We start from the raw sequence: 144,179 nt of genomic DNA on the forward strand, positions 1-144,179 counted from the left end.
AGTGTGGAAATGAGATGGGTATATAGAGAGACACAGTAAGACATGGTAAATATTTTTTATGGAAACAAAGTAGATAGTTGGATGTCAAGGGGATACACCAGTTGTATAAGTTAGAATGCTGGATGAAGAGATGTGAGGTGTTGGCCAGTGGATGGGGGATCTGTTTGAATATGTAGATGCAGTAGTTTGTCAAATGACTATTAGTAGGCGTTTAGCAGAGTAGAATGAGTGAATGGTGGGAGGCTAATGAATAAGGCCAGATTCATTGAGCAATGTAAGTGTCAGGGTGAGAAATGTGGTGAGGTGTTAAAAGTGAATGTAAGAGGTGGATATCATGGTGCACCTTACCAAAAATGAGGATCCCAAAGCCAGGAAAAAGGGATAAGATGGGTTGAGAGGTGACCATTACACATGATATGGTTATCATCTGCTGAGGAGGTGATGAGTTCAGTAAACTGTGTGTATAACATGAATGGGAGAGGTGTTGTGTACATAGAGGAGAAGAGTGGTGCAGGGAATGTAGGTTTGGATGTAAGAGGTATAGCACCAGAATGAGAACGTGAGATTCTGGGTGAAATAGTAAGAGTTTAAGGGTAGAGCTTAGAGGCAAGAGATGGTATTTAAGAATGGCAGTACCACAGGGTGATTGTAAGGAGCGTGTGGATGAAGGATAGGTTGAGAGATGAGCATGTACTTTGAGGTGGATGTAAGAGGGGTCAGATCAGCACAAGTAGAGAATAGGCAGGCCAAGAGGTGATGTGGAAAGGTACAGATGGAGAGGACAGGAAGAAGTAAGTATGCAGAAATAGTTACCAGATGAAAGTTAGGGAGGTAGTTTGTGTTAGCTGCTGCTTTGTGTCTGCCCTGATTGTTCATTACAGATTGCCAAAATGGCCGCTAGGAGACCCCTAGTATATGTAAAACATTTGAACGTCACAGGGCATGTTCCGTCCACTCTGCATGCCTTGGCTGAGATGTGTGCGGGCGTGACTGCTGATTGCTCAGTCTTCCCCTTGGATACTGCCCTGGGATAGAGGTACTGAGGGTTCACGTTTTCTTTCATGATGCAGATCCATTGAGTAGTGGGTGATCCATTAGTGCCCATAATCCCCCAAGGAAAAACTAAAAGATGTGTGTTGTTGGCCCACCTGGGGAAAGACAACTCCTGAAATGCCTCCTCACACTTCCTAGTAAAGCACACACACATCTGTGTGCATGGCATTATGACATTGAATGTCAGAGGTATGGGGACCACAAGGAAGAGACACACATTGTGATGATATATCAGGATGCGCTGACAAAAGCATTGCACTGTTACAAGAAACCCATGTGACACAGGAGTAAATATCCAGCTCCGGAAGTTCCTGCAAAGCCATTCTTTTTGCACCCTTGTGTGGCTCCATACGGGGGATTGAGCCCATTCGAAACTGCCATGGAGGCTGAGGAACTTATGTGTTTGTAAAGGGACTCCTTGATGTTTGCCAATATTATTAGGCAGTGTTTTCATGCCGAATGTGGACAAACCAAACTTCAGTCTGCGCCTAACCCTCATCCTCACGAGGTGGACCCATATCCCCTGGCTTGAGGGTGGCAATTACAATTGTGCCCAAGAGTCACAGAGTAATCGTTCTCCACCCTGCCATCCCCTCCAGTGTTGACTGTGTGCCTTACAGAAGGGGCTGCGCACTGGTCCCTCCAATACTGTTAGTGGATCCTACATCCGGAGACCCAGGAGTACTCCTACTACTCTGCAGTACACAATGCAGTACACAATCTGGACATTCTGAATGTAAATGTTTTATCAGCACACACTACAGCCTGAGGTGCTAGATGCAGAATTCCTGTGAAGAACATTCTCACAACATAACCCTTCACACGTACACATTGGATGTAGTGTGCAACGACCCATAGTCCACACATGCTAACTGCAGCCTACATTCTTTTTGCCTCATACATTTTGTAAATTACTGAGGGAATCCACCTCCAATTATTTCACTAGCAACTGGGACACAGTCACTTCTATATTGTTGAAGTGGGAAGTACTGAAAGCAGTAGTGAGTGGCGGGTCCTTGGGCCTTTGGTGGGGGCTAAGGCCAATATCCACAAGGCTTTGATAGAGTCATAGGCACCACTAGGTTAGCAGGAGACTGCGGTCCAGTCACAGCCTGGGATGTTACCCACACTGACGGATGCCTAAACACACCACCCCCATCTCATTGAGCAACTGTGTTGCTTTCGCTTTGAAAACATGACAAGCTGAGATGCACGCAAAGGGAGATCAGTCAGGGCAACTCCTGGCCTGCCTCCTCTGTGGCATAACAACACAGAGCATGATGATGATTAGGGATCACCTGCATCAGATGTGCAGTAGTCAGGCAGCCATCCATGAATCCTTCAAAATATATTGTCATGGCCTACACATTCCCCCATAGTCTGAGCTCAAGGTAGATATGTCTTAATACCTGAATGGATTGAATCTGCCTGTACTTGATCCTGCAGCACGTGAAGTGATCAACAACCCATTGCTGGTTCCGGAAATAAGCAGAGTGACTAAGCACTACAAAGCCTATGAGCTACCTTAGGTGATTGGAGGCAACCGCAATCAATGTGTAAGTCCTTGTTGGGATTATTGGTAAAACCCTACATTGACCCGGCCAAACTGACATCCCACCATCCATTGTCCATGCTAGCAATGGATTTTAAAACCTTAGTACGGTAGTTGCACTTTGCTGCTGTTACACATGCTGCATCTAGTGCTGGGGTCGAAAAGATTTATATGCCTGTGGATCCCTGAAGCTTAATATTCGGAGGCAAAATAGGGTACTGTAGTTGTTCCAAGGGAGCTGGCCCTACATAGCCTGCTTAGTGCTGGACTTAGTGAAGGCATTCCGTACCGATGATTGGGAATACCTGTTTACCACTCTGTCAAAACTGGCTATTACGTGGTGACTGCAAAAAGATATTTGTCTTTTTTGATTTTAGAAAGGCATGTCACCCTCTTTTATATTGGTCAGGATGAATTGTCTGGGCTGTCCCCTTTCCCACTGCTCTTTGCACTGGCAATGTAGCCACTAGCCATGGGTGGTAAGCACAGGGTGTTCCACTGGGTGATGAGGTACATGTAGTATCCATTGATGCAGACGACATGCTTCTCTATATTCAGTATACCTGCAAGGAAATCCCATATATTTCTGTGAGTAAGCAGAGGGTGATGCGGGAGCTTCGGTGTTTCTGTACTTAGGGATTTGTAACTGTCATGATGCAAACAATATCATTGTGGAAATCTGACCAGGGCCATATCCTCTACACGTCCACAGATGGAGTTTTGTAGCACTCTCCCAGTTACAACCTGAGGATGTGTAATACTTTCCAAGATGGTAATGCTCTCTGCATCTTGTATTTTTCCCATCACCTAGCGGTGGCTGCACCTCTTGTGCCACCTCCAGGGAGTTGGACACCATGCTGCGAGGATTGATCTGCAATTGGGGCAGGATAAGTGTGGCTCTACGGAGCCTGCAGTTGCCGATGTGAAAGTGTGTCGAGGGTGTGCTTTTTTTATGAAATGTTACGTGTCAACACCACTGCAAAGTGGGCATGTTCCCAACATGCAGGGCACAAGAGATAGCAGGATCAATGTTGCTCCCTGGAGCGCAGCTCACCTGTGTAGCTGACAGCCTGGTAAAAGTGATTTATTTGGTACATGATCTTGTACCCACCATTTGTTGCTCTGCACTTCCTGCCAATGTCCATATAAGCATTGTTACGGATTGTTAGGGATGGTCTGACGGCATGGAAAGATAATGGATTGGCCTCAGTGGGGAACCTATTTAAGGGCCGGAAGCAAATTATCTTTGGCCAGCTGCACGAAGATCTTGCACTTCCTGGGAGCTATTTTCTAGCAAATGGCACACTGATACTGCGATGGAACACCTGTGGAGAGTCACAGACACTGAACCAGAGCATCCCCCCTAACCCATACCCTGCATGTTATGGGTGGAGGTCGGAGACTGGTGACCTTGTTTGTTAATGGCTCTGCACACATGAAGACTGACCCACTGCCACCCGTTCACTGACTATGAGGCACTGATATAGGATGAGCCCTCACTGCTGAGGAGTGGGAATGCACTAAGCACTACCAATGTGCAGTATCTCGTGATGCCAAGCTCCAGTACATTCAATTTGACTTCCAGCGCATGGCATGTCTCACCCCAGCTGTCCTACCACAAAAGTTTGTGCCATGCCCTCTTTGTCCACAATGTCATGCACCTAATTTGGATTTTATTCATATGTTATGGGCATGGCTGTATGCTGCGAACCTGTGGTTCAGGGTCACGGGTGTACTTGACACAGTGACAGGTTCCGTCAGACTCCTTCCATTGTAGGGGATATTGCTAGGGATATTCATGCAGGTTTTAAATGATTTTCAATGAAAGTATGGATTTGTGAATGCTCATAGGCCCAGCCCATTTGCATGCATTTGTAGGCCACTTCACTCCCAACACTGCACCACTTGGGCGCTGCGACTCTCTAATTAGCATGGAATAAGTTGTGTGCATCCACAAGATTGCAATAGCTAAGCTGTAGGACAACTTGCTACAGGACTTACAGGATACACAGGGAGAGCCACTAGACAGGTAAAGGACTTGTAAGGGCCAGGCTCACGCACACATGGTCAGGGGCCAATCAGAGGTGGTCATGACATGGCTAGATGAGGCAGCTGCTCCGTCGTGTGAGGTAGACTGGGTGCCTGACATCTCCTCCTTTAATCACGTTGAGGGGGTCTCTTAGAATCCACATATGCTAAAATGTCAACTGATACACGATCTCACCCTCTGTCTGGACTGTGAGGTATATGGGATGCTGATCTTCTAAATGCCCAAGATCCCTATCTGCTCATCTATATTGTTATCGTTATCGTGTTTTTTAAGTTGTTCAATATTGTACCATATGCTGCTGTTGTGGTATACTCAACTCAGTGATGAATGTTTGTTATGCAGAGCCGATCGGATCTGCATTGCCTGCTTATTGACAGATGATTTACATCCATACCAATCTGTTCCCAAGACATGATCATGAAATGAAACTAAAATATTTGCTTGGATGTTGAAATATCTTGTGACGCATGTGCAACTACATGCATGGACCCATATGCCACCAATAGCAGTATCTTTCTTTTGTATGTGAGAAACTGTCTTAGTTTTGAGATGTGTGTCTTCCTTTCCCAAGGTTTTGGATCATGAACCATCCTTTATGTGCCTTTTGAATTGAAGACTGCTCAGTGTGCACTATCATCACTCTAGACCTTTTTGAGAACTATAACTCCAAGTGGGACATTTTTAGACCATGTCCTGACTGTAATGGTAGGGATCCTAGCTCATGACCTGCTGGCTGGCCTCAGTAAACAGTGGTGGGGGAATGTCACGGGTCCACTGGGCACATGTAAACTGAACCTGACAAAACCTACTGGGCCCCAAGATAGTTGTGGCCCATTGTATTGGAGTGAGGTGTGTGTGTGCATGCAGACCAGGGTGCATGATAGCGATTGTATGGAAGAAATTCATATGTCTGATTCCTGCTTTGAAAGTGTGCTGGATCCTTCAAATTTTTTTTATTACTGACACATACACCATCTCATGCTGGTTGTGACTCCCTAAATTAACCTGGCTACCTTCCCTGCAGTGAGACTGTGATCATGAAGAGAGGCGTCTCTGGGGATGCCTGTTCTGACACTGCTGCACTCATCAGGACACAGAATGTGGGACTGCGCGATTGGGCTATATTAGTTAGTTTAGTGTTTAGAATCATATATTAATCTGTCAACAATTAGTGCATCAGTTTAAGTAAGATCTGAGATTGGAAATGAGCTAGTTCTAGCTTTTCCATCCAATCTGGTGGATGCATTGTATTGACACTTGACAGACCTACACTATCTTTTTACATCATTTTAAACTACTCTAAATTAAGTGCTTCTTGCAAACCTGTTCCAACAATGGCAGGTTATTTATGGTAACTTGATGTCACTTTCTACAATGTGACTCCCTATGACATGACATCTTATGGTATTTATATGTGTTTCATATATTCAGGTTCTGCCCGGGGAAATAATGAATCTAGGAGTAGTCCTGGTGCCCGTGCATATGTTTCTGTGGACATACTTTTGTGAGTGCATTGATTTTCTGTTGGCATGAAATATTGCTTTTGGTGCTATGGTGTACTCATCCATATATTTAGGTATATATACATATATGTAGCTATAGCCATTTCTGTTCAAACTTTACATGTGTGTTTCTTCCAGTATTTCCCAGTCAGGCTATAGATACCCGATGTTGACATTCCTTCATTTGCCATGCTTAGCATGGACACATTAAACTTTATTGACATTCGCTTGGTAGTTATGTTATTGCATAGGGGTAGCTGTATTACTGACCGGTGGCGACGTCCGCGTTGGTTAGGATTCTCATATTCATCGAAGATGTATAATAGAGGGATGATATGTGCTATAGACTCCATAGCTGCTCTGCAGATTTTGTAGGAAGAGTGTTGTGATGAAATTCAGGCTTGAAATACTCCCCTTCCGCCTGCATTTATGAGGTGGTTGGACCGATGGCGCGTTGGAAATCCTCATCGTAATAGGGCGGGCTGTTCCGGGGTCGGAAGGCTCTCAGAAAAGCTTTCATTTGGTGTTTCTGAGAGCATTGTGGTCAGAATTTCCAGTTGGAGTCAGAAAAATGGAGTCAGTCGGTAAGTAATGGGTTTTGGGCATCATTTTACAGCGGTCAGAGCGACTGCATATGAAGTGAGATCGGTCTGTCCAACCGCCCCGACAGGTCCATGGAGGCACTTTTGACTGACACAGTAATCGTCCCCTTTGTGTCAACAAACTAGAAAAAGCAAAAATCATGTTATGATATACCATTTCATTCAATGGAGATAATACCAATAGTTATTATTATTCATTAAATTAAAAATCATTTCATTGTCAATAATCAACCTTGTCAATAAGGCATTATGTTGAATAATGTTTATCCCAGAAATATATATCTGCTTTTAAATTTCTGCCATCACAGCTTTTTGAGCAACCAACAGTGATCCATACACGCTAAAGCCCATGTTCATAAGTAAAGCTACAGGTATGTTTGAAACACCACTACTAGGATATCTCCCCCCTGGGAGACATAGCACACAATTGTTGTGGGGGTAAAGTGGGGGCTGCTGTAGTCCTGGAAGAACCATCCTTTATAACTCGCTAGCTAAGTCTTGTCAGTTCTTTGTGTCTTTTCTTGCACTGTTGTATATGTCACTACTGTATCAGGGTACTGGGAGAGGTTCATGTGCCACTGTTAGCACAGGTGAAAAAGGCACAACAATCAGAGGAGTGAGTCCACAGACAATAAGGCCGGCAATGCTGTCCAGACGCAGCTAGCAGAATCATGTGGTAAGCTTCCGTTTGTCAACCATAGTGTCAGAGTCAATTCAAAATACTTGTTAAAAAATCATAATATTCACTTTCAGATCATCGTGACTACAAATCACAGACGTATTCTGAGCAATCACATCCATGCATCCTTCTACCGAAGTCTATACAACTAGACAATTCAAACTACAGCATAAGCCATCACAAGAAAGAAACTATACACGTGAATGAGGCCAGACCTATTGACTTTGTCAATGGTTCGAATAGATTTGAGTTATGTGCTGGAAAACCCTCAACACCCTATTGTTACTGCCTTGAGTATAAAAAATATTGCAGTATGACTTGTCACTTTTGGGTGCTTCAGAAACTCGCAAATGAAGTGCACACTATTTTAAATATCAATTAGAACTTTAGTCTACACACCAGCTTATTTTTCTTGAGTGTACTTTTTATGACCATAAATCTGACCCAAAAGAACTACAAAACAGGTTTGCTTCTGCCATTGACATGACAGAAGAACAATGAACCTTTGGGATTCTCTCCGTAATATTGCATTTTTTATTTGAGCTGATCTCTTGCCCTCTCTTTGATTGTCAATTTTGGAAATCCTACTTTCTGTTTGTTCTGAGCAATGAATTCTGTGCAGTGGATGGTTTTTCGTCCAGTCAGTCTTGCGGAATTTCATTGCGTTTTTATTCTGTCTAAATCAGACTTATTTTACTAATTGAAAGTTAATAGAAATACACATTTTCACGGATATTAGTTAATTTCACCCTAGTGTTCTCTACTTCAAACATAATGTATTATATTACCATTTTCAATGCATACATTACCATTGCATACAGTAACCATGCTTTTATTTAGAATACTTGGTTGTTTTCAATGTATGCATTAACAATCCATGCATTTACAACACATTATATAGGTATCTAGTAACAAGGTAAAGTTCAGGGATGGGTAGAGGTATATTGTGGGAAGGATTTCTTCGGGTTTAGGGGTAGGGACATTTAAATTACGGGAGGTATGGGGTTATAAACATTCATGGTTGGGAAAAGAAAAAAGAGGTAAGGATTTTTAGGGTTCAGGGGCAGCTAGAGGTAAGCGTTGGCTAGGAGCTTTTAGTATTTCAAGGGGGTAGAGGTAGAGGGTGATAAGGTTTTTTAGGGTTCAGGGGTGGGCAGAGGTAAAATGGAGTAATTTTTTTTATGGTGCAGAGGGCTTAGGGATATCCTCCAGAAAAATAAATATTGTTGTTGTAATTGCATTTATAAAGCGCTCACAACCACTTACCAGGTGTTAACATGTTTTACACCCGGCAGCACGCCGCTCCGGAACACAAGGTTAGTGGTTAGTCCAGTGTTATTGGTTGCTATTGGTCAAAGGAATTAGTCATGTGTGCTCAAGTAAACCATTCCATGCAGTCATTCCAGTTTCTTTATGTTGTACTAAATTATTAGGTGTTACTTGTGATCATTAGCAGGGATATGTGAGCTCATGCACATGGCTGGTGGGATTAATAGATGAATTAGAGGAGATTATGTATTGTTAGGTTGCATTGGTATGACTTTGATAGGAAGGAGTAGAGATTTTGATCATGTAAATGAGTTGTGGGCAATTTGCAGAAATACAATCATAAACCAAAGGCAAGCTTGCCTGTGTTAGAGTGGGTTGAGCTCAGAGAGAAGAGGCAAGCAGAGAATGGAAGGGAAGGAGAGGGACAATTAAAAGAGAGAGGAAAGAAAGAAAAAAGGAGCAGCAATCATCAGAAGCTGAACCTGCAGTCTGAGGATGCAAAATGAGGGTGCTTCAGTGTTCCTGTCAGTAAGCCAGTGCAGCAGGGACTGAGAACACAGGAACATTCTGGAGAGTCCTGTGAACGGGCATCTGGACTGATAAGTGGACCATTTGTCAAGGATATCCATGGCTGCACTGCAGCTCCACCCTGCAGTGTTGTTTGCTGTGGTGCACACATTCTTGTGTCACATGTACACCTTTTTTATCATTATTGGTATGGGAGCATCTTCCCAAGCCTTTACAGGACACAAGGGCCCCCAGGGGACACGATTCTCAGGTGTAACCTTCTTTTTTATAAGGTGGGTGGTGCACAGGTCCCCTCCCTAAGTCGCTGTGGGTACCAGAGACCCTATCCCCTGGGACATTTTTATTTTATTTAGGGGAGGGGGCACATGGGCCTTTCCCCAAGTCTTTATAGGGCCTGGATACCTCATACCCCTTGGCCTAATTTGGGTGCCCCAGTGCCCACAACAAACAATGTTGGGCACCATGGAGGTAAGCCCAGTGCCCCCGTGGCCCCACCAGTCCCCCCCATGAACCCATCCTGGGTGCCGCAAAAGCCAGCATTGAACCTACCTGCCGGGAGCAGGTTCTTTTCTCTACTCCTACCGAACGGGTGCAATATGAGCATCCCTGCCCGCAAGAACATAGGTAGGGAAACAAATGCCTGCTCCTACCCTGTGGGAGTATTTATTAAGCTTGGTGGAAGCAGATATGTTTTCCAGCCTGCGATCTTACAGGCAGGGGAATGGTATCTTGGGGGTGGGCTCCCTGGTACACCACAGTAGAATCGTTCAGTGGGCATGGGGTCTTCTATGCCTTAAGAGGCTCGGGGGGAGGCCCCACACCCCTCTCCCCTTTACAAATTTTGCCAGACCCGGGGACTGTCATTGGCTCAGGTAGAGGGGTTGAACACCCCCTTCCACTTCCAATATTGCACCAGGACCTGGGGGGTAGGTATCCTGGAGCCCTGATCAGCCCAGGGAGTGGGGCATGCACACCCTCCCCTTTCAATATTGCACTGGGCCCCTGGGATGAGGTTACTGGGATCATAATCAATTTAAGGAGGAGGAACCTGTGCACTCCTTCCTCCTCAAATTATACAAAACAATAATGCCTGGGCCCTGGATGAAGTTGGAGTCCTTTGGCTATATAAATCACAGGGGATTATGTATTTGGTGCCTTGTAATGTTTGACACAACATTTTCTTTCATGTTGTAGTTAGCCAATCAGTGCGATTACACCTGTGGGAGCCTTACTCCCATGTGAGCGAGGTGGCCCACATGAAAAAAACCCTAGGCCAAGCAGAATGCTCTATTTTTTGATCCCTCAAACCGAACCGTCCAGATACAAAAATATTTGTGAACCTTAATTCCGCAAAAAGATCTAAACAGATCTACGCCAAATTACAAAAATCACATTTTCTGCACCAACTGCAGCTTCCTGCCAAATTTTGTGTCATTCCATTTAGCAGTTTGTTTCTTAGTGCAGTTCTCAAAAGTCTATGAAAAATGCATGGGTATTATGTGTCTTGAGGCTTCCCATTTTTTTTCTGACCCCGCTTGACATATCTCCCCAAAACTTTACATAAAGAAACTAGGCAAAGAAGAGCAATTTTTTAGAAGGTTTCGTGAAGAATTGTCAATCGGTGACAAAGTTATTAGCAAACCAAAAAAAGGCATTCCCTATGGCAACTCAGACTTAACCAGTTGCAAAACAACCTGTTTTATTTAAAAGAAAAAAAACAGTGCATTGTAAATAATGATTTGTGGTACCTGGTTACATTGTAAATATGATATGTTGCAATGTGTTATAAACATTTTCATTGTCATGGAAGCATTATTATGTACCATGTTGTAAATGTAAGCATGGTATGATTTCATATTCTCCTTTTTTGGCATTTATATATAAATTGCAATATTATAATTTGCAATAATTAAGCCGGCTGAACATCAATAATTTACGAATAAATGATACTACCTCACCCAACCAAATAAAAATAATACTTTGTGAAAATAGTAGAGATTACTAGAATGTATATTCTGCAAAAGAAAAGGCCATGCTCCACTAATTAAACAAATGCACAAACTGAATAGGTTTTCTTTAATCCCATTACAGGTATGGTTCCGTGGTACCTAGCTCTAAATATGATGTGTGGGCGAGGTCCTGGTTAAGCATTAAAACCCTTTGTTCTTCAAATGATATCCCTGCCAAATTTGCATACTACTTTCCCACATGTTTCGTTTAGGGAGCCAGTGTTTGTTGGTTTCCCTAAAGGAAAGTAAGAAAATAGCCAAAATGTAGCTTTAAAAAAAAAAAAAAAGAAATTGGGAAAAAAGTGCTTTGCAAGAATGTGAGCGTGTGTTTCATAAAACGTTGCATCAACTCAACAAAAGAGGTTGTTGTGCTACGTTTATACTCTCCCAGCATTTAGAAAAAGAGTCAGTTGTAAAAAAAACGAATTCTCCATAGTGTTTGCAAATTCTAATTTGTGGTCAACATTTGCTATTTTTGCAGTTTCTACCTTCTTGAAGTGTGAGAGAGAAAGCTATGAAATCAATGGTTGAACCCAGAAAGATAATGAAAAGTAGGCACACTTCTGAATTCAGCAAAGGGTACGTTTTGAAGATCGCAAATCAATTTTCCTAAATTAACTAATTCTTGAATTCAAGAAATATTGATCTTCAACAGGAAAAAGGTGTGAATCCCATGGTTGAACTCACAAAACTATACATTTATAAAATATAGTCAGGAGACTACATAGACAGCAGATGATGAGTTTGGCGGATGGTTAGTACATCACAAAGGGATGGATATCACAAGATATCACAGCCACCTTACTAAATCTGTAATAGGAAATGATGTACTTGTGTTAAGGAAAACAGAATATTTGTCACATTTCAATCAGGTGTTTGTTAAGCGCGATTACTCAGCCGTAATGGTCTCAAGGTGCTGGGGGGTGGGAGAGTAACAGGTTCCAGTCCATCAAGTAGGGGGTCTGTGAAGAGCCAGGTTTTGAGGTTTCTTGCAAAGCTAGGGAGCAATGTTATCTGTCTGAGGTGGAGCAGAAGGTCATTCCAGGCTCTGGCCGCGCAGAAGGAGAAGGAGCGGCTTCCCGAACTGGTCTTTCTGGTGCGGGGGACTACAGCGTGGGATAGCTGGGCTGATTGTAGGGTCCCTTGGGTTGCGTGGAGTTTGAGTCAGCTGTTCAGGTATGCTGGTCCGGTATCATGGAGGGCCTTGTGAGCATAGGTTAGCATCTTGAAAGTGACTCTAGCTTCGATGGGGAGTGTGCGCAGGTGCTGAGAGATGTGGTAGTGTCTTGAAAGGATGAGGACCAGTCTTGAGGCGGCGTTTTGGATGTTCTGTAGCCTCCCCGTGAGGTTTTTGTTTAGTCCGGCATAGAGTGCGATGCCGTAGTCCAGCCTGCTGGTGACCAGGGCATGAGTGATGGTCTTTCTGTGTTTGAGGGGGATCTATTTGAAGTTCTTACTTAGGAGGCGGAGGGTGTTGAAGCAGGAGGATGAGACGGAGATGATCTGGCGGTCCATTTTGAGCTCTGAGTCCAGGATGATTCCCAGGTTGTGTGCGTAGTCCGTGAGGGAGAGCGGGCATCTGAGGGCGGGGGGTCACTAGGTGTTGTTCCAGGCTTCGGGGTTTTGGCCCATGATGAGTACTTCCATTTTGTTGGTGTTTAGTTGTAGGCAGTATTTTTCATCCATTTGGTGATGGCTTCCGTGCCTTCTCGAAAGTTGTGTCTGGCGGTGTTGGGTTCGTTGGATAGGGAGAGTATGAGCATGATACAATGTTGAGTCTGTAGGTTCTGACGATGGGGGCGAGCAGAGCCATGTAGTCGTTGCAGAGGGAGGACCCATGGTGGACTCCGCAGGTGGTAGCTGTAGGATGTGGTGAGAGGCTGCATTGAACGCCGCTGAGAGTTCTAGGAGGATGAGGGCTGCTGTTTCTCCTTTGTCCAGTAACGTACAGATTTCGTCTGTTGCGGCGAGGAAGGCAGTTTCCGTACTGTGTTTTTTTCTGAAGCCGGATTGGAAGGAGTCGAGGATGTTGTGCTCTCCGATGAATGTGGCGAGTTCGCTGTTGATGGCTTTCTCGATTACTTTTGCTGGGAACGGGAGCAGGGAGATGAAGTACTCATCCTTCAAACTCAAAATTAGGCCACTTGTAACTTTCAGACAACAGCAAATGTTCTACTTTCCTGCATTTGCACACTCCTCTCAATAAAACAGTACTCCTCATTTGTGGCCGGGCCTATTGTACTGGACAGACTCTGTAAAAAAAATCTTGGACACTGTGAAGTCAATGTAGCGCTAATATGCTCTTTACATCTTTACAGTTTTTTTCTGCTCTAATCAAATATATATGACCTTACTATTATTGTAAAAATATTGTGTTATACTAATATTATTGATTATGATATTGGAATGCCAATAACTTTGAAAGGTATAATATCACTTTATGTTCATATCTGTAATCTTCAGTGCATAAATATACTTTTTTTAAACAAGCTTTTTTAAATTGTCATCCTTATTTGTGTATTTTGCCTATTTATTTATATTTTTTATTTGACATCTACTTTGTATTAATTATTGATTTAATGATTTTAAATGTCATTTTTATTGATATATAGTTATTAAACTGTTTAATGCACATGTTTTTTTTTAGCAAATATTTTCTACTGATTTAATTAAATATGTTATTTATATTTGTTTTTTTTTGCTTCAAGCCTATGCAAGATTTTCTTTTTTAATATTTTGGATTGGGAATAGTAAATCTGAGGTTGTTAGAGATCTAAAAGTGTTTTGACTTCCTCGAAGTTCATCACTTTCTCTAATGTTGTTTAGAGTTTTGGAGTCAGAATAGTATCCCTAACCCCTCTAAAGTTTAACACGTTCCCTTGGTTGCTTGAATTGGTTGGAATGTTTATAGTAAATCTATCCCTTCCAAAGTCCAACACTTTTACCTCTGTTGTCCAGTTGGAGTAGAAATAGTAAGCCTAATCCCTTGAATATCCAACTTTGTCCTAAATCATAACATTGACATAAACCGGTGCCGGTCTATGTTTTAAAAGTTTGATGGATTGCTCTGTCAGTATGTCAGTGATGAAGATGAAGTAGGTTTTGTCATTGACATACTTTCGATCTCCTCTTCTCCAAAAGAGGTGGATGGTTTAATAGTTGGAATAGGAAATTGTAAATCGGAATCCTCCAAAGTGCACAATTTCCCTACTGTAGTTAACATTGGAGTTGAAATCCAAACCGGAAGACTTTCCCTACTATTGCTCAGGTTGAAGTTCTAGTAGTATATATCTTTTTTCATTTATGTGTTTCTTATACCTTTTCTTTGCTTGGGGTTTTGATTGTATATATTTTTAACTCAATATTACACTGTAAGTAAGGAGCTTATGGTATTTGATTAGTTAAAACCATTACAAAATTTACACTTAAAATTCATACTTTTTAAGAAAAAGGAGAGAGGAAAGATATTGAGAAGAAAAAGAAGGAGATATTTTTCAAAGTAGGTTTCTAAAAGCCATAAAAGTCTCAAAGGGTAGCAACGCCTTGCTCGGTGTGCTTCATTTCCTGTCTATAGACACAAAGCAAGAGAATTACATTCTCTGAGTCCTTGGGCTCCAGTAGCGAGGAAGATCAAATAAGTGAACAGCCAGGTAGGCCAGCTGCCAACTTTGACGGGAAGCCTTTTTTAGATGGGCGCCAGAACCGAGGGCATAGGAACTATCGAAATTATACCTGGGAAGAGCAAATAAGGAACCATCCACCTCAAAATTATTCAGCCCAGTACTACTTAAAAACCAGGAACCAGAGGTATTGGAGGTAGAAGAGATTCCCACCATTAACCTCTCTAGTAGGATATTGGCAGATGAGGAGCAAGAGGTTTTAAAGAAAGGGCTTAGTTTTGCGCCTACTGCACCTCCAAACAAATTTGAATTAGAGAAAAATATGAGGAGTTTTTTTAGAAAAATTAGATTGAACAGGTTTTTTTCAGATATGACCTATGAACCTGCCTATAATATCACAGGTCTTAAACTGAAATCCACCTTTACTCCGAATCTTAACCAGTTAGAGAAAAATGTTGAGTTATTTGAAAAAATAGTAGCAATAGAGAGTAAAAATAGTTTAATGACCATCCACAATCAAAATAATAATCTCCAACTGAGCCAGAGGAAAGCTCTAAAATCATTACAAGACTGTGACCTAATTAAAATCAAACCCGCCGACAAGGGTGGGGGAGTTGTATTTTAAATACTTCAGATTATGATAATAGAATGAGGTCACCATTGAATGTGATAGACCATTATGTACATGTTTCTTTTACAATGATTGATGCGCTACAAAAAAGGAAGTAGCTCAACTTTTAAATGAAGGTAGAGAGAAAGATTGGATATGCAATAATGAATAAAAGTTTCTTTTTAATAACAATCCCTTTGTTCCCGCAATTTACGGTTTACCGAAAATACACAAAGATCTAGCAAATCCGCCCATGAGACCGATTGTGAGCAGTTTGGGCACACTTTTGGAGCTCCTCAGTAAATATGCTGATTTTTTCCTAAGACCAATTGTCCGAAAACAAAAATCATATTTGAAAGATACAGCTCATACCATCTCGATTTTTGAAGGGCAAAGCTTCGACAGGGTGACCCAGCTTCCGGTCACCTTGGATATCGAAGCATTGTATACAAACATCCCCCAAGACGACACCATACAAGTCATGTCGTCTATTTTACAGGAGGAGGATTTGAGTGGTGGACATCGGGGTTTTATTTTGAGCTGTATCAGGATTGTATTGAAAAATAACATCTTCCTGTTCAAGGATGAACTCTGTAAACAAATCAAGGGGACCTGCATGGGGGCCATCCGTGCCCCCAGTCTGGCCTGCCTCTATGTGAGCCACTTTGAGCAGCAACATATATACAACGAGAGGGCACCATATTACGAGAATGTTTCTCACTGGCACCGTTTTATAGAGGATATCATTTTCATCTAGAACGGTGCCAGTGAGGAGTTAATGTCTTTTCTGGAGTGGCTGAACCTAGGTGATGATAATTTGATGTTTACGGCCAGTTTCAATGATACCAGTGTCGATTTTTTAGACATTAGACTAAAAGATGTGCAAGGCCAGTTAGAGGTGGAGCTCTTTTCTAAGCCAATGGACAAAAATACTCTCCTGCAATATGAAAGTAATCATCCCAAGTTCACCTAAAGATAATATTCCCTTTGGGGAGTTTTTAAGGTTGTGTCACAATTGCACAAGCCTTACAGATTTCTACCATCATGCTGGAATAATGCAAAAGAAATTGAAAGATAGGGGTTACCCAAAAAAGATGAATTAAGCATTCCCTGCAGCGTGCTAGATTTTATGATAGGGACCATCTTCTCAATATTAACAAAGAAAAAAATAATAAAACCCTGGAAAGAATTGTCTTTGTGAGCCAGTACTCAGGCCTGAGTAATAAAATAAAAAACATAATCAATCGAAATTGGAAGATCCTCAACAGTAGAATCCCGACGCCTTTTTCTAAACCCATTTTTTCATTCAAGGGCAATAAAACCATAAAGAATGCCCTGGTAAAAACTTATAAAAACACAGACAGCAATACCCAAACTACTTTGAAAAATCAAATAGCTGTAGGGAATTACAAATGTGGCACATGTTCCATTTATCCAAACTGCATGGAGGGCTAGACCTTTAATCACAATGGGAAAACCCTAGTCACAAGGACACTCAATAACTGTCGAAGTAAACATGTGATATACCTGCTTATTTGCCCATGTGGCCATGGATACATGGGTGAGACTAGCAGGGAACTGTGAATCAGTCACCTGGAACATAGGTCAGCTTTGAAAAACAGTAAGTTAATTGCATCCTTGACAGATCATTATTTGAAAAATAACCACAAGTGCAACCATTTTAAGTAGTTTATACTGGAAAAAGTAATAGTAAGTAGGAAAGGAGGTAATTTTGATGCTGTCAGGAGGATGAGGGAACAATGGCACATGTGCCATTTAGATACTATAGAGAAAGGCATGAATACCAGGGAAGATTGGATGAAAATCATAGCTTCCCATTAAATAGGGAGTTATGGGTATTATGCCCAGTGGTGGGTGTCCTGATAATCTAGATGAATCAGTAATCTTTGTGGAGATGATCCTTGCTGTGTTTTTAAGTATACAAAGAGCTATAGATATATATCGAGTGTCTACAATGGTAATATGAACTTAATTGGAATATTTTGAAACAATTCAAGATAACTAAAATAGTATCTGTTTACTAATAAAGCAACAAAAGAGTTTGTTTTAATAACTATAAAGATTGCAGACTATTGTTTTACCAAGACTGTGGAAAATACTTTTTCCTTTTGTAGCGTTAACTACCGTGGCATCCAAGGCAGAACAGAGTGGGGAGTGTGTTTGGTGCCAGGTTGTTTCCGATTCATTTGAGGCAGCGCAGGATTTAATCGCGTGGCATCCCACGGGTTAACGCTGTCCTAGTGAAAAACAAAATAGAATTAAAGTACCTCCGGTTTACTATAAACAGCACGCAATATTCACGTGCCTGCTTGTTGACGGATTTATGTTCACTTCCAGAGTCGGAGGGGACATGTCGCAGAAATGTTTAACGCACAGCTGGGGGCAATCATCAAGAAGAAATGCTAGCCTATCGGGTTTGAGCACTATGGATATTTAAACCAGTAAGGTAAGAGTATCCTTTTACTGGCTTTTGCGGAGGACCTGAAGATTACTCATTACCACGCAGGAGGTTGAACCGGTATGTAGAATAGGAAAGGGTTCTTTAAACGGGGTTCAATGCTATCCGTGACACTGAGCACTAATAAGGGAAAAGGGGTACATACTGTCTGTTTATGTCATTACAGACGGTGTGTACAGGACAATTGTAAGAGACTGGGTCCGGAAGAGGGAACCAATATTCAAAGACAAAAAACAAGGGAAAATACAATCATAAGGGATCTGCTTTTAATGACATGGTAGGCATTTTGAAACCAAAGAATCAACAACTAAATGCCCTTTCTGTTCATAATAAAATAGGAAGTTTTAGCCATGGTATACTGAATAGGACTAATGAAAGTCTCTTAATTATAGGCTTTAGTTAAAGTCCATAAACACGTGGAGATGTTCTCTGAATAAAAAATTAACACTGCTGCACAATTGAATAGGAGCGGGCAAATAAACTAGGACCTCACGAGGTAATAACCAAAATAAGTTGAAGATTTAAAGTTAAACATTATTCCGTCCACATGGGAAACAATATAGGACCAAGATCTGTCCTTTAGGGGTAGGAATTTAATTATGGGTTGTTTGATATATAATCATATTGCTGGTACTAAATAGTATTTACAATTATATCAGCAATTTTTATCATTTTGGGTAATATGATCAATAAAGGGTTGAAAACCAAAAAATCTAAATATCAAGTAAGGGAAGTCTGATTTTTATAAACTCGCTCTACAGATATTTTGGAAACAAGGACATGCCCACTAGCCCAACAAACATGAGGACCTAATGATATGAAATAAGGTACTTCCCTTCCATCCCAATTTTTTTTCTTTTATGGTATATTGGACATTACCTACAATGCTAGGTGGGCCTTTCTGCGGTTTGTGTCTCTAAAGGGGTGATGGCACACGAGTACTATGAGGTTTTTACTAAAATGGAGCCCATTTGATAGAACTGTATAGGGCAATATGAACATGGCAAGTACAATGACTGCATTGTATCAGGATAAAATAAGCAAAAGAATATAATAATTACAATGAAAATGTTGAAGTATGATGAACTAATGGTTTAACCAATGGGGAAAATACATTAGAAAGATTTGTAATCAATGTATTACAAAGTTAGGTTAAGGTGAAAGTAATTGATTGTCACTATTAAATAATGCTAATACCATGTATTTGCCAACAGGAGTGAAATGCAACGGCAACCATTCGGTGCATTGACGGACACCTTTAACATCTCGCGTGGAACGCGGCAGGGCTGCCCTCTTTCCCCTCTTTTGTTCGACCTATACATTGAGCCCTTTGCACAGCAATTGAGAGACAATACCACCATTAAGTCTTTCAGTTACAGTGGTTGGGATGAGAGGGTGGCCTTATACGTGGACGATATTTTGATTTTCTCTTCTGAGCTTAGTTCTGCCTTGCCGGCTGTTATCAAGTTAGCTCAGAACTTTTTTGCAAAATCTCCGGATATGAGGTTAATGCCTCTAAAACGTAGATTATGACCTGGAACCACGAGCACCTACCAGTTGGGGTTCAACCTAGCTCACGGATGCGATATCTGGGGTTGGAAATTGTCCAGGACATTAATAAAATTGTCGATACCAACTTTTCTCGTATTGCTAGGGAGTGTAGGCAACTTATTAGATCCTGGACCTCGTTGCCATTATCAGTTATAGGAAGGGTTCATTTAGTAAAAATTACGATCTTGCCAAAGACTATTTTTTTGTTTAATACTATCCCTCTTTATTTTGAACCTTCAATGTGTGTCAAGTTCCAGAGTGATATCAATTCCTTTATTTGGGCACAAAAAGCATCGAGAATAAGTTGGAAAAAGTTGAGACGCCGTAGAGAGAAGGGAGATTTGGCAGCTCCCGACCTTCAAATATATGCTTGGGCATTTCAACTAAGTCACTCTCGAATGTTGCTTAAAGTACCCACTCGCGGTGGGATTGGGGATATGTTCAGAGCAATGCTCAGCGGGGATGGCCTTGCACAGGATGGGTTTCTTTTTAAGATCGGGAATCTGAAATTCTTTAAAAAAATTACATTGAAGGGCTCGCTAAAACATGGGCCAAGGTTAACGCCATCACAATGTCAGGTTACTTTTCAAGTAGGGCGCCCCTATGGGATTCACCCGGGAGCCCCAGCTGGCTTATGGACAGTCTTGCGTTGCCCTTGAGGGAGGCCGGCCTGTCAGTTTGGGGTGATCTATTTGTTGATGGAGTATTATTACCATGGGAAGCTTTAAGTACTACAGTTGGCCCCAATTTTTCCAGATTTACATACATTCAAATAGCTAGCTGGACACGCCCCCAGGCCACCCCTAGGTCTAAACATCCACTGGGGGTAGCACCTTGATAGAATCCCAACTTGTCGATAAACCCCCAGCTAAAAAGGAAGTATCATTGTGGTATCATCTAATACTGGAGGAGATGGAGGGTGATTTCCAACTGCCAGAAAAGCTTTGGGCAACGTATTTTCCAGATCTGGAGGTGGGAAGCCTTTGGCCCACTTCGTTTAAATTGTTATGGGACATTGTCAAGCCAGCCTGGCTTCGAAGAAATCATCTCTTTGTTCTGCATAGGGCCTACTATTCGTCCCAAAGGCTTTCTAAATTTTCAACAGATTGTCAAGTTTCCTGTGCAAAGTGTGGGGCAATAGCAGCATCTGATCTACATATGTTTTTTGAATGTCCACTTTTAACTTCTTTTTGGCATTCTATTAGTATTTCTCTTACAGCCAGTTTGGGTTACCCGGTCACGTTTAATCCTACGTTAATTATTTTTGGTGTTACGGAGGGGTAGTGGGTCCTTCAAAAAGTTTGCTCTTTTATTCCATTCTTCTAGCTAGGAGGGAGAGCTGCATTAAGTTCTAAGACCAAATACGGGTTTTTTTTTTTCTCCCCGTTTGGTCCAATGATTACGCTGCTTTTGGTTATTCCCGATTCTCTCTGCAAGCAGAACCCCGACTTGTAAAACTTTATCTAGGTTGTGGGTACTCCGGTGCAGCAAATTATTACCCCGAAGGTGCCTTAGTGCGGGCCGAAGGGAGCTGGACCTCACTAATTGGTAGGCTGGTATATATCATGCCCTCCAAACCAGATTTCTGAGGTAGTGAGCCACTCTTGACTCACTCTTACAACGGACCAGGGTAGATAATGAGGACCAAAAAAAAAAAACATTTGTTGCCATAAATAGGAGAGACTTATTTTGGGTCTTGATAAAGATGGATTATTGAACTGAGCCATCAAAACTCGTTGACGCTGCATTTAAAATAATCAGTGTGAACAGGTTCTCCTATAGATACAGAATTATTAGATTGTATCTATAATGAGCTATTGAAAATATTTAAATGGATGTTTTAGTTAATGACAAAACATACTGTCTGTCTCTGTCTCCCTGTTAACTGTTTGTTGGAATGTAGAGTTTAGTCATAGGTCACAGGTGCTTTTTTCCTTATGAAGAGCAATCCTGTATTTGTATTTTGTAATTGTTTTTGTCTACAGATGAAAAAGGTTTTTATTTATTATATGTCATATGAATATGTTTTATGTCTATAGACAGGTTAATGTCTATTTTTAATTGTGTCACCTTGCGAAAATTGTTTTAATAAAATTATAGTACTCTTTTGCATATCAAATCTAATAATTATTATGGTTTTATTTTAGTGTGTATGTGTTCTAACACATGGGCTTGGTTTTTTGTTGGGAATAGAAAGGCTTAGAGGCCCATTAGGATAGCTGGCGGAAAACCACCCCGACAGCCATAGAGGCGGGAAACAACTGTCCACCAAACCCGCAGGTAAACCGGCGATGAAATTAAGAACAACCGTCAAAAATGACCCAGCGCGGCGTTAGCCGGCAAACCAAAACTTCCCAACGCGGGCGGTGACATCCGAAAACCGACCGCGGCTGTCAGAAACGCAGTGGAAAAGCTACAACCCGCTGCAAGCAAAGCAGAGACACCGCACGGGAAATTAGTATATCCCCGATGGTCTGCCTCGGTCGCACACAGGATTGAATGGGAGAGACAGCGGAAGAGCTGCAGCATAGCCACAGCAGCGGACGATATATGAAAAACATGGCGGACGATGTTAAAACACTGCGACAATGCCAAACTTTGCACAAATCAAAGTAGCCATGCCCTCCAAATACACAAAATACATACCAATGAAAAAACAAATGCCCAAAAAAACAATACAATTCCCAGGACAACACCCACGACATACCTGACAGCAAAATCCCATTTGGACACACCCACACAGCTGAGTATAAAACCAGCCCCTTCACTGACCACAATCCTTTGTAACACTCCAGAAGAGAAGGGCATACACCAGATTTGACAGGGGAGCAAAAGAAAACAGCAGACACACCGCCACTACCACCATCACTACCACCATCACACCAGCACCAAAAAAAACGTAGCACACAACACACCTTACACATCAATACCACACCCACCACACACACTCCTGCACCCACAAACACTTCAAACACCACACACCAAGGCAGCACAGAAAATTCCCAAATTCACAGAGAGTGAGTTGACAGTCATGGTCAATGAGATAGTCAGAGTGGAACCACAACTGTTTGGTAGCCTGGTCCAACTGATACCATTAACCACATGGACTGTGGCAAAGGATAGTACAAAGGGTCAATGATTAGGGACCACCCCGCGATCCAAGAAGGAGATCATGAAGCAGTGGTATGATCTCAAGAGGGTTGTCAAAGAGAGAAGGAGCAAGAACTGGGAGCTGGCTAACCTGACTGGCAGTGGCCCTCCCATCCCACAGAAAACATTCACACAATGGGAGGAGAAGTTGCTTGCCATACTGCATCCTGAGAGTCTCACAGGAGTATCCAGGGAAATGGAGGCTGGTAAGTACAAACAAATGGCAACCAACACACTGATAAGTACTTCCTTGCACAACCCAAACACCATTGCATTGTTCACCCTCACCTAACAGGTAGCTAGCCATTTTGCTTGGGAGGCTTTTTTCGGGGTGGGAGGCCTGTACCACGACTCCCACCATGCCCCCTGTCCCACGCCCCAGCAGCAAGGACCACTCCCCCACCCAGAAACATGTGTCAGCCATTGCACTGTTCACCAAACAAACTTACAAGTAAGTAGCCATCTTCACAGTGGGGGTGTTTTTTCGGGAGGGGGGCCTGTACTCCTACTCCCACCATGTCTCCTGTCCCACACCTGAGCAGGATAGAGCCCTCCCCCACCCAGGAGCATGTTTCAGCCATTGCATTGTTCACCCCCACCTAACAGGTAGGTAGCCATCATGCTTGGGAGGATTGTTTGGGAGTGGGAGGCCTGTACCACGACTCCCACCATGCCCCTGTCCCACACCCCAGCAGGATAGAGCCCCCCCACCCATGAGCATGTGCCAGCCATTGCATTGCTCACGCTCTCCTAACAGGTAGGTAGCCATCTAGCTTGGGAGGCTTGTTTGGGGGTGGGAGGCCTGTACCACAACTCCCACCATGCCCCCTGTCCTACACCCCAGCATCATGGAGCCCTCCCCCACACAGGAGCATGTGTCAACCTCTGCATTGTTCACCCTCACCTATAGGTGGGTAGCCATCTTGCTTGGGAGGTTTGTTTGGGGTGGGAGGCCTGTACCACGACTCCCGCCATGCCCCCGGTCCTACACCCCAGCAGCATGAAGCCCTCCCTCCCACCCAGAAGCATGTGTCAGCCATTGCATTGTTCACCCTCACCTAACAGGTAGGTAACCATCTTACTTGGGAGGGTTGTTTGGGGGTGGGAGGCATGTACCACAACTCCCACCATGCCCCAGTCCCACACCCCAGCAGGATAGAGCCCTCCCCCACCCAGGAGCATGTTTCAGCCATTGCATTCTTCACCCTCACCTAACAGGTAGGTAGCCATCTTGCTTGGGAGACGTGTTTGGGGGTGGGAGGCCTGTACCGCGACTCCCACCATGCCCCCTGTCCCACACCCCAGCAGGAAGGAGCACTCCCCCGCCCAGGAGCATGTGTCAGCCATTGCACTGTTCACCAAACTAACTTACAGGTAGGTAGCCATCTTCACAGTGAGTGTGTTTGGGGGAGGGAGGCCTGCACTCCTACTCCCACCATGTCCCCTATCCCACACCTGTGCAGGATAGAGCCCTCCCTCACCCAGGAGCATTTGTCAGCCATTGCATTGTTCACCCTCACCTAACAGGTAGGTAGCCATCTTGCTTGGGAGGCCTGTTTGGGGGTGGGAGGCCTGTACCACAACTCCCACCATGCCCCCTGTCTCACACCCTAGCAAGGAGCATGTGTCAGCCATTGCATTGTTTACCCTCACCCAAAAAGTAGCTAGCCTTCTTGCTTGGGAGGCTTATTTGGGGGTGGGAGGCCTGTACCACGACTCCCACCATGCCCCATGTCCCACACCCCAGCAGCATGGAGCATTCCCTCCCACCCAGAAGCTTGTGTCAGCCATTGCATTGTTTACCCTCACCTAACAGGTAGGTAACCATCTTGCTTGGGAGGCTTGTTTGGGGGTGGGAGGCCTGTACCACAACTCCCAACATGCCCCTGTCCCACACCCCAGCAGGATAGAGCCCTCCCCAACCCAGGAGCATTTGCCAGCCATTGCATTCTTCACCCTCACCTAACAGGTAGGTAGTCATCTTGCTTGGGAGGCTTGTTTGGGGGTGGGAGGCCTGTACCACAACTCCCACCATGCCCCCTGGCCCACACCCCAGCAGCATGGAGCCTCCCCACCCAGGAGCATGTATCAGCCATTGCATTGTTCACCCTCACCTAACAGGTAGGTAGCCATCTTGCTTCAGAGGCTTGTTTGGGGTGGGAGGCAAGTACCACGACTCCCACCATGCCCCCTGTCCCACACCGCTGCAGCATGGAGCCCTCCCCCACCCAGGAGCATGTATCAGCCATTGCATTGTTCACCCTCACCTAACAGGTAGGTAGCTATCTTGCTTGGGAGGCTTCTTTTGGGGTGGGAGGCCTGTACCATGACTCCCACCATGCCCCCTGTCCCACACCCCAGCAGCATGGAGCACTCCCCCTCCCAGGAGCATGTGTCAGCCATTGCACTGTACACCAAACAAACGTACAGATAGGTAGCCATCTTCACAGTGGGGGTGTTTGGGGGAGGGAGGCCTGTACTCCTACTCCCACCATGCCCCCTGTCCCACACCTGAGCAGGATAGAGCCCTCCCCACCCAGGAGCATGTGTCAGCCATTACATTGTTCACCCTCACCTAACAGGTAGGTAGCCATGTTGCTTAAGAGGCTTGTTTGGGGGTTGGAGGCCTGTACCACAACTCCCACCATACCCCTATCCCACACCCCAGCAGTATAGAGCCCTCCACCACCCAGGAGCATATGCCAGCCATTACATTGTTCACCCTCACCTAACAGGTAGGTAGCTATCTTGCTTGGGAGGCTTGTTTGGGGGTGGGAGGCCTGTACCATGACTCCCACAATGCCCCCTGTCCAACAACCCAGCAGCATGGAGCCCTCCCTCCCACCCAGAACCATGTGTCAGCCATTGAATTGTTCACCCTCACCTAATAGGTAGGTAGCCATCTTGCTTGGGAGGCTTGTTTGGGGTGGGAGGCCTGTACCACAACTCCCACCATGCCCCCTGTCCCACATCCCAGCAGCATGGAGCCCTCCCCCACCCAGGAGCATGTGTCAGCCATTGCATTGTTCACCCTCACCTACAGGAAGGTAGCCATCTTGCCTGGGAGGTTTGTTTGGGGGTGGGAGGCCTGTATCACGACTCCCACCATGCCCCCTGTCCTACACCCCAGCAGAATAGAGCCCTCCCCCACCCAGGAGCATTTGCCAGCCATTGCATTCTTCATCCTCACCTAACATGTAGGTAGCCATCTTGCTTCGGAGGCTTGTTTGGGGGTGGGAGGCCTGTACCACAACTCCCATCTTGCCCCCTGTCCCACACCCCAGCAGCATGAAGCCCTCCCCCACCCAGGAGCATGTGTCAGCCATTGCATTGTTCACCCTCACCTACAGGTAGGTAGCCATCTTGCTTGGAAGGTTTGTTCGGGGGTGGGAGGCCTGTACCACGACTCCCACAATGCCCCCTGCCCAACAACCCAGCAGCATGGAGCCCTCCGTCCCACCCAGAACCATGTGTTAGCCATTGTATTGTTCACCATCACCTAACAGGTAGGTAGCCATTTTGCTTTGGAGGCTTGTTTGGGGGTGGGAGTCCTGTACCACAACTCCCACCATGCCCCCTGTCCCATACTGCAGCAGCATGGAGCCCTCCCCCACCCAGGAGCAGGTGTCAGCCATTGCATTGTTCACCCTCACCTACAGGAAGGTAGCCGTCTTGCTTGGGAGGTTTGTTTGGGGGGTGGGAGGCCTGTATCACGACTCCCACCATGCCCCCTGTCCTACACCCCAGCAGGATAGAGCCCCCCCCACCCAGGAGCATTTGCCAGCCATTGCATTCTTCATCCTCACCTAACATGTAGGTAGCCATCTTCCTTGGGAGGCTTGTTTGGGGGTGATGCCTGTACCACAACTCCCACCATGCCCCCTGTCCCACACCCCAGCAGCATGGAGCCCTCCCCCACCCAGAAGCATGTGTCAGCCATTGCATTGTTCACCCTCACCTACAGGTAGGTAGCCATCTTGCTTGGGAGGCTTGTTTGGGGGTGGGAGGCAAGTACCACGAATCCCACCATGCCCCCTGTCCCACACCCCAGCAGCATGGAGCCCTATCCCACCCAGGAATATGAATCAGCCATTGCATTGTTCACCCTCACCTAACAGGTAGCTAGCTATCTTGCTTGGGAGGCTTGTTTGGGGGTGAGAGGCCTGTACCACAACTCCCATCATGCCCCCTGTCCCACACCCCAGCAGTATGGAGCCCTCCCCCACCCGGGAGCATGTGTCAGCCATTGCATTGTTGACCCTCACCAACAGGTAGGTTGCCATCTTGCTTGGGAGGCTTGTTCGGGGGTGGGAGGCCTGTACCACGACTCCCACCATGCCCTCTGTCCCACACCCCAGCAGGATAGAACCCTCCCTCCCACCTACAAGCATGTGGCAGCCATTGCATCACCCTCATCAGACTTACAGGAAGGTAGCCATATTCCCTGGGAGGCCGTTATGTGGGAGGGAGGGATGCACTCCTACTCCCACCATGCGCCCTGTCCCATACCCCTGTAGCATGGAGCACTCCTTCCCTCCCAGGAGCACCTGGAAGACATTGCAGTACACCAAACAAACTTACAGGTAGGTAGCCATCTTCACTGGGCTGCCTGTTTGTGGGATGGAGACCTACATCACTACACACAGCACCAATTGCATGCAATGGATCGATACCTGACATGTACGAGTCATTGATGTACCTCTGCACCATGTAATGAGGCACAGTATTGCACTTAATAAAAATAGTGAAGATCTCTCAATTGTGTAGTGCATGAGTGGATGACACGCAGCTAACAGAATACTTGCACAGTGCCCATGACTGACCATTCCCCATCTAATCCACAGGTGACGAAGAACTCACTGCTGAGGAGAACAACAACGACCAGCAGAGCCAGTCTCCAACCCCGGTCCATGGACTCTCGGATGTAGACTCCAAGGATTCTTTGGACAATGAGCTCCAGGCTGGCCCATCTGGTGTGCCAGGGGGCAACAGGTCCCAGGCCCCCATCCTCCCCACCACCACATCTGCTGCAACAACAACTGCACAGCAGACCCCTGCAGTTATGACCTGTGCCTCCACTGCCGCCACCATCACCACCACCAGCACCACCACCACCAGTGCCACCTGCAGTACCCTCCCTGTCCCACGGGATGACCAGCCCAAACAACAACTGTGGACGGCAGAGAGAGTGTGCAGGGACCCACAGTGGCGAGGCAACAGGTTTGTGGCATCAGGGCAGGGGGAGGGCCAGGGTCATCCCCAGACCTCAAGAGGTTGGCACACCATCTCTGGACCACTTCGACAGAGTCATCGGGGCCTACGGACAGGTCCAGGGACAAAGTGGCCGGTCTGACAAACTATTATCCTGATGGGGTCCATCGACACAGGCATTGGACAAATGGTGGACCTCATGGCCCAGCAAGTGGCGTTACTGAGGGACAGGCCTGCGTCTTGAACAACACCTCCGCCCCCCTCTGTTGTGCTGCAGGATGACAGTGTACCATCCTCCCCGGCGGCCACAGAGAGGGGTGAGTCCTCAGACGCCGCTGGCCATGCAGCAGGATCCCCCTGCGAAGCGACTAAGGGGGTGTCCAAAGAAGAGCCTGGGAGTCTCTGGAGGCAAAGCACCAGCCAAACGCCAGTCACGGAGCCAGCCCTGATGGCAACTCTCTTCCCCACTGCATTGACTGTTTGACTGTCCTTCCCCATATTGCCTTGAGAATGGCACCTGTCTGTTGGACAGGGTCACCACATCCGTGTGGTGTCTACTCTCACATATCATTTACCATGACTGTCAACTAACTGATCCATCACCACCTTCATGTAAATCTGCCTGCACAGCACAAATGTCAACTTTGTAAATAAAACACCTTACACACTTCAATTGGTGCAGCTTTGTCTTTAGTGCAATGTTTATGGTGTTCAAAGAGTCCATGATGTATTCCAAAATATGTACAGTCCGTAGGCCTGGATAATTTTGAGGCTTCTAGGGAGACACAACAGAACAATTGTCACTGGCGTGAGTGCGGTGTCACAGACATTGCACTACACAAACCATCTACACAAGTGAACAGGCAGACAGCAAAATGTGCAACACGTGTGGACAAACAGAGTTCTGTATACGTTCACAGGTGAAATGTCACTGCCACATTTCCACACACAGGTGCCTGTCTGTACCATCCACACATAGCCCTTCACAACAGCAGCAATTACACCAGACAATGTACAAGTTGTACCTCATCACACACCTTCAAGTGAAGTAGTGGGCGATGAGCTGTTGACACATGTCAACTCCTTCCTCCTCTCCACTGTCTTCATCACTGTACTTAGGTCATTGAGCAGGCAGTGGCATTGGGTGCTCACCATCGTCCAGGAGCAGGGAATCTCCTTGTGACTGGCCATGTTGTGCAGCATACAGCATGCCACAATGATCTTGCAGACCTTCCCAGGCGAGTATGACAGTGCACCTCCTGTCCTGTCCAGGCAGCGGAATCTTGACTTGAGCAGGCCAAAAGTCCGCTAAATGACACGTCGGGTCCTGCCATGGGCCTCATTGTACCTGATGTCAGCCGGGGTCCTGGGATTCCGTAGTGGGCTCAGCATCCATGGATGGCTGGGATATGCAGAGTCACCTGGGAATGACAAACACACATTCCAACGTTGCACAGGCAGTGGGCAGCAGGTGAAACACACAGTACACCATGTCACTAGGCATACTCACCCACAATCCATGCGTGCTCGCGGAGCAGATTTGCCATCATCCGGGGCACCATGCTGTTCCTCAGGATGTACGAGTCATGGGCTGAGCCAGGGAATCTTGCACACACATGTGATATTGTCATGTCCGCAAAGCACACCACCTGCTTATTGATCGAATGATAATGTTTACGATTTCTAAAAATGTGCTCACTCGCCTGTGGTGGCACCAGACCGACATGGGTGCAATCGATGGCACCAACAACATGGGGTATGTGCCCAAGGGGATAGAAGTCACCCTTCACACCGGCCAATTCTGCTCCCCTGGGGAAATGTATGGATCGATCCTTATAAATCATCACGGCTGAGCACCAGGCTGAACATGGATTGCGACATCCCTGCAGCGCTGGCCACGGTCTCCTGGAAGGAACCAATTGCAAAAAAGTAGAGGGCTGCCATCACTTTGTTTGTGGGTGTGAATGCTGTTGGGTAGTGGCGATGAGGCTGCAGGTGGGGCTACAACAGATCACAAAGTGTCTTCAGTGTCGGTCTGTTGAGACAGAATTTGCGAATGATCGCAACATCCTCCATGTCCTCCAGCAGTGTCAATTGACGTATGAGATTATGCCTCCTCCTAGTTGAGATGTGAATGGACACATGTCAATGACAACCATCATGAGATGGCCACAGCACATCCCGCTAAGGATGTCACGGAAAAACAAAGACTGCCATGCCAGATATGCGTGGCACACCACGTTACATGGGTGGAAATTTGAGACACACAGAGGGCACACCTCTCCATTTTCAATACACAAGTGCCATAAACAACACATAGGTCAATGTGAATTCACACATACTGAACCCCACATTTCACATGTGCACGCCTCATACCGTACCATCCACCAATGTGTGTAAAATGACCATGACTGTCTCATACCCATCTGCTGTACCAGTCACACCTCAATGCATCATGTCAACTTAGCACACATCCACAACCCAATGATCACAGTAGCTGGAAACATTTGTGTGCATGAGATGACACGAAAATAATATACAATATAGAAGAACAATGGTCCTCAAACTAAACATTTACAATACAAAACTAAATCTCAAAATCTTAATTCGAGAGCAAAATTAAATTCGTGCTCCTCATGAGTAGTAGTATTTCACTATAGGAATGCATTAAAAGATGTGCAGAGATATGGGTATCTCATGTAGCAAGGTCAAATGTATTTACATCATTCGATTTAAATCAATATACATTTGATGGTTGCTCCAGGGGGAACATGCAAAGAAAGTAGTTCTCGAAAAAAAGTGAGTGGGGGAATTTATTCCCAAGGTGAAGAAAATAGTAAAAAAAGTTGGGGTTTATTGGTGAGATTTATCAAGCGTATCAATCTTAGTGTCCTGTCCCAATGCTATTTTACAGTGTCTATTTACAATGATTGATACAATCACAGATTGTAATCATCTGTGGCACGTAACAACGATAATGAGAAAGGGTTCAGGTACATGAATATATAGTTGTCGAAGTTTCAACTCAACTTGTGGCCTATGGGATGTTTGAACCTTGCCTGCGAGTCTTCTTCAGGACGGGATGGGTGGGGAATGCAGGGGGCAACCAACCCTTGGTTGAATACACCTTATCCGCTCTATACTCAATCAATCAATCAATGAATGAGATTTGTAAAGCGCACTACTCACCCGCTAGGGTCTCAAGGCGCTGGGGGGGGTCTCTACTGCTCGAACAGCCAGGTCTTGAGTTTCCTAAATGAGAGGTGGTCCTGGGTCAGCCGTAGGTTGGTGGGGAGGGAGTTCCATGTCTTGGCCGCCAGGTAGGAGAAGGATCTTCCTCTGGTGGTGGCTTTGCGAATACGTGGGACGGATGCGAGGGCGAGGCTGGCAGATCGGAGCTGGCGGGTGGGTGTGTAGAATGTGAGGCGGCTGTTGAGGTATGTGAGGCGGCTGTACGCGGATGATGCCGTATTCTTTGGCTCAGTTGTAGGGAGACGGAAGCCCAACTGGGCTCAATCTGCTAATCCAACTTAATTGAATACTTTCTGGTGCTCAGCCGTGATCCTCGCGGTGTAGGTCTCACTGTATCACTCTGTCTCATGTTGTGTAAACTACTGCATAAGTTGGTTACTAGCTACGTGAAAGTCTATATTAGTTATTGACTAGTTAACTGAGTATTTGTATGGGAGAGTGAATGTGTATGTGGTTGGGTGGGGGTTGTGTGACCGTCCACAAATGTGTGAATAGTTGTTTTAGTAGGTATATGAGGTTAAGACTGCATGTGGAAACAGCTGTTTGGGTGAGTGAATGTCTTTATGGGTGTGGTGATGAGCAACTATATCTCTCAATGGTACATGTCCAACAAAGTAGAAAAATAAAAGGCAGCGTATGTGACAGTTGTTGTATAAAAATATGTATACATAGGACTCAGTGATTCTATGAGTGACTGTATGGATAACTGTATACTTGTAATGGTGATTTTTTAAGACACAAAGTATGAGTTATTATCTATATGAATAAATAAAGTGGTGTTTGTATAAGCGTGTAGCAAATGTAAGTATGATCAATTGTTTGCATAAGTGATTAGGATTAATGCATAAGTGAATAGGATGTGTCCTGGTGTGTAATGCCGATATAGGTGCATAAGTATATTTGATAGTGTTCTATTGATCATTCACAGCATGTATGAGTGCATCTATAGATAAGTGATTAGATGTGTGTGTAGATCTAGGAATCACTGATTGGGTTTTTAGAAACTTGTATTGGTGTGTCAATGGTTTCAAATATGGTACACTGTATTTTATAGTGAGTAATGAAAGGTTATACTAGTGTATGATGAGGTGTATCAGATTGTCACATGGATGATGTCATCGGGGATGTCATTTGAGATGTCTTCAGTGATGTCATCAGTGATGTCACTGGCCTTGTCATGAATGATGTAATATGTGACATCATCAGCAGTGGATTGTGTGTGCGCGAGTTATAGTTGGCAGAACTAAGTATAACTGAGGAATTTCAATGGTTTTGAGCCAGTGATATGTCCAGATAACTATAACAGCCCTGAAACCTATGGTTTTTCCAGTGAATTTCTAAGGTTTTTTAAATGCTAATTCCTAACTATAAAATGCCTGAAATGTCTGAAACATATGGTTTTTTCAGTGAATTTCAAAGGTATTTTTAATGATAATATTAGTTATATTTATTTTTTTATACTGATTTTCTACATTTTTTAACTGTTTATTTTTACATATTTTATTTTTTAAATTACATCATATGTTTTTATTGTAAATGGAAAAAAATGTTTTTTAAAATATTGAAACTGAAATATTGTTTTTTTTTGTTGTTTTATATTTTTATTTTAATATATTTATATTATTTTCTGTATTGTTTTTATTTTTTTTATTTTTTGGGGAGTTGTTCACCCAAAGCGTACCTTTCTCGATCGCTGCGTGGAACCTTGCTGCCATTTTAGGAATGTTGTGAAGGATCTGCGTAGGGTGTGCGATTGCGTATTTTCGTGCACAATCGCTATACGACCAGTAAGCGGCTCCAGCTCCCATGCATTCGCGACACATGCGCATTAATGTTCGCGACATTCACGTGCATCCGCGTGACGTCATGTACGTGTTGGACGCGGTGGCTGCGCTACTCCTGTGAAATTTTTTTATGTCTAAAATGATATATATATATATGTGTTTAATATGCATATTAGGGCAAGACATTATCTAAGCTATTCATAAAAATAATATATTTTTACTTGTAATAATCGTGTATTACTTTTAAATGCAATTTCGCGAAGTCAAGTTGGGTGCGTGCTGCCTGTGCTCAGGGTGCGCAGACCCCATGTGACCTGAAAAAAAAAGATTTGATTGGTTCATAACAATTCCCATTCTAACTATTGAAGGATCCCACCCATTTCCATCATTCTTATTTGAGCTTCTTTGGAGAGTGATCTCTGTGCTTTGAAGAAGCACTTCCAATACTTTTTTTTGGGGTGTTTTTGAGAATAAAAACAACATCATGGCTTCAGGACCGCAGGCACAGCAGGAGGAGGAACATTCTTCAGAGGAAGAATTTGTACCGGAAGCTCCACGCCCACAAAGGCCAGTATCGGTGGTGTGGAAGAATATAGGAGAGCAGAACAGACCCTCCACCTGCAGTTCTTGGTACCTCTGGCAGTTCTACAGCACCATCACCACCGGACATACATCCTGAATTTGCTCTACTTAAGCAGCACTGCATAAAGTGCAACAAACTAATTTTCTATGGGGAACAGTCTGTTGAAGCAGTGTGCGCTTCACAGCGAAATCATCATTGTTAGACTTTTGTTTGCTTTTTTCTGTTAGGAATGCCAGTTAATTCCTGAAGTTTCCTGTTTTTTTCGTTCTTTTTTCATTTTTTTAAAACACCCAAAAAATAACAAAATCGTTCAGAAAAATACAAAAAAAAGAAGAATGTATGTTAATGTGTGAAAGTTTGTTTGAATGTATGTGTAAAGGTTAATTGACTTAAAGAATGCATTAGTAGTGTATGGGGAATGTATAAGTGCAGAACTATAAGGAAGTGCTGCAGAGTGACAATGTAAGCACTTTAGCTGCACTGTGCTGTGGTACTTCTGAAGCACAGGGATGCAACATATGTACATAAATATGTTGCAACTCTATGCTTCACTCTGCACTGCTGCACAAACAGCAGGCATACAGTGACACAGGCATCCTTGCACCATGGTGCAAGCAGGTCTACGTCCTTGAGAGACTATTTTTCTGCTGGAAGGGAAACTTTCCTACACAAAAGCAATCAGTATAGGCATTTTCCTCTTTCAATGTATGCTGTGCCATGCACCGTACATTGAAAGAGAAAAAATGAGGATAAATGAAAACAATTCTCCTTGTCGTGCCTTGCTACACCAATTGGAGGATGGTGCAGCATTCACACACATCTCCATACTTATGATTTCTGATAAATCTGGAGATGTGTATTGTTCTATGAGTGTTGTGTGCCAACACCTATGGAACGCCCCTTCAACGCAAAGTGGTGTGTATAATGAGGTCGTATTTACATGGAGAAGAATAGCTACACAGGGTGCTTTTTCCTCTCCTTGTAAATATGAAGGAGTATCTGGTGCCATCACTATGTTACAAAAAGTGACATATTATTGGTACAGGATGCTTCTAAATCTTCCCCATAAGTGCTTAGGTATTGGCAAACTATTACAATAAAACCATTTTGCTAGTTGATTGAAAAATTGCATGAGAGTGACAGGAAATAGGCACAGAGAAATCTCTCCAAAGATGCTCAAAGAAGAATGATTGAAATGGTTGCGGTCTTTCAATAGGTACAATGGGAAATGTTATGAACCAACCAAATCTTTTTTTTAGGTCACAAGGCATTCTATGACATACCATATAATACAACTCACATATATATAAAATGCTTCCTTCTAAGAGAATGTTATTACTTGAAAGAACTCAAATATTAATTCATGAACAATTATTTTTAATGTTCATGCACTGTAAATAACGTTCTTTAAAAATATATGCTGTGAGAATGGGTAAGAAAAAGTCCATAATTCAAATGTATACCTCTCGTCTAGGCCAAATGGTATTCCTGAAATCCTTTAAACTGAAATTGTCCAATAGTAAGCGTATTAATACATTTTAATAATTTACCCATAGGCAGAATTATGTTCTTAAAACTTTGGTTTTAAAAATATTAGGTTGGAATTTGGTAATTCATGAGGCAAACGATGTTTAAAAAGCAAATGTACATCATTACAATATGTCCTTCCTTTTTTACATTTTAATTAAACAGTGTAATGTCCAGATGTTGTGTAAGGACCATCATGGAAAATAATTGCTACTGCTACAAAAGTTGTTCCTGATATTGATACTTGACTTGCTACAAAATGTTTATTTGAAGTTAACAGTTTTCTTCCATCAGCTGTACAATGTTGTATCATTAAATGTATTTATTTTCCATATCTTCCCATAAATAATGTTGATAACATTCCTGATTTGCATTGGCTACACTCAGGGGTCGATTCCGATCCGGTAAAAAGCGCTCCGATTAGCTGTACGGAGCTTTATTCCCGTACGAATCGTACACCTACAACGTCCCCGTACGAACGAGCAAGTACGATTCGAACCCAAAGCGCCACTCCGTACGATTCGTACCAAACACCGTACAAATAGAAAGTACATACGGATTCAATCCGGCCGACGCAGTACGCCACGTCCGTACGTAAATAAGCAGCCATTTCCGAACCAGGAAGTACGATCCGTGTTGACGACACTCCGTACGGCCATTTTGCTACGAGCCCTCTAAACTGCCGTAACACCACAGTCCGCCACGAACTGCACCCCGGTACGCGACTTACACGACATGAACCCCATCGACCGTGTCATCCAAGCCCTGTACGCCTACGTACATAGAAACCGACGACGGCGCAGACGGTGAGTACAACCCACTGCAACAACGGAAGTATACCTGTACGGTGTGCCACACGCCAGTGCACATCACTATTGCAATAGTGATACGTGCCGCACACATGTCACAAAGCTGGGGTACGGTGCGTCACACACTAGCGCACATCACCATTGCAATAATGATACGTGCCGCACACACGTCACAAAGCTGGGGTACGGTGCGTCACACGCTAGCGCACATCACCATTGCAATAGTGATATGTGCCGCACACAAGTCACAAAGCTGGGGTACGGTGCGTCACACGCTAGCGCACATCACCATTGCAACAGTGATACGTGCCGCACACACGTCACAAAGCTGGGGTATGGTGCGTCACACGCTAGCGCACATCACCATTGTAATTGTGATACGTGCCGCACACACGTCACAAAGCTGGTGTATGGTGCGTCACAGCTGAGTGGTGTTTGGAAAGGACCCCCAGCAGTGCCCAGCAGTGCCCAACAGTATAGGGGGTGGGTGCAGAGGACCCCCAGCAGTGCCCAGCAGTGGCCAACAGTATAGGGGGTACAGAGGACCCCTAGCAGTGCCCAACAGTGCCCAACAGTGCCCAACAGTAGAGGGTGTGTGTGGCTAAGACCCCCAGCAGTGCCCAGCAGTAGGGGGTGTGTGGGACTAAGACCCCCAGCAGTGCCCAGCATTAGAGGGTGTGTGTGGCTAAGATCCCCAGCAGTGCCCAGCAGTAGAGGGTGTGTGTGGCTAAGACTCCCAGCAGTGCCCAGAAGTAGAGGGTGTGTGTGACTAAGACACCCAGCAGTGCCCAGCATTAGAGGGTGTGTGTGGCTAAGACCCCCAGCAATGCCCAGCATTAGAGGGTGTGTGTGGCTAAGACCCCCAGCAGTGCCCAGCAGTGCCCAGCAGTAGAGGGTATGTGTGGCTAAGACCCCCAGCAGTGCCCAGCAGTGCCCAGCAGTAGAGGGTGTGTGTGGCTAAGACCCCCAGCAGTGCCCAGCAGTGCCCAGCAGTGCCCAGCAGTGCCCAGCAGTGCCCAGCAGGAGAGGGTGTGTGTGACTAAGACCCCCAGTACTGCCCAGCAGTGCCCCGCAGTAGAGGTTGTGTGTGACTAAGCCCCCCAGCAGTGCCCAGCATTAGAGGGTGTGTGTGGCTAAGAACCCCAGCAGTGCCCAGCAGTGCCCAGCAGTAGAGGGTGTGTGTGACTAAGTCCCCCAGCAGTGCCCAGCAGTAGAGGGTGTATGTGACTAACACCCCCAGCAGTGCCCAGCATTAGAGGGTGTGTGTGGCTGAGACCCCCATCAGTGCCCAGCAGTGCCCAGCAGTAGAGGGTGTTTGTGACTAAGACCCCCAGCAGTGCCCAGCATTAGAGGGTGTGTGTGACTAAGCCCCCCAGCAGTGCCCAGCAGTAGAGGGTGTGTGTGACTAAGTCCCCCAGCAGTGCCCAGCAGTAGAGGGTGTATATAACTAACACCCCCAGCAGTGCCCAGCATTAGAGGGTGTGTGTGGCTAAGACTCCCAGCAGTGTCCAGCAGTGCCCAGCAGTAGAGGGTGTTTGTGACTAAGACCCCCAGCAGTGCCCAGCATTAGAGGGTGTGTGTGGCTAAGACCCCCAGCAGTGCCCAGCAGTAGAGGGTGTGTGTGACTAAGACCCCCAGTAGTGCCCAGCAGTAGAGGGTGTGTGTGACTAAGACCCCCAGCAGTGCCCAGCATTAGAGGGTGTGTGTGGCTAAGACCCCCAGCAGTGCCCAGCAGAGCAGTGCCCAGCAGTAGAGAGTATGTGTGGCTAAGACCCCCAGCAGTGGCCAGCAGTAGAGGGTGTGTGTGGCTAAGACCCCCAGCAGTGCCCAGCAGTAGAGGGTGTGTGTGACTAAGACCCCCAGCAGTGCCCAGCATTAGAGGGTGTGTGTGGCTACTACCCGCAGCAGTGCCCAGCAGTGCCCAGCAGTAGAGGGTATGTGTAACTAAGACCCCCAGCAGTGCCCAGCATTAGCGGGTGTGTGTGGCTAAGACCCCCGGCAGTGCCCAGCAGTAGAGGGTGTGTGTGGCTAAGACCCCCAGCAGTGCCCAGCAGTGCCCAGCAGTAGAGGGTGTGTGTGGCTAAGACCCCCAGCAGTGCCCAACAGTAGAGGTGGTGGGTGCAGAGGACCCCCAGCAGTGCCCATCAGTGCCCAGCAGTGACCAACAGTATAGGGGGTGGGTGCAGAGGACCCCCAGCAGTGACCAACAGTGCCCAACAGTATAGGGGGTGGGTGCAGAGGACCCCCAGCAGTGCCCAACAGTGCCCAGCAGTAGAGGGTGTATGTGGCTAAGACCCCCAGCAGTGCCCAGCAGTGCCCCGCATTAGAGGGTGTGTGTGGCTAAGACCCCCAGCAGTGCCCTCTCACAGCCACATGCAGCCTTAAATCTGTGCACACACACACATCTAGATAAGTATCAGAAACATTGTGATAGCACAGAAATACAATGGTCCACCTCATACCCATCAAAAAAATAGACATCTATCACAATACCAAAACATTAACATCACACAGACTTGTAAGCACACAGCACCTAAAGAAATTCCCTGAAATGCAATAGTTCAGACAGAAAAATAAAATGCTTTATTCAGCGCCAATCTGTAGAAAATAAAAATAAATTAGTCCAGGAACACTGAAGGCCAATGGCCAGTCCAAAACCAAGTCCGTTACAGTGGTGACTTTGTGGAGGCTGTCACCCCAAAACTTGCCTGCACATGTTGGACTTAGAGGTTTGTGGACCCATGGGAGGCATCATCTGAGTCTTGGTCTGGCACCACGGGGACAGGAGAGGGAAGGGTATGTGTAGTGGTTGCAGGTGGGGAGGATTCCTCCACAGTGGCAGGGTCAGCGCAAAAGGTTGCAACATATTCAGCGCTGCACACTGCTGCCAGTTCAGACAGGCTACCACCTAAACCCGGGGACACAATGGGAGTGGAGGTAGAGGGCTGTGAGTCAGGTGTATGGTGCCTGTGGGTGGGTGGGTGATGTGTGTCCCCTGTCCCTGTGAGTGTGTGTACATCCCCCTGAGATTGGCTGAATGGAGGTCTGCGCTTAGACTTACATGTGGGTGTGCTGGGTGTCTCTGTAGGGGTGTGTGATCTTGTGCGTCTCCGTGTACCATGGACAGGGATGGGAGAGGGGGATGTGGATGGGTCAGAAGGAGTGGGGGGGATTGATGCTGCAGGATGGCAAGTGCTGCCGTCAGTGTTGAGTCCATGGACACCAAACTCCAACGTTGATCAGACATGTCAGCTGACATGCCCTCCATGAATGACAACAACTGTGTCATTATATTTGTTTGGTTATGGAGGACAGTCAGCATTGACGCCTGACCAACTTGAATCAGCCGGAGCAGGTCAACAGACTCAGCACTGAGGGCAGCAGGGGAGACAGGGGCAGGGGCTGCGGTGCCGGGGACAAAGGAGACACAGGGGGTAGAACGGACTCTAGGGCCCCTAACAACTGGGAGGGTGGAGATGGGTCTTGAGGAGGAGGGGACAGACATAGTTGCAGTGGATGGCATTGCTGCATATTCCCCCTCCTCCTGGGAGTCAGATTCCGAGCTGTCTGCATGGTAGGAGGTGTCGTGCTCATGAGGGACAGCCGCCTGACTCTCCTCACCCTCCGTGCCACTGCCTCCCTCCGACTCCTCGAAGTTGGTGGCACTGTTGCTGGGTCCCTCTGTCCGTTCTGTGTCTGTGTCTCTTCCAAGTTGTGGTGATGATGCTGTTGGCAACGAGAAAATGAACAAGATATCAGTCACCTGTACATATCATACATATCAGCAAAATCACATTTGGGGTCTTTAACTATCATGGCATGCATCCATCATGAGTCACATGCCACATAACTCTGCACATATCTAAGTCTAGTAATGTGCAATTGTAAGAGACACAGGGCTCATTGTATACAAGGATCAAAGTCACAGAACAGGACACAACTTGGATTACGCACCAGTGGGGTTTGCTCCACACGCGTATGGGCACGATGCATTGGTGAGACGACACGTACACCCGCACGCACCTGTGGGGTACTGTGCGTATCACATGCTCCAATCAATGCATGTGTACAGTGCGTTCCACAAGCTCACGCATGGCACCATTACTATAGTGTGTTATCAAAAGAGACTAGCTTAAATATGGCCAATACTGTTAGGACTCTGATTAGATTTGTCATGGGCACCTTGTTGGTGAGTTCATGAAGCCCTCACTCACCAACCTGGTTGGTGGCATGCTTCATGATCGGGCCCACCCAGTGACACCTAATGTGTCCCGGGTGTGCTGCGACGCCTGATTACAGCGGAGTTGGTATTTTACTGAGAGTGCAGTATGAGGTGTAAAGAGAAGTTTGAGTTAAAACGGCTTGGTGAGGGTCCCAGTACCCGAGGGTAAATTAAATTTTAATAACAGGGCCCCCGTCAGCGGTTAAAATAAGGCTTGGGATGTTTAAGGGAGGCGAGTTACTACCTCCTACATCCATCAGTTGGTCGACATGTTTCAGCCAGTGCCTTAAACTAAATCTGGCTTTCCTCAGGACCTTTTAAAAATAGAGTGTAGTGCAGGTTAAAAAGGAGTGTAATCCAGGCTATGTGTTACACTCACTAAGGTGCTTCTCTAAGTGTGAGAGGGGGGATTCCCTTCTCATATATGCCTGTACCGACAACATTGAAGACATAGACAAAACATGTAAGAAGAGGAGAGTCAAATAGGTGTCTTTGCCACATAGTCATATACATAGAATGCCGAATCTACAGTGCTCAGTGGGTAGACTACAGTCGGCAAAAGTGTAATGACACTGGTGGTACCATTATTGTGATTATCGCAAATAATTTGGGGTGGTGTCGCTAAAACACAGGTACAACACATATGCATGAGATACAAAGTGTGATGGGGCGTAAGTAAACACTCTTACGCTTAGATTTTGCAGCCAATGCTTCCAGGAGTGAAGCAGTAAGGGGTTGACCCTGTAGGGAAATAATGTTGGCCACTGGGAGTTAGAGACCTATAAGGAGGGAAAAGCGCTTACCCAGAGATTGTTGCTTGGAGGTTGTCATACTCACAGCTTTTCTGGTCAGAGCCTGCCTTGTACCTGTTGCACCGTCCTCGTACTCCGGTAGAAAGAGCTGGAGTTTCTTGTTCGTTTTTATATGCTTGCTAATTGGATTAACTATCTGCACCTGTAGCTGGGAGTAAGAGTAGAAAGACTACCCCGGGTGTGTTCCTAGCTGTCTGCTCATGGGCGGTGGAAAGACACTAGTCTCTAGCACATGCGTGGTGCTGCTTGTGTCTATTGTGCATGAGCGGGGATGAGACACTAGTTACTCCAGCTCTTTCTCTCGTTCATATGTGTGATACCCGTGTTTTAGCGACACCACCCCCAATTATTTGCGATAATCACAATAATGGTACCACCAGTGCCATTATACTTTTGCCGACTGTAGTCTACCCACTGAGCACTGTAGATTTGGGATTCTATGTATACGACTATGTGGGGAAGACGCCTATTTGACTCTCCTCTTCTTACATGTTTTGTCTATGTCTTCAATGTTGTCGGTACAGGCATATATGAGAAGGGAATCCCCACTCTCACACTTAGAGAAACACCTTAGTGAGTGTAACACATAGCCTGGATTACACTCCTTTTTAACCTGCACTACACTCTATTTTTAAAAGGCCCTGAGGAAAGCCAGATTAAGTTTAAGGCACTGGCTGAAACATGTCGACCAACTGATGGTTGTAGGAGGTAGTAACTCGCCTCGCTTAAACATCCCCAAGCCTTATTTTAACCGCTGATGGGGGCCCAGTTATTAAAATGTAATTTACCCTCGGGTACTTGGAGCCTCGCCAAGCCATTTTAACTCACACTTCACTTTACACCTCACACTGCACTCTCAGTAAAATACCAGCTCCGCTGTAATCAGGCGTCGCAGCACACCCGGGACACATTAGGTGTCACTGGGTGGGCCTGATGATGAAGCATGCCACCAACCCGGTTGGTGGGTGTTGGACTTGGGCCTTGTGGCAGGTTCACCCCTGAACTTTTTGCCTTGAAGTGTAGTGATTTCTGGTCTTTGCGCACTTGGACACTGTGGCGCAGTGTAAAGTGCGTGCGCTCCTTGAGTGCGTGTGTGAGATAGGCCTGCCCTCCCATAGGAATGCATTGGGAATGTGTGTGTCCCTGGTAGTTCCTGATGCGTGGGGAGTGCAGGCTCGAGTTTAGTATGTGTGAACTCGTGAGAGTGAATGCTGCGAGATGGTGTATGCGGCATGTATGTGTCTAGAAGGGAAGTGCTACTTCTGGACATTGAGATATGTGTGCAGTGAGGGTGCTGGAGCGTGATTGGCTGGAGCTGGCTGGCATGCCAGGCTCCAGGAAGTCTGGATGGGTCTCCCCGGTGGTGAGTGTGAGATTAGCATGAGTGATGGGTGGGAGGAGTGTACCTGTGTCCTGGATGGGCTGGGTTTTCCCCACACAATGCTGGCTCCGCCCCCCTGTGGTGCGTCTAATGACCCAAGCCCTGCCAGTGAATAGAGAGGGTGGTTGAGGTAAACAGAGTACTCAAGAACCAGCTGCGACTGGTTCTGCCCCCACCCTGCACCCTTAGACAAAGGATTTGTCTGTATAAAAAGAGGCTGTAACCTCTTGAAAAATGTTCTTGTTTGCCAACTTGAAACTACCAGGGGCGTGTTGCTGCTTGGGCCCAGGGGGAAGGCTTGCCTCCCTGGGCCCTGCCCAGCTCCTGGATGCCTTCTCCCTCTGGGGTCTTTCTGCCTTGCCTTGATGCCCTGGAGGACTTTTCTCTGCTGTGCTTGTCCCTGGACTTGTGGGGCTTCTTTGCCCTGCCCAGCTCCTGGATGCCAGAGGGACTTTTGCTGGACCTTTGTTTGCCATAGCGCTTGGGAGCGCTGTATTTACCCTCCAAGCGCCTGAAAGTCCTTTCTTTCCCCTCCTAGCGCAAGGAGCGCTTTATTTGCCTTATAGCGCATGGGAGCGCTTTATTCTGCCTCTAGCGCTTGAAAGCGCTGTGTTGTTCCCTAGCGCTCGGAGCGCTTTATTTTTACTTTTGCCCGTATTTTCATCATGTTTTGATTTAGGGGTGCCACCCCGTTTGTCTGCCCCATTGGCGAGTGCCTACCTTGCTGCGACGTTGGTTCTGCCTACGGAGGGTGCCACCCCTCATTTGCCGACCTGGAAATCACCGCCGCGGCCCCTCCATGGCCGAAACCGGAAGTCAGGCACCTTTTGGCCGGGACGGGGACGGGGCCTACAACCCGACCGGAAGTCCCGGCGGCCGCCGCCGGCCGGAGAGTGAAGCAGCCCGAGTGATGGCCGCCCGGGGCTCCCATGACTGAGGGAGAGCCCCGGGGCAGCCAGCCAAGTACAGCACCTGTTTGGCGGGGCTCCCGTGGACAAGGGAGAGCCCCACAGACGGCCGCCCGGCCGGAGAAGGAGCCCGGAGCCTTGAGGGCTCCAACCTGCCAAGTCCCGGTCCCGAGATGGGGGACCGGGTGAAGATGCCCCCCCCTGTTGGCGCCGGATGATGCGTGGTGGGGCTCCCAGGAGTGAGGGGAGCCCCGGAGACAGAGTCCCGCGCTGGCCCCGGAGGAAAGACGCCCGGTGAGTGTTCTGGGGGCATTTCCTTGCTTCACGAGCCCACAGAGGCTCGAGTGCTGCAGAGGCCCGTGGGGCCCCCTGTGATATCGAGTCCCCCGAGAGGGACTCCGCCTACCTTTGCCCCGGCGAGCCTGCGAGGTTCGGTCCCCGCATTCTTTGATAGAGCCCAGAGAGGCTCGGGGGCCATGTTTGCTTTAGAGCCCAGAGAGGCTCCAGCGACGGCCGCATTTTTGTTGGGAAGCCCTAAGAGGGCTCCAGGGGCATTTGTTCATTCTGAGTCCCCGGAGGGGGGACTCCAACGTTTTGGGCGCAGTGTTCCTGAGGGGCTAGATAGAGCCCCTGGCGATATTTGTTTCCAGCTGCCCAGCAAGTAGTGGGCAGCTGCAACGTTTAGGTCTTTCTCTTTTAGGGACATGTTCTTTGGACTTTAGGAGTGAGGCGCACTCCTTCATCCCTGTCCTTTTCCCCAGCTGCGCAGCATTTAGTGCCAGCTGCAGCGTTTAGGCCCCCCTGTCCTGTCCCTCAGCTGCCCAGCAAGTAGTGGGCAGCTGCTACGTTTAGGTCTTGGCGCAGTGGCGCAACTTTGACTTTGTGAGTTCTGCGCTAAAGGTGATTTATGCGCTAACTGAGGTTTAGATGCTGTTATGATCTATGTCCTATTGCTTTTGGGTGTTAGGAAATGTACAATGTGTAGTATGTTTTGCGCACCCTGTGTTCTGCACCTCTGAATGTGTTGTTGATACATTATGTGCCCTGTTCCTTACACCGCTGAACGTGTGTTGATGCGTCATGTGTTCCTTACACCGCTGAATGTAGGTTCTGCATCATGTGTTTTGTCCCCAGGTCTATGCCCCTACTTGTATTGTGATACTGAGGTGGTTGTTCTTGCTAGTGCAGGTGGTGCTAGTAAGGTCCTGGTTCCCTGCGTGACCTGTTCCTAGGGTGGTTAGGATTGCGTAGGGGGTACTTACCAGTTACCAGTGGGTACTGGTTGTGGGCTTTATGTCCTATATTGTGCTACAGTGATTTTCTGTTATGGTCTAAGTGATATTCCAAGGGCTTGATACTGAGCTCGCCCCCTGACCAGAGTCCCAGGACCAGTGGACTCTATTGTGCCTTCCCTGACAAATTGCTGGGACTTGTCTGATCTCCCTGGGCCCCTGGGGCCTCGCTGAAGTGTGCCTCGCTCGTTCCCCTCGGCAGCTCGTGCCGGCAGCCCGTCCAAGCCTCGAGCAGCGCCGCTCGCCCCTGAGCCGCGCCGCTTCGCTGGGTTGCCCGCATCCTGCCTTCCCCTCCTCTTCTGAGCCGCACACATTGGTCGCCCCAGAGAAACGCTTGTACCTTGCCGGCCGCCCGCTCAAGCCTCGAGCCGCACCACTCTCCCCTGAGTCGTGCTGCTTCGCTGGGCCGCCCGCTCAAGTTTACTAAGGAGGTCACTCGCATTATCCCACTTAACCAGTCCGGAAGGTACTGTCCGTATCTGATAGGCTATGTTCTGAGTTCTAGGCCTATAAGTATTGTATTGCTAGTTCTAAAAGTGCTGATTACTGACAGTGGTCCAGGTGGCCCTGTCTTGTAAATAATCCCTTGTAAATTCTGCCCGTGCCTCTGGCACATTGTAAAGTGTGTGTTTTATCTAATGTGTTTTGGTGTAATACAAAGGCTATTTTTATATAACCTTGTGTGGAGTTTCCTTTGTGGTGGGCCTGGGTGTTGTTGCTGGGGTGCGTGCGCAAATACTTAACTTACATCGCCTCCAAGTTTAGCCTTGCTGCTCGCGCCACGTTACCTAGAGGGTGAGCAGGGGTTATCTTGGCGTGTAACTCCCTTGCCCTGACTTGGGAGTGGTGGTCTCTGACTGACTTTGGCGAAAGCCCTGGCCAGCCAGGGATCCCATTTCCAACAGTGGGTGAGGGCTTCATGAACTAACCAACGAGGTGCCCGTGACAAATCTAATCAGAGTCCTAACAATATTGGCCATATTTAAGCTAGTCTCTTTTGATAACACATATAAACTACGGGGACTCGGACTAGCTTTCTAGTCCTCTCTCTCTCTCTTGATACGCGCACCATTACTATAGTGACAACAGGAAAACACATGGCAGGAGTGTGAGTTCATCATGAGGATGTCCATGTATGTATTTGCATGGCAGACGTACAATTTCTGGCCAATTTCTTTTTCACCAAGGTAAATGACATATACCAAGAATTTTCTGTCAACACGGTAACCCACTCATCCACCCCAAATAGCAAAACCCAGGACACCGAATTGCTCCAGTTTACAGACTTAGCAGAGACACAAATTAAGGATCTGATTGTCACCATCAAATCTGGATCAGCATTAGATCCCTGTCCTCTCAAGGTCATTCGTCCAGTCATGGACTGTTTAGCCCCTGACATCACTTCAATCTGCAACACAATGTTCAGAACAGGGACATACCCAGACTCACTAAAGAACACCTTTGTGAAGCCTCTTCTTAAGAAAGCTAACCTGGACAAGGGGCAACTGAAAATCTATCGCCCCATAGCTAGCCTACCTTTTCTAGCCAAGGTAGTCGAGAAAGCCATTAATATACAACTCTCCGAGTTCGTAGAGAAGCACCAGCTACTGGACAACACCCAATTTGGCTTCCGCAAGTACCATGGTACTGAGACGGCCTTAATTAAAGCGACGGAGGATATACGAGTGATCCGAGACCAGGGTGGAACAGCGATAATGGTTTTGCTTGATCTATCTGCAGCCTTCGACACGGTCGACCATAAGATCCAGGTGGACCGTGTCGGAAAGATGGGCATTCGCCATCTGGCACAGAAACTGCTTTCGTCCTTCCTGGCTGGGAGAACGCAGGTGGTCACACTGGGGCATCTTTAATCAGACAATCAGTCACTGCCGTGTGGTGTACCTCAAGGCTCATCCCTAAGTCCGACACTTTTCAATATCTATTTGTCGGACCTGGCTTCTGTCATCAAGGCCCATGGGATGAGCCTCACATCTTACGCAGATGACACGCAACTTGTGCTGGCCATTAATGGTGATGGAGAGAAAGTAGCAGAAAAGTTTCAAGGGGGCATGCGGGCAATTGGAGAGTGGATGGCATCCAATTGCCTAAAATTAAATTCCGAAAAAACGGAGGTGGTCATTTTCGGACACCTCTCACCCAGTTGGTCTAATACGTGGTGGCCTCCTACGTATGGGACCCCCCCAAACCGGTATCCACAGTCAGAAATCTTGGAGTGACTTTTGACGGGAACTTGAATTTCATGGCCCATGCAAATAAAACAGCTGCCACCGCCCATCATAAACTCAGGCTAATTAGGAAAAGTCTACCGTTCCTGCCAGTCGCAGCAGGAAAGACACTGGTAAGCGCCTTAGTGCTGTCTTCCCTAGATTACTGCAATGGCTTATTCATCAATGCCCAGGCTAGAGTGACTAATAAACTGCAGACTATCCAGAACGCTGCAGCCCGTCTCCTGGCTGGAACCCCGAAGTTTATGCCAATCACAGAGACTATAAAAAATCTCCATTGGCTCAAGATCCGGAATAGGATTACGTTTAAAACTCTATGCATAGTCTAAAAGGCTCTGCACAACCAAGGTCCTCACTTCCTGAAATTCCATCTTAGGTTCCACTTACCCACAAGATCGCTCAGATCCAATAATCTCAACCATCTGTTGGTACCACGAACCAAAACAGTCACCTGGGGCGATAGGCGTTTCCTCGTGGCTGCTCCCAGACTTTGGAATTCACTGCCAGTATTCATTAGGGAAAGCCCGTCCTTGATGCAATTTCGCAAAAAAACAAAGACCTGGCTTTTTTGTCAAGAATAGCTTCCGACTAAGCCTTAGGGGAATTCTACGTACTGTTCTTAGCGCCGAGACGCCTACGGGCATTTGTACGCGCTGTATAAATCGTAAAAATAAATAAATAAATACAATTAGCAGGCCCCCGGTGTGGCACACAGTCAAATAGCAGAGGGCATGAGAACTAGTGGCACTGTTGATGTGTGATGGGCTGTGGAGACATGACATTTGTGACGGGCCACTATGTGTTTTACATTACCTTCACACTTGTCACATGAGTAACATAATAGACATGTAGTCATTCACATGAACACTGTGATGGCACACTCTTCATTACGGACATCTGTCACATGATGCCAGGGACAGGGGCACTGTCTCACTGTACCAATTTAGGCTATGCATGACCCTGTGTGACAATGCAATGTGTGTGCCATATAATAGAGTGGACATGCTGTTTGTATTGGGTAAACGTCATCCTCTATAGGTGCATCTATGATGGCTCTGTGTTGTGGTAGCAAGTGTCCCACATGTACGCACACCATGCCACAGGGGCATTTCAGCAGCTCATGTGTGTGATGGCATCATAGAGCATTTGGCCTCAGACATACAGATCTGCATTTGGGGGATGTCTGTGGTGTAGTCTTGTAAAATGCTAAACTCATGCACAATATCACTGAAATGCGAAATATAGAGCACATATGACGTGGGTGTGTTCCGTGCAGTCAGCTGTCTGGATGTGTTGACCACCTTCTCATGCAGGTCACGTGACGTGTGTCACTGACACTATACATTGGTCTGCCAACTCTGACATGCCCAGATTTTCTTTTGTGTGCATGTCATGTACATTTCACAGACAACAGGGGAATTAGTTATGTTGTAAGAGTGCCAAGTAGCTTGCATAACTGTCCATGATGTATAGCCCACGGCAGGTTCATAAGTGATTTCATGTGTGTAATCAGTGCTGATTGTGCTATGTACATTGTAAAATGTTTTGGCTGATAGTTGTACACATTTTTTCTCACATATGTCGTGCAGGGCACCCCCTCTGCCAAGGCCTTTGCCTGACTTGGAAGCCATGAGGGAACAGGATTGCATCCGCCACTACAAATTTCCACAGGAATTGATTCAGAATTTGACTGACAGGCTGGAACCATACCTACAACCGCGACACAGGTATCCAACTGCGCTGACACCCAAGGTAAAGGTGATGGCAGCCCTACATTTCTTTGCCACTGGTACATTCCAATTCACCATAGGTGATGTGGGGGGGGGATGTCCCAGACCATGTTTAGCCGTGTCCTCCGTGATGTCTTAGCTGCTATGTTGCAGCATATTGATGAATTCATTAAGTTCCCAACTCCACAAGAGTTGATCAATGTCAAGGGTATATTCTATGCCCTGGGACACATACCACATGTAATTGGGTCAACTTATGGGACATGTGTTGGACTGGTGCCACCACAGGCTCAGGAGCCGGCCTTCCGCAACCGGAAACATTACCACTCCATAAATGCCCTGGTGGTGTGTCTTGCTAACATGCAATGTTTGTGCACGTTTTCCAGGATCATGGCACGATGCATTCATCATGAGGCGGAGCAGGGTACCACAGATGATGCTACAGCTGCGCAACCATCGGGCATGTCTTGTTGGTGGGTATACACTGTTACTCATGTAGGTCTCAATGTAAATTATCTCTCTCATGGCTACTCATTGCACACTCATTGACATGATGTATTGTTGTAGGAGACGCCGGATATCCGAACATGCCATCGCTCATGACTCCACTACGCAACCCCAGAACTGCCGCAGACCAGCGTTACAATAATGCACATGGCCAGACACGGCGTGTGATAGAGCGTACTTTTGGACTCCTGAAGAGCCGGTTCAGGTGTCTAGACAAGACAGGCGGATCACTACCATACTCGCTCAAGGTGTGTGACATCTTCACCGTGTGCTGCATGCTGCACAACATGGCAGTGGAGAAGAACGTGCCACTCATCCTGGATCCTGATGATGAAGACCATCCGCCCGTTGAGGACGAAGGCCTTGGCCAGTTTGCTAGCGATGAGGAGGAGGACGGTGATATCCGGAGTCAACTCATACGCAACTTCTTCTCATGACGGTGAGTACCTGTATGATAGTGTGCAATCTACCACCATAGAGTGACATGTGTAGCATAATGTGTGACCAGCTGACTGTACACAATCTCACTTTGATATTTGTGGTGCTGTATCAAACAAGTGAAGATGTCATGCCACACACATGAGCGCAATGATTGCAGTTCGAATGTACAAGTGTACTACGTTGTTAGTGTATTGTATGTGACCATGTCTAAATGAATCTATACAGTACGGGACCCCTTGTGTGCCTGTCCTTTCCAGGTTGCCTGGGCTCTTGTCCATTTGTGTCATCTTGGTCCTCCTGCAATTCCTCTGGATGATAGCAATGTTGGGGGAATCAGCGTATCCTGCACAGACATGTCGAAATTTCATTTTGGGTAAGGATTCCAAACAGGCAGTTCATTGTTGTAATGGTTTGTCATTGTGTAGGAACTGTTCGTGCGCATGTTGTAGGCTCATACATTGATGTCACATTGCCATGTATCAAATTGCATGTAGCACCACTCACACGACAAGACAGTCACCTTACTTTACAGTCATCTGTAGTTGAGTTTTGATTTTGATGAATGCATCAATGTGTGTTAACATTGACCCTGACACATTGCGGATGGCATGGGTTGCTATTGTGTGTGACATCACAAACACAGGCACTGTGGAGAATTGCTGCCTCACTGGGTGCAGCAGGATGTGTCCAAATCATCCACTCAACCTTGTGGGCCAGTACAGTTTGAATTCCTGTGAACCATGTTGTGCCGGTGTGGGCCAGTGTGTGTCCCACATGTTCTGTCAATTGTCCTGTGAGTCTGTTTGCATGGATGCATTGCCCCTTGTGGCAGATTGTCATGTCACTATCACATCATTACCTCAGTGCCGGTGGACAACACTGCTTGGCTAGCCTTCTCAGTAAGTTGATGTTAACTTTCCTTTCTCATGATGCCAGGTATGTTGCGCTGATTACATCACAACGTTGGCCTGGAGCTAATGTTCACACTTACGTGGCAACAGTCCGTTGATGTAAATGACTGAAATCTCTTCTGCCATGCAGCATATCCTGGTCACGGTAGGGTTGTATCTTTTAGCATTGTGACTATGTACTCACAGTTGAGTTTGTTTACACATGCCTGTCATGTCTAGCATAGTAAGGCACACTTGCAAGAGGTAATGAGTGGCCCCTATGGGGCTTCATGTTGTTTAGGTTATTTCCTTTCGCATTTGTGGAGCTGCTTACGGCTCTTGCGGGTTATGTCAACTTTCCCTTCATGACCCTCACGTATTCACAGGGCTGAGTACGTATAGTTGGCTTTGTGTCATTTGCACTGCTATACGTCACAATTACTGAGATCGCAAGCATCAATCATACACTGTGACGTCGTTCATGACTGCATGGATCTCATTCCATTGTAGCAGCCTAGTGAGCCTCATACATGCTCTATGTTGGTCACAACCCCTACCAACTCTCATGTGTCCCTGTTGAAGGATCCTTGCTCATTGCAAGATCTGTGATCACTAATAAGACACAGTGGCAGTGGTTACACTACACAGGTGTGAGTGGTACACTGTAGGTGCCAAGGTAATCTGAGAATCTGTAACTGAAAGTATGGAATCCTCATGCATGTTTTGCTCTTTTTCAGATCTCCCTCCTTGCAGTTCCCATCCTCACCTTCCCTCCACTGATCACCCTAATGTGTCTGTCATTAGTAGTCAGACCAAGGGGATAATGGGAGATGGAAACCTTCCAGCATCACACTACTTTGATGGTCACAGGTACGGACAGTCCCTGGCAGTTGTGTGGAGAGTGTATCACCAGCATTACAGGTAAAATCATTGCATGAGTGTCATAGTCATCTGAGCAATGCCACTGGCCATGTAAATTTGTTGATGCAGCATGGCCTTGCAAGTAAGTTCATACTATTGTGTAGGAACTGTGTTTCACACTGTACATTGTGCCTCATTGCTGTCACCGCCAGTATCTTTCCAGACTGCATGCATTCAATATGTCATTCTTTACAGTGATTGATCATATGTGGTTATGTGTACACTGACAACAAGCATGCTGTTCTTAATGGCTAATGGACCATATTGTGCATGATGTACATGGTTGTGTATGTGTTCTGTTGCTTGATACACACAATGTGCAGGCTACTGTTGCAGGCGCAGTGTGTTGTGTGCCCTGATTGGCATTATGGTAACTGGTCCTGTGGCCGTGATGTTTATTCAATGTTCACACATTTGCTGGGACTGACCCAAGGGTAACCAGCCACTCCAGGCTCACATACACATGTCAACTTTAGCCTAGCAATAATCCTTGGGTAGTGTGGCAGTTTGGCATGTTCAATCGCCCCTTCCGCCCTCATGTGTTCACGCCACAACGCTGCACCACATGCCCCAATCAAGCCACACACACCTATGAGATACTCATCCATACATCCATCAATCCATCATTGGAGCATGCCGCATCTTGTCTGTGCCACTGTTGCACAACCTCCATGACAAAGGCCGGTCCGTCAGCACCTGCAACTAGCACACTGCTAGACACTCAGCTCATTTGATGACACATGTGACCGCATCAGTAGGAAGTTGTTTAGCTAGCAAGTCCCTCCCCTTTTCAATAGTGGTGGTCGATTGTCCTTGGCTCTCCTAGGGGTACCAGGTGCACACACACATGAATTTCACCATATTTAACATGAGGGAACATAGCGGTTAATTATTTTATCACCATATTATTATTAGTTAGTGAATCACTGTTTGTATTTACCTCTATGTTCTTTACTCAGATGAAGACAGAGTGGCCAATGATGAGAAGTGGGTTAACTGGCAATTATCTGTCAGGAACCCCCTCGGGTGTTGCTACCATGAGGGACTCTCTCTTAGCTCTCTTCATTTTTTAATTTAGTGAGTGGGATCAGACCTTGGTGTCAAAGTAATGTAACCGTAAAACACGACATGACCCAATGGATTAGTGTAAAGGTACACCTCTCGGGCAGTATTTTAGATTGGCCATGTCACTCTGACATTCGTTGTAAGGAATTTGTTGAGAGTTGGGTTCGGCCTTTTTGTTGTTGAACAGTGAATGAGGTGCAGCATTTGCCATTGGTATCCACTTAGACTCCTTTGTATTTAATTACAGATGTGATACAACAGACTCATGCCCCAGACAACCTCCACACAGTCAACAGCTGACAATCATCCACCTGGTAATACGCTACCACGAACACACACATGACAGGCTCTCAGTCTGTGTGTGCAACTCATACTGACAACTAGACGCAGACACACTTAACAGTGCGTCTACGTACAACCAGGTCATGTGCCTCATACTGCACACACACTACTTCCAGCACCACCACATTGTAGTGTATTACCTCGTTGACACCACACCACCACACATCGCCTCAAATGCTGTAACGTGGTAGTACGCAACCTGAGAACACCACTCATACCGAGAGATCACAGACGGATTTTCAAAAACTCACAGGGATCACACACCCAATCCAGGCTTATGATTGGTCAGATTTAACGACCTACACCCTCTGAGTCACATCAAACACCATGGACACACTCTGCATTGTCAAACATCTGCACAGCCTGTTTCACACCAGCATCCTGAGCAGCATATTTGTGACTATCATCTACAGCTCTCCTACACTACACACAGATTTTGCCTAAGCCATCTCCAATCATTTTATTCGTTAGTTTGACACACTATCAACCCGTGACGGTCTCAATGCGCTGGGGGGTGCTGGTACTGATCTAAACACACTGCTCTTGAGAATTATTGTGAAGGGCAGCAGGTCCGGGTTCTGTAGTTGACTTGTAGGGAGGGTGTACCAGGTCTTGGAGTCGAGGTAGGAGATTGATCTGTCACTGTCCGTGTTATTCGGGATGTGAGGGACAGTAGCAAGAGCATGGTTGGTAGAGCAGAGGCTGCGGGTGGGTGTGTAGAAGGTGAGTCTGTGGTTGTGGTATGCTGGTCCTGCGTGGTGTAGAGCTTTGTGTGCGTAGATGTGGATTTAGAAGCTCATTCTGTTGATGACAGGGAGTCAGTGCAGGCCTCTGGGGTGTTTTGTGAGGTGGCCGGGTTGTGGCAAATGAGGATCAGACGTGCCGATGTGTTCCAGATGCGTTGCAGCAGGCTCAGGAGTGTGGTTGTTGTAGCTGCGTAGATGACGTTCACTTACTCAAGTCAGCTTTTGGAGAGGTGCAGGGTGACAGTATTTTGTATATTATAGCTGATCCATTATAAGATCCTGCGGCCCATTCAGAGGGTGTTGGAGCTGAAAGCAGAGATGGCGTAGTCCTGCTTGGTCATGGGGAGTGAGTATTCCAGGATGGCCCACAGGTAGTCTGCGTGTTTGGTGGCTTCTGGTGCTGTTCCTAGCGATGTTGGCCACCAGGTGTCATCACAGGCTGACCTGGTTGGGCCGAGGATGTGTTCCTCAGAATTTTCAGGATTCTGCACCAACCTGCTGTCCTTACTCCATTTTGCTACAGCCGTGATTCCTCTGTGGAGGTAGATGTTGCCATTGTGTGTCGTCGTTGGTGAGGGATATGATCAAATGGGTGTGATTGGCATAGTAGATGATATTGAGGCTCGGTTGTTGAACCACATGGGTGAGTTGTGCCATGTGGATAATTAAGTCAGTTGGGCTGTGGGATGATCCCTGTGTGACGCTGTGGATGGTGTCAGTGTTATTGGAACAGTACTGTGGGAGGCAGATGGCCGAGGTTGTGCCGGTGGGAAAGGATGTGGGCCAGCCAGGGCACTCGCTTTGCTTCCTAAGTCATGGATGTGCACTGTTAGGGTGCCATGGGCGACCGTGTGGAAGTCTGATGATAGGTCCTGATGGATGTGGGCGTCTGTTTCGCCTTTGTCCATGAGTATGCAGATGTTGTTGGTGTTGGCTATGAAGACGGGGTCCGTGCTCTGGTTGATGTAGGATCCCGACTGCATTGGTTCTATGATGTTTTTTTCTTTGAGGTTGTGGGTCAGCTGTCTGTTGATTATATTCAACATGACGTATTCTGGGAAGGGGAGCAGGGAGATGTATTTGTGGCCCACCTTAGGTTAATTCAGTAAGGCACTGAACACACCATTGTCAATACTCCCTGTGAAGGTTGTTGTCTTGAAGGAGAATTAGGATATTTTACCGGAGAAGTGGTGAGATTGCTAATCTGGCTTGTTAGGAAAAGTGGGTATGCCATGGGTCAGATGGGGATCCATAGTGAATGTAGTCCTTGCTCATGATGGTGTCTTCAGTGCGGACGTTGTAACAACCAATACGGTCAATTTTGTGGGTGTTTGTCGCAGGGGGGGTGGTCTCGATTGTGGATGTGAGGCTGGTGGAGTAGAATCTTTTGTGGATGTGGTTGATCTTACCGTGAGCGAAGTTGGGCAGTGAGTCACACAGGTCTTGTGATGGTGGAATGTGGTAGGCACTATATTTGGCTTTAGAGAGTTGATCAGCAATGTTGATGTGCTATTTGCTGGTGTGTGCGTTGGTGTCTAGCCGGTCCTTGATGGGTGTCCGGTTGTGGGTCATGAAGTGTTGGTGGTGTATGCGGGGGGCTCTCAGGTGTACTTTGCAGCTTTTTGGTGATTGTGCGTGCTACTCTACAGCTTACAAGAGGTGGACTTGGAGGTCCAGGGATCTTTGGTGAACCATGTGGCAATGTGGTTGTTGTGTTAGGTGGCAGAGGACTTGATTGGGATGAAGGTGTCTGCGCAGTCAGTGATCCACTGTTTGAGGAAGATAGCAGTGGTGTGGGGGTTGGTGGTGTTGGCTTGTGGGCCCAGGGTAAGGGTGGCTGTCACTTAGTCCTTGTTGAGCTTGCACCAGCAGCTGCGTGGCATGGTCTGTGTGCAGGGGTATTGTGTTTGGTTTCCTGAAGGTGAAGTTTCGGCTTCTGTGGTCTTTCCAGTGTTGTGAGGTGTTGTTGTTGAATGAGATGTGTGGAGTTTCTGCAAAGATGTGGTCCTGTGTGTGTCTAGCGTTGTGGGTGTGGGTTGTCACTTGTTGTTGTAATCCAAGGTTGTCAAGGTTGTCCATCAGGGCGGTGGAGTTTACGTACTAGTTGTAATTATGGTGACAGTAAATTTCCCCAAGGAGGATGTAGTCCGTGCAGGCGAGGGCATGCGTGCTGATGAGGTGAGTGATGGAGTTGGTGAATAGTGTTGGGACTCCAGGTGGTCTGTAGATGAGTGCTCCTCAGAGGGTGTTGTTTGTGTGGATCAGTAAATGAATGTTGTAGGCGATGTGGAGGGTGTCGTTGTTGTTGGTAGTAACTCTGGGATTATTAATGTGGATGATGGGAATTCCTCCTACCACTCTGTTGGTGTGGTGTTAGCGTGATTCGTCATTTCCTTCAGGTATGTCTATGGTGATGTCTGTTGGCAAGGTGGTGTTCAGCCTGGTTACCGTCCACAACTCCAGCCAGCCCTACTACAACAACTACCTCTACACAGGAACAAGAACGTGACTTACGGAGTACTTGTGGAAATGCAGGGTGCATGCACACACCTCATCCTCAACATCCCCTGCTGCTGCCACATGACCATCCGCCTGAGATACCTACAATGGTCCCACAGTCACATGCAGTTTCACCTTCATACTCATCAGCCACACTCAGTCGGCACTCCACAGACCCAGGCTAAATGAATGAAATGGACGTCTAACATCTAACACCCTATTGGCCACAGTCCCTGTTGGCACCCTTGGCCAGGCCATAAATCTTCACATCCACAATACAACAGCATGTGGCTGCTAGTTCTCATTCCTCATTACACACATCCTGGTGCTCCCTCCGTGGACACCTAGCATATTTGCCATGCTCTTAACACCTCACACACTCTTGTATGACTGTCTGTCATTGCAGTATTTCAAGCACACCCCATCTTCTGCAGTTAGTAACCATCACAGGTGAGTATTGCTATCCATGTATGTCTTGTGACCTATGTATTTCCACTGCCAAACTAAAATCCATGTGTGTAGATGGCAATAGTTTGCAGGAGACGGTGCCATTTGAAGACATTTCACCTCACAAATGTATTAGAATATGAGTACATATAAATACATCAATGCTTTTAGTGCAAGTGAGATTTATTTTTTACTCTTGTGCGTGTAACGTGAGTATGTGCTGTACAAGAAGCGGGGAATCCAAAGTTCACAGCGGGAGATGTGATGCCTTACAGTATGGGTCAACAGAGTCCAGGCCACAGTGCTTGGCATCATTGGGCACACTGCGACCAGCAAGTCCATGTGGGAGAGTGTTAAAGTCAATAGGGTGATGCTGTTGCACACAAAGGCAAGATGCCAGACCAGGTGACCTGGGAGTTGTTCATGACCCTATGCCTCTCAACCTCTTGACCGTGGACGACCAACCTTCCTTTGGGAACCCTCACGTGCAGGCCTTGGCGATTCATGGGAATCTCCGTCTGACAATTCTGCCTCCTCCTCCCTCCCTGTGCCTGTTGTTGGTCTGTGCCTAGATGTTTCTGGCCTTGTGACACAGGGAGGGTGCTGCATGTTGCCAGCGATCAGACGGAGCAATTGGTTAATTTCCAGATGCACCGTCACAAGCTCATCCAGTCTTGCCTCCATCCATCCCTGGTGTCGTTCTTGACTGGCATGTAGCTGGGCCTGCTGATCTGTCATTTTGTTGATGGCCTCCACTACCAGGCTGAACTCCCTGGTGTCCCGCCGGTATTCATCCATGATGTCTCGGAGTTCGGACATACCGGGCCCTGCCGCTGGCTGGTCAGGTTCTCACCTCCGCCTAGCGCCACTCCCACCACCCCTGCCCACACGTGCCGGTCTGACGCTTGTGGGCACATCATGTCGACGGGACCCATGAGTGCTGGCAGTGGAGGTGTCATCTGCCACCTCACGTGTGCCCGGCGAAAGATGTCCCTCATTGTCAGACAGGCTCTGTTGTGTATTATGGGCAGGGCTCCGAGCTGTCTGCTGGGATGTGGCGGGAATGGGTGTGGTGGTTGGCACAGATGTATCTGTTCCAGCTGCTGCATCGGTTTGGGATCCAGAGGAGCCTGGTTGGTTGGGGTCATCCACAGTGTGTTGAGAGGCTTCAGTTACGGTGGGGTCACTGGCGTGCTGATCCTGGGACTGGGATCCTTCTCCCCCCTGGTTGGGGGTAGTTTCCACACGTTCCCCTGTGGGTGTGAGAGAGAAACACTGTTAATGCACTATCATGCAACATTCAAATGTAATATACATAGTCGTTATCAATGTTCCCCCTGCTTTGTATTTTAGAAAGTGTTCACTTGTGTATGTTGTGGGCTGAGATTGACATGCAATCAGGGGTGCTTGACATGTTGGGTACTGTCTTTTGATGAATGTCACAGCCATTGCTGTGGCTTCTGTGGCCAGCACCACACAGTTCAAGATGTGCCTTAAGTGGCCCAATCTGCACAATGCAATCAGAATAATTATTGCTGGTGCAAGCATGCACAGGGTTTTTATGCTGCATGTTTATGATGGTAAATGAGTGGAATGTAGCTGATTTCATCAAGCTACGTTAGAGAGGGTTTGCAGGGCCAAGACAGCCACCCACTGCCAACCCCCCAGGAGCAGTACACCCTCTTCAGGCACAGGGCTTTAGGACGTGGCACTTCTCTAAGATGCATTACCTTGTCAATACCCATGTCCATGGTGCTACTTGAGTGCATCCACAGCATCACCAAGCTGTGGCAACAGCACTGTGTGTCAGGACTCAAGCGGTGGGTTCTGTCATTACAAATTCAATTACGTTAGGAAGAACATCAAAATGCTCTCCAGACACTTGGGCAGATAGAGTACGTTCCTGGAGATGTAAGATGGCCGCCGTCGTGGCCAGCGTGAAAGACAATGGACATTCTAGTCTTCCAAATTCTAACTGCTGAGATTGCTATGTGAAGTGCGAGCGTTATGAAAAACGCGCACTTCACTGAAGACCCTAGCTGAGGAGATTCGTCGTGTCAAGCTAAAGAGAATTCCAGTCATAGTATTTTAGCGAAAGAAGTTTTAGAAATAAGGAGAGCGAGTTAAGGGACGCAGGAAGCAGACTCGGCGCAACTAATCAAGCGCGAGTCTGAAGTACATTGAGAGCGTCCGCCTCCCACATCAGAGATCTCTGGTAGCCGTCAACTGCGAGGGGCTCCCTTGTTGAACTCTGACACAATCACCGCGAACATCAGAAACGGAGCGGTTTTCAGAAAAGAAAAAATCTTGCCGCTGTCAGAATCAGCTGAGGAGAGTTCGTCGGAACCCTGTCAGCGGTTTCAAGTTTCCCCGAGGACAATACCGTGCGAGAGGCGCCTGCAGCGCGCGCTGCCAAGAAGAAGCAAGCTAAGTGAAAAAGCAGCAATATATGTTCAAAATATTATCGCTATCAAAATAAATGTATATATATATATATATGTTTCCAGTTAATTTCAAAAGAGCTCCTGAGGCTCAATAAGACTGTGTACAGAACCAGACTTACAAGTGAATAACTAAAAAAGACAAAAGTGAAGAAAGAGAACACTTACCATAATTAGCTGAGGGATTCCCTTTGGAACTCTATAAAACCTGCAAGGGAGAAATGAGAGACAGAGTTACTCAGCAGTCAAACTATCAATAATAAGAGTGAAAAGATAAATAAAAACAGAACCCCATTTATATAGAGAAATTCAGAAACCAGTGAAGTAAGTACCTTTTCAAAATCAAAAATAATTAGGTCAATCCCTGCAATAGTTATAAGCAAAATCAAACTAACTCCTTGCTGTTTATTGTTATATAGTGACAACTGGTAGCTGAGCAGAAGCCAATTCATTGCATAAGAAGAGAGGCAAGGTCCTACAGCACTAGGGTGGGTGAGCAGAGAAAAGACACGCATTCAAGAGTAGACTAGTGATGAATAGATGGTAGGAGTGTAATGTTGTATTATTGTTTTTAGGTTTCTCACATTTACCAATCCACCAGAAGGCGGAGACCAGAAGGAACCAACGCAGGACCATTCTCTTCTCTGTTTGTTATTTTATCCACACCCCCTTCCCTGGGGGTAATGAAGGAAGGGTTCAGGAATCTGACCCACCGACATTGCTCAAGGGGATTTGGGTACTAGCATCTCTGTTCCCGTGCAAGATCTTGGTGAACCAGATAAGTCGAGTCTTGACAGAGTGAAGTGCCCAAGTAACCTTTGCACCTGAACAGAGATGACAGAGGGAATTGATGTCCAGTCCTTAGGTACAATCTTAGATGCAATACAGAAGGAACTGGGAGCGGTGAGGGAGGAAAATCGGAGTTTGAGGCAGGAAGTGATCAGTGCCAGAAAAGAAACTGCGGATTTGGCACTAAGACTACCCAACCGAGTAGTTTAGAGAGAGAGGCCATGAATCCAGTTTTAGAGACAGCTAATAGGTCCACCACTCAAGTAATACATTCTCTCTCTCCGGTCATTCCACTGGCAGCTCCAGAGAGATTTAACGGGGATCCTCAGAAAGCGCAGATATTTTTATCACAGTGTTCGTTACATTTTATGTGCCGCCCTTCAATCTTCCCCGACGCGCAGTCCAGAGTGGCTTTCATACTCTCATATCTTAGCGGAGATGCAGCTGCGTGGTCCATGCCCCTAGTCACAAGAGATTACCCCTTGCTACGGAATTTTGAGGATTTTAAACAAGAATTTCTAAGGATATTCGACCGACGGAGAATTTCCCAGGTAGTAGATAATGAACTTTTAGATCTTCGCCAAGGAAACCGAGACTTAATTGCATACCTGGCTCAATCCAATAATAATGGCCAGAGAGTAAGAGAGCCGCAGTTTTCTACCGTGGATTGAGAGATGAATTAAAAGACACTTTGGCTCAAATTCCCAATCGGCCTACCGAAATCTCAGCATTGATAGATTTAGTATTAGAGATAGATTTCCGTCAAGGAGAACGGCGTGGTGAGAAGAAGAAGGACTTTAAGACAATACCCCCGAGATTTGACCGGGCTCGGTCAGATGGCGCTAAGACCTCTGACACTCATACAGGAGTTGAACCGATGCAAATTGGGACAATAAGGGGCCCTTTGACTAAAGAAGAGAAGGAAAGAAGAAGAGCGAACAACCAATGTATGTATTGTGGATCTGGAAACCATTTAGTCCGGGAATGCCCGAAAAAACCAAAGGGTCCATTCAAGCCGAAGGAAAACTAACGGCACCGCCTGTGGGAGGAGTTGAACAGGTGAGTGCGACTCAAGAATTAACTCCACACGAACATCAAGTCGCAAACACATTACAGTCTGCAGAGCCGCATCTAATCTTAACAATGGAAGTAAAATTCAGACAAATTACCTTGACTGAAGTATCCGTGATGATTGACTCAGGTGCCACGGGAAACTTTTGTGATTTAAAGTTTGCCACAAGGGTTGGAATTCGGGCAATCCGGAAGGCCAAGAGTGAACCAGTACGTGCTGTAGATGGGACAAATCTTTCTTCAGGACCCATCGTGAGTCATACCGAAACTATTCAGTTAACAACCGGAGAAGGACATCAGGAGGAAGTTCAGTTTAATTTGATAGATGCCCCTCAATTCCAATTAATTCTTGGTCTCCCTTGGCTTACGGAGCATAATCCTACAATTGATTGGAGTTCCAGGACTATAGTGATGGATTCGAGCTACTGTTGTGAAAATTGTTTCAATTCAGAAAATCAGTTTGAAAAGAACACCCCAGTGCAGGCCTTGTGTACCATCGAGCATTCCCTGTGTGTGGTCGATGCTCACGAAATTCCAGAAGAATATAAAGAATTCACAGAAGTATTCAATGAAGTGGAAGCAGAACGTTTACCACCCCATCGAGTTTATGACTGCAAGATAGAGTTGGAGCCAGGATCAAATTTGCCATGCAGTCGTGTCTATGCCTTGACCGAGAAAGAACATCAGCATTTGAAGGAATACTTGGATAAGTACCTTGCCAATGGCTTCATTCGGCCATCCCAATCGCCGGTTTCATCGCCTCTTTTTTTCGTGCCGAAGAAGGAGGGAGAATTGCGGACGTGCATCGACTATAGAGCCATAAATAAAATAACCAAGAAGAACAGATATCCTCTACCCCTTATCTCAGTGCTTCTAGACCAAGTTAAGGGGGCTCAAATCTATACCAAGCTCGATCTAAGAGGGGCTTATCATCTAGTCCGGATGCAAGAAGGAGACGAGTGGAAGACGGCGTTTCGGACAAGATTTGGGCTCTTTGAATATCAGGTGATGCCATATGGATTGTGTAATGCCCCGGCCGCTTTCCAGCACTTCATCAACGACATCTTGAAAGAATTTATCGATCAGTGCGCAATTGTGTACATTGATGATATCTTGATCTATTCTTCTGATGTGACGAGACATCACGAGCAAGTGAGAGGAGTGCTACGGAAGCTACAGGAAAATAAATTGTTTGTGAAATTAGAAAAATGCGCCTTTGATGTAACCAAAGTAGAGTTCTTGGGCTTCGTACTGTCCCCTTCCGGAATTGTAATGGACCAACGCAAGGTGGAAGCGGTAACAAATTGGAAATCTCCGAGAAGCGTAAAGGAAGTTCAAGGCTTCATAGGATTCGCTAACTTTTATCGGAGATTTATTAGCGAGTTCTCCAGGAAGATCCTTCCTCTCACCAAGTTGCTAAGAAAAGGAGCCAAGTTTGAGTGGTCAGAAGAAGCAGAGGAGGCCTTTCAATTGTTGAAGAAGAATTTTACCACAGCGCCAATTTTATTGCATGCTGACCCCTCTGAGCCTTTTTATGTAGAGACTGATGCGTCCGATCAAGCAGTAGGAGGAGTGCTGTCACAAAGACACAAAACCACAGGCCAGTTGCATCCGGTTGCTTATAGATCCAGAAAATTATCTCCTGCAGAAGTGAATTATACTATTACAGAGAAGAGCTGTTGGCTATCAAAGACGCGTTTAAGGAGTGGCGGCATTATTTGATGGGGGCTCAACATCAGGTAACGGTGTTTACGGATCATCGTAATTTAAAATTCTTGAAAACGGCCCGAACGCTTACACCACGACAGCTGAGGTGGTTGTTGTATTTTGCAGACTACGACTTCATCATCACCTTTCGTCCTGGAGCCCAAAATGGGAAAGCAGATGCGCTATCCAGAATTGGCACTGAGTTTCAGAAAACTTCCAATGACATTCAGCCGATTATCCCCAGTGAAAAGATTATCGGAGCCATGACCACCATTCAACTACAAGAGTCAATTGCAGATGTTATGAGTGAAGAGGCCATGCAGCAATGGGTGGAAGAAGACAACGACAGAAAAATAATTCAACATTTGCCCTATCATCAAGACGCCTTGTACCTACCAACAATCGAGTTACGTCAGCAAGTAATGCAAGAGTGTCATGACGACAAACTGGCTGGCCACAAGGGAGAAGCTAAAACAGAGGAACTAGTTAAGAGACACTATTGGTGGCCTAAAATGGCGTCAGATATTGAGATGTATGTGAAGTCTTGTGAGATTTGCGCGCAGGGGAAGTCAGAACGGCAGGCACCTAAGGGGTTATTACAACCGCTACCCACACCCCCCCATCCATGGCACACAGTTACATTAGATCTTATAACAGACTTGCCGGTAAGCCAGGGGTTCGACACCATCCTAGTGGTAGTGGATGCTTTCTCAAAAATGGCCCATTTCACAGCCTTAAAAGGGGTACCTACAGCCAGACAGTTAGCAGCACACTTTAGTGCCCAGATTGTTAAAATGCATGGAATTCCTAAAATAATCATTTCAGACCGAGGTCCTCAATTTGTGTCCCGTTTTTGGAAGGCCTTTATGGAAGGTTTGGGAACGGAAGTTAGGTTTTCCACTAGCTACCACCCCGAGACAGATGGGCAGACAGAGAGGGTAAATCAGGAATTGGAACAATATTTACGACTCTTCCTCTTAAAAGAAGAAGGAAATTGGTCGGAATATCTGTGGACAGCAGAATTCGCTCATAATAATGCCAAGAACATCTCGACAGGGTTTTCTCCTTTCTTTGTAAATTATGGCAGACATCCCAATGCATCCATTCGACAAATGGAAACGGCAGTTCCAGCAGTGAAAGAAGTCATGTCACACCTGTCTCGAATCCAGCAAGAAGTAATGAACAATCTGCGATCGGCTAAAAAAAAGTACAAGGAATATGCGGATCGGAAGAGAAAAGCAGGACCCCTTTTGGTTAAAGGTGACCAGGTTTGGCTAAGTACCAAGAATTTAAGGCTCAAAGGAAACAGAAAGTTTCAACCTCGATTTATTGGTCCTTACCCTATAAAGGAACAAATCAATCAGGTCACTTATCGATTGGAACTGCCACCTAAGTTGAAAATACACCCAGTCTTCCATGTTTCACTGCTAAAAAAAGGTTTCCACGAATCTGAGGAGCCATCTACCGCCAAAACCAATCCAGTTAGAAACTGGAACGGAGTTTGAAGTCAAAGAAATTTTGGATTCCAAGTGCTCCAAAGGCAAACTGTATTATTTGATAGACTGGAAAGGCTATGGTCCGGAGGAGAGGTCTTGGGAGCAGGAAGAGGATGTTCATGCACCAAGATTGGTAAAATCTTTCCACCAGAGATTCCCTACCAAGCCAAGAAGGGAAGGATCTACCTTGTTGGGGGGTACTGTCAGGACTCAAGCGGTGGGTTCTGTCATTACAAATTCAATTACGTTAGGAAGAACATCAAAATGCTCTCCAGACACTTGGGCAGATAGAGTAAGTTCCTGGAGATGTAAGATGGCCGCCGTCGTGGCCAGCGTGAAAGACAATGGACATTCTAGTCTTCCAAATTCTAACTGCTGAGATTGCTATGTGAAGTGCGAGCGTTATGAAAAACGCGCACTTCACTGAAGACCCTAGCTGAGGAGGTTCGTCGTGTCAAGCTAAAGAGAATTCCAGTCATAGTATTTTAGCGAAAGAAGTTTTAGAAATAAGGAGAGCGAGTTAAGGGACGCAGGAAGCAGACTCGGCGCAACTAATCAAGCGCGAGTCTGAAGTACATTGAGAGCGTCCGCCTCCCACATCAGAGATCTCTGGTAGCCGTCAACTGCGAGGGGCTCCCTTGTAGAACTCTGACACAATCACCGCGAACATCAGAAACGGAGCGGTTTTCAGAAAAGAGAAAATCTTGCCGCTGTCAGAATCAGCTGAGGAGAGTTCGTCGGAACCCTGTCAGCGGTTTCAAGTTTCCCCGAGGACAATACCGGGCGAGAGGCGCCTGCAGCGCGCGCTGCCAAGAAGAAGCAAGCTAAGTGAAAAAGCAGCAATATATGTTCAAAATATTATCGCTATCAAAATAAATGTATATATATATATATATATGTTTCCAGTTAATTTCAAGAGAGCTCCTGAGGCTCAATAAGACTGTGTACAGAACCAGACTTACAAGTGAATAACTAAAAAAGACAAAAGTGAAGAAAGAGAACACTTACCATAATTAGCTGAGGGATTCCCTTTGGAACTCTATAAAACCTGCAAGGGAGAAATGAGAGACAGAGTTACTCAGCAGTCAAACTATCAATAATAAGAGTGAAAAGATAAATAAAAACAGAACCCCATTTATATAGAGAAATTCAGAAACCAGTGAAGTAAGTACCTTTTCAAAATCAAAAATAATTAGGTCAATCCCTGCAATAGTTATAAGCAAAATCAAACTAACTCCTTGCTGTTTATTGTTATATAGTGACAACTGGTAGCTGAGCAGAAGCCAATTCATTGCATAAGAAGAGAGGCAAGGTCCTACAGCACTAGGGTGGGTGAGCAGAGAAAAGACACGCATTCAAGAGTAGACTAGTGATGAATAGATGGTAGGAGTGTAATGTTGTATTATTGTTTTTAGGTTTCTCACATTTACCAATCCACCAGAAGGCGGAGACCAGAAGGAACCAACGCAGGACCATTCTCTTCTCTGTTTGTTATTTTATCCACACCCCCTTCCCTGGGGGTAATGAAGGAAGGGTTCAGGAATCTGACCCACCGACATTGCTCAAGGGGATTTGGGTACTAGCATCTCTGTTCCCGTGCAAGATCTTGGTGAACCAGATAAGTCGAGTCTTGACACTGTGCGGGAGGCACAATGAACTTGTGATTATGCACTGTGCTTTATTTGTTTGCATACATCATCAGATCAGTATTTTTGAGGTTTTGTTACATGGCGATTGTGACAATGGTGCACTTTGTTGTCTTTCCCCAGGGGCTCAGTTTCTGTAAGGGGTTTGTGTGACAGGCCATGGTAGTAGTTTGAGTGTGATTAGCAAGTGGACGTAACTCGTGGTGTGTCTGTCCCCATGTAGCATGCTGCCATTATAGTGGTTGTGAGTTCCTGTGCAAGATATCTTCACTGGTCCTGGTGTTAGTGTTTGCACTGGTCACAGGATGCCCATGTACTGCCTACACCAGGGCCCAGTGTCAACTATCTTGTCAGTACTTTCACACTCCCTGTGCATTGAGCATGGTGCATGGGTGTGTACCTGGCCCATATGGGTTGAGTGCTGCCTCCTACCATATATCTTGCACCCTCTCACCCTCCCCCTTGCAGCCTTCTGCAACTCCCCTTGCACCACCCCCATACTGTTGGTCACTGCTGGGAGTCCTGGCCACACCCCCCCACATCCCCCAACCAACTCCATACTGTTGGGCACTGCAGGGAGTCATGGACACAGCCCCCCACCCCCCCAACCAACCCCATACTGTTGGTCACTGCTGGGAGTCCTGGCCACACCCCCCCACATCCCCCCAACCAACTCCATACTGTTGGGCACTGCAGGGAGTCATGGACATAGCCCCCGACCCCCCCAACCAACCCCATACTGTTGGTCACTGCTGGGAGTCCTGGCCACACCGCCCCCACACCCCCCAACCACCCCATACTGGTGGGCACTGCAGGGACTCATGGACACAGCCCCCCACAGCCTGCACCCAACCCCATACTATTGGGCACTGCAGGGAGTCATGGACACAGCCCCCCACACCCCCCTACACACCCCCAACCAACCCCATACTGTTGGTCACTGCTGGGAGTCATGGCCACACCCCCCATAATATTGGGAACTGCAGGGACTCATGGCCACACCCCTGACACCCCCCAACCAACCCCATACTGTTGGGCACTGCAGGGAGTCATGGACACAGCCCCCCACACCCCCCCAACCAACCCCATACTGTTAGTCACTGCTGGGAGTCATGGCCAAACCCCCCATACTATTGAGCACTGCAGGGACTCATGGCCACACCCCCCACACCTCCTTCAATTCCGTGAACTCCCACCGGTGGTAGCATGGCCATGACTTTCTCCTCCCAGGGCTGGTATTGTGCAGGTCTGCAGGGAGGTCCACCTCCAGTGTGATGAGCGTTGGCGTAGTCCTCATCCATCTTGTGCTTGACCATCCTCCGCAGATCGTACCACCTGTTCTGGAAAACCGCTCTGGTGCGCCTGATGGGTGCAACAGCATTCACCTTCTCGACTATCCTCTCCCACAAGCGTGTCTTTTGAGCTATGCTGGTCTGTCTGACCAATGCACCAAACAGCTGTGGATAGACTCTGATGACTTCATCTGTAAGGATCTCCATCTCCGGGTTAGTGATCTTTGGACCCTTTGGTGTGGCCATGGTGTGGGGTGTATGTGATTGGGGGGTGATGGTGTGTATGGATGAGGGTCTGTGGGTCTGATTGTGAAGGGGGTGGTGTGTGTAAATGAGATAGGGTGTATGTGTGAAGGTGTAGGCTGCAGTTGTTGGTGTGATGTCTGTGTCTTAGCAAAAGTAGGTATGTTGCAAAGGATGATGGTTTGTATGTGTAGGCCCTTTTATTGGTCCATTTGTGGGTGTGACTTTTTTGAATTTTTTGTGGGTGTGTCATAAGGGGTGGTTGTGACTTGGGCCCTCTGATTGTTTGTTTGTATGTGCCAAGGACATTGTTTTCCTATGCTGTGTAGACTGTAGCCTTGTTTATTGGGCTGTGCGCCTCGTCTTTGTTAGTGCGTCTGGCAGTTAGGCTCGTTTATCGTGTTCGGGGTACATGTACGCTTGTTTGTGGGGTGTGCGCCTTGTATTTGTTAATGCGTCTGGCAGTTAGGCTCGTTTATCGTGTCCGGGGTACGTGTACGCTTGATTGTGTGGTGTGCGCCTCGTATTTGTTAATGCGTCTGGCAGTTAGGCTCGTTTATCGTGCTCGGGGGTACATGTACGCTTGATTGTGGGGTGTGCGCCTCGTATTTGTTAATGTGTCTGGCAGTTAGGCTCGTTTCTCGTCGCCGGGGGTACATGTACGCTTGTTTGTGGGGTGTGCGCCTCGTATTTGTTAATGCGTCTGGCAATTAGGCTCGTTTATCCTGTTCGGGGGTACATGTACGCTTGATTGTGGGGTATGCGCCTCGTATTTGTTAATGCGTCTGGCAGTTAGGCTCGTTTCTCGTCACCGGGGGTACATGTACGCTTGTTTGTGGGGTGTGTGCCTCGTATTTGTTAAAGCGTCTGGCAGTTAGGCTCGTTTTTTGTGTCCGGGGGTACGTGTATGCTTGATTGTGGGGTGTGCGCCTCGTATTTGTTAATGCGTCTGGCTGTTAGGCTTGTTTATCGTATCCGGGGGTACGTGTACGCTTGTTTGTGGGGTGTGCGCCTCGTATTTGTTAGTGCGGCTCGCTCATACGCAATGTTTTCCGTACGAATCGTGCTTCATGCGGGACAACGTTTGCCCGTACAAGTCGCGTACTTGGTCCCGGGTCAGGATCGTACGGCATGTTTACAAATCGTACGGTTGAAGTTCCGACGACATTTCGTACAGGTTTTTGAATGTGGTTCGTACGGTTCGCTGATATTTGTACATATTTGCGGACTTCGAATCGTACTACGCAATTCGGACGTTTTTTTTTTTAAATTCGTACGTAAACGGGTACGAATACGAATCGTACCACGGATTTTCATCCCGAATCGGAATCGACCCCCTAATGTTTTGATTTGCTGCTTTAACTAGTTTGTTGAAATACACTGTTTTACAGTCTGGCAATGTCAAATATATACATCTTTCAGTATCTATGTTAGTGCTACATGTAAACATACAATTTTCACATTGATGTTCCCATTTGTAACAAAGGCCAAAAAGATTTTCAATTTCTATTTCTTCATTTTCCAATACGGCAAGCATTTTTTTCAAACAGTATTGTTAGATTTCAAGTTAGTGAGGCCGTTGCCTGCTGAAGTCCAAAGAGTGGATTGAGCCTGTCTGTTTCCTAGGAGATTCTGAACAGGAAAAGCAGCTGCACAGCCCCCACCCCCAGGCCAGCAGACCACTACAAAGCCAATCTGAGCCCTCCTCTCACACCTGCCCAGGCCCCTTACGGCCTTGCTGTGTGCACCACAAATCATTCTCCTCCATCTTGTGAGTTGCAGCCTACCTGTGCCCCAGATTGCAGTGAGCAGAATCCAGGAAGTGGTAAGGAGACAGACTAGTGTTGTCTCTTCCCAAGAAAAAAATTTTGTTTAAAAAACGATTTTCACTTACTGTGTTTACTGTCTATGCCTGTAGTTGTTACAGTAATTTTTTTTACTTTTAGCCTGCCTGTAATTGCATATTTTATCACCTGTGTTGTGTTTTAAATGTTTCGTTTTCCCTGCCCATGATTGCCTCCATTTAGTGTGTTGAATTGTGTGATTTGCAGTCCAACCTCTGTAGTTTGTCCCTCTTATTCCTTGGTGACAATCCTGTTTCCCCTCCAAATTTCTCCTTTGCTCTGTGCTACGACCTGTATGTTAAAACAGTGTTTTCCCAGCCACCATTTTGTGTTCACAAACCAGTGAAACAAGCCCCCCGGCCTCTCCCTCCAGCAATAGGGATTTGTTCTACATCAGAGGGTGCTTCTGTGAGCTGTTTAAACTGTGTTTTACTAGGGCCTGTGCACTTTGTTTTTTTGGCCAGCGGGGGGAGTAAAGTTTTATTCAAACAGTATTGTTAGATTTCAAGTTAGTGAGGCCCTCACCTGCTGAAGTCCAAAGTGTGGATTGAGCCTGTCAGTCTCTAGGAGATTCTGAACAGGAGAAGCAGCTTCCAACTCCCTGGCCAGGAAACCTTGTCTGAGGTCGCTAGGACCTTATATGGTCTACTAGTGGTTGGTACATGTCTACACTGATTGATGGTTGTATCTGGTGTTTCGTTTGGATTAGGGTTATTGTCCTCATTGGTTGGGCTTTTGAGGGTTCTGATTGGTTTCTGGGTCTGTGATTCAATCATTGTAGGGTTGGGACTAGGGCTAGGGTTAAAATTTCTATTGGAAGTAGGGACTAGGGCTTCCTATGTTATTGGTTGTTGGGAGCAGGGTGGGACTAGGGCTAGGGTTAGACCTTTAATTGGAAGTAGCGATTAGGGCTTCTGGAGTGATTGGTTGCTGGACTAGGTGTGGGACTTGGAGTATGGTTAGGCTTTCTATTGGAACTAGGGACTAGGGCTACCTGTGCCATTGGTTGCATGGACTTGTTTTGGGACTACTGGTAGGGTTAGGGCCTTTATTGGACATACAGACAGGGTTTTTTAACTGATTGGGTCCTTGGACAAGGGCTAAGATTGGCTGTATGGTCCTGGTCTCCTTTTGGTTCCTAAATTGTAGGGCTAGTGTTACGATTGGATAGTGTTAGGGCTAGGGTTCCCATTGGCTGAAGGGGTCCCCTGATTACTAGGGCTATAAAAAAGGCCAGGCTTAGGGCGTCTCAGCCCAGGCGTCGAGGCTAAGGGCAGAGAGGACAAGGACAGTTGCTTGTTTGAGCTTGTTAAGGGCAGAGAGGACAAGGTAAGTTGCCTGTTTGAGCCTGTTAAGGGCAGAGAGGACAAGGGCAGTTGTCTGTTTGAGCCTGTTCGAGACTGGTCGGGACTAGGGCCAGCAATGCTGCCCTTTTTCTCATTTAGCAATACCTAGCCCACACCATCCAGATCCACAAATAGAGCAACACACTCACACCAAATGTACACCACGCACAACACTATGCACAGAGTACCAGCCTACTATCCCAACTACCACACATATCCACCATCACCTACAAACAGTACGCAACTCTATCCAATACCTCTAACCAATACACTCATCATTAACACAACACCAATCAACACCATACATAACTACATCCCATTCAGACACACTATCCCTGCTGTAATTAATCCTAACAGACCTTACATCAGTTGTCCAACAAACACCCTCCTCTCCCTTCTACCATATTAACACTAACGCACAACACACACACTGCACACCACCACACTTTGTAATTCTTGCAACACATACTTTCAATGTAATTATGGATCTATATATTTATCACTTTCTTCTAATTTAGCATTTCCAATGCACTACCCTATTTCTCAGCCTATACTTTGCTCAATATATCTACTAGCCCAACCTTCAGACTTATCTCAAACTTCTTTCTACTACTCTTTCAATGGACTACCCTATCTCTTATCCTATACATCTATCAATTTATCCTCTACATTCAATCTCATTTATCCCAAACCCCATACCACTACTATGATTGCCAAAATAACCCTTTCTAGACTCTCTCCTACTCTACCACTCCTTGTATCATCTGACACCTCTTTTACAATACCGATCCCCTAAAACAAACCTTTCTAAACTCTTTCCTCTGAGTCCTCCCCTCCAAAACTCATTTTTACTCATCCAAAAGCCTCTTCCTATTGCTAAGACCTAAAAAAAACAAATAAAAAAAAATCTTTCATTCTCTTATCCCTCCACTATCCTTTTCAATCGGAATTATCAGACTAACATGTTCACTTCTCATATTCCATATTAAACTACTCTAATATACTACCCAAATAACTGAATAACATATCCACTACTCATATTACTTCATATTCTTTTTTTTACTATACTAATTTTCAACAGTAATCCTTTATTGGTTCCGGAGTGGCGTGCTACTCACCAGAAAAGCTATTCAACACCCATCAGGGGTGACAAGTGCTGTATGAATGCAAATCTTTCTTCCCCTTTTATCCCTCCGCTATCCTTCTCAATCCAAGTAACTGACTAATATCCACCACTGAAATTACTTCATATTTCACATATTAATTCACCACTAATCCTTTGTAGGCTTCCTGAATAGCGTGCGTCAACAAGCGCTATATAAATACAAACCTTTGTCCTACTCTATCCTTCTGCCACCATTCCAAATCCAAATAACTGACTAACCTATCCACCACTTAAAATGTATTTGCATGTTTCACTACACTAATTCAATACTAATCCTCTATGGGTCTTGGAGTAGCATGCTACTCGCCGAAAAACCGCTTTGATGCCTCGTCATGGGTAGTAAGCGCTATATAAATGCAATTACAATACAATACAATACAATATACATTAGGAATTCCTAAGCATCTTGTTGGATATTCTGCATAAATTGAGTAGAACTAGAACATATATCAAAAGATTACGAATATCTGAAACGCTTAGCATTTTTCTTTATTCAGTTTTCAATTTTTCATAAATACAGTACAACAAGGAACAACATCTTTTTTCACGATTCTGCATAATTTGATGTTGCAAACTTTCAAGAAAAAAAACAACATTGACCAATACATTAGCATAGCAATTGATACCTGAACTATTTTCTAACTGATACCCAACAATCTCTTCAATAGTGTCCTTTTTTCTTTTTGCTTGCAATTTAAACATTATCTTGATTTTCTTCCTACTCTATAACTTCACTACAGATATTCTCATATCTTCTTTTTCGACCTACTACACGCTTTTCAACTGCAGGATATTCACCTAAATTGGAAGCATACGCTCTTCTTAACCTATTATACTCTTTTACACAGGGTGCGTCTGCAGTAATCTTTCTCTCATCAAAATCAATCAAAAACAATCCAGATAAAGTTCTGACTCGGGACAAAGCAACATATGCCATACCCTCTTTAAACACGGTACTTCCAATGTTCACCAGAGCACTGTCTATACTTAATCCTTGAGCTTTATGAATAGTCACTGCATATGCCAGAGAAAGTTGAAACCGTTTTCTAACGACATATAAATCTTTAACAAGCAAAAAACTGAACAACGAACAATTTGTTTTACTTCTTCAATTTGATCAAATTTGATTTTTAAAAATTCAATTCCATCTCTATTTTAATAATAAACAAAATCAACAACTTTATCCATTGCTCTATTTACTAAACCTTTTACTACATCCAAATTAGGCCTTAAAATTAACTGACAGCGTATACATGCATATAGATTATTTTCTAAAGCAGCAATTTGAGATATCAATTTTTCTAAAGAATCCAATTTTGTTTTCAATTTTTCCAACTAAATATTAGTGATTCCTTCATGCTCTATTTTATCAATGGATTCCATTTTTATTATTTCTTCATTTTCTAGGTTCAAAAGTTGTTCATTGACTGTAGGACACTCGGTTAGTGTTGGCATTAAGCAGGTTATAGATTTATTTACTGCAATTTTCATATATATTTTTTCAGGAACTATATTTTCTTTTGGAAACAAATTCGTAAGTAGTCGACTTTGCAAAGATTGTTCGCCATGCCCTGTCATTACTCCAATTCTTATATCTTGAAAAATAGTTCCATAAGCAACATCATTTGCCTGTCGCATATTTGTAATGAGTTCTTTGTATTCAAAATATGACCAAATATTAACGTTTCCAACACTTCCCAAAGACTTTCTGGTGTCTTCATGCACAAGTGTTTTAAATACTGGTTAGCCTTTGATGGCAGTAAGTTGCAGTAGATCTCCAAAAACTATGAAATGTTTTCCTCCAAATAAGACATTGTACTCTGTTTTAAGAATTTGCTGCATTCTTAAATGCACAAAAGCACGCATTACGTTTGAGACCATGCTTACCTCATAAATAATTAAAAGTTTCATTTTATTTAGCACTCTTGAAACTTCATGACAAGCTTCTCCAGATAGCTTGTGATATTCCAATTTGTTTTCATGCTTAACAGGTAGCATAAGTGAACAATGCAATGTAATTCATTTAATGTTGTGTGCTGCCAACCCAGTTGGAGCAGTTACAACACAAGACAAATGTGAATCAGTTGTTTTCTGTAGATAACTGGTCAAAACCTTAATTAGGAAACGTTTGCCTGTTCCACCTTGACCACTGACATACATTCGAATAGGTTGAAATGATGTGCATGTGCATTCTTTCTTTTCATGATGAAATCCATGTTCAATCAGTTGTCTCACATGTTGATATATTTCTTTCTGTTCAACATTTAGTTGTTCTTTCAAGTTTCCTATGTCCACAATATCTCCTTGAGCTTGATGCATTGCTGTTTCCACTTCATTCATTGCGATTGCCACTTTATTTTCAAGAATTGGTTGTCCTAGTGAATCTTGACTCAGTGAATCAGAACTTTGACTGTCTTGAGAACTGTCTCTAGCAATCTCAGCTGCAATAGTAGCTTCTTGATCAATTTCATCTTTCAACATTTTCAGATAATTTGAAAAAACTGTACATTGTATGGTATCTTTACAAGCATTAAAGGAATCTTCATAGCTCTGTAAATCTCCAAGTACTTCCAATTCTGTACGCAACGGTTTGAAGAGTTGCAAAAGTGCTAAATAGTAAAATTCCCTTTTATCAGAGTATCACAACTCAGTTTTCTGTGATTAATCAAATTTCCTTTCCTTTGTTTCACCCAACATCTCTCGGAACAAATCACTGCATATTTTCCATCATTTATTTTTTCTGTAGTATTCCGTTTAAAAGTGTAATATTGCAGCACTTCATCAAGACATATGTTCTCAAGATGATGACTTCTATTTGGATAACATGTGACCAACATGTTTCTTTTGACAACATCTGAACTTTACAGATCTTTTTCAGCTAAATAGTCGATTTCCTGTACAGATTTAAGTACTCGATATCGAGTTGCAGCAAGACCTAGACTCACCCAAATGATTCTTCTAGATTTTGCGTATAAACTTGCAGGTGATAACCGATCTGAGCATTCATTGGGCCCGATTCACAGAATGAACTTAAGACAAAATCCTAAACTTACTACAATTTGGTATTCACAGAATGCACTTACTACAATTTGGTATTCACAGAATGCACTTAGTACTTTCGGGATTCACAGAATAAACTTACTACTTTCGGGATTCACAGAATAAACTTACTACTTTCGGGATTCACAGATTTGATTTAAGACTACTAACTTTACGTCCGCCGCCGGGGAGTAATTTATGGCCCGTAATCGTAATTTACGCCATTGTGGCGTATATTACGATTACGGGGCGTATATCACGATTACGGGGCGTATTTTACGATTGCGGGGCGTATTTTACGATTGCGGGGCGTATTTTACGATTTTTGGCCGTTGGGCATGTTAGCCAAGGGAAAACACCTGGCCAAGGTCCACCCATCCCCCAACAAGGATCAGCTGACACACAGCAGCCAATCCCTGGCCTGCTGCATGTATGAAAGCAGAGCAGACACTAACAATCCCTTTTCAGGATGTCACTGAACGTGTTTGTAGCACTACCCCTTGCCATGCGGCAAAATTACTTGCGGAGGAGGAGAAGAGCAGAGAGGATCTACAGGCAGAGGGTCAACATATTTGGAATGTCTAGCCAGGATGTAAGGGCCAGGTACCGTTTCCCACCTGAAGTCATCTTGGATATGATATGTGAGTGGGAACAGGAACTTGACTCTGTGACCTGCTGCTCACATGCAATACCAGCATACCTCAAGATCCTTTCTGCCCTCCACTTCTTTGCTACTGGGTCCTTCCAAAGGGTCACCAGTGACCATGTGGGCATTTCCTAGGCGAGCCAGTCGCGGTGCCTGCATCAGGTACTGAGATGCATCACTGATAGAGCCCCCAACTACATCAAAATGCCATATACTTTGGCCATGAGACAAAGGACAGCAAGAGATTTTTATCTCCCTGCACAATTCCCACGTGTGCTGGGTGCAATTGATTGCACCCATGTGGCCCTTCAGCCACCCCGCCACATTGCACACATCTTCTGCAACAGACACAGATGGTATTCCATCAATGTTCAAGCAGTCTGTGATGCCAGTGGAAGGTTCATCAATGTGCATGCAGTGTTCCCAGGCAGTACACATGACAGCTTCATATTCCGCATGTCACCTCTTGCTCGGCGTATGGCTGCTGGAGAATTTGGTAACATGTGGCTACTGGGTAAGTACCAACCAATGAAAATGAGTGATATGCGTCATTGAAATGTCTGAATGCCCCCCAATAGTAATGATTGTACAATAAGATACATGGCCCAACAGACACTGCATGTATGAACGTATAGATCATGTCCTGTGAAAGTCAAAGAGTGAAATGTTAACAACTGCCCTTTATTCCCTCCTCAGGCGACGCTGGGTATGCACTCTCTCAACATCTCCTCACCCCTTACAGGCGTGCTAACACTGTACCTCAGCGTAGGTACAATAGGGCACACATACGTACTCGAGCCATCATCGAGGGCACTTTAGGACTGTTGAAGTCGCGATTCCGATGTCTCGACCGTACAGGGGGTGTGCTTCTGTACTCCCCAGTAGTCGTGTGCAAGATCATAATAGCCTGTTGTGTTTTGCACAACATTGCTGTAAAGCACGGCTTACACATGCCTCTCGAACCTCGACTAGCTCTGAATGTGGGAGACCGGGCTATTGCACATGACCGACGTCAGGGCATGCAAGTCCGTGATCAGCTTGTTGCCACGTATTTTGCATGAGCAACCTGTAGTGTCACGGCCAACATGTGGTTTGCTGTCTGTTGTCAATGATGAAATGTGGACAGACACAACAGTGTCCATAAATGCCACCCTGAGACGACTTTGCAAACCACACTAACTGCATGCAAATCACAGCTGCTGACAGAAGTCAAAAGGTGGATTGTGCCTCAGGTCATGTGCCCATGTCAGCAAGCAGCGTAGTGGACAGCCCTAAAACAAACTATTCACGCTGATGGCAAACAATACATGTCCTGACAGACATACCTGGACCTCATAAGGATGGGTCACCAATTCACAAAAGGTTTCATACTCAGGCCTATGCCCACTACAGATTTGACTCCCCCACAAACGATGGGCACAGAATGTGAGTGATGATGTCATGGGAGATTCATGCACCATGGGTCAGATTCACAATAACAGTTGCATCTCTGCCTATCAGCAGGGATGCCCCAGTAATTGTGCCTCACAGCAGACATCCCTTGCGCCATAGTGGATGTGCCGCATTTACAAAGCTGTGCGCTGTGGGCCAAGTATAGACAGAAGCGTGAAGCATATGCTGTGGTGAAGCACCACTGGAGTTGGGTCGCAAGCGCAATGCAGCTCCAGCAAGGCAAGCGGCGAGCCGATGCCTAACATGCAGCATCAATTCTTAGGCCTCCTACAAGCAGGCGCAGGGTTGTGACGCAGCATGGCTATGAAAATGACTGAGTGTAAAGTTGTAAATTTCACCCTGCCACTGTTCGGAGGTGTTTGTGTGCTGGAAGGCCCCCCCTGAGCAGGAATGCACAACTGCGGTCCAGGGCCTTACAATATAACACATTTCACAGATGCGTCATGTTGAAGATACCCCACAGCATGGAGGTGGCGTAGCGCTGCTGCGCCACCAAAGTTACACTACTGTGGCGCAATTGGTGCACACAGGGCTCGTATAGCTGCCCCCATATGTATCTGACATATCCACACCAATGTTACATAACACATCATTCAACTCTGATACTGAGTACTCAATATGAACTACATGTCCCATGATGCAAAGTATGAGATTAGGAAAGTGGGATGGATGTTCTCAGCCCCCTACCCCCTGTCACTGCATAAATGACTTGAAATGACCTGTTCCCCCTTTTCATACATATTCATTAAACACACCTGCATTGTCATTTCACTTTCCCCTACATCAGATCAACAGGATGGCAGTGGATTTGTTTACTGAATATGGATGGTCCAGGATGAATACAAAATGGCTGCAATATACTTCCTGTGATGTATTTCCTGTCTCCCACTACCTGTATAACATTTCCTGTATGATATAATGTGTTCCGGGTCATTTTCGTAATTTACGGCACGAAATCGTAGTTTCCGGCTACGACCCGGAAGCGGAAACTACGATTTCGGGCCGTAAATTACGAAAATAAACTAGAACACATAATTACATACAGGCAAGGCAATACATGAAGTGGGAGACAGGAAATACATCACATGAAGTAGTTGGCAGCCATTTTGTGGTCATTCTGAGTCATCCTCTATCACTGATCAGATCCTCAGGCATCCTGCTGCTCTCATCTGACCTAATTCCCTATAATGGCTGAGGAATATGAGGAGAGAGCCCCCCCTTTCACAGACAGGGAATTGGACATCTTGGTGGAGGGAGTGCTGGAGAAATTCCCTCAGCTATATGGGGACCCTGAGCACCAGCTGAGCACTGCAGCCCGGGGCAGGCTATGGGCCAACATCGCCGAGCGCTGCAGTGCAGTGGGAGTGACCAGGAGGAGGCCAATGGTGTGCCGCAAACGCTGGGAGGACCTGAAGCGGTGGGCCCGTACCAAGGCTACCGAGCTGGCTGGCCTGTCCTCCCAGCACCATGTACATCGTCCTCGCCTGTCACCACTGCACAGGAGGGTCCTGCGAGCTGCTTGGCCGACCCTCCATGCTCAGCTGGAGGAGCCCGAGCAGCATGGACCTAGTAAGTGCATCATATGCAATATGAGTCTGGGAGTATGATGTGAGTGAAACAGTGCTGTACCATTGTGTGTTCCATGCCTCCATTAGCCAATTGCATGTCCAAGCAGCAGGCACCAGGTTTCAAGAGGCACACTGTACTATACAGGCCAGGGTGCATTTTGGGAGTTGTAGTATTCTCATGACAACTGGGTAAATGAGCCACACTCATGCATCCATATTGAATTCTGCTCTGCCAGCACCACTACAATTGAACCAAGTCAATCATAACAGATGTGTGCATTGGATGAGCGATGGTACAGAGACTGTCCAGTCTGCACATGGCAGGCCATAGGGGATTGGATGTTGTGATTAGCATTGCACCTGTAGCGTTGTGTTCCAATTGAGACAGTTCATCATGTGCTTTGGAGTCATGACAGATTTTGAGATCCTTGCATCACTCACAAGTTTACATAGTTTGGCAAGGTGTGTCCACTGACAGACGTCTCACCCTCAGTGGCCTATATGACTTTCACATGTACAGGTAGCTGTCACAACCGCCCACCACTGTTCAGCGGTGTACTGCACTACCTTGTAAGTCAAGTAAGGCACTATGTGGCACTGGATTGTCCGAAGATGTGTGGGGACATCAAACGGACAGACACACAATGTAGCTAGAGGAGTACTCCAGACCCCACGTGGATGTGTGACCCACATTTGTCTTGTCCCATACAATGCTACAAAGCAGATGACACTTGTCCAGACGTTAAATAGCTGCTAATCCATATCAATGGCCAATATCTATTATATCTGGACTCTTCATGTTCTCCTCTGGTGGACTTATAGTTGAACTGGCACATGCAGCAATGACACGACACACAGATCACAACAATGCCGAGGTTGAGGTTTGGATAATGCAGTTGCGCAAGCCACAATAATGCACATGAGATATCCATGTAAGACTCAATTCAGTATATGACAGTGTGCATACATGTAATGTAAGTGCATGGACAGAATGGGGGTCGGGAGTACACTGCCTCACAGTCCCAGCACGGTTTGTCCCTTTGCATCCTGGTAAATGCAATACAGAGTTCAAACTTACTTAGGAATAATCTGGAGCCATACACCATTTTTGCAGCTGACTTTGCTGTATATCTCTAGACACGTGTTCCTGGAATGAGCGCTTCATCAGTAGAGAGCTGCAGTTTCAGAGAGCAAAGTAAATCATCTGGGTTTGCTGTGTGCCTGTGAGTGTTACTGTGATCTGAGAGGAACTTGGCAGCATTCCCTGCAAACACAGATGATTCAGGAGTAAGTTAGTACTGTAAACAGCATTTACCTGGATGCAAAGGGGCAAACTGTGCTGGGACTGTGAGGCAGTGTGCTCCCAACCACCATTGAGTCCATAAGGACTGATGGGCAGATCAACAAGGCACCTGCGCCTCTGTGCACCGCCATAGGGTCACTTTAGTGACGCAGCGGCGGAGCACACAAAGCGCCATGCTGCAGGATTACTACAACGTGACGCATACGGTGCAGGATCGCATCCTAAAAGTGGCTGATTGAAACTACAAGATTTCACTCAGTTACTATTATGGCCAAGCAGATTGAAATCTACGCACCCGCTTGAAGCAGGTGTAAAGATTGCCGCAGCATGTCAGCACTCCAGCAAAGCCCGGCTATTCCACCGGGGATGCATCACACATCTGCCACCCAAGCGCTACGCCGTGCCGCTTTGTACATGCGGGCCATCGGGGGTGACGCACGGGTGGGCTGATGGGTAGCAACTCATCAGACACACCTCTGCTGATTAGCGAGATGTGCCAGTAGTTGTAAATCGGCCCCTGATAACTATACAGTGTGATCAGAGGCAAACAAATTCGGACCTAGGCTATTCAATGTATGTGTAGCGTCATGCATGGAACAACCACCACATCAGGATTTTGCTTACACTTCTGCAGGCATGGCTGGTGAGACAGGAGATCCGCAGGAACAAGTCCGGAGAAAGAGACCATCAGTTCGGCGGCGGCTAAACCCTCTTTCCACCAGCGATGAGGGAGAGGAGGAGGAGGAGGGGCCCTCAACATCTGCAGGCCAGGGGGTTTCACCCACCCGGGATGAAGAAGAACATGATACTGGTACTATGTCCCGGGTGGAGGCTGTAGACATTGAAGGGGGGGGTGAAGAACCGGACCACTCCGACCATGATGTGGGAGATGGCCACTCAGCCACACATACCTCACCAGTGGGTCAAGAAGAGGTGTACCCAGGGCAGGCTAATGTTCAACCTGGGCCTGCCATCAGCCCCTCCCTACCTCTAGCGTCCCCCATGCTATCGGGGGCTCCAGCTCAATCCCCTGATACCTGTCCCCCTCCTCATAGCCGCCGAGCCATACCCATCCGCTCCGGACCTGAGGCACCACAGCCCTTCTGTGTCCCCCCCCCCGTGCCGGTGCAGTTCCTCCCATGGCTGTGCCAGGGGACTTGAGTTGGATGGTCGAGGGTGAATCGGACATGTCCGCTCGCATCTTGCTACAGGTGTGTCTGGAGATACGCTCGATGCAAGCGCACATAGTCCGATCATTGGACAACCTCACCACCCAAGTCCAGTCCCAGAACACAGCCATTATGTCTTTCATCTCCCAAGTGCCTTCCCATACCACCGTCAATGTGTCCCCCTGTCCGTTGCCCCACAATGTTTCCCCCCATACTCCTCGTTTGTCACGTTCCCGTGTGGTGCCTGGTCCTGCATCAGCCAGCCGTGTGGATGTGTCCGACCCAGAGGATCTAGACATTGTGGTCCTGGAGGATGACCAGAAAGACACTTGACTGTTGGACGGAGACATTGTTTCGGACGGACATTTATTTTTCCCCTTGTGAATAGACTGGTTTCCATGACGCTACCTGACGTATTATATTTGTTTTGCCCCACCCAAATCCAAGTTCCATTCTCCTTCTGCATTAAGATCATCATTTGTTTTCCTTTCTCCCTTCCAAACGGACTGTTTGTTTGTGTTCCTACATAAATAACTTGCAGAATTAGACTTTGTCTGACTAGTTTGACTTCATTTTGAATGTCTATCCCCAAATATAGACACATATTTAGTAAGTCACATTCTATGCACATGACAACGTGTTGCCATGATGTGTTACACTTGTACCTGTCACACACACACACACATGCCTACATTGTCAGAAGGGACATGGTACACAACAGGATATTACTTTGGTAGATATTTATTGTAAAAATACTCCTAAGGAGCCCAAAACAAATTGGCCATGTCAATGGCGGTCATGTTTGCGTTTCCGCAATAGTGGGGGGGAGGAACGCGGTGAGGGGGGAGGTTGAGGTTGTCGCCTTCGTGTCTGTGGGTGTTGTCCAGGCTGATCAAGAGGTGCAGGTGCCAATGGTGTCTGCACATTAGGTGTCTGTGGCTGGAAAAGGGCTGGTTGTTCAGGTGGTTGAAGTGACTGTGCAGAGGTTGGTGGTGTTTGGGCAGGTAGTGGGGGTGGTGGGAGTGACTGTGCAGAGGTTTTTGGTGTTTGGGCAGGTAGTGGGGGTGGTGGGAGTGACTGTGCAGAGGTTTTTGGTGTTTGGGCAGGTAGTGGGGGTGGTGGGAGTGACTGTGCAGAGGTTTGTGGTGTTTGGGCAGGTAGTGGGGGTGGTGGGAGTGACTGTGCAGGGGTTGGTGGTGTTTGGGCAGGTAGTGGGGGTGGTGGGAGTGACTGTGCAGAGGTTTGTGGTGTTTTGGCAGGTGGTGGGGGTGTTGGGAGTGACAGTGCAGGGTGCGGGTGTGCTTGGGTACCTTGGCTGTGGTGCTGTGCAGTTGGTTTTACAGGTGTGGGGATGTGCTGTCCTACAGGCCGACATGATTGTTCCCCTCCCTGCGTTGGCCGTGAAGGTAGACTTTGGATCACTCTCACCATGCCCTCCATCATCTTCATGGCCAAGGCATGGTGTCTTGCACTGTCTTCCCTTTGGATGGATATCTGGTCTCTCATATTTCTTGAGAGTTCCTGCCAAGTGCTATCCATCCTATCCAAAGCTTGGGTCATCCTGTCCATCACCTGAGGGAATTGGGCCATGTCCTGCAGGGACCCAGAAATGTCGGACAGGGTAGCCCCTATGGCCCGAATGTCCTGCCTCACATCTGCCTGCTGTCGGAAGAAGTCCTGCTCCCACTGGCCACCATCGCCACGTGCAGACCCCCTCTGCTGGTGTCTGCCAGGGATGAGATGAGCAGGTCCAACAACAGGGGGGGGGCAGGTAGAAGTCTGTGGGCAGGAGTAGTGTGCCCAGGGGATACCAGGTCCACAACAGGGCTGGTACTTCCCACAGTTGTTGGAGACAATGGCTGGGATAAACTGCGTAGGGAAGAGTGGGTAGGGGAACCACCATGTCGGTCACGGACGTGAGGGCTGTGAGTGAGTGATATCTGTGAGTGGATGTGTGGGAGCCGTGGATGGTTTGATGTATGTCGTGTTGTTGATGGTTTGAGAGGAGGCAGACGGGCGTGGCTTGTCAGAGGATGTGAGTCCAGGACGTCAGTATTGTCTTCCTCTGAGTCAATAGAAATGTACTCATCATCCTCTAAGTCTACGTCCTCTTGATCTTGGTCATCCTCCTCTTGGGCATGAGTTGCAGCCGACATTGCTGCCTGGAGGATCAAAGGATTCTCCCCTCGGATTGCCCGTCGGCCACCACTGGTTGTCGGGCTGTCTGCCTCTCCCTCAGCATCACCTGAAACACAGAGGTTGCAACTGTATTAGTGATTGTCCAGGTATTACATGTGCTGCAACACTAGGGTTGTATTTACTGCACTTTGCATCAGCAGATGAGGATCATGTGATCATGTTAGGGTACCACCACAAATGGCCGCTCACACCATAGCACTGAGGTGTTGCACGGAGATCTACATGATAATAGCAAACTCACCAGCTCCAGCCCCAACTCTCTGTCCCTTTGCGTTCCCTCCTGGTGTATCCTGCTGCACCTGTCTCATCATAGTTGTAGTTGAAATACCTGTAGAGGGTTGAAACAACATTCTCAACGAACTGCCTCAAAAATGACAGACCTGCATATGTGTCACTCCTGGTCTGTATTTCACTTTGTAATCAACAACTGTTGATTCCATGTAGAAGGGGATCTCGATCTCTGTAATGGCTTTGAAATCTAAGCTGTTGACACTCCTCATGCCCGATTTACCTGAGGGACAGGTGCGCGACGGTTTCACAGCTGCAGCCAGGATGTCATGCAACCCCCGGGATGGTGTCCGTTGCAGTCGTCTCATCCTGTCAGCACCTGTGATGAGAAATACAAGTCCATATTTTAGTACAACAGATTGTGGCTATGAGATCAAATTAAATTCTCATTAGCCATTTGTGGAAAATCAAGGAAGATGTGCAGCATGTGTAGCTCATTGACTTAACATGTGGGCACCCGCTCACAAGCAGCATTTGCTAGCTTACAGCCATGCAGCACTGACATCAATAAGATGACACATCAACTGACGAACTTGTATGAGAAGGTTACTGATTTCACCCTTACCATTGTGACAGACTTTTTCCATGGGTGTAATGGTGTCTGTTGACAAGTCAGAAAGGAGTTCATGTGTGAGATTTGCAGTTGTCAGGGTCCTGATGTTGTCCATTTGTGCTTCCCTACCCATGAGGTCACACAGCTTATTTTTGAATGAGCAAAGACAGATTACTAATGTCCATCCTTTGAGTGTTCTCTGTTCCCATGCTCCATTTCCAACATCATGGTACAACTTACATGACAACAGATGGTGTCTTGTGCAGCAGACATCCAAACCTCATATTTCATACACTCACCTATACATTTGAATATGGTAGAAGGGAGGCAAGCAGAAGACAACATTTGGTTTAGATCACACATTGCAGATGAGGTGAGTAGCTTTGAATCTTCCCACCTGCAGAGGATTATCCTGTTGCCCTTCAGCCCAATCATTTAGCAGGTGTAACTGCATGAGGATTCACCTTAGCAGCCCCTACACCCATCTCACAGGTACACAACTGGCACCAGTGTGTGCCTCAGCCATACCAATTTCATGTTGATTTGACCATGTTAATTTTGCTAGGGATTTAGCATATCATTGAATAGCAAGCCTGTTGTGTTGTGGACGTTTCTTATGACACATTGTGCTATTGTATGTCCATCGTGCACACACTTGGCATACATTTTGTGTCAGCATCTCATTTGCCACCAGGGTCTGATTGGCCATGTGTTCAAATGCCCTATGTGAGCATATTGTGATAACATAGTTGTACAACACATACGGTGGAGGTGAAAGGCACAATTGATAAGCATTCAGCAAGCATGACTTACCGTGGCCCTGCACCGGAGCTGTAGGTGGTCCCTGGACAGATGTCAAGTCCAACCTAGTAGCAGAAGTCAGTGGGCGTCTGGGGTTCTGGGAGGACAACATTGTACCTACAATGATAAGTTTGTTTAGCAACTTTACATTCCTGCTGCCACATGTGATGCATTCAATTTCTGGCACAGGACGGGCACAAGCAGTCATGTTCACCACCGTTGCAGAAGTGTGTCATACATTATGTAATGAGTGATCACACATATAACTTAGATTGGGCCCACTACCTTGATGCTACCTATGTCACAATGACATGCCTATGAATCCATAGGTAAAGTCCACTATCGTGTTTTGTTGATGTCCGGAAATTATCCATCCAATGTACGCTGTACATGATCAGCTGTGTGGACTGTGCTGAATGAAGTATGTATGACAGATTAGAAGTTGGACTGTGTATGCATTGTCAATACTACAGAGACTGGTATCTCACTGTTTGGTCTTCATTTCCGTATCAGAGCAAATGCTATTTCTTGATAAGGTCTACATACACTATTACGATATGGTGTGTACACCCTTTTGACTTGTTGTGGCCCTCGATTACAGGATTGCTTTCCCCGTTCTGGGTTTGTTGGTGTAATACATGTTGGGTACCACATTTACAAAGGTATGATGAGCCTAGACATTTTATGATTTGTCTTTCGCTGTTCACAAATGTCAAATGTTAGAGGTAAATGTCCTTTGACAACTCCAATTGTAATGCAGCAAATGTAGCATAAATGGTTGACTCACATAGCTGGGCACTATTTGTCCCTCTGTCGTCTTCTGACGATATATGCATTTTGACCATCTCCTGTCCACTTTGACTTACCAGTTTGTGTGGTTGACATGCCTTCCTCAGTACGGTGCCGATTCCTCCTATGCGATGCGGTGACCTCTGCTACTGCAGTTGTCTGTGCTCCGGCTGGATGTGTCAATGGGTGAGAAGAGAGAAAAGTTGACAGATGGGAAATGTGCTTGTGTAACGTTTCGGGGATTAGCCCATATCTTCTGTGTGATAACAGTACTGTGCGGAACTGCTGCAGACGGGGCAGGTAGGAGCAGTGGTGTGTTGGGGATGTAATGGCGTGGCAGAGTGGAAATTGGACTACAGGATATGTGTTGGACATATTTACATCAGTGGATACTCTCACCGTCTGCTTTGTGATTTAGGCTGGCACAGGGTGAATTACTTTTTGGATATTTTGTGGCAGGTTTACGACCCCCTAGAGAAATGATGTACACTGTTGTTGCATCACTTCTGTGACACGACAGTGGTTTACAACAGAAAACACATTTAGGATTATTTGCAACGTGACGCTACTAGGGTGAATCGTCATGTTGTGAGGCCTTGCGCAACGTCAGCTTGGAGGTAGGCAGGGTGTACACTCCTTTGGGATAAGCCGCGTCCAAGTGAGTCAGTGTAATCTACGTGATTTCACAGTATCACTTATCAGAGGCCGCTGCGACGCAACCTTACGCCTGCTTGAAGCAGACATAAGGAGTGGCACAGCACGTTAGGTATGGGCATTGCATGGACATTGTTGGAGTTGCAACGCTCTTGCGACACAACTTCAGCAAAGCCCCCCTAGACACCATCAGATTCAACACACATCTCTTTATCCCTGCACCACAGTGCACCACCCTATGTACATGACACATCCGTGTTTGCGCAAGGGTTGAATTGCATGTCACATTGGTACTGGCGCTTCCCTGCTAATGTTTGTCTTTAGCTAAGTTATTTATTTATTTAACGTAATTTTAAATTTCCATTTCTCATTGCACATTTTCAGTCAATATGTACAGTTCTTGAAATAGCTGGGTTGTGTATGTATGGCATCAGTACTGTGCACAGGTTTTTAATAGGGTGGTGGGTATTAGCCTTTTCTGATACAAAGTTTTCTGGGACTTGTGGTGCTACGTAGTGGGTGACACATGAGTCTCTGACTAACCATATATATTTATGCATTTTGGACAATTACCATGATCACTATGACAGTGTAACACAGACAATCTCTTCATGCACTTTTGCTTTTCATTCCACTTACCTGGTACCACGTAGCGGACGTCACTAACAGGCAGCCCATGGACCAAGTGGGGGTGTATAGTGGTTAGAATATCCTCCTCCAGTGGGGTGAGCTGGATGCGGGGTCCAGGGCATGCAGCAGGGAGGACTCGCCTCAGTTCTATCCGGGAGTACTTTTCCTTTACTCTCTGCTTTTCGTCCTGCCACTTTTTTTTGATGTCTTGTACAGTTCGCCTCTCCACGCCCAGGGCTGAGACAGCAGTGGCTATCTGCTGCCATAGTTGTTGCTTCTGTGCACCACTGGTGCAATATGGTGGTAGCCCATATAGGCGCTTGTGGTGCCTTACGATGTATTCCACGAGCATGGTGGTCTCCTCAGCTGTGAAATATCTTTTCCTGCGCATCTCCATGGTCTCTGGCACTGGAAGCTTTGTCGTAAGTATCTCTGTGGCCAAACCTGTTCCTTCACTGTGTGCTGCTTTTATGTGTGTTGTGGTACTGGTCAATTAGGTTAATTGGCTTTAGCTGGAGTGTGGTGGGGGATGGTAGGCAGTGGCAGCATACACCATGGCAAAATGGAGCTGTTGGCTGGGATTGGCTGCTGTGTGTCAGCTGATCCTTGTTGGGGGATGGGTGGACCTTGGCCAGGTGTTTCCCCTTGGCTAATGCCCAACGGCCAAAAATCGTAAAATACGCCCCGCAATCGTAAAATACGCCCCGTAATCGTAACATACGCCCCGTAATCGTAATATACGCCCCGTAATCGTAATATACGCCCCGTGATCGTAATATACGCAACAATGGCGTAAAGTACGATTACGGGCCGTAAATTACTCCCCGGCGGCGGACGTAAAGTTAGTAGTCTTAAATCAAATCTGTGAATCCCGAAAGTAGTAAGTTTATTCTGTGAATCCCGAAAGTAGTAAGTTTATTCTGTGAATCCCGAAAGTACTAAGTGCATTCTGTGAATACCAAATTGTAGTAAGTGCATTCTGTGAATACCAAATTGTAGTAAGTTTAGGATTTTGTCTTAAGTTCATTCTGTGAATCGGGCCCATACACTCCAATTTCTCAAAGGGATAACATCTTCAAACTGAAACTGTATAATTTCTTACTAAGACTCTTCTCGTGATATTTCTTTCAATTCCGTCTTTTCTGATGTTGTAATATAGGATGTCACATACCGGGCAACAGCAATGGAATTATTTGCAACATACTTAATATCCATATCTGTGGTAGAGGTTTGGTGCAGCGGCCAAGTCGACTGACGCTGGAATCTGAAGCTCATGGTTCGATCCCCGGCACCAGCGGCAGGTCAGTCCAGCACCATATGACTATGGGCAATAGCTTGCTTAATATTCCCGAGGGCCCCCAGCGCTGGGACACCACTTCGGAGATAGCTGTGCACTTTAAAAATACTGGTATTTCATATTTCATTTCATCCATATTAGTATTGCATATTGAGAGAATAACTGGATTATAATAATTTATATATTTTTATTCTTCACTTCTTCTCAAATTATATGTCTTTTTTTGGAATTTTGTAGTGATGGTATGTCTCACAGCTGACATAAAGCTGTTTACTCTTCCTTTGGATATAACAGGATGTGGAAATCCAAAACAACACTTGGTATAAAACTTTTCTTTAGGCTTGTACTTTCGTCATCAGTATTTTCCACATCAATGACTTTGGAATGGTAAGACTTGTTGCCTTAAGTTGTTTTCTTCTGTTATTTTTGGTGTAGCACATGTGGCATATTCTTCAATAACAGAAAAAAACAGTATCATCCGAATGAGTACCGAATTTGGGTGCATCCTTGATCCATATCAGCATATGTATATGAGGAGCACATCTACCTTTCTCCAAAAGAAATCCACAACTTCTCCAAGAGGAGGATTCTTGTTATTGGAGATAAAAGACATCATAGCTTCCAACCTATGATTGAAATATATGCATACATTAACAGGATCCAAAGAGCACAATTCTCCAGGTGTCTTGTATTCAATATTTTTTATATTAGAAATTGCCTCTCGAAGAAATTCAAGTAAAACATCCCAAGCATATTCAGCACTGCTTAGGGTAAGAAACCACATCGGAGTTCCTAAGTTCGTTAGCTTACATTTAAGTTCTCCATGACGACGGTACCAAAACTCATGAGTACCACGCTGACATGCCATCAAGTTAATCAGTTAAGATTCTAATTGATCGTCTCTCTGATGTACTTTATCCATAAATTCCTTTGCAGAAACATTTTGAAGATGTACTCCTGTTTTTAAAATGTGGTTGACTGCGTATTAAAGTTCAGACAAGTAACTTTCAAATAAAAGATGAAATATATATGGAATACATTGTGAAATCTCGGATCTTCTGATACAATCTTTTTGTCCGATATTCAGATGCAGGAATCTGCACAGGTCGTTGATCATATCGTCTACCATTTCGTGTTGGGAACAGCTGCGGAAAACAACGAGCTTCCAAACTTTTTCCCATACATTCATGGGACTTTTCTTTGTTTTTTTCATTTGGAATAATTCAATAGTGTCCCCCATGAATTCTTTTGAATAAAGTTGATGGACACGTTAATGTTCACTTTTGGACATGTCCACTTTTTCAATTTGACCACTTGACGTTTCAGTATCATCTCCTAAAAGTATGTCTTCTTCTCCCACACACACATTTTTATAGTAGTCATTGTTTTTTATAAGATATAAGGTTGCCTTTTGCACTTTCTTAACATCCAGTAACTCTTGCAAGATTTTCTTACTCTTATTAGGAACACCATTAACTAGAATAAGTAGTGTTTCACTTTCGACATTCTCTTCACCAATAGTTTCAATATTTTTCTTTAAATCTAGAGGTAAATATACAACTCTTCTTTTTAATCATCTCTGTAAATCTGTAGGAGGCAATGTATCTGTTTTAGGCTCCATACGAATAATAGCTTGAAATGGGTACACACATTGAATTAGAACATAACATACATACATAATCATTAAACCTATCAGTTCTGGAGGAATAGTTACCAACTCTAGATTATTATGGACAGCTCTAGCGGGCATTTTATTTTTGTCTTATTTGTTTCAACAATATTTATGCGTATCATTATTTTCTCTTTCACTTTTTAAATACAGATCAACAGTCCTAGTCTGATTTTTATAGTGAGTTCGCCGGCAACAAATACAAGAATAATTTGGCCTTTCACCTGAAATCACCTTAAACTTTGTAATTTGTTCTTTAAATGCTTTTGAAGTAGTATGTTGCACATTCTCTTCAGCATTTTCTTCTATTAATGTGTAAGTTTCTGCACTCTATTGGTCGGGACCAAAGTAACAAAACTCAATTTCATCACAAACTTTCTTCACATCTGATACTGACCCACGCAAAAGAGCATTGTTCAACTCATTTAACATTAGTGCCAAACTTTTTTCATAATACAATCTTCTGACTAACTTCCGCATTTGAGAATGATGTACTGCTAACATTTTGACATGATGAAAAACACTTTGACATAATTTTCTAGAAAGACAAACTAGAGAATGACATTGCAAACCCGTAGTTTTTTCTCACTCTGCAAGGATCTAGTCCTTGCAACATTGTAATCTTTTGTTTAACACTTTTTTTTACAATATTATCGTAAGAAATTGTGTAAATATCAATAGAATCGTGTCGCATACTACAAATACTACTGCAATCCCAAGTATACACTGGGGCTTTAGGACATCTCCCTAGAACTTCATCAGCTATCACTTGTTCTGCATTTCTGGGAACCATCTTCTCTTTCTCATTTGCATAACCATTTCTAACCTCATAAGCTCGAGCACTGGTATCAACTGCATGCAATACATTATTGGTCTGAAAATAACTCTCTTCATTAAAGAAAGGCTCTGAACTTGACCTGTGTTTCCACTCACCCACAAAACATAACAAAAATTAGTTCTGTTACTTACTCTTTTCTTCTTTCTTTTGGCCTTCATAAAATGTTAGAAATTCACAGAAAAACCATAGGTTACACACACATCATAATTAGAAATTAGGACATAGGTTTCAGGCCTGATATAGTTAGGAATTAGCATTTAAAAAACCTTAGAAATTCACTGAAAAAACTATAGATGTTAGGGGTGTTATAGTTAGCTGGACATATCACTCATACAAAACCATTGAAATTCCTCCGATATATTTAGTTGTACTAACTATATCTCGCGCACCCGCAATCCACTACTGATGATGTCACATATTACATCTTTCATGACATGGTCAGTGACATCACTGATGACATCTCACATGACATCACTGATGATATCATCCAGTGAATTCAGTATGGAAAATCAACCAAACAATTTGGAAGACGGTTTCGAAATTAGTAACAGTGTCATAGAAGAGCTGAACATACCTTTTTATAAGTAGCGATATTGAAAAAGAAGAAGTGAATGCTGCAGATTTCAGCTGTGATTTCCTAGACAAAACCTTAGATGCTGATTTTGTGGAAGCATTAGATGACATTGAGTATGATCATATGACTTTTGAAATTGATAACCAGGAAAATGAAATACATGATGAAATTATTTTAGAAGCTCTATTAAATTATGAGATGTTACAAGAATAAATGTATTATTATATAATAATAATGGTTTGAGACACTCCTCTTGCAGAATTGTAATCTGAAGTACTCATGATGCAAAGTGGGCCTTAGGGCATGGACTGCTTCAAACCCGTATAGACTATGCAGGCACTGTTCTATGCACCGGCAAACTTGTCTTTTATACCTTCAATTCCCCAGTCTGTATCCTTATACTTCCAGCAAACACTATCACACTTCTGTTTCAATATTGTAGTGAGCCATACAGCACAATGTATCACATTTATTTTCTGTTACCACCTCAAACACTGATATTACAGTAAATCATTTTTTAGAATAGTTGCAATGTATCCAAAAATGTTTTATGAAAGCACTTCAAACACTGATATTACAGTAAACAAGTTTTAAAAATAGTTTCAAGGTATCACAAAATATTTTATGTGAGCACCACAAACCTTGATATTACAGTAAATAAGTTGTGAAAATAGTTGCAGTGTAGCTTAAAATATGGAACATGAGGAGCACAAACACTGTAACAACAAACAACAGTAAAAAAGTTGTGAAAATAGTTTCAATATATCACAAAAACTCATTTCACTTCACTGAGAACATGTTACTTTACTATTGACAGATCTTACAGATGGAAAATGTTACTTACATAGTAAGCATTTCTTTTTGGCATGTAGTGCTGTAGATTTAGATGCTTTTCATAGTCCTGCCATGGCGTGTTGTGTTTGGCCGAGGTAGTAGCTATAACAAAAAGGTTCGATAAAGGACCTTGACTTTCAATCAGAATATGAAATTCAAGAATAATTGATAACCCCAGCCAAAAAAGGCAGCAAGTAGGTGTGTGTATGTGTGGATGATGTGTTGATTGAGTGGAAGATGAATAATGTGAAAAATAAGAAAGGCTGCAGACGCGCAAACTACCCACTTCCTTATAAGGGAAGTGTGTGTTTGGTTTTCCAGTCCATTACACCGACAGGGCGTCGGATTCTGCAGTGGGAGCCTTAAAAACGAGTTCCACATCTAAGGAGGCAAGCAAGTGCCTAAAGTACACACACTGTGTGGTAGAAAGGACGCAAGAAAGGACACAAGTGTACAAATTACCCACTGCCATTCACGGGTAGTAGTTAACAAGAAGGCTCAATAGAGGGCCTGCACTTTGAATTTGAATTACAAGAAAAATAATTGATAACCCCAGCCAAGAAAGCCAGCAAGTGTGTACATTTCCCACCGCATTTGCTCGGGGTAGTAGCTACAACAAAAAGGCTTGATAAAGGGCCTTGACTTTGAATCAGAATATAAAATAGAAGAATAGTTGATAACCACAGCCAAGAAAGGCAGCAAGTAGGTGTGTGTATGTATGGATGATGTGTTGATTGAGTGGAAGATGAATAAGGTGAAAAATAAGAAAGGCTGCAAGTGTGCACATTTCTCACTGCTTTCGGCCGGAGCAGTTGTTACAACAAAAAGGCTCAATAAATGTCTAATGACAAATGTCGAGGATAGCGATGCTCATGCATCCTGCATTTCATCAGGTCGATAGACTGTTCCCCATAACACAAAAGTTCATCGCAATAAATGCATAGAATTTTAACTTCACCAAAGTCAGGATCAATATGTGGATTGCTTGCCGAAGATGCTGCTGTGTCAGTTGATGTGCTTGGTGCAGCAGCAGGTGGGTTGTCCTGCAACCTCCATGTTGCAGCTCGACCAAAGTTGTTTGGGTGCAATTTCTTGGCGTGTCGCACCATATTCGCTGTGCCAAAAGAGTATTTTTTGGATGGATCACCCTTTGAAAGAGTTGTTTGGCAAATTTTACAGATTACTAATGGAGCATTAACCCTTTTTTTCCCCTTCAGGGAAAGTGGTGTAACAATATCATAGATTCTACTGTCAGACGTTTACCTTAGTGACAGTGGAATTACCAGTATTTCTTAGACTATCATTGAACAATAACGCATGGATAAGCGGTATTGGTTGTTCACCTTCAAAGAGGAAGAAGATTTACATTCATTTTTCAATACCTTAGGAAAATAGTTTCTTGATTTTAAAAAGAAAATTAAGTAGAAATATTAGAGGAATTCTGGCCCAATTCTAAAAGGATTGTGCAAGTCGTGACAGCTGAAGGAAGTGTGTCTCAACATTACTTCCTTTAAAAATCCGGATACAACACTACATGGCAGGAGTATGCAAAACATCTAATTAGACATTTTGCATGGGATCACATGTTTACTTTAAAACATACATTTTGTACATTTGTAACCAGTATGTTACATTCGTTTTGATACATTCAAGGTGGACCCATCTGTGGCACTCGGGCTTGTTGGGAAGATAGTGAAAAGTAACTTGTTATTAAGATTTCATTGTCAATAGCTCTCATAGTGCCCTCTCAACACTCAGTGGGAAAGTGGTAATGAGTAGATAACTATGAAGGGTGCATTGCCAGCTATCCAACATGGCGGACGCAACTGTGAAAAGATCCTTGCAAATGCCTCAGTTATCTGAGTCATACTAACATATACCCTGCATCAGATGAATGTGAACTGGAGACTTAATGCCACCAAAACAGCCCAAGGACTTATATCACTTAATTTTGATCTTCAGTGTCTAGAGTCATTGAGGGTACTTACCATTAAGTTTTGCATATACATTGTTGAAGTATCTTGGTTGCAGACACCACAATACTTTTCAACAGACTCTAAATGTAAAAAAAGATGTCCATTAGCATATCATAACAGCAACACTAACAATTCAAAACTTATTTTGGAATATATCATGCATGATTCTAGGTGTTTTCAGATCCAGGAATAGAGACAGTCTCAACTGTTGCAAATATATCATAGGTTTCAGTGCTCTAGATACATTACAAAATGATTTAGAAAAATGAGCATTTACAATATTTGGAAAATATCTCATTGGCAATGTAAACTATTGCAACCAGTCATTTTCCAACAAGAACTTTCAAAATAGATTGATAAATGTAAAAAAAAGTTGCACTTACCAAAAGTATCCAATAACAGTCAGTATTTGTCGGGCAAAGAACAATGTCTATTTTGTCAAAAGGTATCTGAAGAGTTACAAATGGCAATCATGAAAAATTTGAAAACGTGAATCTCAACGGAATATATATTCAAAATAGACAAATTTCCATTGAAAAACAGCTTATATTTCTCAAACTTCAAAACGTTACTCAATTCTATCAAACATTACTTCAAAGAAGCACTAACTTTCAATATTGCTTTGCACCAGTAACACTGAAAAGTCACATAACAGATATGAATATTTAGAAGAGTGATATTTGCCGATGAAGATACAGGATAACACTGTTACTGATATTGCTAAACATTAAGGTTACAATTAAAGGATTTTCAGTACACACATTGATGGGAAACTATTACATTAAAGATAGGTAACTATATTAGGAATGAAAATATACATACATTTGGTCTTGACAAACATATTTTTGAGAGGAAGGCATCGGATACCTGTACAAATATATGAAAGCATATTATCTTCTAAAGAGGAACCAACATGTGCATCATATGCCATTAGCCATAGTATACACAATGTACATGTAGCAGAAACTAACCATATCAACTATCGAATGGTCCGTTTAAAGTGATCAAAAAGAACTGTTGTTTATTTTAAAGCTCAACACTATTACTTCCAAACGTTCTTTTACTGGTTTCTTCTACACATGCAAAACTTTTTTAGGGATATATATTGACTAGATGCTGGAGATGGATAACATGCTGTAGCTGGTAGAGGTGCTGAACATGGTTCAGGTGATGAAGATGGTACAGGTGCTGAAGATGGAACAGGTGATGAAGATGGAACAGGTGATGAAGATGGTAGCGGTACTGAAGATGGTACAGGTGCTGGAGAATTATCAGTCGTCATGCTTCCTGCAAATTAATTTTGAAAAAGTAACATTTCTTAAAGAAGAAATTACTTAAACAATCTACCACAAACCTTTCTCAAACAAAAAAAGCTAATCAGAAATACATTTCTTACATTAAAGTAGTTTGCAAAATATGTAGTGTGCAGAAAAACATAATCAATTGTTCGTACATAATCAAAACTTTCTAACTTCTCACCTATATAGGAGAGAATTGCAACAGCCAATAGAACATCATTACTGTAGACATCCAAATTATGTCCCATTACATAAAAAAAGTACCCTTTCATAGATTATCTTTGACTCTCGATTTATAAGGCCTCAACATGTCGACCTAAGTTGTATGTAAAGGCATGTTGCTACTATTGACTAACTTTGCACGCTTTCCTTCCATTTCGGAAATATTGTAGGGTCCAGTAAAGGTGTGCTCCAAAATCCCTCTTTTCCTCATTGTTCGCCTGCAATTTTTTAAAAGCACTAAATGTCCTTCGTTGAAGGGGCACGGCTTATATTTCTTAGAAACTCTCTATATTTTTCTTTCTTTTTTTTCTGGGCAACCTCAATATTTTGCTTTGTGTGCTTTGGCAACTCTGCACAAATTCAACACAGAAATTCATGCACGCACAATTTATTAAAAAGAGGCCTAGAAGGGCCCAGTGACGTAGAAGGAAATATTACGATCAACCAAGTATGATCAATAAGAATAGAGGCCGGGGAGGATTAGGAGGAAGCAAATAGGATGAAGCACAAAGCACATGGCACACAAAAATAAAGCAAAACAGGCTGAGAGGGCCATATGATGCAGTAAAAAATAATACTATCATGCACGCACAATTTATAAGTATAGAAGCCAAAGCACGTGGCATACCATAGAAATACGCCACAGAAATTCATGGGCACACAATTTATAACGAATGAGGCCTGGGAGGGCCACGTAACACAGAAGGAAATATTACGATCATGAACGCAAGATCAATAGGAATAGAGGCCTGGCAGGGCTCGTGACGCAGAAAAAAATACTATCATGCACGCAGAATTAATAAGAATAGAGGCCTAAGCATGTGGCGTACTACAGAAATACGACACAGAAATTCATGCATGCACAATTTATAAAAACAAAAGAGGCCTGGAGGACTCCGTGATGCAGAAGGAAACATTTCAATTATGTACGCACAATTTAAAACCATTGAGGGCTGGGAGGGCCACATGATGCAGAAATTAATACCATCATGCACGTACAATTTATAAGAATAGAGATCAAAGCACATGGCGTCCCATAGAAATACGACACAGAAATTCATGGACACACAATTTATAAGAAATGAGGCCTGGCAGGGCCCCGTAACATAGAAGGAAATATTACGATCATGAACGCAAGATCAATAAGAATAGAGGCCTGGGAGGGCTCGGGACGCAGAAAAAACACTATCATGCACGCAGAATTAATAAGAATAGAGGCCTAAGCACGAGGCATACTACAGAAATACGACACAGAAATTCATGCATGCACAATTTATAAAAAAAAGAGGTCTGGAGAACCCCGTGATGCAGGAAGAAAAATTTCCATTATGTACGAACAATTTAAAACCATTGAGGGCTGGGAGGGCCACGTGATGCAGAAAATAATACCATCATGCATGTACAATTTATAAGACTAGAGATCAAAGCACATGGCGTACCATAGAAATACGACACAGAAATTCATGGACACAAAATTTATAAGAAATGAGGCCTGGGAGGGTCCCGTAACACAAAAGGAAATATTACGATCATGAACGCAATATCAACAAGAATAGAGGCCTGGGAGGGCTTGTGACGCAGAAAAAAAATACTATCATGCACGCAGAATTAATAAGAATAGAGGCCCAAGCACGTGGCGTACTACAGAAATACGGCACAGAAATTCATGCATGCACAATTTATAAAAAAAAAGGCCTGGAGGACCCCGTGACGCAAAAAGAAAAATTTACATTATGTACGGACAATTTAAAACCATTGAGGGCTGGGAGGGCCACGTGATGCAGAAAATAATACCATCATGCACGTACAATTTATAAGAATAGAGATCAAAGCACGTGGCGTACCATAGAAATACGACACAGAAATTCATAGACACACAATTTATAAGAAATGAGGCCTGGGAGGGCCCTTTAGCACAGAAAGAAATATTACGATCATGAACGCAAGATCAATAAGAATAGAGGCCTGGGAGGGCTCGGGACGCATAAAAAAATACTATCATGCATGCAGAATTAATGAGAATAGAGGCCTAAGCATGTGGCGTACTACAGAAATACGACACAGAAATTCATGCATGCACAATTTATTAAAAAAAAGAGGCCTGGAGGACCCCGTGACGCAGAAAGAAAAATTTCCAATATGTACGCACAATTTAAAAACACCTAGGATTTTATTTTATTTTTTTTTATTCGTTAGTTTGACACACTATCAACCCGTGACGGTCTCAATGCGCTGGGGGGTGCTGGTACTGATCTAAACACACTGCCCTTGAGAATTATTGTGAAGGGCAGCAGGTCCGGGTTCTGTAGTTGACTTGTAGGGAGGGTGTACCAGGTCTTGGAGTCGAGGTAGGAGATTGATCTGTCACTGTCCGTGTTATTCGGGATGTGAGGGACAGTAGCGAGAGCATGGTTGGTAGAGCAGAGGCTGCGGGTGGGTGTGTAGAAGGTGAGTCTGTGGTTGTGGTATGTTGGTCCTGCGTGGTGTAGAGCTTTGTGTGCGTAGATGTGGATTTAGAAGCTCATTCTGTTGATGACAGGGAGTCAGTGCAGGCCTCTGGGGTGTTTTGTGATGTGGCCGGGTTGTGGTAAATGAGGATCAGACGTGCCGATGTGTTCCAGATGCGTTGCAGCAGGCTCAGGAGTGTGGTTGTTGTAGCTGCGTAGATGACGTTCACTTACTCAAGTCAGCTTTTGGAGAGGTGCAGGGTGACAGTATTTTGTATATTATAGCTGATCCATTATAAGATCCTGCGGCCCATTCAGAGGGTGTTGGAGCTGAAAGCAGAGATGGCGTAGTCCTGCTTGGTCATGGGGAGTGAGTAGTCCAGGATGGCCCACAGGTAGTCTGCGTGTTTGGTGGCTTCTGGTGCTGTTCCTAGCGATGTTGGCCACCAGGTGTCATCACAGGCTGACCTGGTTGGGCCGAGGATGTGTTCCTCAGAATTTTCAGGATTCTGCACCAACCTGCTGTCCTTACTCCATTTTGCTACAGCCGTGATTCCTCTGTGGAGGTAGATGTTGCCATTGTGTGTCGTCGTTGGTGAGGGATATGATCAAATGGCTGTGATTGGCATAGTAGATGATATTGAGGCTCGGTTGTTGAACCACATGGGTGAGTTGTGCCATGTGGATAATTAAGTCAGTTGGGCTGTGGGATGATCCCTGTGTGACGCTGTGGATGGTGTCAGTGTTATTGGAACAGTACTGTGGGAGGCAGATGGCCGAGGTTGTGCCGGTGGGAAAGGATGAGGGCCAGCCAGGGCACTCGCTTTGCTTCCTAAGTCATGGATGTGTACTGTTAGGGTGCCATGGGCGACCGTGTGGAAGTCTGATGATAGGTCCTGATGGATGTGGGCGTCTGTTTCGCCTTTGTCCATGAGTATGCAGATGTTGTTGGTGTTGGCTCTGGGATTATTAATGTGGATGATGGGAATTCCTCCTACCACTCTGTTGGTGTGGTGTTAGCGTGATTCGTCATTTCCTTCAGGTATGTCTATGGTGATGTCTGTTGGCAAGGTGGTGTTCAGCCTGGTTACCGTCCACAACTCCAGCCAGCCCTACTACAACAACTACCTCTACACAGGAACAAGAACGTGACTTACAGAGTACTTGTGGAAATGCAGGGTGCATGCACACACCTCATCCTCAACATCCCCTGCTGCTGCCACATGACCATCCGCCTGAGATACCTACAATGGTCCCACAGTCACATGCAGTTTCACCTTCATACTCATCAGCCACACTCAGTCGGCACTCCACAGACCCAGGCTAAATGAATGAAATGGACGTCTAACATCTAACACCCTATTGGCCACAGTCCCTGTTGGCACCCTTGGCCAGGCCATAAATCTTCACATCCACAATACAACAGCATGTGGCTGCTAGTTCTCATTCCTCATTACACACATCCTGGTGCTCCCTCCGTGGACACCTAGCATATTTGCCATGCTCTTAACACCTCACACACTCTTGTATGACTGTCTGTCATTGCAGTATTTCAAGCACACCCCATCTTCTGCAGTTAGTAACCATCACAGGTGAGTATTGCTAGCCATGTATGTTTGTGACCTATGTATTTCCACTGCCAAACTAAAATCTATGTGTGTAGATGGCAATAGTTTGCAGGAGACGGTGCCATTTGAAGACATTTCACCTCACAAATGTATTAGAATATGAGTACATACAAATACATCAATGCTTTTAGTGCAAGTGAGATTTAATTTTTTACTCTTGTGCGTGTAACGTGAGTATGTGCTGTACAAGAAGCGGGGAATCCAAAGTTCACAGCGGGAGATGTGATGCCTTACAGTATGGGTCAACAGAGTCCAGGCCACAGTACTTGGCATCATTGGGCACACTGCGACCAGCAAGTCCATGTGGGAGAGTGTTAAAGTCAATAGGGTGATGCTGTTGCACACAAAGGCAAGATGCCAGACCAGGTGACCTGGGAGTTGTTCATGACCCTATGCCTCTCAACCTCTTGACCATGGACGACCAACCTTCCTTTGGGAACCCTCACGTGCAGGCCTTGGCGATGCATGGGAATCTCCGTCTGACAATTCCGCCTCCTCCTCCCTCCCTGTGCCTGTTGTTGGTCTGTGCCTAGATGTTTCTGGCCTTGTGACACAGGGAGGGTGCTGCATGTTGCCAGCGATCAGACGGAGCAATTGGTTAATTTCCAGATGCACCGTCACAAGCTCATCCAGTCTTGCCTCCATCCATCCCTGGTGTCGTTCTTGACTGGCATGTAGCTGGGCCTGCTGATCTGTCATTTTGTTGAGGGCCTCCACTACCAGGCTGAACTCCCTGGTGTCCCGCCGGTATTCATCCATGATGTCTCGGAGTTCGGACATACCGGGCCCTGCAGCTGGCTGGTCAGGTTCTCACCTCCGCCTAGCGCCACTCCCACCACCCCTGCCCACACGTGCCGGTCTGACGCTTGTGGGCACATCATGTCGACGGGACCCATGAGTGCTGGCAGTGGAGGTGTCATCTGCCACCTCATGTGTGCCCGGTGAAAGATGTCCCTCATTGTCAGACAGGCTCTGTTGTGTATTATGGGCAGGGCTCCGAGCTGTCTGCTGGGATGTGGCGGGAATGGGTGTGGTGGTTGGCACAAATGTATCTGTTCCAGCTGCTGCAGCGGTTTGGGATCCAGAGGAGCCTGGTTGGTTGGGGTCATCCACAGTGTGTTGAGAGGCTTCAGTTATGGTGGGGTCACTGGCGTGCTGAGCCTGGGACTGGGATCCTTCTCCCCCCTGGTTGGGGGTAGTTTCCACACGTTCCCCTGTGGGTGTGAGAGAGAAACACTGTTAATGCAGTATCATGCAACATTCAAATGTAATATACATAGTCGTTATCAATGTTCCCCCTGCTTTGTATTTTAGAAAGTGTTCACTTGTGTATGTTGTGGGCTGAGATTGACATGCAATCAGGGGTGCTTGACATGTTGGGTACTGTCTTTTGATGAATGTCACAGCCATTGCTGTGGCTTCTGTGGCCAGCACCACACAGTTCAAGATGTGCCCTAAGTGGCCCAATCTGCACAATGCAGTCAGAATAATTATTGCTGGTGCAAGCATGCACAGGGTTTTTATGCTGCATGTTTATGATGGTAAATGAGTGGAATGTAGCTGATTTCATCAAGCTACTTTAGAGAGGGTTTGCAGGGCCAAGACAGCCACCCACTGCCAACCCCCCAGAAGCAGTACACCCTCTTCAGGCACAGGGCTTTAGGACGTGGCACTTCTCTAAGATGCATTACCTTGTCAATACCCATGTCCATGGTGCTACTTGAGAGCATCCACAGCATCACCAAGCTGTGGCAACAGCACTGTGCGGGAGGCACAATGAACTTGTGATTATGCACTGTGCTTTATTTGTTTGCATACATCATCAGATCAGTATTTTTGAGGTTTTGTTACATGGCGATTGTGTTTTGATTTGCTGCTTTAACTAGTTTGTTGAAATACACTGTTTTACAGTCTGGCAATGTCAAATATATACATCTTTCAGTATCTATGTTAGTGCTACATGTAAACATACAATTTTCACATTGATGTTCCCATTTGTAACAAAGGCCAAAAAGATTTTCAATTTCTATTTCTTCATTTTCCAATACGGCAAGCATTTTTTTCAAACAGTATTGTTAGATTTCAAGTTAGTGAGGCCGTTGCCTGCTGAAGTCCAAAGAGTGGATTGAGCCTGTCTGTTTCCTAGGAGATTCTGAACAGGAAAAGCAGCTCAACAGCCCCCACCCCCAGGCCAGCAGACCATTGGCTATTCAGCTACAAAGCCAATCTGAGCCCTCCTCTCACACCTGCCCAGGCCCCTTACGGCCTTGCTGTGTGCACCACAAATCATTCTCCTCCATCTTGTGAGTTGCAGCCTACCTGTGCCCCAGATTGCGGTGAGCAGAATCCAGGAAGTGGTAAGGAGACAGACTAGTGTTGTCTCTTCCCAAGAAAAAAATTTTGTTTAAAAAACGATGTTTGAGCCTGTTTGAGACTGGTCGGGACTAGGGCCAGCAATGCTGCCCTTTTTCTCATTTAGCAATACCTAGCCCACACCATCCAGATCCACAAATAGAGCAACACACTCACACCAAATGTACACCACGCACAACACTATGCACAGAGTACCAGCCTACTATCCCAACTACCACACATATCCACCATCACCTACAAACAGTACGCAACTCTATCCAATACCTCTAACCAATACACTCATCACTAACACAACACCAATCAACACCATACATAACTACATCCCATTCAGACACACTATCCCTGCTGTAATTAATCCTAACAGACCTTACATCAGTTGTCCAACAAACACCCTCCTCTCCCTTCTACCATATTAACACTAACGCACAACACACACACTGCACACCACCACACTTTGTAATTCTTGCAACACATACTTTCAATGTAATTATGGATCTATATATTTATCACTTTCTTCTAATTTAGCATTTCCAATGCACTACCCTATTTCTCAGCCTATACTTTGCTCAATATATCTACTAGCCCAACCTTCAGACTTATCTCAAACTTCTTTCTACTACTCTTTCAATGGACTACCCTATCTCTTATCCTATACATCTATCAATTTATCCTCTACATTCAATCTCATTTATCCCAAACCCCATACCACTACTATGATTGCCAAAATAACCCTTTCTAGACTCTCTCCTACTCTACCACTCCTTGTATCATCTGACACCTCTTTTACAATACCGATCCCTAAAACAAACCTTTCTAAACTCTTTCCTCTGAGTCCTCCCCTCCAAAACTCATTTTTACTCATCCAAAAGCCTCTTCCTATTGCTAAGACCTAAAAAAAACAAATTAAAAAAAATCTTTCATTCTCTTATCCCTCCACTATCCTTTTCAATCGGAATTATCAGACTAACATGTTCACTTCTCATATTCCATATTAAACTACTCTAATATACTACCCAAATAACTGAATAACATATCCACTACTCATATTACTTCATATTCTTCTTTTTACTATACTAATTTTCAACAGTAATCCTTTATTGGTTCCGGAATGGCATGCTACTCACCAGAAAAGCTATTCAACACCCATCAGGGGTGACAAGTGCTGTATGAATGCAAATCTTTCTTCCCCTTTTATCCCTCCGCTATCCTTCTCACTCCAAGTAACTGACTAATATCCACCACTGAAATTACTTCATATTTCACATATTAATTCACCACTAATCCTTTGTAGGCTTCCTGAATAGCGTGCGTCAACAAGCGCTATATAAATACAAACCTTTGTCCTACTCTATCCTTCTGCCATCATTCCAAATCCAAATAACTGACTAACCTATCCACCACTTAAAATGTATTTGCATGTTTCACTACACTAATTCAATACTAATCCTCTATGGGTCTTGGAGTAGCATGCTACTCGCCGAAAAACCGCTTTGATGCCTCGTCATGGGTAGTAAGCGCTATATAAATGCAATTACAATACAATACAATACAATATACATTAGGAATTCCTAAGCATCTTGTTGGATATTCTGCATAAATTGAGTAGAACTAGAACATATATCAAAAGATTACGAATATCTGAAACGCTTAGCATTTTTCTTTAATCAGTTCTCAATTTTTCATAAATACAGTACAACAAGGAACAAAATCTTTTTTCACGATTCTGCATAATTTGATGTTGCAAACTTTCAAGAAAAAAAACAACATTGACCAATACATTAGCATAGCAATTGATACCTGAACTATTTTCTAACTGATACCCAACAATCTCTTCAATAGTGTCCTTTTTTCTTTTTGCTTGCAATTTAAACATTATCTTGATTTTCTTCCTACTCTATAACTTCACTACAGATATTCTCATATCTTCTTTTTCGACCTACTACACGCTTTTCAACTGCAGGATATTCACCTAAATTGGAAGCATACGCTCTTCTTAACCTATTATACTCTTTTACACAGGGTGCGTCTGCAGTAATCTTTCTCTCATCAAAATCAATCAAAAACAATCCAGATAAAGTTCTGACTCGGGACAAAGCAACATATGCCATACCCTCTTTAAACACGGTACTTCCAATGTTCACCAGAGCACTGTCTATACTTAATCCTTGAGCTTTATGAATAGTCACTGCATATGCCAGAGAAAGTTGAAACCGTTTTCTAACGACATATAAATCTTTAACAAGCAAAAAACTGAACAACGAACAATTTGTTTTACTTCTTCAATTTGATCAAATTTGATTTTTAAAAATTCAATTCCATCTCTATTTTAATAATAAACAAAATCAACAACTTTATCCATTGCTCTATTTACTAAACCTTTTACTACATCCAAATTAGGCCTTAAAATTAACTGACAGCGTATACATGCATATAGATTATTTTCTAAAGCAGCAATTTGAGATATCAATTTTTCTAAAGAATCCAATTTTGTTTTCAATTTTTCCAACTAAATATTAGTGATTCCTTCATGCTCTATTTTATCAATGGATTCCATTTTTATTATTTCTTCATTTTCTAGGTTCAAAAGTTGTTCATTGAATGTAGAACACTCGGTTAGTGTTGGCATTAAGCAGGTTATAGATTTATTTACTGCAATTTTCATATATATTTTTTCAGGAACTATATTTTCTTTTGGAAACAAATTCGTAAGTAGTCGACTTTGCAAAGATTGTTCGCCATGCCCTGTCATTACTCCAATTCTTATATCTTGAAAAATAGTTCCATAAGCAACATCATTTGCCTGTCGCATATTTGTAATGAGTTCTTTGTATTCAAAATATGACCAAATATTAACGTTTCCAACACTTCCCAAAGACTTTCTGGTGTCTTCATGCACAAGTGTTTTAAATACTGGTTAGCCTTTGATGGCAGTAAGTTGCAGTAGATCTCCAAAAACTATGAAATGTTTTCCTCCAAATAAGACATTGTACTCTGTTTTAAGAATTTGCTGCATTCTTAAATGCACAAAAGCACGCATTACGTTTGAGACCATGCTTACCTCATCAATAATTAAAAGTTTCATTTTATTTAGCACTCTTGAAACTTCATAACAAGCTTCTCCAGATAGCTTGTGATATTCCAATTTGTTTTCATGCTTAACAGGTGGCATAAGTGAACAATGCAATGTAATTCATTTAATGTTGTGTGCTGCCAACCCAGTTGGAGCAGTTACAACACAAGACAAATGTGAATCAGTTGTTTTCTGTAGATAACTGGTCAAAACCTTAATTAGGAAACGTTTGCCTGTTCCACCTTGACCACTGACATACATTCGAATAGGTTGAAATGATGTGCATGTGCATTCTTTCTTTTCATGATGAAATCCATGTTCAATCAGTTGTCTCACATGTTGATATATTTCTTTCTGTTCAACATTTAGTTGTTCTTCCAAGTTTCCTATGTCCACAATATCTCCTTGAGCTTGATGCATTGCTGTTTCCACTTCATTCATTGCGATTGCCACTTTATTTTCAAGAATTGGTTGTCCTAGTGAATCTTGACTCAGTGAATCAGAACTTTGACTGTCTTGAGAACTGTCTCTAGCAATCTCAGCTGCAATAGTAGCTTCTTGATCAATTTCATCTTTCAACATTTTCAGATAATTTGAAAAAACTGTACATTGTATGGTATCTTTACAAGCATTAAAGGAATCTTCATAGCTCTGTAAATCTCCAAGTACTTCCAATTCTGTACGCAACGGTTTGAAGAGTTGCAAAAGTGCTAAATAGTAAAATTCCCTTTTATCAGAGTATCACAACTCAGTTTTCTGTGATTAATCAAATTTCCTTTCCTTTGTTTCACCCAACATCTCTCGGAACCAATCACTGCATATTTTCCATCATTTATTTTTTCTGTAGTATTCCGTTTAAAAGTGTAATATTGCAGCACTTCATCAAGACATATGTTCTCAAGATGATGACTTCTATTTGGATAACATGTGACCAACATGTTTCTTTTGACAACATCTGAACTTTACAGATCTTTTTCAGCTAAATAGTCGATTTCCTGTACAGATTTAAGTACTCGATATCGAGTTGCAGCAAGACCTAGACTCACCCAAATGATTCTTCTAGATTTTGCGTATAAACTTGCAGGTGATAACCGATCTGAGCATTCATACACTCCAATTTCTCAAAGGGATAACATCTTCAAACTGAAACTGTATAATTTCTTACTAAGACTCTTCTCGTGAGATTTCTTTCAATTCCGTCTTTTCTGATGTTGTAATATAGGATGTCACATACCGGGCAACAGCAATGGAATTATTTGCAACATACTTAATATCCATATCTGTGGTAGAGGTTTGGTGCAGAGGCCAAGTCGACTGACGCTGGAATCTGAAGCTCATGGTTCGATCCCCGGCACCAGCGGCAGGTCAGTCCAGCACCATATGACTATGAGCAATAGCTTGCTTAATATTCCCGAGGGCCCCCAGCGCTGGGACACCACTTCGGAGATAGCTGTGCACTTTAAAAATACTGGTATTTCATATTTCATTTCATCCATATTAGTATTGCATATTGAGAGAATAACTGGATTATAATAATTTATATATTTTTATTCTTCACTTCTTCTCAAATTATATGTATTTTTTGGGAATTTTGTAGTGATGGTATGTCTCACAGCTGACATAAAGCTGTTTACTCTTCCTTTGGATATAACAGGATGTGGAAATCCAAAACAACACTTGGTATAAAACTTTTCTTTAGGCTTGTACTTTCGTCATCAGTATTTTCCACATCAATGACTTTGGAATGGTAAGACTTGTTGCCTTAAGTTGTTTTCTTCTGTTATTTTTGGTGTAGCACATGTGGCATATTCTTCAATAACAGAAAAAAACAGTATCATCCGAATGAGTACCGAATTTGGGTGCATCCTTGATCCATATCAGCATATGTATATGAGGAGCACATCTACCTTTCTCCAAAAGAAATCCACAACTTCTCCAAGAGGAGGATTCTTGTTATTGGAGATAAAAGACATCATAGCTTCCAACCTATGATTGAAATATATGCATACATTAACAGGATCCAAAGAGCACAATTCTCCAGGTGTCTTGTATTCAATATTTTTTGTATTAGAAATTGCCTCTCGAAGAAATTTAAGTAAAACATCCCAAGCATATTCAGCACTGCTTAGGGTAAGAAACCACATCGGAGTTCCTAAGTTCGTTAGCTTACATTTAAGTTCTCCATGACGACGGTACCAAAACTCATGAGTACCACGCTGACATGCCATCAAGTTAATCAGCTAAGATTCTAATTGATCGTCTCTCTGATGTACTTTATCCATAAATTCCTTTGCAGAAACATTTTGAAGATGTACTCCTGTTTTTAAAATGTGGTTAACTGCGTATTAAAGTTCAGACAAGTAACTTTCAAATAAAAGATGAAATATATATGGAATACATTGTGAAATCTCGGATCTTCTGATACAATCTTTTTGTCCGATATTCAGATGCAGGAATCTGCACAGGTCGTTGATCATATCGTCTACCATTTCGTGTTGGGAACAGCTGCGGAAAACAACGAGCTTCCAAACTTTTTCCCATACATTCATGGGACTTTTCTTTGTTTTTTTCATTTGGAATAATTCAATAGTGTCCCCCATGAATTCTTTTGAATAAAGTTGATGGACACTATAATGTTCACTTTTGGACATGTCCACTTTTTCAATTTGACCACTTGACGTTTCAGTATCATCTCCTAAAAGTATGTCTTCTTCTCCCACACACACATTTTTATAGTAGTCATTGTTTTTTATAAGATATAAGGTTGCCTTTTGCACTTTCTTAACATCCACTAACTCTTGCAAGATTTTCTTACTCTTATTAGGAACACCATTAACTAGAATAAGTAGTGTTTCACTTTCTACATTCTCTTCACCAATAGTTTCAATATTTTTCTTTAAATCTAGAGGTAAATATACAACTCTTCTTTTTAATCATCTCTGTAAATCTGTAGGAGGCAATGTATCTGTTTTAGGCTCCATACGAATAATAGCTTGAAATGGGTACACACATTGAATTAGAACATAACATACATACATAATCATTAAACCTATCAGTTCTGGAGGAATAGTTACCAACTCTAGATTATTATGGACAGCTCTAGCGGGCATTTTATTTTTGTCTTATTTGTTTCAACAATATTTATGCGTATCATTATTTTCTCTTTCACTTTTTAAATTCAGATCAACAGTCCTAGTCTGATTTTTATAGTGAGTTCGCCGGCAACAAATACAAGAATAATTTGGACTTTCACCTGAAATCACCTTAAACTTTGTAATTTGTTCTTTAAATGCTTTTGAAGTAGTATGTTGCACATTATCTTCAGCATTTTCTTCTATTAATGTGTAAGTTTCTGCACTCTATTGTTCAGGACCAAAGTAACAAAACTCAATTTCATCACAAACTTTCTTCACATCTGATACTGACCCACGCAAAAGAGCATTGTTCAACTCATTTAACATTAGTGCCAAACTTTTTTCATAATGCAATCTTCTGACTAACTTCCGCATTTGAGAATGATGTACTGCTAACATTTTGACATGATGAAAAACACTTTGACATAATTTTCTAGAAAGACAAACTAGAGAATGACATTGCAAACCCGTAGTTTTTTCTCACTCTGCAAGGATCTAGTCCTTGCAACATTGTAATCTTTTGTTTAACACTTTTTTTTACAATATTATCGTAAGAAATTGTGTAAATATCAATAGAATCGTGTCGCATATTACAAATACTACTGCAATCCCAAGTATACACTGGGGCTTTAGGACATCTCCCTAGAACTTCATCAGCTATCACTTGTTCTGCATTTCTGGGAACCATCTTCTCTTTCTCATTTGCATAACCATTTCTAACCTCATAAGCTCGAGCACTGGTATCAACTGCATGCAATACATTATTGGTCTGAAAATAACTCTCTTCATTAAAGAAAGGCTCTGAACTTGACCTGTGTTTCCACTCACCCACAAAACATAACAAAAATTAGTTCTGTTACTTACTCTTTTCTTCTTTCTTTTGGCCTTCATAAAATGTTAGAAATTCACAGAAAAACCATAGGTTTTACACACATCATAATTAGAAATTAGGACATAGGTTTCAGGCCTGATATAGTTAGGAATTAGCATTTAAAAAACCTTAGAAATTCACTGAAAAAACTATAGATGTTAGGGGTGTTATAGTTAGCTGGACATATCACTCATACAAAACCATTGAAATTCCTCCGATATATTTAGTTGTACTAACTATATCTCGCGCACCCGCAATCCACTACTGATGATGTCACATATTACATCTTTCATGACATGGTCAGTGACATCACTGATGACATCTCAAATGACATCACTGATGATATCATCCAGTGAATTCAGTATGGAAAATCAACCAAACAATTTGGACGACGGTTTCGAAATTAGTAACAGTGTCATAGAAGAGCTGAACATACCTTTTTATAAGTAGCGATATTGAAAAGAAAGAAGTGAATGCTACAGATTTCAGCTGTGATTTCCTAGACAAAACCTTAGATGCTGATTTTGTGGAAGCATTAGATGACATTGAGTATGATCATATGACTTTTGAAATTGATAACCAGGAAAATGAAATACATGATGAAATTATTTTAGAAGCTCTATTAAATTATGAGATGTTACAAGAATAAATGTATTATTATATAATAATAATGGTTTGAGACACTCCTCTTGCAGAATTGTAATCATTCAGCTAGTACTGAAGTACTCATGATGCAAAGTGGGCCTTAGGGCATGGACTGCTTCAAACCCCTATAGACTATGCAGGCACTGTTCTATGCACCGGCAAACTTGTCTTTTATACCTTCAATTCCCCAGTCTGTATCCTTATACTTCCAGCAAACACTATCACACTTCTGTTTCAATATTGTAGTGAGCCATACAGCACAATGTATCACATTTATTTTCTGTTACCAACTCAAACACTGATATTACAGTAAATCATTTTTTAGAATAGTTGCAATGTATCCAAAAATGTTTTATGAAAGCACTTCAAACACTGATATTACAGTAAACAAGTTTTAAAAATAGTTTCAAGGTATCACAAAATATTTTATGTGAGCACCACAAACCTCGATATTACAGTAAATAAGTTGTGAAAATAGTTGCAGTGTAGCTTAAAATATGGAACATGAGGAGCACAAACACTGTAACAACAAACAACAGTAAAAAAGTTGTGAAAATAGTTTCAATATATCACAAAAACTCATTTCACTTCACTGAGAACATGTTACTTTACTATTGACAGATCTTACAGATGGAAAATGTCACTTACACAGTAAGCATTTCTTTTTGGCATGTAGTGCTGTAGATTTAGATGCTTTTCATAGTCCTGCCATGGCGTGTTGTGTTTGGCCGAGGTAGTAGCTATAACAAAAAGGTTCGATAAAGGACCTTGACTTTCAATCAGAATATGAAATTCAAGAATAATTGATAACCCCAGCCAAAAAAGGCAGCCAGTAGGTGTGTGTATGTGTGGATGATGTGTTGATTGAGTGGAAGATGAATAATGTGAAAAATAAGAAAGGCTGCAGACGCGCAAACTACCCACTTCCTTATAAGGGAAGTGTGTGTTTGGTTTTCCAGTCCATTACACCGACAGGGCGTCGGATTCTGCAGTGGGAGCCTTAAAAACGGGTTCCACATCTAAGGAGGCAAGCAAGTGCCTAAAGTACACACACTGTGTGGTAGAAAGGACGCAAGAAAGGACACAAGTGTACAAATTACCCACTGCCATTCACGGGTAGTAGTTAACAAGAAGGCTCAATAGAGGGCCTGCACTTTGAATTTGAATTACAAGAAAAATAATTGATAACCCCAGCCAAGAAAGCCAGCAAGTGTGTACATTTCCCACCGCATTTGCTCGGGGTAGTAGCTACAACAAAAAGGCTTGATAAAGGGCCTTGACTTTGAATCAGAATATAAAATAGAAGAATAGTTGATAACCACAGCCAAGAAAGGCAGCAAGTAGGTGTGTGTATGTATGGATGATGTGTTGATTGAGTGGAAGATGAATAAGGTGAAAAATAAGAAAGGCTGCAAGTGTGCACATTTCTCACTGCTTTCGGCCGGAGCAGTTGTTACAACAAAAAGGCTCGATAAATGTCTAATGACTAATGTCGAGGATAGCGATGCTCATGCATCCTGCATTTCATCAGGTCGATAGACTGTTCCCCATAACACAAAAGTTCATCGCAATAAATGCATAGAATTTTAACTTCACCAAAGTCAGGATCAATATGTGGATTGCTTGCCGAAGATGCTGCTGTGTCAGTTGATGTGCTTGGTGCAGCAGCAGGTGGGTTGTCCTGCAACCTCCATGTTGCAGCTCGACCAAAGCTGTTTGGGTGCAATTTCTTGGCGTGTCGCACCATATTCGCTGTGCCAAAAGAGTATTTTTTGGATGGATCACCCTTTGAAAGAGTTGTTTGGCAAATTTTACAGGTTACTAATGGAGCATTAACCCTTTTTTTCCCCTTCAGGGAAAGTGGTGTAACAATATCATAGATTCTACTGTCAGACGTTTACCTTAGTGACAGTGGAATTACCAGTATTTCTTAGACTATCATTGAACAATAACGCATGGATAAGCGGTATTGGTTGTTCACCTTCAAAGAGGAAGAAGATTTACATTCATTTTTCAATACCTTAGGAAAATAGTTTCTTGATTTTAAAAAGAAAATTAAGTAGAAATATTAGAGGAATTCTGGCCCAATTCTAAAAGGATTGTGCAAGTCGTGACAGCTGAAGGAAGTGTGTCTCAACATTACTTCCTTTAAAAATCCGGATACAACACTACATGGCAGGAGTATGCAAAACATCTAATTAGACATTTTGCATGGGATCACATGTTTACTTTAAAACATACATTTTGTACATTTGTAACCAGTATGTTACATTTGTTTGGATACATTCAAGGTGGACCCATCTGTGGCACTCGGGCTTGTTGGGAAGATAGTGAAAAGTAACTTGTTATTAAGATTTCATTGTCAATAGCTCTCATAGTGCCCTCTCAACACTCAGTGGGAAAGTGGTAATGAGTAGATAACTATGAAGGGTGCATTGCCAGCTATCCAACATGGCGGACGCAACTGTGAAAAGATCCTTGCAAATGCCTCAGTTATCTGAGTCATACTAACATATACCCTGCATCAGATGAATGTGAACTGGAGACTTAATGCCACCAAAACAGCCCAAGGACTTATATCACTTAATTTTGATCTTCAGTGTCTAGAGTCATTGAGGGTACTTACCATTAAGTTTTGCATATACATTGTTGAAGTATCTTGGTTGCAGACACCACAATACTTTTCAACAGACTCTAAATGTAAAAAAAGATGTCCATTAGCATATCATAACAGCAACACTAACAATTCAAAACTTATTTTGGAATATATCATGCATGATTCTAGGTGTTTTCAGATCCAGGAATAGAGACAGTCTCAACTGTTGCAAACATATCATAGGTTTCAGTGCTCTTGATACATTACAAAATGATTCAGAAAAATTAGCATTTACAATATTTGGAAAATATCTCATTGGCAATGTAAACTATTGCAACCAGTCATTTTCCAACAAGAACTTTCAAAATAGATTGATAAATGTAAAAAAAAGTTGCACTTACCAAAAGTATCCAATGACAGTCAGTATTTGTCGGGCAAAGAACAATGTCTATTTTGTCAAAAGGTATCTGAAGAGTTACAAATGGCAATCATGAAAAATTTGAAAACGTGAATCTCAACGGAATATATATTCAAAATCGACAAATTTCCATTGAAAAACAGCTTACATTTCTCAAACTTCAAAACGTTACTCAATTCTATCAAACATTACTTCAAAGAATCACTAACTTTCAATATTGCTTTGCACCAGTAACACTGAAAAGACACATAACAGATATGAATATTTAGAAGAGTGATATTTGCCGATGAAGATACAGGATAACACTGTTACTGATATTGCTAAACATTAAGTTTAAAATTAAAGGATTTTCAGTACACACATTGATGGGAAACTATTACATTAAAGATAGGTAACTATATTAGGAATGAAAATATACATACATTTGGTCTTGACAAACATATTTTTGAGAGGAAGGCATCGAATACCTGTACAAATATATGAAAGCATATTATCTTCTAAAGAGGAACCAACATGTGCATCATATGCCATTAGCCATAGTATACACAATGTACATGTAGCAGAAACTAACCATATCAACTATCGAATGGTCCATTTAAAGTGATCAAAAAGAACTGTTGTTTATTTTAAAGCTCAACACTATTACTTCCAAACGTTCTTTTACTGGTTTCTTCTACACATGCAAAACTTTTTTAGGGATATATATTGACTAGATGCTGGAGATGGATAACATGCTGTAGCTGGTAGAGGTGCTGAACATGGTTCAGGTGATGAAGATGGTACAGGTGCTGAAGATGGAACAGGTGATGAAGATGGTAACGGTACTGAAGATGGTACAGGTGCTGGAGAATTATCAGTCGTCATGCTTCCTGCAAATTAATTTAAAAAAAGTAACATTTCTTAAAGAAGAAATTACTTAAACAATCTACCACAAACCTTTCTCAAACAAAAAAAGCTAAAGCTAATCAGAAATAAATTTCTTACATTAAAGTAGTTTGCAAAATATGTAGTGTGCAGAAAAACATAATCAATTGTTCGTACATAATCAAAACGTTCTAACTTCTCACCTATATAGGAGAGAATTGCAACAGCCAATAGAACATCATTACTGTAGACATCCAAATTATGTCCCATTACATAAAAAAAAGTACCCTTTCATAGATTATCTTTGACTCTCGATTTATAAGGCCTCAACATGTCGACCTAAGTTGTATGTAAAGGCATGTTGCTACTATTGACTAACTTTGCACGCTTTCCTTCCATTTCGGAAATATTGTAGGGTCCAGTAAAGGTGTGCTCCAAAATCCCTCTTTTCCTCGTTGTTCGCCTGCAATTTTTTAAAAGCACTAAATGTCCTTCGTTGAAGGGGCACGGCTTATATTTCTTAGAAACTCTCTATATTTTTCTTTCTTTTTTTTCTGGGCAACCTCAATATTTTGCTTTGTGTGCTTTGGCAACTCTGCACAAATTCAACACAGAAATTCATGCACGCACAATTTATTAAAAAGAGGCCTAGAAGGGCCCCGTGACGTAGAAGGAAATATTACGATCAACCAAGTACGATCAATAAGAATAGAGGCCGGGGAGGATTAGGAGGAAGCAAATAGGATGAAGCACAAAGCACATGGCACACAAAAATAAAGCAAAACAGGCTGGGAGGGCCATATGATGCAGTAAAAAATAATACTATCATGCACGCACAATTTATAAGTATAGAAGCCAAAGCACGTGGCATACCATAGAAATACGCCACAGAAATTCATGGGCACACAATTTATAACGAATGAGGCCTGGGAGGGCCCCGTAACACAGAAGGAAATATTACGATCATGAACGCAAGATCAATAGGAATAGAGGCCTGGCAGGGCTCGTGACGCAGAAAAAAATACTATCATGCACGCAGAATTAATAAGAATAGAGGCCTAAGCATGTGGCTTACTACAGAAATACGACACAGAAATTCATGCATGCACAATTTATAAAAACAAAAGAGGCCTGGAGGACCCCGTGATGCAGAAGGAAACATTTCCATAATGTACGCACAATTTAAAACCATTGAGGGCTGGGAGGGCCACGTGATGCAGAAATTAATACCATCATGCACGTACAATTTATAAGAATAGAGATCAAAGCACATGGCGTACCATAGAAATACGACACAGAAATTCATGGACGCACAATTTATAAGAAATGAGGCCTGGCAGGGCCCCGTAACATAGAAGGAAATATTACGATCATGAACGCAAGATCAATAAGGATAGAGGCCTGGGAGGGCTCGGGACGCAGAAAAAACACTATCATGCACGCAGAATTAATAAGAATAGAGGCCAAAGCACGAGGCATACTACAGAAATACGACACAAAAATTCATGCATGCACAATTTATAAAAAAAAAGAGGTCTGGAGGACCCCGTGATGCAGGAAGAAAAATTTCCATTATGTACGAACAATTTAAAACCATTGAGGGCTGGGAGGGCCACGTGATGCAGAAAATAATACCATCATGCATGTACAATTTATAAGACTAGAGATCAAAGCACATGGCGTACCATAGAAATACGACACAGAAATTCATGGACACACAATTTTTAAGAAATGAGGCCTTGGAGGGTCCCGTAACACAAAAGGAAATATTACGATCATGAACGCAATATCAACAAGAATAGAGGCCTGGGAGGGCTTGTGACGCAGAAAAAAATACTATCATGCACGCAGAATTAATAAGAATAGAGGCCTAAGCACTTGGCGTACTACAGAAATACGGCACATAAATTCATGCATGCACAATTTATTAAAAAAAAGGCCTGGAGGACCCCGTGACGCAAAAAGAAAAATGTACATTATGTACGGACAATTTAAAACCATTGAGGGCTGGGAGGGCCACGTGATGCAGAAAATAATACCATCATGCACGTACAATTTATAAGAATAGAGATCAAAGCACGTGACACACTTCAAAAATACAACACAGAAATTCATGCACGCTGAATTTATAAGAAAAGAGGTATGGGAAGGCCCCGTAACACAGAAGGAAATATTACAATCATGAACGCAAGATCAATAAGAATAGAGGCCTGGGAGGGCTTGTGACGCACTAAACAATAATACTATCATGCACGCCAATTTATAAGAATAAAGGCCATAGCACGTGGCGTACCATAGAAATACGACACAGAAATTCATGCACACACAAGAGATGCGTGGCTGCTGGGCTTGGGTTGAGGATAGGACTGCCTGAGGGTAGGGGCTGGGCCGCTGGGTCTGGCATGGACTAGGCCTGGAACGGAGGCTGATGGTGTGACGGCTTCTCCTTCCTTTGCTTCTGTCGTGCCTTGTCTTCAAAGGCTGGTGCTTTGGCTGGGCCCCTTTGGTGGCTTGGCTGGGCGGCAGCAGTAGTGACACCACGTCAAGTGTCATTAGTCCTCCTCCGCTCCAGCAAACAGTTCGTAATACAATCGACAAGGACGAGAGTCTGTCTGTCACTGCAGCAAAAGAGAGTGTGCTCACGTCAGTCCCTGCATTATACGGGAACCGTGGGGGCTGACCAAACAATGCCCAGGGTCGTCATTGGTAGCATTTTCGCGCGCTACAAGAATGGCTTCCAGGCTTAGTAATAGCAAGAAATCTAGGTGGTGACATCTGGGGAGTGTGGGTGGGCGTGCTGCGTGCAAGTGCAAGTGTGAGTGTGTGCACCAACAATTAACAACAGAAAGAGATGGGGCAGGGTTATCATGTGCACAGAGGCAGGGCCAGAATCAGACCCCCAATGAGTGATCTCTTGTAACCAATCTCGTAGCGCGTGTTGTGCTCTGATTTGACACTGAGAGGGTGTGATGGCATCATGCCACGGTATCCTCTTGTGGGTGCCCGCCCACGCTAGTAAATTGTGCACAAACACTACAATGTAGCCTAAAAACTAGCCCACCGCCATGCATGGGTTTTTCCCGCACAGCTGGGAAAAAAATCACCCAATTGTGTGGGAAACAGCGCAATCTGGTAACCTTGTCTAGAAGAATGCGAGGTTACTTAAAAGTTTATTTGTACAAGAATGGGAGGTTACTTATAACTTAGGATGACAGTCATTGGTTAGCCAATATGTACGAGGGTTTCAGAGCTATGATTGGTCAAACAGGATGTCAGATTGATGGACGGCTGACAGTGCCTTTTCTAAAAAATACACGTATGCGCACAGTGAGTGCGAACCGTTGGGGTACACACCCAGACGGAGGGAAAGATATGGCGCCTACGCACACAACATCCACCGAATCTCGCAGACGCAACACATGCACAAAGCGTGGGCTCGGCTGAAAGCCTTCGGCTCAGGTCTTTAATGCTGGAGAGAGCCTTTAATAGCCTTTAATAGCCTTCTACGGTGGGCTATAAGGCTATATTATATTTATATATTCTTATAAAGTAGTTGAGAATGGTATTTGTATAATATTTTTTAAAGGACAAAAAGTTGATCAAGCTAGTTTTGTGTTCAGTATTAGAAAACATGATAAAATGAAGTGTTTATGTTTTTGTACAAGGACCTACAACATAAAAAATTCAGTATGGAAAATCAACAAAACAATTTGGAAGACGGTTTCGAAATTAGTAAAAGTGTCATAGAAGAGCTGAACAAACATGCTATTTTAGTATTTTAGTGAGTTATACATCAGTATGTTCTTATGTATGCATTGTTCTAAAACTGAAGGTCGATAGAATATATATATATATATATATATATATATATATATATATATATATATATATATATATATATATATTCACTGAAAAAAACATAGGTTTCACACCAGTTATAGTTATAGGTAGCTGGACATTTCACTCATGCAAAACCATTGAAATTCCCCCGTTTTAGTTAGTTGTACTCACTATAACTCGCGCGCCCGCAATCCACTGCTGATGATGTCACATACTACATCACTCATGACATCATTGATGACATCTCAAATGACATCACTGATGCGCACCCGCAAATTAAAAAAAAATAAAAATGTTTTTTTGGGCCATTGGGGTCCTTCAGGGACCCCATGAGAAGGCCTAGAGTCTCTACCCTGCCTCATTTTCACGTTCTCTGCTATTGTTTTTAGTGACTTCTGCCTCGAGGGTGCGCCCAACGTGCGTGCACCTCGCGATTTCAGTTTTTTTTTTTAAATGGGGTTTTTTGCCCCTCGGGGTCCTTCAGGGACCCCCTGAGAAGGCCTAGTGGGTCAGGAAGTCTCTACCCTGCCCCTTTTCACGTTCTCCACTTTTATTTTTGACTGACTTCAGCCTCGAGGGTGCGTGCAACGTGCGCGCACCTCGCGATTTTCTTTTTTTTTTAAAAGTTTTTTTTTTGCCCCTCGGGGTCCTTCAAGGACCCCCTGAGAAGGCCTAGGGGGTTAGGGAGTCTCTTCCCTGCCTCCTTTTCACGTTTTTAAAAGCATTTTCGAAAATCAGGTATATTTGAGCCGTGCGCGCAAGGTGCGCGCATGCGTGTGCCCACGTTGCGCGCATTCGTGTGCGCACGTTGCGCGCATGTAAATTCATGTGACATGAAAACAACACTTTTGATTGGTTTATAGTAGTTTCTGTTCCAGAATCTTCAAATCTTCCCTCACTATCTCTTTTGGTTTCCAGAGAGAAGAATCTCTGCTTTGCTACAGGAAATTGAAAATGGCAGCCCAGCACCCTGAGAGCTCATCTGACTCAGACACTGTCATGGTGGAAGAGGAGCCACGTTCCAGGAAGCAGAAGGACTCCTTCATTTGGGAGTTTTTTACTTTTCCGTAGGGTGAAAAGAAAGTAAATGCTCCAAAGGTAGTGTGTACCATCTGAGGGAGTGTATTGTCAAGGGGAGACCCCAACAAGAAGTACTCCTTCAGTATTTACACAATCATACGGCACATGAAGAACGTGCATCCAAAAAATTATGCACGTGCGAGCACTAGAGTCCTGGCCAGGGATCTTCCACCTGCTGTGCCCTCCACCTCCTCAACAGCACTATCTCCCACTTCAAGAGTGCTGTACATCCGTCCAAATTTTGCCAAAGTTCACATTACTTGCAATGTTTGCAAAGCAATTTTATGTTATGGTGAGCAGAGTGTGGTCTTAATTGATAATAGGATCACACAGCACGTATGCCACCGCAGTTAATTTTTTTCATTTATTATTTTTGTTCCAGTTGAACAATTTTTTGTTACATGTTTACTTTTTTTTTAACCCCAAAAAATATAACATTTTTAAAAACTAAAAAAAATACAAAAGAAAAAAGAAAAAAAAGTTCTTGTCAGAACTAACCTCACTTCTCAAAGAAGAGCTATATCTTTTATATACTGTGTCATACTTTTTTTGAATGAATGTGTAGTGTATAAATTAATGACTGAAATGACTGAGTGAAAAGGAGGAAAGGATTGATGCAATGAGTGAGGAAAGGGTAGTATGGTGAGTGAGGAAAGGCGAGTCAAAGAGTGACTGAAACAAGGGGACTAAGGGTAGGGGAGTGAGGTAAGTGCAGAGAAAGAGTAAGGGAAGGGCAGTAAGAAAAGAAAAGTGAGAGAGAAGGAGTGAGAAAAGGGGAGCATGGAACAGAGACAGAGAAGGGGAGTAAGAGATGGAAAGGGAGAAGTAGAGCAGAGTGAAGGGAGTGAAGGTAAGAGAAGTGGACTGACGGTGAGCGAAGAGGTATGAGGGTGAGGGAAGGGGGTAATGGAAAGTGAGAGATGGGAAGTGAGGGAGAGAGAAGTGGAGTGAAGGGATGGAGGAACTTAGAAAAAGGGAGTAAGAGAAGGGGAATAAAGAATGGAGTGAGAGAAGGAGAGGGAGGGGGAGTGAGGAAAAGGGAACAGGAAAGTGAAAGGGTGAAAAATACAGACAGAAGAAAGTGGAGTGGGGAAGGGTAGTGACAGTGAGTGAAGGGCAGTGACACTTGGGGAATGTGTATGAGGGTGAGGGAAGGGAATGAAAGAGAAAGAAGGAGATTAAGAGAGAGGAAAGGGACTGAGGGATAAAGTAGGAGTGAAGGAAACAGAAAGAGAAAGACAGGAAAGGTGAGGGAGAGAAAGAGAGAGAGAGGGTGAGAGAGAAAGAGAGGGAGAGCAAGTGACTAAGAGGGAGTAAGGTAGTTAGACTGATTGAGATAGAGGTAGAGAGGGAGAGAGAAATGGCATAAAGGGAAATGTGGGACTAAAAGAATGGGAGTTAGCAAAAGTGAATTAGGAAAGAGGAGTAAGGGAAAGGGACTGACGGATGGAGTGAGGGAAAGAGAGTGAGAGGAAGTGAGAGAAGTGGAGTGAGAGAAAGAGAGTGAGGGATGATATGAAGGAAAAAGAGTAAGGGGAGAGTGAGAAGAGAGAGAGGAATACAGCAAGACAAGGGTAGTGATGGAGGAAGATAGAAAAGACATAGAGGGAAAAGACAAAGTTGGACAAGGTGAGTGAGGATGAAGGAAGAGTACTGATAGTGAGATAAGGAGTGTAAAGGTGAATGAAGAGGAGTAAGGAGAATGAGGAAAGGAGAGTAATATGAAGAAAAGGAAGGTGAGTAAAAGAGAGAGTGAAGAAAGGAAATGAGAGATAGAGAAATATTAGAGTGATGAAAAGGTATTTTTTGTTTGTCATACTTACCTTATAAATAATGACAAGTTATTAGTACTTTTTATTATAAATATAGTATCTGTGGAAGACCAGAAAACATTGAGTTATAATATATAATTCACACTACAAAAGAAAGTAGAAGTGAAAGAAACAGAAAGGTAAAGAAAGGAAGGGTGAGGGAGAGAGAGAGAGGAAAAGAGTGAGACAGAAAGAGAGGGAGAGCAAGTGAGTGACAGAGAGTGAAGTGGTTAGACTGAGTGAGACAGTGCGAGAGAGAAAAGGAGTGAAGGGAAGTGAGAGACTAAAGGAATGAGAGTTAGCAAAAAGGAATGAGGAAAGGGGAATACGGGAAGGGTATTGTCGGATAGAGTAAGTGAAATAGAGTGAGGGTGAGTGAGGGAATACAAGCAAGAGAAAGGGAATAGGACTGATGCACAGTGAGGAGAACAGGCAGAGGACTCATATTGAATGAAGGGCAGTGACAGTGACTGAAGGGATATAAGATTGAGGGAAAGGGTGTGATTGAAAAAGAAGCATCTTTATAGAAAGAGAGAGAAAATAAAAGGAAGAGTAGTGAAGAGAGAGGGAGAGAGGGAGACAGTGAAAAAGACAAACAGAAGGAGAGTGAGGGAGTGTGAAGGAATAAATCAGTTATAGTGACTGAGACAGAGGAAGATATTTAGAGACAGATAGAGGAAAGGAGAGTGAGGGAGGGAATAAAGGAAGGGAACTGAGCGAAAGGAAGTGAGGGAGTGTGAGAAGTGGAGTGAGTGAAGATGAATGAGCGATGATGTTATGGAAAGTGAGTAAGGGGGGAGTGAGAAGAGACTAAGCGATACAGCAACACAAGGGTAGTGATGGGAAAGATAGGAAAGAGAAGTGAGAGACAGACAGGGGAAAGAGGGCGTTGGACAAGGTGAGTGAGGGTGAAGAGAGAGTATTGATAGGGACAGAAAGACTGTAAAAGTGAATGAATGGCAGTAATGAGAATGAGAAAAGGAGACTAAGATGAGCAGAGGAAGGGGAGTAAGAGAGAGATTAAAGAATGGTAAAGAGAGAAAGAGAAGTAAGAGAGTGAAGTAAAAGTATTTTCTGTTTGTCATACTTACCTTATAAATAATGACTTAATAGAATATTTTTGTATAGATATAGTATCTATGGAAGACAAGAAAACATTGAGTTATAATATATATTTCATAATACAAAAGAAAGTAGAAGTAAAAAAACAAAAAGGGAAAGAAAGAAAGAAAGAAAGGATGAGGGAGAAACACAGAGGGAGAGAGAGAGAGAAAGGGAGAGAGAGCGAGTGACTAACAGGAAATGAAGTGGCTAGACTGAGTGATACAGAAGGAGGGAGGAAGAGAGAAATGGAGTGAAAGGAGTGAGCGACTAAAGGAATGAGAGTTACCAAAAAGGGATTGAGGTACGGGGAATAAGGGAAGGGGATTGACGGATGGAGTGAGTGGAAGAGTATGAGGGAGAGTGAGGGAATGGGAGCCGGAGAAATGGAATGAGAGTGATGCAGATAGAAGAGAACATGAAGTGGAGGAAGAGGACTCAGATTGAATGAAGGGCAGTGACTGTGAGGGAAGGAATATAAGGGTGAGGGAAGGGGAGTGATGGAAAAAGAAGCATATTAAGAGAAAGGAAAAAGAAGTAAGTGAGAGAGAAGGATTTATGGAAAGAGAGAGAAAAGAAAAGGAAGATTGGTAGAGAGAGAGGGAGACAGTAAAAGAGAGAAACAGAGGGAGAGTAACGGACTGTGAGGGAGTAAATCAGTTATAGTGACTGAGGAACAGACTTAGAGACGGATGGAGGAAAGGGGAGTGAGCGAAAGGGACTGAGTGATTCACTGAGTGATTATGTGAAGGAAAGAGAGTAAGGGGGCAGTGAGAAGAGACTGATCAATACAGCAAGACAAGGGTAGTGATGGAGGATGATAGTAAAGACAAGTGAGGGACAGACAGGGGAAAGAGGGAGTTGGACAAGATGAGTGAGGGTGAAGGAATAGTACTGATGGTGAGAGAAGGAGTGTAAAGGTGAATGAAGGGGAGTAAGTAAAATGAGGGAGAGGAGTAAGATAAGGAAAGGTAAAGAAGTAAGAGAGAGGGTGAAGACAGGATAGAGAGAAAGAGAAGTAAGAAAGTGATGAAAACGTTTTTTTTGTTTGCCGTACTTACCTTATAAATATAATATCTGTGGAAGAGAATAAACAATTGAGTTATAATATATAGTTTACAATACAAAATAATTTGTACAATATGTTATATATGTTATTTTGCTGTTCTCAGATTATATTGAATTTCACTAAAAACAGTGAGTTCAATACTACTCATCATATGACAGCGGGCAAAAAAAACCACAATAAAAAAGATTGTGTTTAAAAAACCCATACAACGTTTCAATAAATAATGTAAAAATTAGAAAAAAACATATCTTCAATGTTTTCTTCCAAACACCAATTTCTTATGTAAATATCAACAATCACAAAGTAATAAAACATTATTACTTCTTTTTTATACTCTCTAAGTAAACCTATGTACAAACATATATTAACAACATTTACCCGAAATACTAATTTTTGATTGATATACTTTTTCACATGGCCAAATAGTATATGGAAAGTCCTTTGTTTGGAAGTCATGTGGTATGATGATGACACTCTGCTCATCCTTTATCTTAACAAGGAGCTGTATACCATTAAAGAAACTTCTTTAAGAGAATTAAAAATGTCAACAACATCTACAACAACTATAACTAGTCTAAAACACCTCTGCCTCACTCATGATCAACATTTCCTGTAATACTCATATCACTCACTATGTGATACACTTACACTACCTCTATGACAAGTACAAGTTTTTTTTTATCTTGATCACCCTCACTCACAAAGTAATTCTCAACAGCAGACTAACCTTTTTAAAAAGCACTAATCTTCCTAGGCCAATTATTTTCCCTAAAATTTGGGTTGTAAAAACACTCGGTAAGAATTTGGTAAGTCAAAAGGCAAACGTTGTATAAAAGTCAATTGAATATCATTACAATGAGTCCAGCCTTTTGGACCTTTTAAATAAGCTGTGTAATGTCCTGATGTTGTAGAAGGACCATCATGGAAAATAATTGCTACAGTTGCAAAAGTTCTTCCTGAAATTGATAATTGAGAAGCCACAAAATTTGTAATTAAAGTTGTCAATTTTGTTCCATCAGGTCTACATCGTTAGAGCATTAAAATTACATACTGTCCATATCTTTGTATAAATAATGTTCATAACATTTGAGAGTTACATTGGGTACAGACCATGTTTTGATTTGCTCCTCTAACTAGATTATTAAAAGACACTGATTTGCAGTTTGGTAACGTCAAATATATAAATCTTTCAGTGTCTATTTCAGTAGTACTTGAAAACAAACAATTGTCACAGTCATGTTGCCATTTATAAGAAAGGCCAAAAAGATTTTCAATATCTATACCTTCATCTTGCAATACAACAAGCATATACATTAGAAATTCCTGACAATCTTGCTGAATATTCTGTGAAAATTGATTTAGACCAGAACATATGTCTAAAACATTTTGAATATCACTTTCTATTTTTCTTTTATCACATCAGCTGCATTTCTCAAAGACAGAATTCAACAAACAACAAAATCTTTGATCCCGATTTTCAACAATCTGTTGTTGTAAAGTTTGAAGAAAAAAAACATTAACAACTACATTAGCATAGCAGTTGACACCAGAACTGTTTGCAAACTGAAATCCAACAACCTCTTCAATACTTTCCTTTTTCTTTTTGCTTACAATTACTGGTTCATCTGTTTTTTTTCTTTTCTCTACAACCTCGCTACAATTTTTCTCATATCTTCTTTTACGACCTACCACATGCTTTTCAAATAAAAGATATTGAGGTAAATTTGGAGCATATTCTCTTCTTAACCTATTATACTCTTTCACACAATTTAGATCTGCACTAATCTTTGTCTCATCAAAATCAATCAAGTATAATCCAGATAAAGTTCTGACTCGAGATAAAACAACATATGCCATACCCTCCTTGAACACAGTACTTCCAATATTCACCAAAGCACAATCTGCACTTACACCTTGAGATTTATGAATAGTCACCGCATATGCCAAACAAACAGGAAACTGTTTTCGGCGGACATATAAATCTTTTACAAGCAAAAATCAAGTCGAACAACAACTCAATTGTTGTACTTCTTCAATTTCATCAAATTTGATTTTCAAAAATTCAATGTCATCTCTATTTGGGTAATTCACAAAATCAACAACATGACCCATTGCTCCATTTACTAAACGTCTTTCCACATGTAAATTACATCGTAAAATTATCCGACAATTTAAGCATGCATATAGATTCTTTTCTAAACCAGCCGTTTTAGATATTGATTTGTCTAAAGAATTCATTTTTTACTTCAACTTTTCTGACAAAATAATAGTAGCTCCTTCATGCTCTATTCTATCAATAGCTTCCAGTTTTATAATTTCTTGATTTTCTAACTTTAACATTTTTTCATTGAAGATTAAACATTCTTGCAGAGTTGGTATCAAGCATATCACTGATTTATTTTCTGCAATTTTTCTATATTTATTATCTGCACCAAAATTTTTATTTGGAAACAAATTTAAAAGTAATCGTGCCTGTAAAGCTTCTTTTCCATGTTCACTCACTTTTCCAATTCTTATATCTTGAAGAATACTTTTATAATCAGCATCCTTTGCTTCTCGTATATTTTGAATGAGTTCTGAATATTCGAAATATGACCAAATATTAACATTTCCAATGCTTCCCAGGCACTTTCTGGTATCTTCATCTGTAACGGTTTTAAACAGTGGTTGTCCTTTCACAGGAGTTAGCTGTAGTAGATCTCCAAAAACGATGACGTGTTTGCCTCCAAATAACACATCATACTCTGTTTTAAGAATTTGTTGCATTCTTAAATGCACAAAGGCAAGCATCAAATTTGATACCATGCTTACCTCATCAATAATGAGAAGTTTCATTTTTTTCAGGACTCTGGAAACTTCACAACAAGCTTTTCCAGATAGCTTGTGGTATTCTAATTTATTTTCGTGCTCTACTGGCAGCATCAATAAACAATGTAAAGTAATCCCTTTAATGTTATGTGCTGCCAACCCAGTTGGAGCGGTAACAACACAAGAGAGTGACAACTCACTTCTTTTCTGTAGATAAGTTGCAATTGCTTTAATTAGAAAACTTTTTCCAGTTCCTGCTTCTCCACTCACGTACAGTCGGACAGGTCTAAATGACGTACATGAGCACTCTTTTTTCTCATGACATAAACCATGCTCAATCTGCTCTGTCACTTCATCGTATATTTGTTTTTGCTCAACATTTAATTGTTTTTCCAATTCTTCTAAGTTTATTACATCCTCCTGAGCTTGTTCCATTGCTCTTTCTTCCTCATCCATGGCAGTGGCTGCTTCATTTAGGATAATTGGTCCTCCTAGTGGATCCTGACTCAACGAAGCAGAACTTTGACTGTCTTGAGAACTGTCTCTAGCAATCTCTGCTGCAATTTTAGCTTCTTGCTGTATTTCCTTGTTCAACATTTGGAGATAATTAGTAAAAACAGGACATTCTATAGTATTTTTGGTTGCGTTGAATGAATCTTCATAACTGAGAAAATCTCCAAGTAGTTCCAGTTCTGTACGCCATGGCTTAAAGAGTTGCAAAAGAGCTAAATAGAAAAATTCCCTTTTGTCAGGAGTTTCGCAACTCAGTTTTTGGTGATTAATCAAATGTCCTTTTCTTTGTTTCACCAGACATCCTTCAGATCCAATCACAGCATATACACCTTTATTGATATCTTCTGAAATATTCCTTTTAAAAGTATAGCTTTTCAGTACTTCATAGAGACAAACATTCTCAAGATGATTACTTCTATTTGGATAGTATGTATCCAACATATTTGTCTTCAAAATATCTGTACTGTTTGGTTCTTTCTCTGCTAAATACTCAATTTCTTGTACAGATTTCAAAACTTGGCTTCGTGTTCTTGGAAGACCTAAACTCACCCAAATGATTGTTCTAGATCTGGCATATAGACTTGCAGATGATAAGTGATCTGAACATTCATAAGCTCCAATTTCTCGATGAGACAACATCTTCAAACTGTAGCTGTACAATTTCTTACTTAGGCTCTTTTCATGAGAAATGTCCTCTCACATTTCCTTTAGTTCTGTCTTGTCAGATTTCGTAATGTAAGATGTTAGATATTGAGCCACAGCAATGGAGTTGTCTGCAATATATTGAATATCCATGTTTGCATTCCACATGGACAAAATGACTGGGTTATAGTCATTTATGTATTTTGAATCTTCATTTCTTCTTAGGTTGTAGGTATTTTTCGGTGATTTTCTTGTGACAGTATGTCGCAAAGATGACATAACATTGTTCACTATTCCTTTTGATATTACTGGTCATGGAAATTCAAAACGACATTTTGTGTAGAACTTGTCCTTTAATTTGTACTTTCGACAACAGTATTTTCCACAACGATGGGTTTGAAACTGTAAGACTTGATGTTTTAAATTCTTTTGTTCTGTACTTTTAGGAACAGCACATGTAGAATACTGTTCAATAAAACTAATTACTGTGTCATCCAAATCTGTTCCAAATTTGGGGGCATCTTTGATCCATAGCAGCATATGTATGTGAGGAGCACCTCTTGCTTGATACTCTTTTCTCCAAAAGAAATCCAGAACCTCTCCAAGAGGAGGATTTTTTTTTGTTTGTGATAAAAGACATCATAGCTTCAAATCTATGATTGAAATACCTGCATACATTAACTGGATCCAAAGAGCACAGTTCTCCAGGTGTCTTGTATTCTATATTTTCTATGTTTGCATTTGACTCTCGAAGAAATTGACGTAAGTCTTCCCAAGCATACTCAGCACAGCTAAGAGTAAGGAACCATGTAGGATTTCCTAAGCTTCTTAGCATACAATTCAATTCCCAATGACAATGGTACCAATACTCGTTAGTACCACGCTGACATGCCATGAGATTAATTAGCTGAGATTCCAAAACAGTGTCTGTTGGACTTTATCCATAAAGTCCCTTGCCAAAACATTTTGCAGATGTACTCCACTTTTTAGTATATGACTCACCGCATAAGAAAGTCCAGACAAGTCACTCTCAAACAGAAGATGAAACAAATATGGAATACATTGGAGAAAACTTGGATCTTCTGCATATAATCTTGATGTCCGGTATTTAGATGCAGGGATCTGCACAGGTTGGTCATCATATCTTCCACCTTGACCTGTTGGAAACAACTGAGGAAAACAACGAGCTTCCAAGCTTTCTTCCCATACACTATTGGGACTTCCTTTTGCTTCTTTCATTTGGAATAACTCAATAGTATTCCCTATTACTTCTTTGGAATGCAGTGGATGAACACTATAATGTTCATAAATTTGTTTACTTCTGGACACATCCACTTTTTCAATTTGCCCAGCTGAAAAATCACTGTCCTCTTCTACAGTTGTTTTGTCTTCTCCTACATATACATTTTTGTAGTATTGATTGTTTTTTACCAAATACACAAGTCAGAATATAATTCTGCCTTGTTTCCAGACTTAGTAACTGACAGCATGTGCCAATATAGATATAGATGTGGAGTGATACAGCCACGCCCGCGGTATCAGTGTGATCGTATATACACACTCTGTCAGGGTTTGTGTTTAAAATACCCTTGCTAATCGGGAATCCCAGGATCAGGGAACAATTAGTAACACGTGAAATTACCAGCGTGTAAACCCTCTCGGCGCTCAAGCAAAAACGTCCCGCGTGCTGGCAATCAAAGCTGGAAAAGGCCGTTTATAAGTGCCGAGGTCACCTAATCATGATCAAGACACATTAGGAGGATAACATTATTTTAACTTTGAAGAGATAATTTGCTGGACGAATATCTTTTGAGACGTAGAAGGAGGCAGAGTACCCCTGACTCTATTTTGATTGATATATAACAATTGAGAACCATTGGGAAACATTTATTGTAATTGTCCTGATGAAGGTGGTTAAACACTAAACAAACCGCCGAAACGCGTTGATGCACATGGAGTAATACGTGAAAAACAGACTAAGGAAAATTCTGAGCTTTTGTTGGAATTTAGTCCTTTTACTTGTACCTCCTTTTTTATAGGAATGTTGGATTTATTTCTTTTCTAATGTTCCGTTTTGTATATGTTTCCCATTTTTAACAAAATATAGTGTATGCTAATAAACTGTGCAGATATACTTTTATTATAGTGTTTTCACTGCTTTTTTAATATTTTTATATTGCTTCCTTGTTATGATTTGATATTGTTGCGTTCGTATGTGTATGTTTGTAAGATTTTGTGTTTCTATGGTAATTCGCCCAAAGGGAATTATATTCTGACTTGTGTCAATTGTGGAACCCTATCCCTTTGGTCTTGGGGTCCCTCTCTCTTTTATTAGAGTTTTACCAAATACAACCTTGCCTCTTTCACTTTCCTAACATCCACTAATCCTTGCCAGATTTTCTTACTCTTTGTAGGAACGCCATTAACTAGAACAACTAGAGGTTCCTCTTCCACTTTTTCTACACCAATTGTTTCAATATTTTTCTTTAAATCTAGAGGCAAATAGACAACTCTTCCCTTTAATCCTCTCTGTAAATCTGAAGGAGGCAATTTCCCTGTCTTAGGCTCCATGCGAACAATAGCCTGAAATGGATGCACACATTGAATCAGAATAGAGTCATAGGTATTTAAATCCATCAGTTCAGAAGGAATATTTACCAACTCAAGATTATTATGTACAGCTCTAGCAGGCATTTTATCATTTAATTTATTATAACAATATTTACAAATACGTTGATCAGAAGCCAAATCAAAACAATTCTCTACCAACAAATCAGTTGAAAAATCCTTCCACTCATTATTATTTTCCTTTTCACTGTTTACATATAAATCAATTAACCTAGTATGATTCGTATAATGAGTTCGTCGACAACACACAAAAGAAAAGTTTGGCCTTTCACCTGAAATGACCTTAAACCTTGTAATTTCTAGGTCCAAATTTTCTGTACTAAAATTCTGCACATTTTCTTCCACATTTCCTTCTATTACTTTATCAGTTTCTGCACTGTCCTCTTTTTCACCAAAGTAACTAACCTCAATTTCTTCACAAATGTTCTTTACATCTAATACAGATCCATGCAAAAGAGCACTGTTTAACTGTTTTAGCTTAAGTGCTGGACTTTTTGCATAATACAACCTTCTCACTAATTTCCTCACTTCAGTATGATGTACTGCTAACATCCTAAAATGGTGAAAAACACTCTGGCATACTTTTCTAGAAAGACAAGCCAGTGAATGCCCTTGCAAACCCATTTTCTCTCAGTCTGCAAGGATCTAATTCTTGCAACATCTTAATCTTTTGTTTAAGACTTTTATTAGTATACTTACGTAAGAAATTGCCAAACAAATCAATTGAATACTGTCGTACACTATAAATACTACTACAAATCCAAGTGTACACTGGAGCCTTCGGATGTCTCCCTAAAACTTCATCAGCTAACACCTCTTCTGCATTTCTAGGCACAATTTTCTCTTTTTCAATCGGACAACCGTCCTTCACCTCATATGCTCGACCACTGGTGTCAACTGCATGCAACAAATCATTGGTCTGAAAGTAAGTCTCTTCATTAAAAAATGGCTCACAACTTGAACTATGCTTCCATACTCCAGAAAAAACATTACAAAAATTAGTTCTAATAATTAGTCTTTTCCACTTACTTTTCGCTTTCAAAACATTGATTGCCTTGTCTAGTGTACGAATTCTATTGATTACTAAAATATACAACTTCTTTTTCATTTCAAAAGCCTGATCAATACTCTCAATATTTTTCTTTTTCTTATAAAAAGCTGTTTTCCTTTTACAATTCTTTACATTTTTTAATAAATTTAAAACTACTCTGTTATAGAACATTCTCTTGCGAATTTGAACAAACTGTTTTTTTTGTCTATTACTATAGAGAATATGATTGCCACATACTTTTCCAAAAATTTTTGGGGGGTCTGCTTTTTTTTTGTAGTTACAGATGAAATTTTTTTCTTTTGCACATTATCCACACTTTTTTTAAATTGGATTAATTTCTTCATAAAATCCTTTGTTGTCTTACCAGTAGCATTTCTCCGTACATTGTTGTTTAGATACATCTTGTAATTGTGTTTTCTTGGAAAAGTAAGCCTGTTTATATATTTTTCTTTTCGCGTTCTTAGTAGGCATGTTGTTTTTTATTTCTGTAGATAATTACAATCTGTGGTGGAGAAAAAAGTTATAGACCACTACTAACATACTACATAGCAATTACAACCACTAAATGATATAAACACTGGTTTACTTCATAAGTAAATTTAAGGCACAGCCACTGTGTCTGAGCAGAGTAGGAAATCATGCAGGGAGTGCTGTTTCTGAGTTTATGGCAGTGCAGTGGAGTTTCAACATTATAGGGAAATTTGCTGAGCATGGTGTTTCAGGATTCAGAACAGTGCAGTGGTGTTCAGGCAGTGTAGGGTGTCATGGTGAGATTGATATTTCTGAGTTTAGAGCAATACCGTTGTGTGTAGGCAGTGTATGGTATCATGCAAGGGCTACGAGTAAAAAGCACTTGATGTCCTAAAGCCTAACTCACTCCATGAGTACATGTATTCCCATGTCTTAAAACAGATACACCGAGCAAGTGATTCTGTCACAATATTTTAAAAAAGACACTGACTCGCATTCTGAATGAAAACAGATAGAAATATGCCAGGCAATTCACTGAAATGATTACTAGATGTTACAGAGAGAGTTAGTATGGCATTTCTACAGCACAGCCAGGATCTTCAGTACACAGCATGGAGACTATTTGCAAATTAAGAAGCCTGACAGACATACTACATAGCAGTTTCTAGCACTGCATATCCTAAAGCGTGACTCACTTCATCAGAATATGTATTCCCATATTTTTAAACACATCAACTAAGCAAATTATTACAATTGTACAAAAAGACGCTCTCGAATCATTTTTAATTCAATATCATAAATTTTCATACTGTAACAAAACATCCAGCATGATTTCATCTGGAATTTTGTTTGCATTGTCCTCAACTTCAAAATTTGCAACTTGAAACTCAATCTCTTCTACTGCTTCCATCGAAGTCAATGTCCAAACTTTGATCAAAAAAATCACTGCTTAAATCTCCTTCTCCATTATCTTGTTTATCAATGTTTTCCTCAAAAGGTACAATTAAGTCTTCTATCACATCGATGGAAATTTTAAAATTGACTTGAATGTTGTCCTGATTTTGATCCATTGTATGTAGTACAATGTTGCTGGACTTTGCAAAACAATATAAACACTAAATGATATCATTTTCACTAATAGATAATACAAAACTAGCTTTATCAACTTCATAAGTACATGTATTCCCATATTTTTAAACACATCAACTAAGCAAATTATTCTGCCACATTCTTCTGAAATGCAAACTGACTCACACTGTGATCTTAGACACATAATACTATCCCTACAAATTCAGTAAAATAATTACTACAGTAAAAGGAGGTCTTGCTGGGAGTATTCCTTCAGAGTTTAAAGCACTGCAGTAGTGTTGAAAGAGTTTAAAATATTTTTCTAGGGATGTAGTTTCAGGGTTTAGGACAAGGAAGTGGTGTTCAAGCAGTGTAGAGAGTCAAGGTGGGACTGAGAATGTACTAATGAAAATTCACTGAAATGATTACTACATGCTACAGAGACAGTTGCTTTTGCATTTCAACAGCACACCCAATATCTAAATTGCACAGCATAAACACAATTTGGGAATTAAGAGGCCTGAGACACATACCGCATAGGACTTTCGACAACTACATCTCCTAATTCATGACTCACTTCATGATTTAGGTGATTTAGCACACAGAGGGAGAGAAAGTACAAACAGAGACAAAATGATACAGGTAGATGGTGCAAGACTACAGGCAGAGAGAGGAAAGATTTAACATGATAACGCTGTCTAATACACACCACCAGCCATATCTTAATAGGCCTCTGCAGATGTACATGAGAGGGTGCAGGCAGAGGGTGCAGGCAGAGGGAGAGGTATGGTACAGACAGAAAATGAGATAATGCAGGCAGAGACTAAACTGGTAGAGGCAGAGGATAGATGGTGCAGGGCTGCAGGCAGAGGGACTGTTGGTGCAGTCAGAGAAAACATGCTGCAGAGAGAGGGTGAGATGGTTCAAGCAGAGACACATATAGTGCAAGCAGACACAGACATGGTACACACAGAGGATAAAATGGTACACCAGAGAAAAAATGCTAGAAACAGTGAGACAAATGCTACATGCAGAGGCAAATTGAAGCACACAGAGGGGGAGATAGTGAAGACCAAGATAAAAAGGTACAAGCAGAGGGTGCAAGACTACAGGCAGAGAGAGGAAAGCTTTAACATGATAGTGCTGTCTAATACACACCACCAGCCATGTCATAATAGGCCTCTGCAGATGTACATGAGAGGGTGCAGGCAGAGGGTGCAGGCAGAGGTAGAGGGATGGTACAGACAGAAAATGAGATAATGCAGGCAGAGACTAAACTGCTAGAGACAGAGGATAGATGGTGCAGGGCTGCAGGCAGAGGGACTGTTGGTGCAGTCAGAGATAAGATTGTGCAGAAAGAGGGTGAGAAGGTTCAAGCAGAGACACAGATAGTGCAAGCAGACACAGACATGGTACACACAGAGGAAAAAATGGTACAACAGAGAAGAAATGCTGGAAACAGTGAGACAAATGCTACATGCAGATGCAAATTGGAGCACACAGAGGGGGAGATAGTACAAACAGAGACAAAATGATACAGGCAGAGGGTGCAGGACTACAGGCTGAGAGAGGAAAGATTTAACATGATAGCGCTGTCAAATACACACCACCAGCCATATCATAATAGGCCTCTGCAGATGTACATGAGAGGGTGCAGGCAGAGGGTGCAGGCAGACGGAGAGGCATGGTACAGACAGAAAATTAGATAATGCAGGCAGAGACTAAACTGGTAGAGGCAGAGGATAGATGGTGCAGGGCTGCAGGCAGAGGGACTGTTGGTGCGGTCAGAGAAAATATGGTGCACAGAGAGGGTGAGATGGTTCAAGCAGAGACACAGATACTGCAAGCAGACACAGACATGGTACACACAGAGGAAAAAATGGTACAATAGAGATGAAATGTTGTAAACAGTGAGACAAATGCTACATGCAGAGGCAAATTGGAGCACACAGAGGGGGAGATAGTACAAACAGAGACAAAATGATACAGGCAGAGGGTGCAGGACTACAGGCTGAGAGAGGAAAGATTTAACATGGTAGCGCTGTCAAATACACACCACCAGCCATATCATATTAGGCCTCTGCAGATGTACATGAGAGGGTGCAGGCAGAGGGTGCAGGCAGACGGAGAGGCATGGTACAGACAGTAAATGAGATAATGCAGGCAGAGACTAAACTGGTAGAGGCAGAGGATAGATGGTGCAGGGCTGCAGGCAGAGGGACTGTTGGTGCAGTCAGAGAAAATGTGGTGCACAGAGAGGGTGAGATGGTTCAAGCAGAGACACAGATACTGCAAGCAGACACAGACATGGTAAACACAGAGGAAAAAATTGTATGTACAATAGAGATGAAATGTTGGAAACAGTGAGACAAATGCTACATGCAGAGGCAAATTGGAGCACACAGGGGGGGAGATAGTACAAACAGAGACAAAATGATACAGGCAGAGGGTGCAGGACTACAGGCTGAGAGAGGAAAGATTTAACATGATAGCGCTGTCAAATACACACCACCAGCATTATAAGAATAGGCCTCTGCAGATGTACATGAGAGGGTGCAGGCTGAGGGTGCAGGCAGAGGGAGAGGGATGGTATACAGAGAAAATGAGATAATGCAGGCAGAGACTAAACTGCTAGAGGCAGAGGATAGATGTTGCAGGGCTGCAGGCATAGGGACTGTTGGTGCAGTCAGAGATAAGATTGTGCAGAGAGAGGGTGAGATGGTTCAAGCAGAGACACAGATAGTGCAAGCAGACACAGATATGGTACACACAGAGGATAAAATGGTACAACAGAGAAGAAATGCTGGAAACAGTGAGACAAATGCTACATGCAGAGGCAAATTGAAGCACACAGAGGGGGAGATAGTGAAGACAGAGATAAAAAGGTACAAGCAGAGGGTGCAAGACTACAGGCAGAGAGAGGAAAGCTTTAACATGATAGCGCTGTCAAATACATACCACCAGCCATATCATATTAGGCCTCTGCAGATATACATGAGAGCGTGCAGGCAGAGGGTGCATGCAGAGGGATAGGCATGGTACAGACAGAAAATGAGATAATGCAGGCAGAGACTAAACTGGTAGAGGCAGAGGATAGATGGTGCAGGGCTGTAGACAGAGGGACTGTTGGTGCAGTCAGAGAAAATATATTGCAGAGAGAGGCTGAGATGGTTCAAGCAGAGACACAGATAGTGCAAGCAGACACAGACATGGTACAAACAGAGGATAAAATGGTACAGCAGAGAAGAAATGCTAGAAACAGTGAGACAAATGCTACATGCAGAGGCAAATTGAAGCACACAGAGGGGGAGATAGTGAAGACAGAGATAAAAAGGTACAAGCAGAGGGTGCAAGACTACAGGCAGAGAGAGGAAAGCTTTAACATGATAGCGCTGTCTAATACACACCACCAGCCATATCATAATAGGCCTCTGCAGATAAACATGAGAGGGTGCAGGCAGAGGGTGCAGGCAGAGGGAGAGGGATAGTGCAGATGGAAAATCCATTTCCAAATTACAGCACTATCTCTATACCAGCATCAAAACATGAGACACAATAGCAAAATAAAGAGTACCCTATAAGCAGAGAGATGCAAACTGTGAGGAGACACAGGTGACATTATAGAAAAAGGTGCAAATATAATTCTTTAATTTACACAGACACTCAGTGTGATCCTAGTCAAAAATGATAAAATCATACATTTTACCAAAACACATATACCACAGTAAATCGTTTAAGAGACAGCCCATGTAAATGAGCACTACATTACAGTGCAGAAACCTGACTCATTTCCAAAATACATTTCCAATATGCACCATTAGTTTTTTGCCAGCATTACATCCAAACGTGGGACACAATGCAAGAAGAGGCCCAATATGCTTGTAAATCTGCCCAAGAGTTGAGATTTCAGAAAACAAAGGACAATATAAGCAGAGAGAGGTAGACTGTGAGGACAGACAGGGGAAATTGTAGAAAAAGATCAAAATGTAATTCTTTCATATAGACAGACACTCAGTGTGATCCTGGACCAACAATTTAAAACCATACATTACAACCAAAAACAATACATGATGCAGGGCTGCAGGCAGAGGAGAGTTGCTGCAGACAGAGGGCAGATAAAACAGAGACAGGGTAATATGGTTCACACAGAGTGATGTAATATGTGAAGTCATCATCAGTGCATTACGGGTGCGCGAGTTATAGTTAGCTCAACTAACTATAACAGGCGAATTTCTCTGGTTTTATATGAGTCAAATGTTCAACTAACTATAACGTCCCTGAAACCTATGTTTTTTTTTGTGTCTTTCTAACGTTTTTTAAATGCTAATTACTAACTGTAATGTCTGTAAAACCTATGGTTTTTTGCTTGAATATATTGTCTCCAGCATGCAAGGAAAAGCAGACACGAACCCAGATTGAGTGCAGAAAGTAGAGTTTATTTCTCGCTAGTCAGCCATATAACATATTTAAACTTTACAGAAACACTCAGTCACTAGATCATGTTGGCAGTGATGTCATCAGTGATGTCATTTGAGATGTCATCAGTAATGTCACTGACCATGTATTGAATGATGTAATATGTGATGTTATCACAGCAGTTCATTGCGGGGGCGCGAGTTATTGTTAGCTGAACTAACTATAACAGATGAATTTCTCTGGTTTTGTACTAGTACAATGTCTAACTAACTATAACTTCCCTGAAACCTGTGAATTTCTAATGTTTTTTAAATGCAAATTTCTTTTTTTTTAAACCTTTATTGATATATGCACAATAAACAAAGGACACTTTGTAGTAAGGTGGATATCTGACTATGGTTACCCCCAAACTTTTTGACTAGTGTTTAGCTGGTTTTTGACTTAGTTGGCCTAGGATCCTGCTATTCAGGGCCCCAGGCTAATTGCTCTCTCCTTAAAATGGACTCCATGTACCTTAGGTACATTACCAATTGGAACTGGTTCACCTTATTGGCCCCTGTAACATTGTACCCTCCGTACCCAGGGCGTAGGTGGTTCCAAGGTCTACCAGGGGCTGCAGCATGTATTGTGCCACCCCTGGCCTGGCCTCCATATTTGACACAACTGGCTGATCACTCAGCTGGGGTAAGTCAGTGTAATCACCCCTTACTTAGGTATAGTATGTCTATATCTAACTTAAAATGGACACATATGTTCCTATCAGCCACTCCTATGGAAGGCCTCATCAATCCTGGAGGCAGAGTGCTTGGGAATATGTGAGGTGGTGCTCTAGCATGAGCTGAGCCTGTCTGCAGCTTTCGGAACCACGTTCTTTAGCTGTTCCATGATACTGCCATACCACATACTCTTAAGTGCATTATGAACCTCGCGGTTAAATGCTATCTTTGGTTTGGCTTTTTCAAAACATGTCGAGTAAGGTATCATACGAATTGGAATACTACCCCCTCGTCCAGTTCTGGTGACGGGGGTAGCATTCCACCCTTCTAGAGGGACACGACATGTACATAACCTGAAACCCGGGTAAAGTTAAACATGAGCCTCAGCATCACAAAATGGATGCTGCCACCACAGACACAAGTCTGACCTCCTGCTGCTGGGAGTCCTTCCAGCGAGGGAGGCTTGGACAAAGGGTTTCCTGCCTTGGGAGGTGCTAGCACCACCCAGACAGGATTTTGTGTATTGGGTAGGACAGAGCTGAATAGAATGAGACATGCCTGGGGCACACAAGGTGTCCCTGTGCATAAGCCAGTCCAAACCGGTGCTGGGGCTTCACAGCCCCAGTCTAGGTGCGGAGATGGACAAAGGAAAGGGGGTGTAGCCACCCCCCTTCCTGGTCCCACCCAGAGGAGGGACTTAGCAGGTAATCCGGCCCCTAGATGTGGAATAAGAGTAGGAGCTGTGTCCCAAGACTTGAGATCATCCTGAACTCGACTTGAAACTAAGAAGAAAACTGGACTTCGACATTCTGCTGCACAGAAGACTAAAGAGAATCTCCCTTGTGGCCAAGGAGTGACCACCCTGTGAATACAGGCACCAACCAGCAACTCGACATCTGCTTTGCCGCCGCCTCCCGCCGGAGCCCGAGACCAGAGCCCAATAAGACCTGGATTCCCAGACATCTCACAGCCCGATCCACAGTCCCTGAAAAGAAGAGACCCGTGGAGGCATCGAGAGACGTGGGACCGGCCATCTTGAAAGACCCTTGAGAAGCTGGCTGTGCAGCACCCGAGGTTTCCTTGATGCTGTGCTTTGAGGTTTGAGAAGCCCCACCGCCGAGCAGCATCTGCACCAAAGATCAACCCCCGAGCATCTCGACGATCTGCGTGGGGTCCTTTTGCACTTTGCCACTCGATGCGTCATCCCAGTCACTTGCCACGTGGCTAGTGGCCATCTTGGCAACGAAATCTACAATCTAAACCACTGGTCTGGTTGCTCCAGACTGGCCCTCGCTCCTGTAAAAAGGAGCAGCCCCTCTGACCTTGCTGGTCCGAGAAATAAGCTTTCTTCACTTCCTGCGTGGCTTGCATTAGCCAAGGCCTGTTTGCTCCAATCAAGTTGCCGACACCGCCATCATCTAGAGCCTTTGTGAGACAGCTTGTGATCAACTCCTGGATGTCCTCGACCTCTTCGTGTCCACGTGGCTACGGAGACAAGCTGCACCTCATCGCCTGTTTGCACCCGACATCGCCTGGTTCCATCCTGGTTCCACGGTAGTCACTGGCTAGTGAATTTGAACATTGTCCCCTCTGCTTTCAGGTCTTCACATTTTCAGATCCATTCTTGGATCCACCGGAACTCTCCACGACGACCCGCCTGCAGCATCTTCATCTACAGGCACCATCGACCTGCATGACGAAACCCGACACTACTTGGCACCTGTGCACCCGCTTCCTGTGGGTGAGGTAACTCAGCAACGCCGGTGTTCCTACACTGGTACATACCTCTAGTGCCTAGCTCTAAAGTTTTGTCCTTCTAGGTCAGTCGGAAGGTTCCTAAAACAGTAACTTTATAACTTTTAGGCACCATTGACATTGCATTGGTGCATGCGTGCACTTTAAGCACTGCACCCGAGTCCCGCGGGCCTTTCCCGACTTCTTCACTGTTAGTCCCAAACAGCTCCAGTGATTCCCCAGGCCCTAGGCCTATTTCCTTTCCAATTGGTGGTTCTTATACCACTATTTTAGTATATGGTTTAAGTGGCCCCTAGGGCTCATCCATATTGTGCAACTTTTGTATATTTAAACTGTGTTTTGTTTTAACGCATATGCTTCTGTGCTCAAAAAGAGTATAGGGGATATTTGTAGTGAATAAATATATATATATTTTCAATATATATCTGTGTGGGGTCCTTTCATTTGGTATTCAAGGGGATTGTGTATGGTAAAACAGCTTGCTTCACATGCCTTTACAGAGTTTAGCCTAAGACTGCTTTGTCCACGCTACTAGGATAGCTGGTTTATAAGGTTGACTTACAACCAATCATCATAAGGGTTGCTTGGCATGGTACAAGGTGATCACTAGAACTAGTGAGCATCATATACCAGGCCAACTTCTCACACACTTTTCCATCTGCATGGCAGTTGCATCTTCCAGAAGATTACAATAGACTTACATGATAGTTTCTGAACATTGCAGCAGGCAAAGAAAACAACAATACATTTTGCTGTTGACTCGTATCTGTGGTAAATAAAATATTACCCTGGCTGAATTTCTAGGCATTAACAATTAGCATGCATCAAGTGAGAAGCAGAGTCCGTGGTATCTGAGTTAAAATGGGCTTTATTCTAATAACTCGAGTCAAAAAAAGAATATGTTCCATCACCTCTGAGGTTCAGGAAGAGTCTTCTAATCATTTAATAACAAAACATCATATATATACTTTTTACTCCTTGTACATAGGAGCAGGCGCAAGACAGAAAATGAGATAAGAGCATGTGGGCGTGCATGAGGGTGTGTACTTTGATGAGTCATAGGTGTGTGATAGGTAGGTGTCATAGGTGGGTGGGTACTTAGAGGAGGAGTTGGCATGACCAGCTCGAACTGTGCCCTAATTATGCAATTTGAGCATGACGTGCAATTGACGTGTAACTGGGAGGAAGCTGACTTTCAACCTAGTAGAGAGATCTCTTATGTCAAGGCGACCAGCACATCTAGTACAACTGATATCTAGAGTCAGCAAGCAAAAGAAGCAAAGGTTGTTCGTCACTAAAAGACAGAGAGGGCATATTTATTCGTTCATTGTATGAGGGCTGTGAGCTCTTCTATGGATGCAAGCACTGTGATTTACTTAAATGGAGACAGAATGGCTAGGCCTATCTCCCTCGGACGGGTTCTGTTTACTTTTCCTCACCGGGCAGATATGTGACTCCGTACAGCAGACAGATAACTGTTATTCATAAATAATACTGTCTTGGCAGGCCTCTTGCTGGGCTTCTCTCGGCTGAGCTAGAAGTATGCGAGGTCAGAGGGACGTAACTGCAGCTTCAGTGTGTCAGGAGTCATGAACTGCAAATACATGGGCCTTATGCTACCTTAACGTTTGGGAGACTTTGATGACTGGCATTTCTAATGCAGGACATGATTGCAGGGGCCTAGTGATTCAGGCCACTACGGGAAATATGCATGGGTGACATGCACATGACATGTAACATAGGGTATATGAAGAGGACATTTTTGGTCAGGCAGAAAATCATTTTCCTCATTCCCTCCTTGTCACCTACATAACCCTTCAGGATACATCTATTTTCACGAGACCGCATAGTTGATCATACAGCATCATTTCTTCATCTTTTATCCTTTGTTTACGTGGATGTGGAATACAGGCAGTAGCACACAGGCCGCAAATGGCCGGGCCACACTGCAGACAGAGACAGCAACCAAATACCATAAGTAGGGCCATTCCTAGGAAGGTCATAACTTTCCATCCCCATGCAGATATTACACCCCAGAACCAACTGGACCAAGTCCATGTGCCTGGGTCTTGATGTATGACATTAGCAATCTTGTGGAGCATTGTTATTGCTTCGTACACAGATGGTGCATTATCTGGGACGAAAACGCAACAACTAGATCGGATGACTCTACAGGCTCCGCCCCTATCCGCCAAGATGACGTCTAGAACGAGGCGGTATTGAAGTACGACAAGTCTAATAGCAGACTGTTCCTGGGTCAAGTTCGCCAGGGCAGATGCAGTTATATTTACAACTGTTTCAAGAGTCCTTGTTAACCTGCGTATCAGTTTACTGTTTTGGACGGGACCTATGAAGAAAAAGAATCCTTTGTTGAAATCTGTATATTGCTCCAAAGCTGTTTCAGTCTGATCGATCCCTGCAGAATCTGTCTCTCTCTTTTGTCTAACATGTTCTAGCCGTGAATCTCTGTGATAATTGGATGGGGCTAGAAAAACGGGTGGCAATAAGAATGCTATATAACAAGTCCCACCCCAGTCTAAGGGCAGATGTACAAGAATCAAGGAGGGTACACCAGGTATACAGCTAACACGGTAGACAGCTAACACAAGAATCATACAGCTCATTACTAACCTTTCACAGCCCAGGACACAAAAGGAAGTACGTGCCTTTATTGGCCTCACTTCTTACTGTAGGCAATGGATTCCCCAGTATGCATATCTAGCAAACCGCTCATACAGTTAACTACACAGAAGGCAGCCATTTTGACTGTTCTCCCTAGGACACAAGAACACACCTTGGCATTTGAGGAATTAAAAAGAGCATTATGTCAAGCGCCAGTTTTAAGCGACTCCATGTTACAGTAAACATTTTATGCTTTTTTTATTTTTATTTATTTTTACGTTTGACTGTAGCGAGACTGACAGGATATGAACTGACATTATTTCAACCACACATAGAGATCAGACGTTGTAATATTCTGAATCCTGCAACGCTTTTGCCCTCAAGTACAGTAAATGCATCACCACATGACTGTGTGGAAGTAATGAATAAACCAAGACAAGACCTGACAGATATTGCACTTCTAGACCCAGACCTGACACTCTATGTAGATGGATCATGCATGAGAACAAGTACAGGAGACTTAGTAGCAGCGTATGCCGTGACCACAGAAGTCATAGAGACACAGAAAATAGACACACTGTCTGCTCAAGCAGCAGAGCTCATTGCTCTGACACAAGCCTGCATAAGAGCTAAGCACTTGAAAGTAAACATTTATACTGACTCACAATACGCTTTTGACGTTGTTCATGATTTTGGGGTTCTGAGGAGAAAGAGAGAGGTTTCTTGAGACCTCCCATGGGACCAAGATTCAGCACAGCCAGCTTATTCAGGCCCTGTTAGAGGCCATACATTTACCTACAGCCATTTCTATCCTGAAATATAAAGCTCACACCAAAGTTACAGACACCATTTCCCAGGGTAATGACCTGGCAGACCGAACAGCTCAGACAGCCCAGACACCAACAGACACGACAAGGACAGAGGTACCATTACTGATATAAAGTATGACAGTCAGGGACCCTACACAAGATGTACTCGACATACAGACACATGCCACTGCAGATGAGATAAAGAAATGGACTGAACAAGGAGGGGTCCAGACTAACCAAGGTTAGATGACTAGGGGAAAAGGTACATTGTTTTCTTCTCAGCACATAGTCCAACACACTTGGGAGAGAAGGCAATGCTAGACAGCCTACAGAACATTTGGTTTAACAAGCAGCGAACATGTATGATCTATTACCAGTTCAATCCAGGTAAAGGCATTCCGGTGGAACAAGGCGGATTTCATCCTCCTGACCACCCTTTTGAAGTTCTCCAGATGGATTATATCCAAATGGACAGATGTAGAGGTTTAACAAGTATGTCCTAGTAGTTGTGTGTGCACTGTCTAGATGGACAGAAGCATATCCAGTTCCAGATTATACTGCTGTTACAACAGCCAGACAATTAGTGCGCAGTACTTCCCCAGCTATGAATCACCTCATGTGATCTACCTCATGTGATCTATTCAGATAACGATCAGCCATTCTCCTCTGAATTAATGAAACAAGTGTCCCTTCTGTTAGGTTATACATGGAAATTCCATTGTGTCAGACACCCAGAAGCCGCAGGCCTTGTAGAAAGACAAAATCAGACAATTAAGACAAAGTTGCTGAGATCTGTACAGACAAAGGCGTGGATTGGATGGTGGCCTTGCCGGTTGCCCTCTTTTACATGCGTATGGTAGCTCATTCCGCCTATCTCCTTATGAACTATATTTTATTTACCACATAATTATGTGGTAATATATGTGAGGTACGCCTATGCCAAAGAAAATTACTGATGTTGACAGTAACATGCTGACAGATTACCTGGCTTCCTTGATTTCTGCACTACTCTCTTGTTGTTCACAGGTTGCTGCTGCCTTCCCTGACAACACCCAGGTCAAGGAACATGCCATAGCACCAGAGGATTCTATACTTGTGTCCGGATTTTTGATCGTTCAAGTCCCCTTGAGCCACGTTGGAAGACGCCGAAGTTGGTGGAAGGACGTAAAAGCCGAACTCACCTTCATCACTATTTGGAACTTTGGAACTTTGGAACTTTGAAACTTTTAATAAAGAACACTGACCTTTGCTAGAAAATACCCCTCAGCAAGAGTATAGGTCTAGATTAAGAACTAGTAAGTCAGACGTAGTTTAATTGTTTAAGCCCACCCGGTGGTGAATCGGTTAGACTCGATTCTGACATGTATGATCCTTCTGCACTCTGGCAGCAAAAAAATGGAATACCCTTCCTATGCACATCAGACAAGATAACGATGAGGCATCCTTTAGAAAAATGTTAAAAACTTATCTTTTCACTCTCTAAATTATTTGTCTCTGGATCCACTTTGCATAAAACTCTCTCTCCACAGCGCGGGGACACGCCGGGAGGCGTCACCAGGCGCTTTACAAACCCCTATAATAATAATAATAATAATAATAAGATCACATATGAGAATAGCAAGAAGAGAGATAAGAAGGAAAAGTACTGCAAGGTATTACGCAGTAGATGTATAGTTACTTTGATCATCCTTTTTATTCTGTGCATTGTTATAATTGGTGTTAGTTTATTGCTACATGTTTTCTTTCCCATTTCCTCACATATACATTCTTCCAGTAACAGCTCCGCAGAGCATACATTTAGTGACCTGCCACCCCATGAACTGTCATATCGACTTGCACTGCGTAACAATACATTTATTCGAATGTTACACCATTCTCATCAGACCAGCAATGCGACCGACTGCTGGGTATGTGGCCAACTGCCTCCTTATCAAGAAACGAAGGGAGTTCTGCCCTTCTACCCTTTACCGTTCTCACACAATGGTTCGTGTGGAGCATGGTTTGCTCTAATGACCTCAATAGATAGAAGGTACATAGCTTATCCAGGTGGCTGGATATATGGAAACCTGAATAAAGTACCAGAATAAATATATATATATTTTCAATATATATCTGTGTGGTGTCCTTTCATTTGGTATTCAAGGGGATTGTGTATGGTAAAACAGCTTGCTTCACATGCCTTTACAGAGTTTAGCCTAAGACTGCTTTGTCCACGCTACCTGGATTCCCAGACATCTCACAGCCCGATCCACAGTCCCTGAAAAGAAGAGACCCGTGGAGGCATCGAGAGACGTGGGACCGGCCATCTTGAAAGACCCTTGAGAAGCTGGCTGTGCAGCACCCGAGGTTCCCTTGATGCTGTGCTTTGAGGTTTGAGAAGCCCCACCGCCGAGCAGCATCTGCACCAAAGATCAGCCCCCGAGCATCTCCACGATCTGCGTGGGGTCCTTTTGCACTTTGCCACTCGATGCGTCATCCCAGTCACTTGCCACGTGGCTAGTGGCCATCTTGGCGACAAAATCTACAATCTAAACCACTGGTCTGGTTGCTCCAGACTGGCCCTCGCTCCTGTAAAAAGGAGCAGCCCCTCTGACCTTGCTGGTCCGAGAAATAAGCTTTCTTCAC

Source organism: Lissotriton helveticus, chromosome 4_1 (assembly GCF_964261635.1).
Source record: "Lissotriton helveticus chromosome 4_1, aLisHel1.1, whole genome shotgun sequence".
Taxonomy (NCBI): Eukaryota; Metazoa; Chordata; class Amphibia; order Caudata; family Salamandridae; genus Lissotriton; species Lissotriton helveticus.